Source organism: Lissotriton vulgaris, chromosome 3_1, assembly GCF_964263255.1.
Source record: "Lissotriton vulgaris chromosome 3_1, aLisVul1.2, whole genome shotgun sequence".
Lineage (NCBI taxonomy): Eukaryota > Metazoa > Chordata > Amphibia > Caudata > Salamandridae > Lissotriton > Lissotriton vulgaris.
In genome coordinates this window covers 1,909,646,613-1,909,790,791 of record NC_141689.1, presented here as the reverse complement: position 1 = coordinate 1,909,790,791, position 144,179 = coordinate 1,909,646,613, and positions in this window count along the sequence as shown.

Here is a 144,179-nt window from a genome sequence, read left to right as displayed (position 1 = left end):
TGAGAAGGGCCTGCCCGTGCGGGGACAGGGACCCGGACAGCAGTGGAGCCACTGGAACGGAGGCCCGTGACAGACCACTCGTGAGCCCGCCAACACTGGAGGAGTCCCGGGGCCCTTGCAGGGGACACAGGCGAGAGTCCACCGGAAGGTGACGAACAGGCACCAAGTCGTGGCCACTGGAAAATTCAGACTCCGGGAGGTTACTCGCGGAGGCTACTGCTGCGGCCGCACAGACGCAGGAACGACGGGATGTCATCTAACAGGCCCCCCAGGGGCAAAACGGTGAAGGATTTATTCGCGCAATCGCAGACTCCTCCACAGAAGGAAGCGGGGACCCCAGCACTGAAGAGAATGGACCAAGCCTCCGACAGCTGTTCGGAACCCATCACGAAGGCATTTCTGGAGTCCCTCTTTGTGTCCATGCGGGACGACATACAGACTTTCAAAACAGAATTCACCAACGAAATCAGAGAGGTGAGGCGTGAGATGGACGACATAGGGGAGCGGGTGGCGGACCTGGAAACCAAGAGCGACGACAGGGATACAGAACTGGCGGCCCAACAGCAGGAGATCATCCGGCTGCACGATCAGCAGGTGGACTTACAACTTCACCTGGAGGACTTGGAAAATCGCTCGAGGCGCCACAACATTCGCATTCGTAATGTAGCCACGTCCGACGCCACCCGAGATGTGTTCCGCTATGCGAGGGAATTGTTCAACCACGTGCTGGGGCGACCGCTGGACACCCCTTTACAGCTGGATCGAGCCCACAGGACCGGACCGCCACGTGCAGGGACCGCACCTCCTCTGGACATTCTGGTGTGCGTTCAGGACTACCGTACCAAGGAGGACATACTGCAGAAAGCACGCCAGAATCAGTCGATATCGTTCCAAGGCACGTCTCCGCAGTTGTTTCAGGACTTGGCTGCTCTCACGCTCCACAAGCGTCAACTTTTCAAGCCCGTCACGACCTATCTACAGCAGAACAGCATCCCGTACAGTTGGGGCCACCCCTTCCGACTAGTCTTCAAACTGGAGAACAAGCAATACCAGCTCCGTTTATTGTCGGAGGCTTGCACGCTGTTGGGAATTGAGAAGCCCGAGGACGGGGCCCAAGGATCAGCACCAAGCCCTGACTGGAGAAAGTCGCAGTGGAGTCACCAGAGGCGACGGAGGCGAGTCAAGAAACCCCCAGTGACGGAAATCGAAGCAGGTCAACGTGCTGCAGTGGAAGCAGTGGCCACAGACGGCGCGGCAGGGTCCCCGGGATGAGAGGCACACTGCCGCTTAGCTGTCCTGGAGATTCGTTCTGGCCGCATGGCCGTTGGCGGGAAGGCGTTCCCGACCGGACTAGTAAGACTACCTTACACTTATTCTTGTTTTTCCTTTTTTTTCATCCTAGGATGAGAGACAATGACATTCAGTATTTGTTGGGAGGGGGCAGTGGGAGGGGAGTTGGGGTTGGGGAGGGGAAATGGTCCATGGTTCGATCTCCTACAGGGGCAGTGACGGGACAAGATGTTGGAATCACGAGGCAGAGGCGTGCCCAGGTCGGCGGCCTTGGCCGCTTCAGGGCTCCACCAGAAGACAGGACTGGAAATACTCTTATAGATGAAGGGCGATGAGTTGATTGTTCGCACACTGAACGTACGCGGCCTTAATAACCCCGTTAAGCGTAAGGCGATCCTGCTTCATCTAGAACAGTCCAGGGCAGACATATGCCTATTGCAGGAAACACACCTTCTAGCCAGAGATTGTCATAGGTTGAGGTCCCGTAAGTTCCCTCACCAGTTCTTCTCTTCCTGTCCGGACAAGAAAGCGGGGGTTGCAATTTTAGTGGCACACAAGTTTAAGGGAAGGGTGCTGGGGCGGCTTGCGGAGATCAGAGGGCGCCTGCTAGTCTACAGGTTCACGTTAGGCGATAGGACACTCACGAAAGGTTCGATATACGGGCCCAATGACGGTCCGGAACACTTTCTGCATAGAGCACTCACAGAAGTCACAGACACCACTGATCACCACATAGTGTTAGGAGGGGATCTGAACTTAGTCTTTGACAACACATTAGATAAGTCCTGCCAACGCTCTACACAGGTGGGGGCACTCACAGCGGCTGGTAGGGATAGACTGAGGGACTTAGGACTAATAGACCTGTGGCGCGAGCTGCATCCCGGAGAATCGGACTACACTCATTTTTCGGCGGCGCATCAAACCTATGCACGCCTCGACTATCTGCTGGTCTCTACGGCTGTAAAGTCCCTAGCCATTGGTGCCTCACTCTCTGATCACTCTCCGGTCAGAGTCGTCCTCTCCATGCCTGACACACAACGCCCGCGCAGGGTTTGGCGCCTTCGAGACTCACTCCTGCAAAGGAAGGTCGTGGTCTCTAAAATCCACGGTGCAATCAAGGACTTCCTGGCACACAATAGCAACACTGACACCACGCTATCCACGCAATGGTCCGCGCTTAAGGCAGTTCTCAGGGGGGAATTAATTTCACTCTCAACGGCGGAGAACGCGGAACGTCAAGCTAAAAGAGAGGAACTCACGCAGAAAACCAGGGAATTAGAACAAATGCACCGTAGAACAGGGGACCCGAGAATTTGGAGACAATTAAAAGCGGTTAGGAAACAGCTCGCGGCGCTCAACCTCGATAGAGCAGAATACGCAGCGCTTCGACTGCGCCACGCATTCTATACAGTCGGGGACAGGTGTGGGCGTTTGCTAGCACACAAGCTTCGTGAGGTCACTCAACGCAGAGAGGTACGGGAAATACGGAAGGGGGACGGTACAGTCGTGGACGGAAATCAAGCCATAGCGGAGACATTTAGCGCATTCTACGCGGACTTGTACAAAGCCGATCCGGCTTGCCCAAAGGCGGAGGCAGAGTTCCTGGCGAGTGTTACCCTGCCCAGGTTGACACAGGACCACATTGATTGCCTGGAAAGAGACATCCGTCCGGAGGAGGTTATATTGGCTATCTCCCGGCTTAAATCAGGAAAGGCCCCGGGTCCGGACGGTTTCCCAGGAAGCTTTTACAAAACATTCTGCGGACAACTAGCCCCGATTCTCGCTCGGCTCTTCACGTCCTTCGCTGGGGAGGGGGTGATCCATCGGGATCTGTTAGAGACGTCGATTGCTGTGATACCTAAGCCGGAGAAGGATCCGGCTGAGTGTGGAGCCTATAGGCCCATCTCCCTCCTGAACGTGGACCTTAAGCTGTATACGGGGATCCTCGCCGCAAGGTTGGGACCGTATATGGGGGGGTTGATTGATCCGGACCAGTCTGGGTTTATCCCGGAGAGTCAGACTACGAACAACACCAAACGGGCCTTTCATCTCCTTGAAGAAGCAGCACGGACGGAGGGCGAGTACATGATGCTGACCATTGATGCTGAAAAGGCGTTCGACAGGGTACACTGGCCCTACTTAGAGAAGGTGCTACTCAAGGTGGGGATAGGGCCTAAATTCCGGAATAGAGTGTTCAACTGCTACAAATTCCCGACAGCGGTGGTTCGTGTCAATGGGTGCACATCTCTTCGATTCGACATCGAACGCGGTACTAGGCAGGGATGCCCATTATCCCCTCTGCTGTTTGCCCTATATATGGAGCCTCTTGCTCACCTCCTGCGCTCTGACTCGGAAGTGCAGGGTATCAAATTTGGCGGCAACATCCATACCGTCAGCCTATATGCCGACGATGTGCTGATCTCCCTCACTAAACCGAGGAGCTCCTTGCCGGCATGCATAACGGTCCTAGAGAGGTTTGGCAGCGTCTCTGGCTTTAAGGTCAATATGACCAAATCGGTGGCACTTGACCTGTCTCTTGACCCTGACACACGCTCCCATCTACAGACTCTGTTTCCCATACCGTGGACTTCTGACACGGTCCCTACCTAGGGATTCAGCTAGCGCCCTCTCCTCAGAAGTTGGTAGACGTCAATTACACCAACCTGCGGCAGAAGGTCAGAAAGGAGCTGAACCGCTGGAAATATTACCCGCTGTCTTGGCTGGGCAGAGTGGCTGCGGTGAAGATGACGGTCCTACCCCAAGTCCTGTACCTTTTCCGGACGATCCCTCTTGCACCACCTCGGGGTTGGATTAAACAGATGCAGTCCAAATTGTCGCAATTCATTTGGAACGGGAGGAAACCCCGCATGAAACGCCAGGTCGCCATGCTGGCACCGGATCAGGGCGGAATCGGGATCCCAGACCTAGCGACATATTTTCAGGCATCCCAGCTCCGTTATCTAGTTGAGTGGGTTAGGTGGGAATCAGGAAAACACTGGTTATTTCAGGATCAGGCGGTTGCGGGACGGACATTGCAGGAAGTTCTCTTCATGAAGCGGGAACATAGGCTGCCAAATCTCTATGCATCATTTATCACGCGGGTTCCCCTGGAGATCTGGGACCGAGTGGGGATTAGGCAGGAATTCACCACCCACCCTTCCCCCTTAACACCCATCATAGGAAACCTGGAATTCCACACAGGGCTGGATGAGAGGACGTTTGCACGCTGGAAACCAGCCGGCTGTAGGGCTCTTCATCATGTTTATGATGCGGAAGGGATGATCCCCTTTCAGTAATTCCGACTGGAGTTTGATCTGCCAGAGTCCGAAATACTCCGCTACCTACAGGTGAGGCATTGGGCGCTCGGCCCTACTGTTCGGCCGTCGGCGGATAGACTCCTGACTAAATTCGAACGCTGGCTAATTTCCCGCACCAACGACAAGCAACTAATCACGGACCTCTATAAGATGCTGATGCAGAAACACCAATACACGTACAATGCCGGCAGGGTGCGCTGGGAGAGGGAGTTGAGGAGAGCCTTGACACACAAAGAGTGGGAGGGAGTCTATTACAGGGCACGACACTCGGCCTACCACATGGGTCTCACAGGCACGCTTACGAAACTTGTGTTATACTGGTATTACACCCCCGAGTGCCTGTATGAAATGGACAGTAAGCAAGACCCACGGTGCTGGCGTGGTTGCGGACAGATTGGCACACTTGTACATATACTCTGGGACTGCCCACTACTACAGGAATACTGGCTCCAGGTGTTGAGGGAGGTGGACACACATTTTGAAACAGACATCCCACGCTTCCCCGCTTACGTGCTTTTGGGCTTACCCAACACGCTGACCTACCCACTGAAATCTAGGAGGGGGCGCTTGATAGCGATCGCACTTGGGTCAGCGGTTCAGAATATAGTGGCACATTGGCGAACCACACACATCCCCACACACCTGGGTTGGCTGCACTGCCTTTGGATGGTCCTGGGTATGGAGAAATTGTCCCTATCAGGAGCGGGGGAGGGAGCGACTTCTGCTGAGCTATGGAAACCCTTCTTGTCCCTTCTGGCGTCTGAGTTTACGGAAGTGACCTGTCCCAAGTACCTCCGGCTGCTGAGACTGACGGATGTCAGGACGGGGCCACACACTCGATGATTGCCTCCGATGACTTTGGTGGCCCGGTGTTGGGGTGCAAGGCGGTCCATGGACCATGGGGGGGGGTGCGTTCCAGGGGGGGGTGGGATGAGTTGAGGGGAGGGGGGTTCGAGGTTCAAGAGACATTGCAACGGACACAGTTAGGCCCTCCCTTCCCTTTCTTCCTTGCTTTGTTCTGAGTTGGGGTGGTTGGTTGAACCTTTTTCAGGCGAGGGGCACCGGGTGGCTGATATGCAATATCGACAATAGCCATCGACTGCAGACGGAGTGCCGTACCGTGGCAGCTGCACTACGGATCATCAAGTTCTCTGTCCCTTCAGCGGGAGGGGATGCAGTTATGCCTTAGGGTAGCGCACTCTCCACCCTTTGTTTATGCAGCGGCCGGCCCTGGTTGGGTTGTAGGCGGCTTGCTGTGTATAAATCTGTTTTCTCACAAAGGTGGTCAAGTCGTGGGTACTCCTCAGCACTGCATGGTGGGTTTGCACTTGGATGGTTGTTGTCATGCGGAAAATGCCAGTAATTGTCTCACCACCTGCTGTACTCTCAATAAACATATGTAATACTAAAAATGAATATAGAGTTTTTACACACTCATGCAAACATCTTGAAGCCCTTCTCTGAGATGCTAGATCTGCTTTAAAACAGAGTTTGCAAATTGTTGAACTATGCAAAACCTCAAATATAAACCTTTGTTTCCTTACTGTGACCTGGTTACAGGATGATGCTTGCCATTTTAGAGTTCCCACCTATTTATTTAGTTATTGAGAAAGAACCTCAACAAATGTAAGGTCATTAAAAAAAAACTCTCTTAATATCTGCCTGTCACACTTCAGGCTACTTTTTCTGGTGACATCTTAGGCTGTCAGGTGGAAACTGGTTCATTAACTCTTATTTACATTTTTGGGACTTGAAATACTCCCAAAGAAGACCTGGAAACATTTCTTAATTATATTTGTGGTTTTAATAATCACAATGTGGTTGGTTTTAAGAGTTAAAGATTTTGTTGAGCAACATCCTGGCCTTGGTGCATCCCTTTGTGTTGACTTATACATAGCATACCTACTTTTAATTTATTTTTACAAAATCAAGAACCCACTTGACACTTATTAGAGACCCTTTTACTTCTTCTAATTTTTCCTGTTTCATTTGGGAACAACTCCAGCTCCTATCACTGTTCTCTCATGATCATTCATGGTAAATCTTAATCTGTTATCAGAGTCTAAACAAAGAAAATCTGGAAAAACGTGGAGAAGGCTCTCTTAAGTAGTTTTATTCACTAAGTTTTATCTTTGAGCCAAACTCCAACACCTCCAAAGCTATCTCTGAGCCATACTTCGACACCTCTAGAGGCAGAAATCATCTCATTAGGTATGCTAGATAAAAAAAATTCACAGACTGGACAGATTCAGTTTTACTGTTGCAAAAATAAATACCATACCATCAACCTAAAATAGAAGGTTAATCCTTGGTTTACTACTGAATTAGCTTTCCTAAAGTTTGACACATGTATAGCAGAAAGGCACTGAAGATCCAAATACAACCCTACTGACAAGCCATTAAAGTTACATGGACTAGCCAATTACCAACAAAATATAGGTGTAGCCAAAAGTATTTACTACAATTGTTATATCTCTAGTCTACAACATTTAGTCTAGGAACTGTGTACAGTTATTGAACCCTTTCCACAGGTGTTATGTGACAAACTTGCCTCTCAGTTCAGAGCCAAAATTACCAACATTAGCTCTAACATTAAATCTGGGCTTGAAATACAGACATATCTTGGAATTATGAGTTATTACCCTCACAGAACAGTCACTCATTCTCTTTCAGTCCATTTCTGCTAAACAAGTTAGTTCATTCAGTCAAAATATCAGGCACTTCATCTGATACTTGTCCTATCTTGACATTTGAGCCCATTACCCTTCAAATATTACCTGATCTGGTCTTTTTAGTCAATTAATGTTTGGTTCCTTGATCAGTCCACTATACTTGGAAGTCCACCATGGTTAGACTTATTATGAAAAATACAGTTCTAGCGTTGGACGTCCCCAGAAAATATTGTCCTCTTTACTGCCATATCTGGCAAATTTTCTAATAAAATTGACTTAATATAACTTAAAATTTCCATAGAATCAAATATTTACCAAGTTTATTATTGGCTAGCTTCAGACCGGTGATAGTATGGAGTTAGTCCAAACTGCTGTGTTGGGCAGTCTCTGTTGTTCCATATTCAATACCATTGACCATGCCATTCTTCTTTCAAGAGATGGTTCCTTTTGTTTGATTGATAGCATTACCAAATGGAGTACATTGTTCTAGAAAAACTGTTACCAAATATTTGTATTTCTTCCCTGAGATGAAGAGTCCTTCAGAGCTCTTTTCCTTCTTTACTGTTTAACCTGTGTATGACTTGTTTGGGCCATACATTACAAAATATAGGCCCACACTTTTATACATATGCAGATGATTCTCAAATTCTTTTCAAATGTACTCATAAACACAATAATCCCGTCAATCCTGATAGCAATGTGCATAAGGTTTTGAGTTTAACTGTTCTTTAACGGCACACCCAATGATATGAAGGTAAATCCTTTCAAAACTGAAATTCTAGTAACAGAAATCATGCAATCATATTGACAAATGGGGCCCATATTTCTGCCCTTTCTTCTTCCTTCATCAGTAAATAAAGTGAATTAATATTCTGGATGCAAATGTGCCACTAGAATTTGATTCAAAAGGTGTCTAGCAACCTATTTCTGGCAGCTTAAGCTATTAAAGAAGATTCCCCCTGTATTCCGACAAGTTTTCATGAGCAAGCTCTAACCTCTCTCATCCAGTCCTTTCTGGGTTACATCAATTTTTGCTACTTGGCCCTACCTAAACAGACACTACTTCAACAGATTCAGAATGCCATAGCATACTAATCTTTAAATGTTCTCTCAAGGAACACATCACCGCTGTTCACTTTCAGCTTTGCTGACTGCCGGTTGAACGAAAAATCTGTTTCAGGCCCTTAGTCATTCTACACAAGACCATACATGGTCCGGCTTTTCATTTGCTTGCAGACAGATTCTGCATTTATTCTACCTCAAAAGCTTTATACTCTATGTGCTTGATATTCCCACATACTTAATCATTTAGATTGAATATACAATATTAAAAAAAAACAAAGATGAAAAAAAGCAAAAGAGTTCATAAAATGTTAAAAGTTCAAAAGAAAAGTATTGGCTATGAAGAAATAATCAGGTCCAAAACGTTGCTAAAATAACTACGCTCCTGATCATTTTGTGTAACGGTCATCTCTAAACCGCATATATTAAAATTTAGATCAGCATACACTCATAAGTGGATGGCTACTATACAGGCATACTCTAGTGGTAATAAGTCTCTCTTGAGCTTCTGCCACAAATATAATGCCCTCATATTTAGATGGAATATCTGAGGAAAAGACAACCAATATCAGATTGGCCAATGAGCAGCTAGGAAGACTGATTGTTAGGAAAGATCTTGGACGAAAACTCTGGCTCTAATACAGTAAACAGAAATATGAGCTCTGTCAGTAGTAGAGGTGGGGGATCTCAACCATTGAGAGTTTTGATGACAGCCTCAGACATATAACCTTTTAGGTAGATAACAAACATCTGGACTTAGTTTAAATTGATAAGCCTTGAGGCATGAGACATTAACAAGTTTATATACTGTTGGCAATTTCATCTGCTGTAATCGGTTCTGCGACTTTATCTGTCCTTCTATATGCCAGTTCATGCAAATAATCTTGTTGTCCTTAGGAAAAATATAAGGGTTTCTTTTTTTTTATTTTTATTTATTTTATTTCCACAATTGGAGAAGGTGACAATATCCGTCATATTCCTACAATTATTACAAATAATACTGTTTACAGATTTGTTAACATTTGTACAGCATGTAAAAATGCGCTATTCACATCTCTAAATGATCTTTAATTGCCCCCCCATATTAACATACCTAATCGTCGTTTCCTAACCCTCTTTAACGCATACAAACTCCATTCCATTTCATACAAATTGTATAACTTAGCTCTCCAAAATTCAAATGCCGGGGTTCTGATTGTAGCATTTCTGTCGCAATACATAAGCGCGCTGCAGTCATTGCAATGAACAAAAAATATTTATGCTTATATAAAGCAGTACCTTTTCCCTCTGTTTGTCCCCCCCCCTAATAACAAAAGTGCAGGGGAAATTTTTATCGGAATATGAATAACCATAGTGATAAAAGTTTCTATACTAGTCAAAAATACACTAGCTTAGAGCAACTTAAAAAGATATGAATGCTATCTGCATCCTCCCCACCGCAGCGAAAACATTTTCCGTCATATTGAGGACCCCAGGTAGCCATCCGTTTAGGAGTATAGTATAGCCTGAACACCGTCTTATAAACTTGCGCTTTTAAATTAGCTGAGAGGCATAAATCCTTCGCCATCAGTATGGTATCTTCAATTTCAAGTGTTGGTTCCCCTAGCTGATTCTGCCAGTACGCATTGTATTTCTGCATATCATCAGGTCTATACTCCATCATAATCTGATATATCGTACCAATTTTGTTCCCAATGCAAATTGCCTCCACCAATTTATTAGGGACAGGTCTAATTTGCTTTCTTAAACAGAAATCTCGATTTGAAGATATTTAAAAAAAGAAAATTGAGGTAACTTATATTTAGCAACTAAACTTTCATAAGTACAGAAAATCCCATTGGTTTCAAATAGATCCCTGATTCTAGATATCCCCTTATATGACCATTCCTTCGCCACTCTGTCGCAAAACACAGAAGGAAGCAATTAACCGCGCCAAAGGGTGTATAATATGTGATTCTCCCAAATTTAATAAGTCTAGATACCTTTCTCCATACCTTAAAGGCCGAATCCAGTACTTTAAAGCGAGTATGCTTAAAGTAATTTCCCTCTAATTCCTTCAGTAAACACCCCTTTGCATGCTCCCACAATAGCAAAAACAATATAGACGGAGCTTCCGCTGGTTCCTCAATTGGCTCCGCTGTCAAAAGAAGTCTCATTCTTTGCAAAAAACATACATAATAATAAAACACAAAATCAGGTATCCCACGCCCTACTCTTTCCACCGGCAGTGTCAGCCATTTCATTTCCCGTCTAGTTTTCCAAGGAGCCCACACAAATTTTGTGCATGAAGACTGAAGCTGTTGTTTGTAATTTATAGGGATCTCCAAGGGGATGCTTCGAAATAGATATAATACTTTAACAAGGATATTCATTTTGATAATGTTGCCAATAATGGACAACTGCAACCGTTCCCTACCTATCCAACGATTGTTTTATTTGCTGAATAATAGTGTCCCAATTGGTATCGATTATCTCTTTCATTTGAGTCTTAATTTTTATGCCTAAATATGTTACTTCGGACGTAACCCTGGGATCATTAAATTGAATATTGTCTGTACATAGGACCTGAGTTTTTACTGAGTTTAATTTATAGCCAGAAATTGCACCAATAGCTCAATCTCCACTATTGCCTCCGCAGGATCAACTGTAGTAATAGCAATGTCATCAGCGTATGCAAACACTATGTGTGGTATATTTTTAACTATAAATGGTTTTATGTGCGGTGTATTTAACAGATTAATTAAAAAAGGATTGATAAATAAAGCGAAAAGAAGTGGGGAGCAAGGGCATCCTTGCCGAGTCCCTCTAGTTAGTCTAATCTTTTCTGATCTAATGCCCATAGCAAGTATTCTTGCATTTGGAGCCGTATATAATACCTCAATCTTTACCAAATACCGCTCTCTTCATGACCTCCCATAAATATTGCCACTCCACGCGATCAAAAGCTTTCTCAGCGTCTAACAATATCGGTGCTAATTCCCGTTTTTCAGCTTGAGCTATATCAAATAGGGTAATAACCTTATTAATATGTGTAACTGTGCCTCTTTTTGGGAGGAACCCATGTTGATTTAACGAGACAAGCGGTATAATAATTTTAGAAATACGGTTCGCTATCAGTTTAGAATATATCTTGCTGTCGCAATTGAGTAAGGATATTGGGCGATATAAACCAGGTAATTCAGGAGGTTTACCCTTTTTAATAAATACCACGATAGAGGCATCGTTCCAGGATTGTGGAGCTTTTCCAGTTTGTGCTGTTCTAAAGGTCTCAAGCATAATATTTTTCAATGGTTCAAAAAAGCACAGCACTTATATACCTCTCCAGGAATAAGATCTGGGCCTGCCGCCTTCCCATTAGCTATAGTTTTAATTGCCACCCCCAGTTCCTCCATCGAAAATGGACTATTTAGGAATTCTGTCTGACTATCAGTTAATTTATTAGTACCCTCCTCCCATACAATATCTGTACCTAAAGTGGGCTGGTGAGTATATAATTCCGAATAGAATTGATTTAGGATTTCAAGTATTTTTTCTGGTTCCTCCTGAACAATACCATTCTGGTCTTGTAGCTTAGGGATTAAACAGGATGTCTCCTTCATTTTTAATTTTAATGCTAACGATCTACCAATTGCCTCACCATATTCATGAGCATGTCTTCTATTTACAAGATATTTCCGGGCTATCTCTTCGCTCCATACCCCCGTTATCTTTGCTCGACATCGTGCTACTGTATCCTCAAACGTAGAAATATTTAAAAAGTTATCTCTCTTCCCTATTTCCTTAATCAAGTTTTCTTCCGCAATCCTTAGACAATTATAAAGATCTCGAGTTTGAGCCCGTAATTTGTTTTGATTGTAAAGCCCATAGCTCACTGTCTACCCTCTAAAACAGGCTTTAAATGTATCCCATATCGTGTCAATACTCGTTGAATTCAGATTGTTGTTAATAAAATCAGGTATACATTGCAACATATGATTTCTAAACTGTTCATCGAGGCAAAGCTTTCTATCAAACGTAAAACTCCTAGCTTGATTTGACACTTTTAATTGTGGAAGTTCAATTAAGATTGGTGAGTGATCTGATGATACCCTGGGAAATAATTGTATCTTTGTTCCAGTAAATCAAGATATAGATACAAAAAAGTAGTCCAAACAAACGAATTTCTTATGTGGCGAGGAATAGAAGGTATACCCTGGAAGTGCTGGATGGCTTTTACTCCAGGTATCCACCATACCATGATCTTGAACCAAATTATATAAAGCTTTAAAGACTCGTGGTTTGCGGCCCTTATATTTCTCCAAGCCAGCACCTTATTCCACGGTATTTAAGTTGATATTCAAATCCCTGCACAATATTAAAGGAGAAGTCCAGTTTGCAAGATCAATATTTAACCATTCCAAAACTTCCGCCTCATCTAAGTTAGACCCATAAATTGGGCAGAGGGTAACTTGTGCCCCCCACTCTTTAACTCCGATATTGCACTTCTGCCCCACTTATCCGTTAAGCTTTGAATTATAATACAGAATCGTGGTTTAGAAAGAATCATGACCCCCCGGTCATATTTGTTTGCTGAGAAGCGGCAATGAGTGTATATCCTAAATCTGATATGAGCATCCTATTATTCCAGGGTAAATGTGTCTCTTGAAGACACAAAATATCCGGTTGTATAAAATGGATTTCTGATACTATCCTCTTCCTTTTAGTAGCGTTATTCAGACCTGATACATTAAAAGAGCAAATTTTAATATTTCGATTGTGACATCAAGTAGCTGTTTCCGAAGTACTCCAATCGGTCCTAATTCTATTTATAGAAATGTGTCCTGTCCTACTAACTTGCCTTAGCCCAGTAACTGTACAGCAGCAATATATTTTTTTTTCAGTATTGTCACTTGTTGCTAACCCCTGTTCCCTCCACAAACAAACGCCCCCACCCCGTCCAAAGCACCCTCGCTGCCCCCCAGATCCCTCCACCTTTAACGAGGCTTTTGGACTCGTGATCCTGTTGATGGTAGCGAGCTTCCCACCCCCCTCTGTCAATTCCCCACAGGACTGCACAAGAGTCATCTTACATTGCTTATTCTAGTTTTAAATCATTAATCTGTAATCCAACACAAAAAGTATCAAGGGTGTACACACATATCCATCCATCAATGATACGTTTAAACCCGGCTTTATACACCTATGAATCATTAATAGAATGCAAATATTCCTTTGCCGCTACATTAGTGAAATAGCGAGCACTCTCCTTATGTATCACCTTAAGTTTCGCCGGGTTCATAATATAAGCTTGTGCACCCTTACTTTGAAATTGATTTACCAACTGGCGCAACTGCCAGCGACTATCCATAGTGTATTTACTGTAATCTGGTGTAGCAAAAAATTTAAATCCTTCCCCCATGCTTTTACAGTTTGGTCGGGTGTGCAGATATATATCTTCTCTAGCTAAAAAGCTATTAAAAGCCACAAGAAAGGGTCTAGGTTTAGATACATTTTGTCCAGGTCGAAGACGAATATTGAAAGGGTGCTTATGGGCTCTCTCGATCTCTCTATCCCAGTCCCATTTAGTCAAATCCGGAAATGCCTTTTGAAACAATTCCACAATGAATTTACGTGGATCTTGTCCTTCTTTGCCTTCTGGAATTTGCATAATTCTTAAGCTGTTGCGCCGGCCCCGGTTTTCAAAATCGGCCAATTTTCCATAGCACATCCTCCTTATTAGTGCTTAAGGACTCTGTAACAGCCTTTTGTTTTACCAACTCGTCCTCAATGTTTGATACTCTGGTTTCCACCTCTGTAAACCTCTCCCCATAGTCAAACTGTGATTTTGCTAATCTCCGGATAGAGTTTTGAAGTTTTCGACATGAGTTCTGGATCTTATGACTTTCTTGCTCAGTTTTATCCATATGACTCAAGATTGTCTGGTATATAGTAGCTAAAGTAATGTTATCCGCTGAGGTGCCATGAGGCCTCCGGTGGCTCCCTCTATCATTGTGGATTCCTTTACCCCCGCACTGTAACAGGATTGTCTTCTATATAATCACCTGATTCATCATATTCACCGTCACTCTCTGCATCCTTCATATGCATTTGCTTGGAATAGTGCGCAGCAAGGTCCTCACATGACAAGGCTGAATTCTCTGACACAGAGAAAAAATCTCCTGACTCTGCCTCGTTAACTGCCACTTGTCCCGCCACTGAGGACCGTTCTAGTGTGAGTGCGTCTCCACCGGAGCTATCAGGGACATCTATTACATTACGTTAAGATTATATGGCATTATGTAATGTTAATGTTGTTTCTGACACAATTGTTCTCTCAGTCCCAGTAAACTCTTTAGTTCCTGTATCACATCCAGCCCCCTCACTCGCAGCTTTCATTAAGGGCATTAAAGGCTCTGTCTGATTACCTTCCGCTTGCATCGCTAGTTGTATGGTAGGATTCTTCCCTCTCCGTTTTTCTCTTCTGCAGCCGTAAAAAAAGCTGGGATTGTTTTAGCCTCATTCTGCTTTATTTTACCGGGATTATCAGGCCGCTTTTCGCTTGCTGTCACCACAGCGCTTTTTGACGCAGCACCCCTGCTCGGATCTGTCTCACCTCCGGTCGTCTCCTGACCTCGTTTCCCTCGCACACCTTTCGGGGCCATCGCTCCAACAATTCTTCATGCTCTTTCCTCCGTACTGCCGAGAATGTGACCGCGTTCACCACGGAGCCAAGCTGCAGCTGGTGCTATGATAAGGGTTTCTGATTAAACCTTTGCAGGACATTGTGAGAAGTACAGTTAGCTAGGTAAAAGATGAAAGATTTAACTTTGAATGTAGGATACTCATAAAAAAACTCACACATCCATATGTATATTATATATATATATATATATATATATATATATATATATATATATATAATGGCTTTGAGTAGAGGCATGTTTCAAAAAGATTGAAAGATTGAACCATCATAGTGTTGTACTATGTGCTAAAGAGCAGATAGACCACTGATATACAAAAGCATTGTGCAAGATATCAGGCAGAAATAGATTATACCAAAAAGAAGTTTATTTAGGAAATCTTGAGATTTTAAGTTTTTTTGTAAGTGAGGACCACATATGAGCATTAACGACAAGGGTATTGAAACCTGTACTTTTGAAATATGGAGGAGTATATAAACCAGACATGCTATACAGTGGTTATAAGGATCAGGATATATTAGTAAGACAAATAGTTGTGATGTCTAGAAAAAATGCAGCCCAGTAGAAAAACATAAGACAGGGCAGTTCCCATATGTAGACAGAGCTGTATAAAAGGCATTACTCTGTGTTTTTTTAATTGACATATAAAGCAAGACCAAACTAAGTAAATTTCATCTTCCAGTAATCACTAACCGCTTGCCTGCGGCAGGAATTCCCGTCAGGTGCTGGACATGGTGCAGTCACGACCACAGGTGCGGGCGTGGTCGTGACTGCACCATGCCATCATGAGCACAGCTCAACCGTGACTCATGACTGTTTGGACAAGGAACCATTTGACTTGCTGAGCGCATTAGATCATTTGTGCTCCTAGCTCTTACCATTCAGGAGACAATCTGTGATTTTAATACCATCTCCCTTTTTGTGTATTTGGTTTAAGATTTTATTTTATTGCCCCTGTTTTTATATTCTGCAACTCGCGCTTACCTGCACTGTAATTGTGTAGCTCACCGCTGCTTTAGCGGGTCCTTCCCTGGTGCACTAGATCTTTTGGACGTCATTTTGGGGGTAGAAAGGGACGTCTTCCGGGCGCCATTTTGGGGAGCGTTCTAGTGCTCCGGCGGCCACGCTTGCATCTTATTTAAACCTGCAATGCTAGCGCGCAGCCGGCGCGCCGTATTCGCGCCGGAGTCGTGCCAGAGTCCTGCCCGTCGGCGCTAAGGAAGCGCTATGTGCTATTGATGCTGTAACTCATAAGCCTGCAGGAGGTATGTATTCTAGGAGGGAGTTACTTGGGATTCGACAGTTGTCCTCACATTGTGGCCATGGTTCTCTTGATCCACTTTGTGGCCCTTTTCAGTGTGCAAGTGGCAAACTGACGCTTCCGTCTCCCACCCCTATTGCTGCCATAATAGAGTCTCCACCTGCTGTACCTCCATCTACAGAGTCGTTGGACTCTTATGATCTAAAAATCTGGTATCTTAATGTTAGGTCCCTGGTCAAACATTACTCGGTTGTTTACGATCTTTTATCTGAGGAGGCCCCGGATATTTTTTTCATGACTGAAACATGGCTACATGATGAAGCTGTGTCTGTATTAAACCTTGCTCTCCCTTCTGAATACTCCATCTATACTAATAATCGTAATTCGAGGGGAGGAGGTATTGCCTTGGTAGCTAAATCATGGTATCCTTGTGGCTGGAAGAACTTGGATATAGACGGATGTGAAAGTGCACATATTTGTATTTCGATCAGTCATCATTTTACTTTTTCTGGACTTTTGATCTACAGACCCCAGGCAGCGATACTAATTTTAGGAAAAATCTTCCAGATAATGTGAGCTCTCTTGCGATGGGCTCTGCAAATTTTAGCGTTGTTGGTGATCTTAACCTGCATTTTGACTTTGCTCATATTCCAGCTGTTAGCAGTACCCTGGCAGATTTGGAAGCGCTGCAGCTTATTCAGGTGGTCACCCACCCTACGCATGTGGGTGGACACATTTTGGATCCCATATTCACTCATTTGAATACGGCTAAAGTCTTGCCGCCGAGGCCGGTAGCTTGGTCTGATCACTTTCTGGTGGAATTCCATCTTACGATTAAAGATCTTCCTTTTAAACCCTTAGACAGAGTTGTTTTTAAACGCCCCTGGAAAAAATTGAAGCTCGATGATTTTCAACGATTCCTTAATGACTATCCCCTTGGCCCATTTAATGATGTTGAGTCAGGTTATGATCTTTTCTGCGATTGGATCTCCCGAGCATTGGATTCTTTGATTCCTGCAGCATGGAGTAAGTATCGCTCCTTAGAACCCAGCCCTTGGTATGACCGTTCTCTTTTGCTTTTAAAAAAAACTTGTAAACAAGCTGAAAGAGACTGGCGCAAGACCTATGAGGCTGGAAAAAAATATATTATTTGACTAAAGTCAAAAGCTACCATAGAGCCATATGTAGGGCCCGGGCAGCTTACTACTCTCTAGAGTTTAAAAGTAGTTCCAACCCTTCGAAGTTGACCTTCAAAGTTCTAAAAGACCTAACTGCCAAAAGAGCCCCAGCAGCTGAGATTTGCTCATTGTCCCACTGTGAAGACCTGGGTACCTTCTTCCTAGAAAAGATACATACTATCTATCGTTCTTTTCCTAACACCAGTTCTTTGATTGATGACCAGAGGCCTAATTCTTTTACTAACTTGGTCTTATCTATACTCCCTGGTATCTCGGAGGAAGAGTTTGATAAACTGTCGGCCAAAGTTAAATCTGGGTATCCGGCAGACCCACTTAGACCAGCACAGTTCAAAGAGTCGTCTACATCATGTTTGCTCCCTGTACGTCAACTCATCAATTTATCATTTTTCTCAGGTATAGTACCTCTTAAGTGGAAACAAGCTTATGTCACTCCTATCTTGAAGAAACCTGCATTAGATCCTCTCAAGTTAGAGAATTACCGACCCATCTCCCTTCTCCCATGGGCCGCGAAGGTGACCGAGGCCCATGTTAATGGCATTCTATCTAATTATCTGCAGACCGCCAAAATCCTGGACCCCTCCCAGAATGGTTTCCGTACGGGACACAACACTGAGACTGCCCTCCTCTCTATGATGGAATATCTGCATCTCGTGCTGGATTCTGGTCGAACGGCGGCACTGGTGTTACTTGACCTCAGTGCCGCGTTCGACACTGTCTCCCACGCGATACTATTACAGCGACTGGGAGAAGCGGGCGTTTCGAATGTGGCATTGGATTGGTTTCGGTCATTTCTAACAGATCGTACTTTTAGGGTTGCTATACCGCCCTTTGAGTCTAAACCCCATGCCATTGAACAAGGAGTACCTCAGGGTTCGGCACTTAGCCCCACGCTGTTCAATCTCTATGTGCAACCGCTAGCTGCGGTCGCCAAGCGCTGGGACTTAACCTTGGTCTCTTACGCAGACGACACGCTGCTGGCGGTTGCACTTAGTGGGGACTCTGTCCTTGAGGCCTCCAGGTTTCGAGACGGCTTGACAGCAGTAGCTGGTTGGATGAATGCTAATTGTTTACAACTTAATGCTAAAAAAACAGAGGTTTTAATTGTCGGTAAGCACAGCAACCTCTGGGGTGATAAATGGTGGCCCTCAGAACTAGGTCCAACTCCCGCTCCGGCATCTGAGGGTAAAAACTAGGGGGTTTGGTTAGACCCCGCCCTCAGCTTTTCCGGTCATACAAAAATAGTAGCTGCCACCTGTTTCGGGATCCTACGTGGACTTAGGCCAATTCTGAAATTTTTTGATGCCCCCACCAGACAGCCACGATCCTGTCACGGCTTGACTACGCCAGTTCGCTCCTGCTGGGGGCTAATCAGGCGGAAGTTATTCGGATGCAGCGCATTCAGAACGCTGCAGCCAGAGCCTTGGTAGGCTTACCCAGGTTCTGTCCAGCCAAGGAGACCATTCGGAAACTTCACTGGCTACCTATGATACAAAGGATTGAATTTAAGACATTATGTCTCTCCTTTAAAATCCTTAAACTCTCCTCTCCCCAGATTCTTGAACATCTTCTTATGCCTTATTTTCCTTCTCGGCACTTGAGGTCATTGGGACAAAATCTGGCCATAGTCCCACGTTTTAAATGTAGTAGGGCGGGTAGGCGTTCCTTCCGCGTTTTGGCGGCAAAGCTTTGGAACTCACTCCCTGCCCACATTCGTGTTCTGGATGAGTTGCTTGCATTTAGGAGGGCCATTAAAACTTTTCTCTTCCCTCCTGATTCCCAATGACTGTTCTTCTGATTAATTCATCTTCTCTGCTTGCCTTTCGGTTGTGTTCCTTCTTCCAAATAAAGCGCTGGGACACCCCTTTGCTGGGGAAGCTGAGCGCTCAAAAAGGTGAAATAACATAACATAAAATGAGCATGGAAGAGGCTAAAGGAAGTCAATTACATTTTTGCAAGAATGTAACAGTTTAGGTAAACAAAGCTTTGTAATTTAAGTAACAAAGTAATAATGTAACTCTATTTGTCATGATTCCCATTCCTCACTAGCCTTACATGCACATACATGCAGGCGTAGTTTTCCCACTCTAGAAACCCACCCCTGTCCCGTGCAACCAGCACGCCAGTGATATGTTAGTGTATGATTGTGTAATACTCTAAACGTGTATTGTTACAGTGATTTGTGCTCTTGATGATACATATGTATTTTTCATGGTTTCATTTGTTTTTACCAAGTGCTTGTTGGAATCGTTGCCGAGTTGCAGAGAAAGTCAGCAGACTTGTGGTCGAGGCGGGGGAAAGCTCAGAAAGAGAACGGAGATGCCGTTTCAGCGCGCACGCTGGAAAAAACAGCACGCATGTATTTGGCGCGCGATGCGTCAACCTTCCTTGGGTGTGGCTGGGTGTGGCTCCACTACAAAAGGCCACACCCAACGTAAACCGGCGCTTTGCCTTCTGCCTTCGCCGCCCTTCAGAGGTGTCCCCTGGAGGATCCTGGAATCCAAAGACGGCGGCCTTCACTTCGGAGTTCGAAGGTCTGCATCCTTCGCGCGCATCACCTGCAAAGGAGAAAAGAGACATTTAAAGCTAAGTTACAGTTTTCTTCTTGTTTGTATTATCTGGCGCCCAACGCAAGCAAGCTACCAGTGAATTATCGAACTAAAGACTTACCTGGAAAGAATTCAAGTTTTTGAACTCTGTAGAGATTTTAAAGGAAAAGAGCAAAGTTACAAGGACTTCTGAAAAAGGATTTAGAGACTTTGAGAATTATCAAAGAGAAAGAGTAAATGTTATTTTTTGTTTGCCAAATTGTCTTTTGTTTTAACATTGTACATACTAGGGAGTGAAGGCGAAGAACGGCATGGTGAAAAGTCAGAGTAAGTGAAAGATAGTTTAAGGGGAAGCATTGAGTAATGCAAACAATATAGCAAGACAGTAACTCATCATTCCTCATTAAACAATTGTTTTACAGAGAACAAACACTGATCAAGCAATCTTCTGCATCATCACTGACCTTGCCCAGCCTACCCCCTTCACGACGACAACACGGACGCGACGCCACATCTTAACCAGTCGCAGGTAGGACTCTTCTAAAGCACAGTTAACACTTTAGAAACCTGATAGGGGTAAATAGACAGTATTAGAAATCAGTTTTTACAAAAGTTCTCCTTATTGCTTCGCAGGTCGACAATCAAGGAAACAGGTAGCGTCCACGATCCGGCCTACCTCCCTGATTTCTATTTAATTACCTCAGTGTTATAAAACAGTCACTAGGTGTTGCCTAGAATTTGGGGAAGTTGGTCCATAACGTCTCTGCGAAACCATCTACAAGCAACCTACAGGTAAGGGTGCTTGTAACCTTGTCACTATTTCACTAGATATCTTTACACCTAGATATGTAGCTGAAGGTACATAACAAGAGTCAACACTAAGAGACCTGTAACGAAGTAAAATTGGCTTTTGTTTGTATTTACACTGACACCACACCAACATGACTGGCTCATGCTCAGTATCTGGCCCATTAGTAACAATTGTGATGTCATCTGCATAAACCGCTATCTTAACATCAACTTTAATCATCATCAATCGAGCAATATCTATTGACCGTTGTAAGTCTTTAAATATGGGTGAAGATACATAGAAAATCAATATGTCAATAAAGGGCATTACTGACAAGTTCACCTAATTTCAAAGACATCATGCCAATAAAGACGACATGGGCCATTAGTCTCACATAAAGAGATTTAATACTTTGAAGAAGGATAAAAACCAAAATAGGTTAGAACCTTCCAAAGGAAAAGTCAGACGACCATCAAACATCTTTTCATCATCCAATTTAGGCATCCCTATAAGATTGCCTGTAACAGCCATGATGTCAAAGATTGCTGGTCCCGATCTGTATAAACAGTGGTATCTCACAGAGAGAGAAAGCCATGGTGCATCTGGTCAATCCATTCTTATTTCCAGGGAGAAGTGCTAATGGTTAAAATGTTGGTTTAACCATAGTTGATAAAGGAAATTGGGTGATATAGCGTGGAGGACATGGATCTTTATCCCCTTTTTTAAAAAAAACTGTATATGTCTCTTTCCATTGAGAAAGGGGGTTGAGAGTATTTATCAAAAGAATTAGATAAAAATAATGAAAAATGGTCCTAAGACTGAAGAGAATGTTTTATAAAATTGTGAAGTGATGAAATCTGAACCAGTTGTTGTACCTCAAGAAATAGTCCTTTCAATTTATTTTCTTTTTTTGGGTATTTCAGTAATTTTTATTGAAAATTATATTTACATGGTGCAGAGGATATACATGGGAGATAACTGAATTATGTTTTCTATCTGTGCTTGTTGAACGTTAGTTATACGGAGATTATTGATATCCGATAGAGATTTGTGTAATTTTCTTGCCAGACCAAAATAACTGCTTCTGTATCACAAAAAACCTTTCTCTGGTTTAAAAGAGCAAAGGTAACGGCAACAGTTTCCGAGGCCAAAGGAGGCTATAATAAGGTAGAGAGCTGTATCATATACAAGAAGCCACACTCAGAATAGCTGAATCCTTGTCCGGTTGGATAGACATCACTAAGGATAATCAGGGGACCATCCCATGTAGCACGTTCCTGTGGTACATACTGAAATGATGATGTGTTATCAGTGATATATATATATATATATATATATATATATATATATATATATATATATATATATTGCAGATTGTTAAATAACCCGAATATTTGTAGAGTCGTTCAACAAGCCATCAACCATGGAGGATATGAGTTTTACTTCTATGGCATTGCCAGGTTTGACTCTTAACCAAAGAGCTTCCACTCTGATGCTCCTAAGATTGTGAATGCCAGTTGTAATTTACCCTAGTCATATTTTGTCAGATGTTTTATGGAGAAATAGAATCTGAGGAGAAATATATATCTAAGCTCTTTATGTCCATAGCAATTTCTGTACTTCCACCTGGAAGACCACTCTGGCCCCAACTCAAGAACACTCATTGAAGATTTTGGAAGCCTGGGCCTCACCTGAGTAAAGGACTTATCCACATTGCCGGACATCTCCTGGACCCTTTTTGCCAATTTCAGCAGCATCTGATTCAATGACCTCACACCTGTCACCTGGATAGACCACACCCTCTTCATGTTCAACTTCCCCATCCCAGTCCATGTGCTACCACCAGACCAGCCTACCAAAACTAGTGTATGGTATTACAAAAATGCACTATCCAAACAGTAAGGACTTGTAAGGAACACTATTCCTGTTTATTGTAATTAGGGCTCACGCTTTTATGGCATTAATTTTTTTGCCGTTTATGTCTGTATATATCCATATTTACTTTTTGCAAATTTTATCTATATTTATTTTGGGAGTTTATGGAAAAATTGAACTGAAATTAGTATAGTTCTGCATTTATTTAACAGAATAAATATGCACGCATGCTTGAATGTCTGTCAGGTTTCAGTGCAGAACATGAATCGGTGCACTTTGATACCGTGCACCATGATACATTGCTACAAAGTCTTGAACACATAGGGGTCAAGGATGTAAATGTAAATGTACAGGAATTTATATAGCGCAAATCACCAAGCGGTTTCTAAGCGCTTGCTTAGGGAACCCGTCCTGGTATTCCCCTGTGAGATAACCCCGGCAGGGTATCCGCAAGATGAAAGCCAGGCATCCCGCCGCGAGGGGCCGTTGTGGAGATTAAGCAAGCTATTGCCCAGAGTCGCAGAGTGTGAACCCGTGAATCGAGTAGGCACCGGAGCGAGAATTGTCGAGTCCATGGACATTTTAGGACTCAAGACCCCGCCGAGCCGGGAATTGAACCCTGGTCCCGGGCTGACCTCTGCTTACAGGTCTGCCTCCTCTAACCAGTGAGCCACACTTCATGAACTTTCCTTGATATCATCGTTCTTGAAGAATAGAAAACAGACAGTGTCCTTAGATCAGTTTCAGGCAACTCCATACGTACTACATTGCAGGGTCCCTCATGGCTCTTCGCTAAGCCCATCCTTTTTAATGTTTACATAGCAGAACTAGCCCCATTAATACAACAGTTTGATTTCAATTTAACATCATATGCTGACGACACTCAGATTGTCGTAGCGGCATACAAAAACATATTACCCCCTGCAATACAGTTTCAAAAATGCATGAGGGAAATCCGCTACTGCATGGAAAGACATTGTCTAAAGCTGAACTCGGATAAAACCGAAGTGGTGATCTTTGGTAACCTTCACCCTAAATGGTATGGATTATGGTGGCTGGCTGAAATTGGCCAGCACCCAAATCCATTAGAGAAGGCCAAAAATCTTGGGGTGCAGACAGGCAGCAAACTTACCTACTCCCAACAAACCAACGCCACAGTTTCAGCCTCATTCTATCTGATAAGGAAACTTAAGAAGGTAATGCCTTATATTCCCAAGGATTTCAGGAGAACGGTCTTAACAACGTTGGTGCTGTCAAAATTAGATTATTGTAATGGCTTATACCGCAGGCTGCAAAAACATCTGAAAAAACTTCATATGGTGCAGAAGGCTGCAGCCAGGCTTTTACTGAACATACTTAAGCACCAATCAATCAAAGAGGAGATCCAGAAGATCCACTGGTAGCCTTTGGCGCAACGTATTAAGTTTAAGGCATTCTACATTGCCTATAATGCATTGAGTAAAATAGGACCCACACCTTGGAAAAACCTCTTCTCATGGTACCACCCAGGCAGACAGTTAAGATCTACCAATGCCAGATTAATGTTGATACCAAGGATCCGAACTGCGAGTTGGGGAGGCCGTAGTATTAGCTATTGCACGGCCAAGCTATGGCATACATTCCGTGCTCACATGAGATTGGACAACTCTCTCCTCTCCTTCAGAAAATACTTGAAAACTTGGTTATTTTTAAATTACCTCCACCTCCTTCCTACCTTCTCAGGGTTTACATTCCAGTTCAGCGCCAAGACACCCCAGGGTATTTGCGCGCTTTAGAAATCATACTAACATAACATCACATAACATATGAAAATTTCAGTATCAACCTTGTGCATAACCACTGCTGTTAAAAACCTATTCACTAAAATACCTTTCTTTTTTAACCCTCTTATCTATAAATCCACACATCTATTGGCCTGGCAGTCATGTCAGACAATATTTAGAATTACTCAAAAAGCAACCTAAGTTCCGCTTTTACCCACATTTAAAAATGAATACAGGCAATAAAATAAATGTTTTCTGTCTGTATTTACCTGTGAAAATCAGTAAAAATGGAAAACAGGGAGTCTTAATTGTAAGGCATAAACAAACCGGTAGTTTTTCATACAGATGATCTACAACTTAATGTTGTTTGTGAATGAACAGCCAGCACGTGTTTCGTCACTGCATGACTTTTTCAAGGCTTTATAGAATGTATGAAGATATTCATTGCTTTGTCAACAACACAGTCCAGAGGTAAATCGTCAAATGGTCAAAGTCGGTAAATAGAAAGGGTTTTCCTTTGTTGGGGGGTAGTTGTAAAAGTAGACCTGATCACAATGAGTATAGGACAATGGCCATATGTTGGCAGTGATTAGACCAAAAAAGATAATAACCCACTGGCTCAAAAAAGTGCAGTTGGATGAGTACCAAACAAGAAATGAAGTTTCAAAAATGTGGTAGGTCACCAGCAGGGAATTGTTCAAATAACAAAGTGATAGTCATATAAGAAAAAGACAAGGAATAATTCGGGTAGCCCTCAAAATACAACTGTAAAAAGCGGGGACACTCTGTCCCTGTGCTTGTCAGCCCCTTCTCTCTGACTTACATTGAGGAGGAGCTGAGCAGCTCATGGGCTCAGCATCACAGCTTTCACAGGAGCTTACCATGGACTCCTTGGTCTAATACAACAGTTGTATTTTGAGTGCTACCTAACTTATGCCTCATCTCTTTCTTATAAACCATCCTGAACTCAGAGACCAGAATACTCTCAACCTCCCACACCACACTCACATCAAACTACACCTGAAGGAGCTCCACTGGCTCCCCATTCTCAAATAAGCACAATTCAAACGTATCACCCACACTTTCAAGGCACTACATAACACTGACCCAGCACACCCGAGCAATAACATCAGCTTTCACAAACTTTCCAGACACCTGATCATCTGGATTGCCTGCTTGCACTATTTCCACGCAAAAGGAATACCGGATTCAGAGATAGAGCCTTCTCCTACATTGCTTCTCCAGCATGGAGCAACCTGCTGCCCTACATAAGAACATCCTCCCCGCTTTTTGAATTCCAGGAGTTGAAGACTTGTGCCTAAACTCATCTCAGTGCATTTGACAATTCGGTACAACATAACACTGCATAACTTAGTCCTATAATGCACCTCGTTTACATTCTAGACAACAATCTTATGCCATGGGTTAGAATATTGTAGAATTCTGCTGCTTTCATAAAACTTTTTTTATGATACTAATCAATTCTTCCCCATGCTTGCCCACCCATTTGACTATTTCTAACTCAAGGGGAATTCCTCCCTATTCCCTTTGACCTGCCATTGAGGCAGACATTAGTTACCTTTTACAGAAAAGCAGCAATAGAGAGAGATCATTGTTGCCCCCCCCCCCACATCAAACGTAGCAAGCTAGATATCATCCTGTGTCTAAGAAGAGAAATTGATTTACTACAGGTTGCAATGGAAGGCCTGAGGCATGTTTTACAATGCTACTTCAGTGGATGGCACAATGAATGCTGCAGTGTACTTGTAGTTTTTAATTTACAGCCCAGGCTACATGTAGTATAATTTACTAGGGACGTATAAGTAAATTAAATGGGTCAATTAGGGATACCTTATTTTACCATGTTTGGGAAGGAAAGCCCTGCACATTATCGCTGGTTAGCAGGAGAACAGTGCACAGAGTTCGGCAAAAATTAGGTAGTGGAGGCACAAATATGGGGATATATCATGGTAAAGATGGTCATTTCCAAAATGTGTCCCCAACCCAACAGCAGAAAGAAAGGAGAACTACCCACCCTCATGGTAGTTCTTATCGCGTAGACGGGAAAACCTGGAAAGACCATTAGCATTGGTGTTCTCAGTCCCAGGGAGATGCTACACTGTAAAGCTCATTATCGGTATAAAGATGGACCACCTTGACAATTTTGGATTGTTTTGCCTCATCTAAATTAGCCATCTAAGAGGTTGGTAGTTTATCTGAACCCGGATGTGAGTCCTACACCAGTGTGGTCTCAACGTCTTCAGTGTATACTCCACTGTAAATGCTTTACTTTCTATTGCACCCCACATCTATTCTCTGTGAAGTTGCCTCCTGCTGATGGAGGCTACAGGTTTGCCTAAACCCTCATCACATAGCCATGATAGGACAGGCATGCTCTGAAGCTTTTGTCTGTTCTACAAATTCCTTGTAAAATTCGGGTGTCTTCAGTAATAGTACTGTGCATATGGCTTTCTATAGTATATCAAATGTTTTCCGGCACAATACATGTTGTATCTAAGTATTGTTTCCACCAACCCATACAGTCAGGGAGGCGCCGTTATTGCCTTCGTTGAATGTTTCCTTTGTACGGTTTGATACTCTGAGCCGAATAAAAGCCATGCTCTTACAGAAGGATGTGCCCTTAACCTCAGCCAGAGAGACTTTTGATCTCTAGTTTGCAAGGTCCTCTTCTGAGATGCAGGAACTGGTGCTAACAAATTGCCCTTTCCATTTCAGAGAAATGGTACAACGTATTTTTAACATGTCTGATACGAAGGGTATTGTATACTTATTTAAGACCATAGTTTCTGGACTATTAAGCACCTTTCAGACAGTCTTCGAAGTGATTCCAGCCTTTATACACTCTGTATTTGGAAGCATTTTTGGGGGGCTTCCACTTATCCTGCTACTGGTAGTGGGAATCTTGAACTTAATTTTTCTGCTACACAATGGACGTCCCTGTCACCAGGGAAATGGAAAAATGTTACCATGATCGCATGGTACTCCATCTTGGCACACCTCGACTTCAGGAGCTTAGCGAGTGTTGGTTCCTATAATTTTGACCAGTCTGGATTGACTGTGTGGATTGACTGTGTTTTGCCTGTTCTCATTGCTTGTTCTGTGGACAAGAATGCGTGTTGGACCTCTGTGTAACACTTCCAAATGTTACACCACCGGACGTGGATGCATTGCTGGACTCGTTAATGGCCCACGCATTGCAGTGTCCCCAGCGAATTCACTGTTTATGTCAGCATTCTTAGAGCCACCACTGGATGCTTCAGCTCCTGTTGAATTGGATACCGGCTCCACTTCAGGCACACAGGCTTTGGATGTTTAAAACGCTTCCTCAGCATCGACTGTGGGAACTGAAGAAGATCATATTTGCTCCATTGACCTTATCTGTGAGGTGTTACAGGCACCGTCGTCTCTGCAGGCAAACAGCAGGGATGTTGGGTCTCCCACACAGGACACACTAACATTTGGCTCTCCGTGTGCTGGGAAGAATTCAGCCTTTTTTCCAGAACAACTGTAATTGGAATTTTAAACAAAAACGTTTTCATTCTATGCTATTACTAAGCACCATGGCTTTCAAACGTACTCAGTTGCTCAGACTATATATATATATATGAACATATTTTAAGGGACTTTTAAAGTTTATTTTTTTAGCGATCTTATGAACTTAAAAAAAATTTACGTAGTTAAGCACTGCATAAATGTCATGTGGTTTTCCCCAAAACTCGCCTCACTAATTATGCATGAGCATTCCCAGAATCATGGTAGGATTACCATCTTCTGCATAATAAATATGTAGAAAGGTCATCCCTTCCTTCATCCTCAGCCGACATGACACAGCAAGGTAGAATCCCCTGGGGGTACCTTTTTGGTATATATACACCACATCTTTGCCAGGGTGGGCAGAGAAGAAAAACTTCTATGCTGACACACTGACGCAAAATGCTAAGGTTCCTGCAGGCAGACACTCCAACTCGCTTTGGTCAGAAAACCCTCAAGGGGTGTCCATCTCACGACCAAGACAAGGTCTCACAGTCTCTTACTTCGGGTAATGGGGTTGGCTTCAGCCTAGAGGGATTCTTGGCTCTACACCTGCATACATGCTAGACAGACTTAGGTACATCTAATTAGGGTTGCATCGTGGGAGTACGCATTACTATTTTCATGTATTGTTATAACTGCCTGTATTCATTGCTTTAGCACTATGGTAGGAATCTACCATCCATTTACTCTATTGGTGCTTATAATCATTGATATTTGTTTCTGTCTGATGGTTGTTTCAGCACACCTAATTTTCACTAGAATGACACTGGTTAAATAAATGCTTATTGAAAAATGTCCCCACCGTTTATTCTGTGTTTCTCTCGGAGGCAAAGTGAGCACATGTGACTGAGCGAAAAGTACTGTAATGTTTTCACGATCCCTGATTGGACAGAGTTGTCATGTTCAATAGTTGCGAAGAACTATTCTCTCCTTGGTAAGAGGAGTTTACAGTGGCACTGTGAGCTAGCTGGTATACAGGCGAACATTCTGTGTAAGGGTTTCTGGAATCAGTCTGGGCACCACTCCCACAGTCTATGTTGTGTAAACGTGCAGATCCTATGTAGGTTTATATGAACTACACAACAGAACTACAGTAGTGGAATATGTTGTGGAAAGTTAAAAATTCCCCAGGTACTTGAAGATTGTGTTCAAAAGTGTTAGGTTTGCCTTGACTGAAGTGCTGCCCTAAGGGAGCCATTTGAGGCTAAATATCTTGGAATACCAAGGTACAACAGAGGCTGATTGTGCCACCTGCTGTCATACAGGAGCTGTTGCAAGAATTTCCAGAACCAATTGTGTGCCTGGGGAGATTCACATTGTGTGCAATTAACTGTTGGATGGCATACCCAGCAGAAAGAGCATCACTGAAAGCAACCAACTTATTATTCAGGCATGAGTGTCATGCCTAATAATAAACCCGATATAAACTGAAAACTTTGCCCTTCGAAGAAAATATGGACAAGCACGAACTCTTCCTTGCCCAGACCCACTATACCCTTATTGCCATTGAATCCATATTGACATCCAAGTCCATCTGTTTGCAATTTAGTAAAATTGGGCCGATAGAATTACACAAAAACATAAAAAAAAGAGACACTTTCACTGATCTGTTTCTGGCCTCTCTCATCAAAGAAATCAATACTTCCGATGCCATTCCGGATCACCCTGATAAATAAACTTCTTTCCTAAAGATAATTTACAGATAGCCTAAAGGTTGTCCAAATAACTTCACTTCTGAAAACCCTGGAGCATATCCCAAAGACAGGAGCAACTACGACAGTCTGGTGTCAAGCCTACGCTTCCTGGCCAAGGTTTTAGAAAACTGTGTTGAGAACAATTCATTATTAAAACCAACTTTCTTGCTGACTTCCAAACAGGGTTATGGCTGGCCTCCAGCACAGAAACTGCCATGCTTCAAATTCTTGATAATGATCTCTTTCTTGATAAATGGGACCTCTTTCTTCTCCCACTTTGATCTCTTTGTGTCATACTTTTAGAGATACTTTATTAGCGAATGGGAATTTGAGGGATGATTCTAAGCTGGTTTACTTTATACTCTCATAATCTGTCTATAAAAAGCTGAAACTGCACTCCAACGAGGTATATCATGAGGCTTTTGTCTACCTTTTTCAACTTTTACATAGAACCCCTGGGTTTTCCTTTAAAAAAATGTCATTGTCTAATATTAATTCCATGCTGACAACACAAAGTTGTACTTGGAAATAAAATCCTCCATGACCCAGAATCACGTCACATTAAATCCTCCCCCAACCCTTCCACCCCTTCCCCCAGGATTTTCAGCCACAGTACATGTGTGCCTGAATGCTCGCAACATACTAGTTTGTTACCCTTCCAAAATCTGTTGCACCAACTAAATAGGATTTATGATGGACAAGAATCACAATCTCCAAATCTACATATATTTCCTAACTAAAAGAACACATTTCCAAATATGACGACCATGGAACCAAACCTTTGCTGCACCGCGAAGAATTTAAACAAGTGGTTCGTTCTTGATCCAAAACAGACGTTTCCTTCTCACCTGATTGTCTAAACAACTTTTTGTTATGCCATAAGATTGGTCCAAGGATCCAGGAAGTATAATAATATAATACCAATCCTGATGTTCAGGTAGGCAACAGAAACCACTCAACTGAAATACCCATTTTCACCTCCTGAGCTACAGAAAGATAAAGACTCTCAAACAGTGTAGTAAAGTAGGGGAATCCTGCTGGATCCCATTCCTGGCAGCTATTTCTAATCTGGATGTGGCCGACCCAATAAAATATGGTGAATTTGTTCTGGTGTCATTTTTTGAAACTGGCAATCAATTCATCAGCATCTGCACATTGTTGGCTTTCTGTTTGGAGCAGCAAGCTGCATGTCTCCAGGATTTTTTTTTATTTTCACTTTCAGCTAGCACCAAAACAAAGGCCTGATTAAAAAGGGCCATCAGCCCTTCTTTTTTTTCAAGTAGCATACTGTTTGGGAGCCATCTGGAGCCTTACACTTTGACGCCAATGTAATGTAAGGAAACAAAGGCACACACCTTATCACTTCACAAATTCATTAGAGAAACAATGATTTGGAGGCAAGTTTTTTACTTTGTTCAATGCCCTTTGTAAGAGATGTGCATGCATTGTAGGAATGAAAGATGTCTCTGTGTGAATGAGTAATTACACAAATAACAACTTAAAGTGCCTGCAATATTGTTCCCTTTATAGAACTACTCATCCCAATGTAGAGTGTCAGAGGGCTTTACATCACACATACAGAGGAGATTAGTAAAACGTTGGACAATTCTCATTATACAAACGCTGAATCGTGATAAGTCCAAAGTTGGATTAGACATACGCGTTTGGATTTCGAGACGCTACAAGGGGGATTACGAACTGACCCAACAGGCAACTACCATAATGTGATATCTTTCCGGGATTTGAAACGGAAACAGAGGAGGGACCATCCGAATGCGGTGAAAGAATTTTTTTTTCATACGTAGAGAGGTTAATACCTTGCTCTATATCGAACAAATAAGTTCTCTCCGACTTGAAAACTGTTGAAGAAACTTTAAAGGTATGGGTTCGTCGCAGTCAGATAACCCAACATAGAAAAAGTATATACCTCTGATGAGAAATTTGGATTGGAAACACTCTACCCCATGAAATTGATTGCGCCCTGAAGAAGTTCTGGTGACAGTACGAAATGCGTTGTCTGGTGTTTATAAATGGATTATTAAAAGCAGATTGAATTTCACTTATCACGATTCAGCGTTTGTATAATGAGAATTGTCCAACGTTTTACTAATCTCCTATGAACTGTGGAGACTCACTTTCGCAGCGGTGCTTTTTCATCTATAACAAAAATATAGACTTCCTTCTAAGTTCTTGGATATGCTTTAGGGACAGAGAGCATGTGAAAAGTGCACGCTAGTTTATTAAGAATCAAATATTTTTGGTGATATTTGGATTGGTGCTTGAGATTAAAGTGGTCCACTGTCCAAACTTTGTTGTATCACACATACAGAGACAATAAATCCTATTAGTGTGTAAATCAATGTACAAGAAATGTTACATATGAAAAAGAGGATTAGAGTGTGTAGGACTAACGTATTGTGTAGTCTAGTAGACATCATATGTTAAGAGAGAATGGTCGAGAATTAGAGCATAATGCAGTGATTGGGGTTGTCTATCCTAAGAAAAACTCAGTACTAACCGTAGGAACCCTACTTTGCAAACTGGGAATTACAACAGATTGGGAAAAAAACAATAAGGATTTAAACCCATTACTTTCAGTTTGCCTGCAGCTCATTGATGCCAGCTTATAGATCACTATGCTCCATTAGAAGGATTGCAACTCGTGAACTGGAAGTACCAAAAGTATGTTTGTATCAAAAGCAGTATCCGACTAACTACAAGAAATACAAATCTGTGATCTGCACTTTACATGATGTGCTTTACAGCAGACCCTCTATGCTAATTTAGAAGTCAAAAATTAAGACTGGACAAAACACACAACTCTCCCAGAACTGCAGCAAACACCAATGTTATCTTATCATTATGATAATCCCCTGAAAATTGCTAGTCACACAAAGATCTAAGCAGCAAGTACCATAACCCTGTAAGATATATAAAAATGCAGCCTTTTTCTGATTCATAGAGGATATCAGAACAGATTTACTGTCACATTTGTCCTTGATGCCAATTTCTTTGCAGCAGATTCAAATAAAATGTATAGGTTGGCTGTCAGAGGCTACTGTTCATGACTCCACCCCTTGTGACTACTCCATTTTCTCTGCCATACATTGAACCCCAGTTTATGGTTCAGTGAAGTAAATGTTAGCAATTCCAGCACTGCCCTCAAACAGTCATGCACTGCAGTTATAGCACTCCATCCTGCCTGATTTAAGGACTAACCCCTCTCATGACACGTTTAAAAGCAAAATTAAAGAACTAATATTCAATCAATGAATCTGCAAATCTGTTTCTTTTACACATTGACAATGCGACTTCTGTAATGCGCTCTGCCACCCTCTGTTTCTTATCTTCCCTACTCTAACCCACAAATAAATAAACTGGATTGCCAGAGTGAATATGGCTGTTTAAAGCAACTCTCTGCTGTACACTAGAGTACTCTAGGCTTCTCTTGTTGCCTTCCGTGCATTCACATGAATGAAGATAGAGAGAGTTAGTGGAAGAAGAAATAGGGTTGGGATATGCGTGCAGATGGATGATGAGAGGAGCAAGGTTAGGGGGAGAACAACATGCAATAAATATGCTGCACGAATGAAACTACGAATGTTTCATCATTTTAGTATTTAATGAAAAAATTGAACTAACTCAGTTGTAGAAGTAGCACCCTGGACTAGTTTTCACGCATTGCACCAGCGAGACAATTTTGTGCTGGTCAAAAAGCAATCTTTTGATGGTAATTAGTGAAGGGTGTTCTTTTCTACTGATCAGTCAGAGAAAATGTATTTTTGCAGTGTCAACCAGGGATGGCTAGATCACAGTCCAGTTCTGTACATTTACCAGCATATCCACCCAGGCCCAAGACCCCTACATCCCACTGGCCCTCCCTCCCAAAACTTGCTCCCTATTATTGTCATCTACAATTAAAGCAGGTCGCTTAAGGACAACACAATGCATGTGTTGGTGCTGTACATTAATAAATATAAAAGACTGATGCACAGTTACACTACTGTGTAAATCCCAAAGGACAAGATCCTAAATCAAATAAAGTAAACCTTCACAGCAAAATATTTAAGTCAGAACAATAAAGGTTTATTCAAATCAGCACCAAAATGCATAAAAATGGCAATTTTGAAATGTTATAACATAAGGGAATTAGCATAAATCTACTGAGTTCGTAAGTAAAGCTAGAGTCTAATATAAAGAAAGCTCTGTAAGAAAGGGAGGGAAAACATTTATAAAGTCAGATCACAGTCCGACATGGTGACTGCTCACTATGAATGCAAGGAAAGTTCTCTATTCATAAATTAAATAATAATGGACTGGCCTTTTACGAATGGGATCTTCGGTTTCATTTCCGACCGGATAATTACAATACAGTTGGTCCGAATTGAAACCGTCCGGTCATTCCCGCTGGTTTCCAACAGGCTCCAGGAACCCGCTGGCCAGTTGGAGACGGTCCGTAATCCCTTAGGAATGCCTTTTTGCCTTTGGGATTACTCGTTTCCCACAGGCTTTTCATGCTGGGCTTTCTGACATGGAAAGCCTGTCAGAATGCAAGTTTGTGGGCCGCTTTTTCCTTGCAGCCTCTGGTTGGGGTGCCTGCCACAGTGTACAGTGATTAACACTATCTCCCATTTCTCCATGGGAGCTTGTGTTATGGCTGGTTTAATGTTTAACACATGCTTCCATAGAGAAATGGGAGATAGCAACCGCCCAATGGGGCTCATTAGGATGGCGGACGGAAGTGCCTCCGCAGACCCTGAGTATGCGGAACATGCCTATTTTCCGTGCGCCCGTCGCGGACACTCCGTCCGCCAAATCAGGATACGAAATACGTGCCAAAATCCGTCCGCGGCGGTAGAACACGGTCCGCCGCACCACCACACCCAACCACGCGGCGGACGTAACCTATCCAGAGACTCCGCCGTACGGACTGACGTCTAGGACCGTCCTCCAAATCAAGATGGCGGAAAACACACATAAAAGCGCGGCGGAAAAACAACCTGCCTGAACACGGCGGATGCTCCACAGCGACCATACCCACCACGAGCCGCTCGCCGACATGGACCCTGCACTACAGGCTTACCCGATACTCTACGCGATCCACTACGTCCTCGTCCTGGCCCACCATCGACGACGACGCAGGTAGGCTACAAACCATTCGCTGACTGGAGAGGAGTACCTGCAAGGTCCGTGACGTAGGGAGGGGGGAGTGACATGTCCCGAAATGGACATATTCCTGTGTACGGCAACGCCTCCAAGAGTCGTGACCCAGGTAGGGGAGAGTGACATGTATCTGAACCCACCGCCCTCAAGAAAATACAAATCCACACCAGCAACACACACACAAGAATGACTCCGACAAACCACGACACATGAATCACAATTTTATTTACGCAGAATCGGAGTAACATCACAGTCTAGGATGGAGCATGGGCAGTGTGGACACCAGAGCAGGTACATCAGAGGCAGTACATGAGAGGGCACAATGCAGTATCAGAACAGCAACAGGGCAGTGTGGACACCAGAGCAGGTACATCAGAGGCAGTACATGAGAGGGCACAATGCAGTATCAGAACAGCAACAGGGCAGTGTGGACACCAGAGCAGGTACATCAGAGGCAGTACATCAGTTTGAGGATAGCAACAGGGCAGCAACAGAGCAGTGTGGACACCAGAGCAGGTACATCAGAGGCAGTACATCAGTTTGAGGATAGCAACAGTGCAGCAACAGGGCATTGTGGACACCAGAGCAGGTACATCAGATGCAGTACATCAGTATGAGGATAGCAACAGGGCATTGTGGACACCAGAGCAGGTACATCAGAGGCAGTACATCAGTTTGAGGATAGCAACAGGGCAGCAACAGGGCAGTGTGGACACCAGAGCAGGTACATCAGAGGCAGTACATCAGTATGAGGATAGCAACAGGGCATTGTGGACACCAGAGCAGGTACATCAGATGCAGTACATCAGTATGAGGATAGCAACAGGGCAGCAACAGGGCATTGTGGACACCAGAGCAGGTACATCAGATGCAGTACATCAGTATGAGGATAGCAACAGGGCATTGTGGACACCAGAGCAGGTACATCCGATGCAGTACATCAGTATGAGGATAGCAACAGGGCATTGTGGACACCAGAGCAGGTACATCAGAGGCAGCACATCAGTTTGAGGATAGCAACAGGGCAGCAACAGGGCAGTGTGGACACCAGAGCAGGTACATCGGAGGCAGTACATCAGTTTGAGGATAGCAACAGGGCAGCAACAGGGCATTGTGGACACCAGAGCAGGTACATCAGATGCAGTACATCAGTATGAGGATAGCAACAGGGCATTGTGGACACCAGAGCAGGTACATCAGAGGCAGTACATGAGAGGGCACAATGCAGTATCAGAACATCAACAGGGCAGTGTGGACACCAGAGCAGGTACATCAGAGGCAGTACATGAGAGGGCACAATGCAGTATCAGAACAGCAACAGGGCAGTGTGGACACCAGAGCAGGTACATCAGAGGCAGCACATGAGAGGGGCCAAGTGCACCAACAGTCCATGGCAAGGCACAGGTCCATCAGAGGCAGTACAGGAGAGGGGCTAAGTGCAGCAACAGTCCATGGCAAGGCACAGGTCCATCAGAGGCAGTACAGGAGAGGGGCTAAGTGCACCAACAGTCCATGGCAAAACACAGGTCCATCAGAGGCAGCACATGAGAGGGGCTAAGTGCACCAACAGTCCATGGCAAAAGACAGGTCCATCAGAGGCAGCACATGAGAGGGGCTAAGTGCACCAACAGTCCATGGCAAGGCACAGGTCCATAAGAGGCAGCACATGAGAGGGCACAATGCAGTATCAGAACAGCAACAGGGCAGTGTGGACACCAGAGCAGGTACATCAGATGCAGTACATCAGTATGAGGATAGCAACAGGGCATTGTGGACACCAGAGCAGGTACATCAGAGGCAGTACATCAGTTTGAGGATAGCAACAGGGCAGCAACAGGGCAGTGTGGACGCCAGAGCAGGTACATCAGAGGCAGTACATGAGAGGGCACAATGCAGTATCAGAACAGCAACAGGGCAGTGTGGACACCAGAGCAGGTACATCAGAGGCAGCACATGAGAGGGGCCAAGTGTACCAACAGTCCATGGCAAGGCACAGGTCCATCAGAGGCAGTACAGGAGAGGGGCTAAGTGCAGCAACAGTCCATGGCAAGGCACAGGTCCATCAGAGGCAGTACAGGAGAGGGGCTAAGTGCACCAACAGTCCATGGCAAAACACAGGTCCATCAGAGGCAGCACATGAGAGGGGCTAAGTGCACCAACAGTCCATGGCAAAAGACAGGTCCATCAGAGGCAGCACATGAGAGGGGCTAAGTGCACCAACAGTCCATGGCAAGGCACAGGTCCATAAGAGGCAGCACATGAGAGGACACAATGCAGTATCAGAACAGCAACAGGGCAGTGTGGACACCAGAGCAGGTACATCAGATGCAGTACATCAGTATGAGGATAGCAACAGGGCATTGTGGACACCAGAGCAGGTACATCAGAGGCAGTACATCAGTTTGAGGATAGCAACAGGGCAGCAACAGGGCAGTGTGCACACCAGAGCAGGTACATCAGAGGCAGTACATCAGTTTGAGGATAGCAACAGGGCAGCAACAGGGCAGTGTGGACACCACAGCAGGTACATCAGAAGCAGTACATCAGTATGAGGATAGCAACGGGGCATTGTGGACACCAGAGCAGGTACATCAGATGCAGTACATCAGTATGAGGATAGCAACTGGGCAGCAACAGGGCATTGTGGACACCAGAGCAGGTACATCAGATGCAGTACATCAGTATGAGGATAGCAACAGGGCATTGTGGACACCAGAGCAGGTACATCAGATGCAGTATACAGTATGAGGATAGCAACAGGGCATTGTGGACACCAGAGCAGGTACATCAGAGCCAGTACATCAGTATGAGGATAGCAACAGGGCATTGTGGACACCAGAGCAGGTACATCAGAGGCAGTACATCAGTTTGAGGATAGCAACAGGGCAGCAACAGGGCAGTGTGGACACCAGAGCAGGTACATCAGAGGCAGTACATCAGTTTGAGGATAGCAACAGGGCAGCAACAGGGCATTGTGGACACCAGAGCAGGTACATCAGATGCAGTACATCAGTATGAGGATAGCAACAGGGCATTGTGGACACCAGAGCAGGTACATCAGAGGCAGTACATGAGAGGGCACAATGCAGTATCAGAACAGCAACAGGGCAGTGTGGACACCAGAGCAGGTACGTCAGAGGCAGTACATGAGAGGGCACAATGCAGTATCAGAACAGCAACAGGGCAGTGTGGACACCAGAGCAGGTACATCAGAGGCAGCACGTGAGAGGGGCCAAGTGCACCAACAGTCCATGGCAAGGCACAGGTCCATCAGAGGCAGTACAGGAGAGGGGCTAAGTGCAGCAACAGTCCATGGCAAGGCACAGGTCCATCAGAGGCAGTACAGGAGAGGGGCTAAGTGCACCAACAGTCCATGGCAAAACACAGGTCCATCAGAGGCAGCACATGAGAGGGGCTAAGTGCACCAACAGTCCATGGCAAAAGACAGGTCCATCAGAGGCAGCACATGAGAGGGGCTAAGTGCACCAACAGTCCATGGCAAGGCACAGGTCCATAAGAGGCAGCACATGAGAGGGCACAATGCAGTATCAGAACAGCAACAGGGCAGTGTGGACACCAGAGCAGGTACATCAGATGCAGTACATCAGTATGAGGATAGCAACAGGGCATTATGGACACCAGAGCAGGTACATCAAAGGCAGTACATCAGTTTGAGGATAGCAACAGGGCAGCAACAGGGCAGTGTGGACACCAGAGCAGGTACATCAGAGGCAGTACATCAGTTTGAGGATAGCAACAGGGCATTGTGGACACCAGAGCAGGTACATCAGAGGCAGTACATCAGTTTGAGGATAGCAACAGGGCAGCAACAGGGCAGTGTGGACACCAGAGCAGGTACATCAGAGGCAGTACATCAGTTTGAGGATAGCAACAGGGCATTGTGGACACCAGAGCAGGTACATCAGAGGCAGTACATCAGTTTGAGGATAGCAACAGGGCAGCAACAGGGCAGTGTGGACACCAGAGCAGGTACATCAGATGCAGTACATCTGAGGGCACACCACAGCAACTTACAGCACACTATCAGGTGAATTGCGTGAAGTACCCGCATCGGACAGACTGCCAGCACCAGAAACCGGAGTGTGACTCACAGCCACAGATGTAGTGACTGACACGTGAGCCACAGACCCAGATACACTGCCAGCACCTGATACATGAGTGTGAGACACAGCCACAGCCCGAGTGACTGATACATGGCCCATAGACCCAGATACACTGCCAGCACCTGATACAGGAGTGTGAGACACAGCCACAGACCGAGTGACTGACACATGGCCCATAGACCCAGATACACTGCCAGCACCTGATACAGGAGTGTGAGACACAGCCACAGACCGAGTGACTGACACACGGCCCATAGACCCAGATACACTGCCAGCACCTGAGACAGGAGTGTGAGACACAGCCACAGACCGAGTGACTGACACATGGCCCATAGACCCAGATACACTGCCAGCACCTGATACAGGATATGTCTCAACTGATACCCTGCCACTAACAGACACATGCGAGTCAACTGCACCAGCGCCACTGGGACCACTGAAATGATGAGCCACAGGGCTGTATGGTCCAGGAGGCAGGGTGGCTCTGGGAGTGGGAGATAGTTGCAGTGTCAATGCTGTGTGTCTACGTTTCTTTTGGACATGTGCCTGCACCCTGGACAGGACAGGACTTACAACTGGACCGGACTGAGAAGAAATTTCACCCACCATGGGAGTGGCATCTGCTGGGGGGGAATGCTCTCTGGGGACGTGCTGGAGCCTGCTTGTCGTTTGCTGTGTGGCTGCCTTGTGGCCTCTGCAACATGTGTCATGGGGGATGCTACTACAGGGTCCACCTGCATCCGTCCCTGACGGGCCCTGATGGGAGTGGAGGTAAGGGGTGACTCCACTGCGGAGACATCTGTATTCCGTTTCCCAGAAAACAGCTGCCTCAGTGCAACAATGGGTGATGTATGCCTGTCCCTGACAGCGCCACTGTCCATGGCAGATGCCTTGGGCCTTGGGTGTTCAATTTCCGTAGGAGTACTGTTGTCTGCGGACTTTCCCTGTTCCCTGGATAGTGCCCTGTTCCAGGCAGCAGACTTGTCGTGTGTGGTGTACATGTCCCCAGGACACACCTTTTGACCGTGTGTGTCCCTGCCCCTGGGAGTGTCCGTGCTCCTCTTAGGTGCGTTCGTCTTGTGACTGTCCTTGTCCCTGCCCTTGGGAGTGGCTCCTTCCTTCCTAGGTTCCCTGCCCTTGGGAGTGCCTCCTTCCTTCCTAGGTTCCGTGCCCTTGGGAGTTACTCCTTCCTTCCTAGTGTCCCTGCCCTTGGGAGTTGCTCCTTCCTTCCTAGGTTCCCTGCCCTTGGGAGTGGCTCCTTCCTTCCTAGTGTCCCTGCCCTTGGGAGTGGCTCCTTCCTGCCTAGTGTCCCTGCCCTTGGGAGTGGCTCCTTCCTTCCTGGTATCCCTGCTTTTGGGAGTGGCTCCTTCCTGCCTAGTGTCCCTGCCCTTGGGAGTGGCTCCTTCCTGCCTATTGTCCCTGCCCTTGGGAGTGGCTCCTTCCTTCCTGGTATCCCTGCTTTTGGGAGTGGCTCCATCCTTCCTGGTATCCCTGCCCTTGGGAGTGGCTCCTTCCTTTCTGGTGTCCCTGGCACTGGGAGTATGCGATCCCTCAAGGGATTCATTCGTCTTCTCAATGTCCCCATACAAGGTAGTGTCACTGGAAGTGGGAGTGAGTCTTGGCATGGTAGTACCTTGTGTGTGGGATGGCTGTGCAGCATGTGTGGCCATTACACCCAACCCCTCTTTAGCTTCACGTGTGTGTACTCCACTATATCTGACGTTGTCCTTTTGCACAGATTTACCTGACCTAGGGGATGGGGTCTGAGGGGTCTGAGGCCTCCGTGCCTTGACGTGCTGGCTGACGCTGCTTCTAGTGCAATAACCTGTATTAGAGTCCTGGTCAGAAAATTCACTCCCACCTGACACATCCAGAGTTGTAGATGGTGGAACAGAAGTACCACCCAGTCCATGCGACTGTACAATGGCAGACGACACACTGTTAGACAATGACTGCAGTGTCCTGTGTACACCAGCCAGATCACCATGCATACCTTCCATGAATGCCACCGCCTGCCCCAACTTCCTATCGTGGTCTTGGAAAGCATTAATCATATTGGTCTGCCCCACACACAGCTGTCGCAGCACATCAACCGCCTCTGCACAAAGAGCATTTTGGCTCACCGAGGCTGGGGCAGCGGTGCCGACACCGAACGCCACTCTGCTCCCCCTACTCCTGCGTGCACGAACAGTACATGGTGCAGTTGGCGGCAGGGTGGGCCCTGTGTGCTGTGTCCCGACCGAAGGTGTTGGTTGCCCACTCCCAGTCTGTGAGAACAGTGCTGACTCACCAACACTGTCGGAAGATGATGACGATGTTGTCTCCACATGCGAGTCCTCCGGGACGGTCCTGTCCCCCTCTCCGGCGCTGGCCCCCTCGGTGTCAGTCTGCGTGTGCGCGACGTCTGATCCGGATGCATTGCCTTCTGTCATCTCCGCCGTCTGTGGCTGAGTGCCCTCTGCCAAAGCTGAAATGCACAGGAAATTGGTGTAAGTCATGGACACACTCACGTACAGTACTGCTACGGAATCCCTAAAGCCAATGATGACAATGTCCATCGATCCCCCAACCTGCACACGGCCCACCCCAACCAGTCATCCTCACAGGAATTTAGTGGCGTTGGCCGTAATACATGTACAGCATGCACACTGGGCATGAGGAATTACATCTGCACACAAGTGTTGCCAAGGGGAGACGGAGCACTACAGCATGTGCATGTAAAAAGTACCGCTTAGCGGGTGGCGTGTCAACATGCCGCATAGGACAGTGAAATGTAACTGCGGCAATGTCACCAACATGCCATTGGAACGAGCCCCACGATCGACGGAAGTCCATAATGTGTGTAGTCAACCATACATGCATGGCACTCACAAGCAACATACACTGACAGTATGCTTACCGCCACGTTGCTGTTGATCCACACGCAACCGCTCGGACAGGTCAGGATGCGTCACAGCTATGATACGGTGCATGAGAGGGGTCATTGAGCGTCGGGCCAGACGTGCCGTCCTTGGAATCATCCCTAGTGTCACTTCCGCTACATTCTTGCTCAGTCTGGAAATGTCGTCCCAGCGTTTGTGGCAGTGTGTATGTCGTCTATTGGACACCCCCGCTGCTCGTACTTCACGTGCAATGCTCCTCCACACGTCCTTGCGAAGGTGCAGCTTCACCTACCATGATGGGAGACAAAAGGGTGGAAGTCAGTGGACAGTTGGCCAGTCACACAGATAGGAGCAACACATTTCTCTCTGCAGCCATGCACATATCGATTCTTCAGTTGGTCACACATCACACCGCCAAGTTTCCAGAGCCCAGGTGTCATATGACACCTCATGCACAACAACTTATCCCCCACTGCACTTACCGCCTGTCCGGGTGCGCCGTACAGGCGTCCGTAGTTGCGGAGCACAGCGTCCACGAGGACATCCAGCTCCGCGGCGGTGAAGGGACAAGACCGGACCTCTTTGACTCTCGACATGGCTAGGTCACGGAGTATGGCACTAGAGCGGCAGTCGGTGGTCAGCTCCGCAGCAGCAGGTGGAGGTGATGGTCACAGGCAGCAGTCGGTGGTCAGCTCCGCAGCAGCAGGTGGAGGTGATGGTCACAGGCAGCAGTCGGTGGTCAGCTCCGCAGCAGCAGGTGGAGGTGATGGTCACAGGCAGCAGTCGGTGGTCAGCTCCGCAGCAGCAGGTGGAGGTTATGGTCACAGGCAGCAGTCGGTGGTCAGCTCCGCAGCAGCAGGTGGAGGTGATGGTCACAGGCAGCAGTCGGTGGTCATCGTAGAAGGTATGCTTTTGCACATCATACATATATAGGGCCCTGTGGCCATGTCAGTGGCATACGGCGCCAGCCATTGGTCCGCCGTGAGAGCGTGTTTGGAATTGGGCAAATGATTGGCCCTGGTGTTGCGGTGAACAGCATACGGTACTTGCTATTGGCCAACCGTGGCCCATGTCCACACCTCCCATTGGCTGCACGTGCACAGACCGTCACGCTCACACACCGGCAAGTGCATGTGCTAGACACCGGGACAGAAGCATCATTTGCAACAAAGTTGTAACAGTGGCGCCACCATGGCGGGACACGTATTCGGCGGGGGAGGTGGAGGCCAAAACATCCATAAGCTGATGTCCATGCACATGGCCGTTCATGACCCCCCTTACAGAGACATTGCATCAGCCAGCCTACACCGGCCGGCCGGCCCAGCCCAGCCCATGACCGCCGTTCCGGCCATGCCAACTACCGCCGCTTCAGGCCCCCTCCACTATCGCCATGCCAGGCCCAGCCCATGACCGCCGTTCTGGCCATGCCAACTACCGCCGCTTCAGGCCCCCTCCACTACCACCGTGCCAGGCCCAGCCCATGACCGCCGTTCCGACCATGCCAACTACCGCCGCTTCAGGCCCCCTCCACTACCGCCGTGCCCTGGCACGGCGGTCATGGGCTGGGCCTGGCACGGCGGTAGTGGAGGGGGCCTGAAGCGGCGGTAGTTGGCATGGCCGGAACGGCGGTCATGGGCTGGGCCTGGCACGGCGGTAGTGGAGGGGGCCTGAAGCGGCGGTAGTTGGCATGGCCGGAACGGCGGTTATGGGCTGGGCCTGGCACGGTGGTAGTGGAGGGGGCCTGAAGCGGCGGTAGTTGGCATGGCCGGAACGGCGGTCATGGGCTGGGCTGGGCCGGCCGGTGTAGGCTGGCTGATGCAATGTCACTGTAAGGGGGGTCATGAACGGCCATGTGCATGGACATCAGCTTATGGATGTTTTGGCCTCCACCTCCCCCGCCGAATACGTGTCCCGCCATGGTGGCGCCACTGTTACAACTTTGTTGCAAATGATGCTTCCGTCCCGGTGTCTAGCACATGCACTTGCCGGTGTGTGAGCGTGACGGTCTGTGCACGTGCAGACAATGGGAATGTTGAACGCGGGCCGCGTATGGCCAGACGTAAACAGCGGAAGCAGTGCACCGCCATGGCGGCGTCAATGATTGATTGCATGTCAGATGACGATGCACCTTGTTTAATTGTCTGCAGCTGCATGATGACGGTTGTGTGCGTGATTGCGTGACTCCACACTTCATGCTCTATCACATGTTTTTCCATACCATGACCATCGGTGTGCCACTAATGTCCGTCACTTTTGGGTCATGTCTCATGTCTTGTTGGCAGTGATGTAGAGGTGAGACAGAGTGCATTGCACATGTTGCAAACGATCATGTAGCTGGTGGGTGCACATTGCTACGTCAATCCATGTTGTTGTGACAATCGGAGATGTCACACATATGCCAATTGAACACTGCCTATTACATGTTGGATAGAGTGCGGTGACATGTGAGTGAGTTGCACAGACATGCGTTGTATGTGCATTGACTTCCATTCCATTTACTCCCACACAGGAGGGCTCAAAATGTCCATCGCCCATACACTGTGCTGGAGGATATGGTGGACGAGGAGGTGATCAAGAAATTCAGGCTTGATCGACGTCGATTGCTGGAGCTTGTGAACCAGTTGTCTCCTCACCTGCAGCCGCGGAGAACCTATCCAGGCTCAATTTCACCCACCCAAAAGGCTACATTCCAGTACACTATTGGACATGCCGGGGGAATGTCACAGGCCATGTTCAGCACGGTACTTAGGGATGTACTGACAGCCATGATGCTGTACAAGAATGACTACATACATTTTCCACAGGCGGCAGAGTTGGCAGCGGTCAAAGCAGACATTTATGCACTGGGTCGCATACCACACGTTGTGGGTTCAATTGATGGCTCGCATATTGCGATCATTCCACCACGGGCACGTGAGCAGGTGTTTCGGAATCGGAAGCACTTCCACTCCCTTAACGTGCAGGTGGTGTGCCAGGCCGACAACATTATCTCACATGTGTGTGCAAGATTTCCTGGCTCTGCACATGACGCCCACATCATGCGGAGCAGCATTGTCCCCCAGCTGATGGCAAATCTGCGTCCGGCACAAGCCTGGCTTGTTGGTGAGTATGCTGTGGTGACAGGAGTGATATCTGGGTGGCTTGGTGTGGCCACATGTTCAGGTAGTGATGTTTCTCTCTCTCTAATTTCCACATACACAGGCGACTCGGCTTACCCAAACAGGCCTTGGCTTCTAAGTCCAATTCGCAATCCCACCACAGCAGGAGAAATGCGATACAACGATGCCCATGGTAGGACACGTCGAGTGGTGGAACGAACATTTGGCCTGCTTAAGTCTAGGTTTCGGTGCCTGGATAAGACTGGAGGGGCCCTGCCTTACGCACCAGGCAAAGTATGCAAGATTGTGATTGCCTGCTGCATGCTCCACAACCTGGCTGTGCGAAATAACATTGAACTGATCTTAGACCCAGATGAACAGCAAGTTCCTCGCCCTCCAGACCCACCCATGTCGACTGATGAGGATAGTGGTGAGGAGGAAGGTGTGGACCAGAGGCGCCAGCTCATTGAACGCTACTTCCCTTGATTGTGAGTGTGCCCCTCTTGTGCTGCTTGTGTATGCCCTGTGTAGGTTTGCTGCTCTTGTGTCATTGTGTTGGGCATCATCTATGTGTTTAGTTATGTGATGTATGCATGTGTGTGTGTGTCTTCATTTATGAGTACATGCACTTCTCCATGATGTGTGTAGTGTCATCCATTCGTGTAGTAATGTGTGTGATTTGTTGTAAGTTGCACTGCATTGAGTTGGGATGAGTGTGATGGTGTTTCCTAACGTCTGTTTGCGATTACTATGTTTCCCTAGGTCACTCTCTTGCGGCATGATTCTGTACCAGTTGGATCCCTGAACCTGGTTACGTCTGTTTCTGATGCAATCATGTGAATAAACATGGAGGCAACACATCATTGAGTGAGTAAGTGTCATTTATTTACAGATTGTGCATAGGTGTAGGTGCATATTTACAAATGAGTGAAGGGGTGGGGGAGTGAGAGTCCAAGGTAATGGCAGATGAGATGTCTGTGCAGACACCACATAGGGTGTTGTCTGCCTAGTGCAGCAGGCCTGTGCCAGGTGGGACCGGATAGTTGGCAGGGTGGATGGCAGGCTCAGGTACTCAAAGGAGTCATTGTCGGCTCCTCTTGGAGCGTATGGCAGGAGCTCCGACACTGCTCTCGCCCACTTCCTGCCTCGGACGGCCCCTCCGTCTTTGTGTCTGGACGGAGTCAGCTGGGGGCACTGGCTGATCAGGTGGCACATCCGCCGCCAGGGGCGCGGGTGGCGGTGGCGGTGTTGTGGGCACTGCCGTTGTTTGAGGGGGGGTGTGGTGGGTGGTGTTGGCGGATGTCCTCGTGCTAAAAATGTCCACGAGTTGGCCAAGCCGCCTCTCGATGGCCCCCAACATCGCTGTGTTGTCCACAAAGTCCTGGTGGGCCCGGTCTGCATGTGCCTGGCTACGTGAATAGCCCGCCTCCACCCGGACTAGTGCTTCAAGACACTGTTGCACGGCATTGGGTGTAGTGTCATCAAGCCTTCTTTCCGCCGTGCTCCTGCCTGCAGGATCTGCCCTTGCATTGGTGGTTTGCCTCACTCTCTCCCTGCGTGGCTGGGATGGCGCTGCCCCAGCGTTGACCGGTGGGTTGGGCAGGGTGGCAGGGGCAGAAGTGGTGGTAGTAGTGGTGGTAGTAGTGGTGGTGGAGGTGGTGCTGGAGGTAGCTGTGCAGGTCACAGTAGCCGGTGTTGTGGTGATGCCAGAGCCTGTTGTTGTTGTTGGTGCAGGTGTGACCTGCGAGCCAGAGGTCCCTGGCTGGCTGCTTGATCCGGCACCATCCTCTGCCCCGGAGGTGGCTGGACAATCGTCCCCTGAAAGTTCCGAGTGTGGGGATGCTGGAGGCCTGGTGTTAATTGCAGCAGTCAGATTAGGATCCCCTGCAAAAAAAATGTGAGGATGAGTCATGTTGCCTAAACGTGTACATTTATTTATGTTTGACATTCAGTCGGCATTGGCACACACCCCACCCAACACCACCACCCTCTCTATTGACATGGGGGCCTGTTGGGAGTAGGACTAGTGACCTGTAGCACACCCCACCCACCACCACCACCCTCTCTATGGACATGGGGGCCTGTTGGGAGTAGGACTAGTGACCTGTAGCACACCCCACCCACCACCACCACCCTCTCTATGGACATGGGGGCCTGTTGGGAGTTGTAGTTCCGTCCCCTCACACACCCCACCCACCACCACCACCCTCTCTATGGACACGGGGGCCTGTTGGGAGTTGTAGTTCCGTCCCCTCACACACCCCACCCACCACCACCACCCTCTCTATGGACACGGGGGCCTGTTGGGAGTTGTAGTTCCGTCCCCTCACACACCCCACCCACCACCACCACCACCCTCTCTATGGACATGGGGGCCTGTTGGGAGTAGGACTAGTGACCCCTCACACACCCCACCCACCACCACCACCCTCTCTATGGACATGGTGGCCTGTTGGGAGTAGGACTAGTGACCCCTCACACACCCCACCCACCACCACCACCCTCTCTATGGACATGGGGGCCTGTTGGGAGTTGTAGTTCCGTCCCCTCACACACCCCACCCACCACCACCACCCTCTCTATGGACATGGGGGCCTGTTGGGAGTAGGACTAGTGACCCCTCACACACCCCACCCACCACCACCACCCTCTCTATGGACATGGGGGCCTGTTGGGAGTTGTAGTTCCGTCCCCTCACACACCCCACCCACCACCACCACCACCCTCTCTATGGACATGGGGGCCTGTTGGGAGTTGTAGTTCCGTCCCCTCACACACCCCACCCACCACCACCACCCTCTCTATGGACATGGGGGCCTGTTGGGAGTTGTAGTTCCGTCCCCTCACACACCCCACCCACCACCACCACCACCCTCTCTATGGACATGGGGGCCTGTTGGGAGTAGGACTAGTGACCCCTCACACACCCCACCCACCACCACCACCCTCTCTATGGACATGGGGGCCTGTTGGGAGTTGTAGTTCCGTCCCCTCACACACCCCACCCACCACCACCACCACCCTCTCTATGGACATGGGGGCCTGTTGGGAGTAGGACTAGTGACCCCTCACACACCCCACCCACCACCACCACCCTCTCTATGGACATGGGGGCCTGTTGGGAGTTGTAGTTCCGTCCCCTCACACACCCCACCCACCACCACCCCCACCCTCTCTATGTACATGGGGGCCTGTTGGGAGTAGGACTAGTGACCCCTCACACACCCCACCCACCACCACCACCCTCTCTATGGACACAGGGGCCTGTTGGGAGTTGTAGTTCCGTCCCCTCACACACCCCACCCACCACCACCACCCTCTCTATGGACATGGGGGCCTGTAGGAGTGGTTTAGAGGTTGGTGAGTATGTGGACTGCATGCAAGGCTGGGGTATGTGAGATGTGTCTTCAGAGTTGTGTGAGGCACACTGTGTTGTTGTGTTTGTGGTGCTTGGTTGGTACTTACCAGCCTCTTCTCCATCATCAAGTCCATCGAGGGTCTCAGGGTGCAGGATGGTCAGCACCTTCTCCTCCCACTCGGTGTACGGTAGGGGCTCCGGGGGGGTTCCACCGCCTGTGTAGTTGGCCCAGACGAAATTCCTGGCTCTGATGGACTTCACCCGGGTCTTGAGGTCGTGCCACCGCCTCTGGATTTCATGCTTGGTCCTCGGGACGGTCCCGGAGGCATTGACCCTGGTGACGATCCGGTCCCACAGGCTGTTCTTCCGAGCTATGCTCGTCTGCTGCACTAGGGATCCAAAGATGTGGGGTTCAACACGAATGATCTCATCGACCATTACCCTGAGCTCGGTGTCTGTGAATTTCGGATTCTTCTTGGGTGCCATGGTGCTCGGGGGGTGTGTTTGTATGGATTTCGGAGGTGCTGGTGTGTGGGGTTTGGGTATGGTGTGGTGGGTGTTTGTGTGCAGGGTGTGTTTGGGTGTGGGTTATGTGTATGAATTAAATTGTTTGCTGTTGGCCAAGTGTTTTCTCCTGCTAGCAGCTATGCTGTGATGCAGAGGATTTCTGGAGTGGGTGGGAGTTAATTTATAGTCTGTGTGCTGGCCCTGTGTGAATGTTGATTGGCAGTCAGGTGATAGGTGGGTGTGTTGTCCGGTGTGGTTTATGCAGTTCTTGGGGGTGGGTCATTGTGTCTTGTGTTTGGTTTAGATGTGTCAGGTGGGTGTTCGTCCATTTTCCAGTGTTTGGTGATGAATTATGTCGGTATGTATGCCATTGGTTTGACTGTAGGGATGTTGGACTTCCGCTGTGGTGCACCGTTTCTCCTAGCATTGCTACCGCCACGGACGTGGATCGCGGTGGCTACCGGGGTACTTGCGGAGTTATCCTAATTGCGGACACGGACAGTACGCAGGTATCGCGGGGGAGGTTGTTGTTCTCCTGGTCATGTGCGTACGCGGCGGTCGGTGTTTTGTAGGTTCCGTCCGCATGCCGCGGCCTCAGGTGTACTTCGACCGCCGCGGACGGAGATTGTTGTGCTCCGTCCGCCGCGGTCGGCGTTTCGGTCACAATTGATCCTAATCGCTATTGCGGTTTTTCCGCGGGCAGGTCCGGAGTATCTTGCCACCTTCCTCGGCGGACGGAACACGTTTCCGTCCGCGATCCTAATCGACCCCAATGTGCGGTTGCACAGTAATTAGGCAGTCAGGACAACCGACCAGAGGTCAGTCTGCCTCGTTTCCGCCACGGTGAGCCCCTCAGTCTGCATTCAGAGAAACAGGCTAAAGGTCTCGAGCAAGTCAAAGAAGAGTCTGAGAAAAGTCTGGCACATATCCCAGAAAGGGTACATTTTATAGTATCAGAGAGGTGAAAAAGAATGCACTCAACATGGTGTGAAGTGGTACCATAGAGCTGTAATAATAAAGATACATGACATAAAGCTATCAACATCATAGAAATTGGACTAACTAAAACAAGTTCTGTTAAGAGACTCCCAAATCCGAAATAATTATTAACCCCTTTACCCTACAAACAAGGAAAATTACATTGCACCACTTAAGCGAATTAAACAGTAAGCCATGTTAAAATTAATAAGATATACAGTTGTGGCTCAGGCAGCAACAGCCGTGATTATTGCAACATACCAAAACATCTTGACATAGCTTTCCCCTCAGGCACACAGTTAGATACAACACGAGAAAACAACATCATGAAATGAATCTCATTTGAACGATTTTACTAAAAGGAAAAACACGGAAGAGAAAAAAAAACATGCAAATATTAAACTTGTGTGTGGAACTTTACCAGACTCATTTTCTAAATTAAATTTGCGCCCTAGTTATGCAAACTTAAATACTTGTAAATCAATATTATTTTCTCATTATTAAAAATGCTTTCTCGCATGTGGATGTACTTTAATTTTTTAGTGAGAGCATCTGAAAGTAGTACCGACCTGCATCTTGTTTACTGTTAGGACCGAAAACTATTTTTTCGATAGTAAACCAGTGGAAGAAAACCACATTGATGTCAATATCTTTATCAACTTCAGTTTCCATGGCGCTGGGAAGTTAAGTTCCATACTAACAGAAGCGTACATTATTCACTCCAAACTACTGCAGAGACCCTACAGGCAGTGCACAACGTGCATTGGGATGATTTGTTTCAAAAAGCTGTTGTTTTTTAGTTCTTTTGTGAAGGCAAGTGAAAGAAAGACATGTTCATCATATGTGTCAGTGTCACGATGTTGCTTTCACGCTCAATGATGCAGCTAAGAAGAAGCAGCCCCTGCCAAGTGCTCTGCCGATGACCAACTTCTGACCTCACAGAGAGGAGACAATGCTAGTGCAGGCGCCGATAATATGCTAGTAGCGGCGGGGGGGAGGGGGGGGGCGGGGGGGGAGTCCTAGCAGTCGCTAAGGAGGCTCATTCTACGGTCTAAGAAATAGAATAGTGCAGGTCGATGGGATTAAATGTTTTTCGCTTACAATCACCGGGTTCGCTCTTTTATTGGTTTAGATCGCGTAGGAGACCAAGATATGACTTGTACATTTCTCAATCTCTATATGTACCATAATAGGAGCAAGAAGAGCATATGCTGGGCATTGTTAAAATTACAGAAGTCGCATTCTTTTTTGTCGCTGCGTAATGGGGATACCTATACTGTTCACAGCCAGTACAGGCTTTTGTATGCTTGCTATTTTCAGCACTAAGAAATAGAACGCGGAGGTAATATTACAAAGAAGCTACTAGGGTTCACGTTTGTATGGCGTGCTGGTGGGGTTGCCAGCGCCTTTATGTCTACTGGTGAGAGAGCACAGACAAAATCATATGAAAGTGGAGGTTACAGAAAAGAGTAACCCTCTGATTCTTGTAGCATCCACCCAGCATACATATAATCAGTGGATGAAGAGTAAGTACGTCAGCATGGGAGGGGGTCGGGGATGGAGAAGGGGCTGCGGCAAAAGCATGACAAAACACCTGCTACAATAAAGAAAACTCAAATTTTTCAGAAACATTTGACTTACCAACGATACATTAGTGCCTTTTAGATTCGGGTGGATGGGCAAGACCGCAGCCATACAGGCAGAAGAAAAAAGTGGCAATGAAATATAGTGGTGAGCTGACCCAAGATACGACTGAGAATGTCTTAAGTCAATGTCTGAAGGATGCATTGCAGGCCCATTTCCACATAAACTAAGTAAAGAATGCAATATGTTTGCCATTCCAAGCAGCATAGGCAGAAACACTGAAACATTATAAGTTATTTGTAGGCTATTGAGGGAGAAAACACAGATAACACAGTTTCTTGTGGATGCAGTGTTTCTGCAGGTCCCTAACAACCTCTGTTAGTGAGCACAAAAGAAAGCACGAACAAGAACAGCAAGCAGGGAGAACACGTTTTTAGATAAGCCTGGGCTGAGTACAAACTGGGTGACTGTAATTGCTGGTGTGCGATTAGGTGACAGCCTAGAGGGAGTGTCAGAGAATGCTACAACAATGCATGTTCTCAAAGCTTTCACTTAGTTTGTATCTAGAGTTGATAGCTTTAAAGCGAGCTACCAGAAGAACAACTATATGACACCACTGATCCACCCTAGATATGGGGCAGAAGAAAGGAGAGTGCTCTTATTTTCTGGAGGCACAGGTCCAAAAGCTGAATGGACTACCCAAGGCTATATGTGGCCAAAGCAGAGCCCACAGGCTACCTTGGACCCAAGTGGTAAAAATAAATCTCCTATGCAACAGAAATTGTGTGATGTTAAATGAGTCACTACTACTGGGGCTTCAAACCACAGTGTGTGATATAGGGTAAGGTATGGACCAACAGCCACACAGTGTAGCGTAGAATGCTAAGCATGCATGACACTTCTGCTTGACCATTACCCTTCGTGTTTACAGAGTGTCTAAGCCCAGAATGTGTCCTAATGATTCCCATGAATGTGTCTAAGGATGCATAAGACCTAATAACTGAGATTCACTCTTCCGGAGAAGTCATGATGCCTGTTTACCATATTCTAACATTTCCATGTAGCCAGCTGTGCACACTTTGTAAGTCCCCTCTGTATTTGTGGCATATAGCGGAGTATGCACCTGGTAGAGCGCAGTTCACCTGCCCGTTATTTACCATACTCACCTTGACCCATATATATATATATATATCCGGTACACCGCGTCTCCACCCAGTGGCAAAGTTCCACCACCGCTGCAAAAATTGAACGGACACGGGCCAAGTAAGTGCTGAATACCTTTTATTTGTGCAAATTCAGCCGCATGACGTTTCGGCTCCGAGGAGCCTTGCTCACATGACAACATTCAAATGTTGAGGACGCCCATTTAAAGTGCTAGCCATAGGTTTAACTTGCGTCACATGATCGGGCTGTTAATAAACATGGACAAAATAGTCAAGGCATATTAACAAGCAGAAAAGCAGTTTCACTCGTTTACATAGACAAATACATTGTAAACTATCAATAGATCGAATATTATAAGTATTCTATCCGCCTATTAAATAGTGATTATTATTATGGATAATAACAACACATTCGGGCTTATTTTTGAACTCCGAAAATGAATCACGGTAAAATACCTGTTTTTATCTAAAAGAATCACGGTTAAATATCTGTGCTCCAATTAATAAATTACTTTTCATGCATATACATATTTGTCTTCCTAATCCGATCGAGGCAACATCAGTGCAAAGTAGTTGCTACATATTCAAATACATGTGCAAATCTCGCAATAGGGCAAATCACGCAATAGTGCAGAATATCCCAACTACAGTTCATAATTGAGTCGGTTTTTAGTGCAAAATACGCAGTTGTGCAATATGGTCTACTATCCTGATTGATAGTTAATAAAGTGCATATAACAATAAATATGTACAAATAGTAGCAAACTCACTCGATCTGTAATTTCAACTATATGACAAAATTATAATACATAAAAGTACAATTACGGAGTCCTCAAAAATCCATTTAATATTAAAACTGTAGCATCATGTTTCAATAAAAATAGAAAAAAGGCCCGTGTTAAAATCCATAATTCTGTTGTATGATGTACCTCGTTATATGTCCAAAAAAGTGCTTGTACCTCACCCTGTGATTAAAATAATTTGGTGGACTCATCTAAAACAGACCATTCGGGTTTAAGGGCCCATCTGGTCTGTTAGATGACTATAGTCCTTCAATAAAAATAACCTAATTCTTATAGACAGCAGCAAATACCATAATCAATAGATCAAGTAAATATTTAATTATCTAACTTCAAGTGCTTGGATAATGAGTAGTTCATAAGTCATCCGACTCTGAACCAGCAACCCAGTGTCCCAGCCGGGACACCTTCCCATATTTTGTACTTGAATCATTCATGAGGTTTTCTGGGTTTTGTGTAACACCCGAGGTTATTGTAATTATGGGAGGCACGTGTACAGCTCTTTAGTCACGTTTAACCCTCCAGGGGCATGGTATCGAGCAGGAGAATATAGCGAGTCTCCAGTTTGCGCAATAGCGCTTCCCTGTCTCCACCCCTTCTAGTGGGTTTAACCGCATCAATGATATAATATTGTAAGGAAGTATTGACACTTTGATGATGTTCGCGGAAGTGCCACGCTACCGGATATGCATTGTCTCCATTTGTGATCGCCCTCAGAAGTTGGAGGATGCGCTTATGCACCGGTAGTTTGGTACTTCCTACGTACCTGAGTGAACAGGGACATTGCAATACATATATTGCAAATTCAGTTTTGCATGTTAAAACTTGTGATATGGCGTGTAGTGAGCCACTGAATCCATCGGCATAGGTCTCAACATTAGTGCCGTGGGTACACGCTTTGCAAGTCTTGCATCTATAAAATCCCTTATTGTTTTGCCACGAAGATGTTTTTTCAATGGGTTCAGGGTTGGTATCAACTAGTTGATCTTTAAGGGAGGGTGCCTTACTGAATGTTAATGACACTTTCTTTGGTAAACTAGCTCCAATAATTGGATCACTTTTTACAATAGACCAATTTTTGTTGACAATCCTATAAATATCTTTATGCTGCTTGTTATAGCATGTGATGATTCTGAAAGTTTTTTCTTTGTCAGTAGGCTCCTTCCCTCCAACATGCATAACCGTTGTTCTGGTCTCTTTAGTCTTTCTCTTTAAAAGCTCCTCTATAGTTTTAGTCATAGATTTAATTCTGGCTTTCTCAATACACTGTTCTGTATAGCCCCTGTCTAATATATTTATTTTGAACAGGTAAACCCTACACTCATATCAAACTTTGTTTTAACCATTCAGGACCTATACCATTGGACTTTCCAATCCTAGTCACCGGTACCTGCAAACCTAATGGATCAGGGTGTTAGCATAATTGGTATAAATAGAACATTTGCACTCATAAAATAACCACAACCGGGAAAGGTTTAAACTCTGTTTTTATAAGGCAGTCTTTACGCATTTGACAAGAGGGTAGGAAGAGAGAAGGAAACAGTACAATGACAATACCCATATTTGATATTTAACTAGAATGGTGTGAAGAACTAACCCTGGCCACGGGTCAGTTTTAAGGACAGAACCTCTGAAAGTGCAGGCACCATAAAGGCAGGCAGGTTCAGATAGAAATCAGGACAGGTAAAGTCAAATTGGATCAGGACAGGACCACCAAGGGCTAAGACCAACACCCGCAGTTAAAGTTGCAACACCTGCGTTACTCCCTTTCTGCAGCTAACAGCCAGAACCCGGTAAAAGTTATTGATTTCTCCGACAAAGTGCTTCGCCAGCACTTCAGCTCTCAAACCCCCATCTGGGTTTCGAACCTTCTGACAGAGGGCTCCACCAGCACCTGTGCTCCCGATCACCTATTGAGTGCGTTGGGTCAGTGACAGGTCAGCTCTTCGGACAAGTCGGACAAATTAACTGACTAAGCCTACCCTAGTTATACTATTCTCCAGGTCAGTGTACCACCCCCCAATGTTGCGAGTGTAAGGATCCCCAATTTTGATTGGACAAAAGAATGAGGAGAGGTCATCACATCATACCAAAATGAAACTTTTAGAATGAATATTAATGTTTGCGTTCCTGCCCATCAATTTATTTTCCCATGTACGTTTTATTCCACCCAGCAATGAATGCTCCAATATTGGTTACATTTTAGTTCATATTTTAGATCAGCTTCCTTCACAGGTGCATCTTGGTCAAGACTGACCCTGGCACTCATTCAATGCTATGACTCAATGGTTTTCAGACTTTGGTGCGCAGGCTCAAAGATTTCAATATGGAGTGCAGTGGGTTTCAAAATGGAGTATTGGGTACATTTCAGGCTCAGAAGCGTGATTACATGAAAGAATAGAAAAGAAACACTTTTAGAATAAGACTAAATGAATACATTGTATACCACTTATCTCTACTCTATTCCCATTACTTTATATTTAACTATTGTGTTAGTGTTAGGCAGAACAAACAGCTTAGCAAAAGCAGCAGTGCAAGCTTCAAGCATGCTGTAACACAGAGCAGCCATCTTAGTTTTAATGCGCAGAAGCAAAAGATTCCCTCCAAAGCAAAGAGTACATCATGTCACGTGAGTGTCACAATCACATGTGCAGTAAGGAATCCCGCGTAGCAGCGGCCATTTTATTGCAAGCGGATTAACATTAGTAAAAGCCCATATGCAAGCTTCTTCTAGATACCCAATGTGTTGTGAAATGCAATATTAATAAGACAAACATATTGGTTAGCGCATTAACGTTATGTCTAGAGGATTGAATTCAAGCAAGTCGCATTACGTGCGAATACTTGCTCCATCAATCCCCTCTCTGATGATATTTTATATCAACACCAATTAATGAAACAGATGCCAACTTTTCTCATTTCCCCAGCTCAATTTCTTCAAACTTTCTATTTTGTTTCTTTTCATTGTTTGTGTGAAAGTTCTTCATTTTCTTGTTTATATTTCCATTCAACTTTTCTAATTCAAGCTCATCAATATTTCTCTTTTTCCCTCTCTTATTTACTGCATATGTCTTTTTGTGCTTCCAACATTTGCAACAAATTATTATCCCTAAAATCAGTAGGCCTATTCCCACCATTGGCATCAGTATTCTACCTACAAAACTTTTCCCTACATTAGAAAGCCAACTGCCTATAGAGGAGAGACCATCAGTAAGTCTCTTCCATGCACTATCAACCTCCAGTGGTTTGAGCTCTTTTCCCAAATGTGTAATATTTCTTACATACCCCTTATTATCAACACTTTTGTCAGGTATGCAAGTGCAACAATGTTGCGCTTTCAACATTCTACAGACTCCGCCCTCTTTTGCTAATAATATATCAAGAGCAAGTCGATTTTGTAAAACCTTTGATCTGATCGCAACCAATTCGGTATTGACCATTAAGAACCCTCCAGCAGTATCGGTCGATAAATGATCCACTACTGTTGACAATTTGCAAATTCTTTGCATATTCAGAGCCACTCCCACTATAGGTATCAATGCACTAAATATATCACCTACTATTTCTCCAAAACTAGCTCTTTTGCTACGTATTAATCCATTAGTTTCTTCATTGTTTCCAGTGATTTTGTTTACATGATATATCTTTGGGAATACTATTCCAAAATAACAGCTCCCATACCAATGATCTGGCAATTTGTAATAAGCTTTGTTTCTGCATATAAAATAAAATCCAGGAAACACAGGTTTAGTTCCATCTTTGAAACCCCAAACCCCCAATTACTTTATAATTGTGTTCACATTCACTGGAACCAATGAATATATTATTATAATAACTAGTTCTTTGCCTGTGGAGACAGAGTTTCCCCCTCTTTTTGAAATCCAGCAACAAAGCAGCATGAGTCTTGCCATTTGGGGTGAATCCTATATTTTCGGGCCATTTAGGAATTTTTATGATTCTTATCATTTTCCTTTCTTTGGAAATTCTCTCTCCTTTTCTCAACCATATTCAAAAATATTTTCTCTTTCTCTCGTAGTAAACATGTTAAATTATTCTTGTGTGCTTCAGCTATATCTATTGTACCTATAGTTAGAAAGTATTCTCCCATATAACGTGTTACATCACTTTTAGTATGTACAGGATTCAGGTTACTACGTATAGGAAGTTCAGAAAATATCACATCTGAATTAGAATAATAATACTGCAAAGGTCCTTTCTTATAGAATAAACTAGCTAAAATACTGCATGAAATACCATATGTTAGTGGTAAATGATGGTAAGTCACACCGTCAACTACCGAAGTAGGTAACTTCATACAAACATAACAATGTTCTATTTCCATAGCTTCTACATAGTGTACTAATAGGTTTGCAAATACATTTAAGTGAGTTCTGTTTTTAATTCCAATATAATGTAGTCCTTCTTCATCTAATGCTTCTAAATCTACCTTCTGTTGTTTAAAGCTAAGTGCTTTCTCTTGTGTATCTATTCTTCTAGGTGTATCTATCGTTTGTAGCTCATTAGTATCATTCTTCATGTCTCTACTCATTATGTAAGGAATAGCCATCGTTAGTCCCAACCATACTATGAGTACTATCGCTATACTACATATGCATATTCTACAGCATGCTTTTAAACAGTTTCTTTTCGGTCTTCCATTAACAGTATGATCAGCCATTTCTGACCAAGGAGACTTAACCCCTCTTTGTAAGTTTACACAGTCTTTTACCCTGTAAAAATGTCAAGTGGGTCTCACTTCTCCGTCAGTCTGATCAGCAATCAATTCGTCAAGAACGATGTAAGTCCATTCAGGGCCTCTGAATACATTATTTAGTCTCTTTAAACGTGGACTTCTCCTTCTTGGTTGTACTGTAGATTGTTCAGTTTGACTTGTTATTTCATTTACTTGTTCTGGTTCTTCATTTATTGTCTTTAGACGAAATCTTAGTCTTTTGACAAACCTCGGTCACTTGTCTCCTTGTCTGAGTATTTTAGCTGGCACTGTGCTCTGGCCTTCTTCCAGTGCTCTTTTATTTTCATTCAGTTGTGGCACATCTATTTCAATGCTGTCATCTGTATCCCTCTCTATCTGACTAGGTCCAGGTCTAATTTCTGTTTCTTCTGCCTGGTTACTAATCTGGCCTTGTTCAGGTATCTGCTGAATTTGACTTTGATTTGGATTTGTTTCGCCTTCTTCTTCCTGAACACTTTTTTCTACTTCTTTCTGGTCCTGCTCAAGCTCTTCGAACCCTTGATTTTCTTCTGCCTGAGCTCTTGCCCTTTTACCTATCTGTCAGTCCTCAGACTCAAGAGTTCTTGATGTAGTGTCATTTGTCTGAGTATTTTGATCTTTCCTTATCTGTTCCTCCTCAGGATTACTTCTGGCTTGTATTTCTGTAATCTGAGTACGTTCTTCTAGACCTATCTCGTCCTCACTATCACTCTGACTGTCTAGATAAATCTGACTTCTGTTTCTCACGTATTCTGCAGGTATCTCAACTACTGGAATCCAGTCATCTTGACTGGTGCTTGGTTGTTCCTCTTCAGCTACTTCAGGATCGATATCTTGAGACCCCTCAGCTGCACTACCTTCAGCTTCAGTTTCATCAGGTTCAGTCACTCTTTTTGTGTGACTGGCATGGATCCAGTGTGGAACTCCTTCGCACTTTACAGCTGTGGTGGTAACCAGAATCGCTTGTCGTGCTTTTCCCTACCTCGGTGCAAGGCAAGATTTTCGAGTATGTTTCTTTAGCACTACCCAGTCACCTGGGTTTAGGTCATGTGCTGGAGTTGCTTGTCTGGGGACAGCGTCTTCCCCAATCTAGTGAGAGATAGAACGCACTTGGTCAGCCAGTTCTTTCCAGTACTCCAGTACTAAATCATCAGATATATTTTTCAGCTTGTGTCCTGGGACCCATGCTTGCCTCATTGCTCTTCCCATTAGTATTTCATGAGGACTCAAACCTGTGTTCCGGTCTGGAATACTTCTGAGTCCCATCAGAAAAAGAGGTAAAGCATCTGGCCACTCTAATCGGGAAGATTCATACATCTTTGCCAATCTTGAGTTGATTGTGCCATTCTGTTGTTCTACCACTCCAGAAGCCTCTGGGCGGTTGCACAGTGTAGCTTTTGTTTAGCATTCAATGCTTCACAGATTAGGCCAATTATTCAATTATTAAAATGGCAGCCTCAGTCTGATTCAATCGTTACTGGTAAACCGAAACGTGGTATGAGTTCTCTGAGTAGGAGTTTGGCTACGGTGATGCTATCATTCCTACGTGTGGGGTAAGCTTCCACCCAATTTGGAAATAGGCAGACAATGACAAGAATGTATTTTAGTCCTCGAGAAGGGGATAACTGAATGAAATCAATTTGAAATCGTATGAAGGGACCCTCTGCCTTCCCAATATTTCCTGGTAACACTACAGTTTTCTTTCCTGGATTCATTTGTTGACAAATTAAACATCTATGGCAAAGTGCTTCTGCTATGTTCCTGAATTTCCCATTGAACCACAACTGTCTGAACAGGCATATCATGGCATCTCTCTCCAGATGGGAATTAACGGCTCTTCTCTTATGTCAGGGCGTGATTTTGTACTACATTCAGTCAAGTCGATACAATCATGTTCGACTTCTCCCTTCACTTCGGCAAAGTGTGAATCAGGTAGCAGTGTTGCTGGGTTCAGAATATTACACCTAGCAATGGTTACATTTCCTGCACCTACACGGATTCGCTCATACTTAGTCAGCCGACTTGGAGTGAGATACTGAGTCTTGGTCCTTGTAAACAAAATCCTAACTGCATGTGGAACATACACTGTCACTGGATGTCCCATAATAATGGACTCACATTGCTCAAGGCTCATGCAGGTTACAACTACTGATTTTAGGCAACCGGGCAATGCAGATGCCAGTGGGTCTAGTGTGGAAGAAAAATATGCTACAGGACGTCTCATCAGACCGTGAGTTTGGGTCAAGACTGAAAGTGCACAATTATCTCGTGTGTCACAGAATAGTGCTAAATCTTTTGAATAGTCAGGCATCCCTAATGCTGGAGCTGTACACTGACATTCTCGCAATTTCAAAAAAGCAGTAATGCTTTCATCATCCCATTCCACCGTGCCTTTTGCTCTTTTCTTTGTCATTTGTATCAACGTTTTGCTAGGACTGCAAATCCCACAACCGATTGCCTGCAGTATTCTACAACTCCGAGAAACATTCTGATCTCCTTTTGAGTTTGATTCATGTTTTTGATTATTCTGATCCTTTCTGAGGTAACCCTTCTGACACCTCTTTCTATCTGGTGCCCCAGATATTTCACTGATGTGGTACAATACTGTAATTTCTCGGGTGACACTTTATGCCCTCCTTCACCCAAATGATTCAGCAAGGCAATGGTATCTACAACACAGTCATTTCGAGTTTTAGACGCCACCAATAGGTCGTCTATATAGTGGACTAGTACTGACTGTCCGGGCAGCACCAAAGACTCAAGGCACTTTTTCAAAATCGGATTAAAAATCGATGGACTCTCTGTATCCCCTGAGGAACGCGGTTCCAGACGTACACATGACTGTCAAATTCAAAAGAGAAAATAAATTTGCTATCTGGATGCAATGGAATCGAGAAAAATGCGTAACACAGATCGATTACGGTGAAACATCCAGCTTCCCATGGTATCTGATACAGAATCACTGCAGGATTTGGCACAACTGGACAGCACGGGACAACAGTTTTATTGATTTTTCGAAGGACTCGTACAACCCTATACTTGCCACTTGGCTTCTTTATGCCAATTATGGGCGAATTACATGGACTGCTCATTAATTCTTGTAAATGCCTGCTTCAACCACGCTTTATTTCTGCTGCAACACCTGCTTTTATTTCTGGGCTAATTTTGTACTGTCGAGTATTTGGGTAACCTGCACCTTCTTTTACTGTCACTTTTATTGGATCGACATTTCCCATTAATCCTACATCTTTTCCGGTAGAATCCCATACATTAGGATTTACAGTCTGTTGTAATTCTTCTGGTAAGTCTTTTATAGTTAACATTTTATTCTCTGTTTCTTGCTTTGCTAACATTAGTTTATAAACTCCGTCTTCATCTGGGGTTTGAATTTCAACACCACTTGGGGTGCAACAAATGGTGCAATTCATTTTGCACAACAAGTCTCTACCTAACAGGTTTACTGGACTTGAATCACACACAACAAATCTATGCATTTCTTTAAAATTGCCTATTCTAACTTCCATTGGTTCTGTGACTGGATACTAATTTGTTAATTTGAAACGCCCACTACTTGGATCTCTTCTTCTGAGAGGGGTAGGTTTGGAACATCTGCTGTTCTTACAGTAGAGCGGGTAGCACCAGTGTCCAATAGAAAGATGACATCATTTCCTTCAACCTTTCCTTCAATGTATGGACCTGACTGATCTACCCGCAAGGAGGCACCAAGTACACACTCTTCATCCTCCCCTCTCAGGCACCGTCAGTATGTGTCCTCACTGACAAACGTATCACTCAAAAGGAATTGTGATGTCGCTGTGTCTCTCCTCTCACTTTCCTCCCAATTTGTGGTATCCACACTCTGATGTGCTTTGCTCCTAAAATTTGGCATAGGTGCAAGGAGTAACTGGTTTTGTATTACCTGCTGCTGTTGTTTCCGTGGCACCTCATTCTGTGTCTGTGGATTTAAATCATTATTTTGCATGTTATCATTTTGCACAACCTTACACTCGTTCTTCCACTGCCCCAACTTGCCACAGCAGTGACAGGGAAACTTCTTTTTGGCTTCTTCTCCATTAAATTTACCCATTGGCTTACCCCCATTTCCATCACCCTGAGTCTGGTTATTTTTCATTTGGCTTAACTGGAGTTCCTGTTGCTCTGCTAATTTCACTTGTGCCCACATCACTTTTTCTTTTCATTCTTTTCGTTTATTGTCGAGTTCATCTTCACAATATTTTGCATATTTAAGGATTTCATTAATCGGCTTGGCCTGCCTGCAAATTTTATGGTCCCTAATCCATTGTTAAATTTCTGGCCTTAATCCTGACACAAACCATTAGATGAAATGCGTCATGCCTTTCATATCAATATTATCGAAACCACTATACTGTTTGAATACTTGTAACAGACGTTCATATTATGCACATAGCATGCACAGATTCATCTTTATTCTGAGTGGTTCTATCTATCCTAGTCCAATCTGTCTCTTTTGCAGGCACCTTCACTTTGAGGTAGAGTCTTACCTGGTTGTACTTTTTTATAACCTCATCAGATGGTACCCCTGTCTTCGGATCTCTAGGATACTCATCACTAGGCCAATCAATTGCAATTTTACTTTCTGTCCACAAATCTACAGAAACAATAATGTCAAATAGTCCATCTAAATCTTTCAAAAGACATTTCGAAACCTTCACAAATCTCTCAACTTGTGTGTACCACTCTACAGGTTTCTGGCGAAGTTTGGGAAAATCATTTGTAAATGACAAAATATCCTGTCGGGACCATGGGACATGTTCATAACCTCCACCTGATACTTCTCTCATGGGACATAACCTTTCCACCTTGTCTGCTTCTTTTAACACATATTCGGATGCAGTTTGTTTGGATCAGGCCTCTTCTTTTTTCTTTGCCCACCTAGTTTTCCATTTTTCTATGTCACTTCATTTTTGCAATAATGTCATAAGCTCCCTGATCTGTACCTTTCTACCTGATACATTCATATTTTCCAAATCTTTGTCAGAAAATTCCGCTCAATATGGTTTCTGTAACACTTTAGATTTGCCAATGTCAATTCCCATTTTAGCTGCCATATCCATTCATTTTTCATGAAACACTCTTGTATTTCTAGTAATACTTTTGCATATGAACAACAATTCATCTTCACTGAATGTATTTAATCTGTCCATTACCACATTTCCAGCCATCATTTCTTCTAATTCCACTCTTAATTTAAATATATCCAATACCTTTGGCTGTGGCTTCTCTATTACTCGTGTCCATCTCTCTATTTCTTCTGGGGCATTTCTTGTACCTGAGGATGTCTCCATTTGTACTTCTCTCGAATTTATAGGAGTGGCTTTTCTGACCGAGTCACCCACTGGTTCTCTTATGGGCAAATCCATCAGGGAAATCACTGACTCACATTCACTCGCTTGATCATCAATTATTAAGGGTTCTTTTCTTGGCTGAACTACAGGTGTAGTCAGAAAAGGAGTTTTATCTCCGTACAAAGGAACAACTGGGCCAATAGTTACCCGAATAGTTAGGGCTTCAGGACTTGTATTTAATTGGGAAATCTTCTGAATCAACTCAATTCTCTGTTTATTTAATGCTTCTCTTCCCCTGTCTTGCAGTACTTTTTCTAACGAAGTCTCATGTGCCACTTGCGAAATTAAAGGTGGTTTCAGAAACGGAGCATTTGGATTAACTTTGCTTGGTTCCTCATTATAAGGTGGTGGATTTTTCAATAACAAATCCTCCAAATAATCATCATCCGATTCACCACTAGTCATTAAAAGTTCTGTTTTCTCAGTCCTTTTACTTCCAGTGGGTTCTTCTAAAGTTAATACAGGATATAACCCTTCCACTAACATTGACTGTCTCCATTGTTTCATTAATTTATCTCTCTTTGGAAATCGGGGATAAAACTTACTCCAATTATCATTACTTCTGGGTCTATCTCGCTCAAAAGCCTCAGTTTCCCATTCCTCCAATGCCTCATACTGCGTTAATCTAGGTCTGGGATCTAATTCATTCATGCGAGTACTCAAATTGTACTAAATTCTGCCATTAAATGTACAATTTTCTGGAAAAGCTAACACACCATCATCTTTTGTGTACTCCATCCAATTTTCTAACCACACACAAATGTGATAGCCCCTTTCTACCATCATATATGATGTGGGCGTATTTGGTGGTGGAATAATAATCCCTTCTCTTGTTTTAATTGTTTTATCTTTCTTGAAATAATATTTAATTCTTTTAATGAATGACATTTTCCTCTTTCCTCCGTACATGATAAAAGGTCTTCCTCTTATATGCTGTTCTTGTGCAAACCATAAATATCTCCTATCGGGTCTATTTCCTACAAGCGGACCTATTTGCCACATATATTTTGAACGCAAATCTTCTGGATATTCTCAATTTGTTTACAAATTACTTCCAATACCAGCACCTCTTTTATTTTTCAGTGACCAATCAAAATTTTGAATTCAAATAAATCCGACCAATAGTTGTGCGGCTTTTCTCATGAGACTAGTTCTCACACTCCTGTACTCGCACCTCCTTTACAATTATTACCTCACGTACACACCCACTGTCTCAACCAATACCAGCGCAGCACTGAGTGACGTCCGCGCAACTCCGCAACTGACTCCCTTCTTCTTTGCACGGTAATTTCTTTCACTTTTAATGCAAATTTGTTTATTCAACAGCGTAAAAACATTCGCCACTGTACCTGAGTGACTAATTCACAGGAAAGATAAATTTCACTTACTTCGAGTAAATCCCTTCCGTTTACTCTTCATATACTACGAGTAGAGCCCTTCCGTCTACCCTTCACACAAGCATTAGAGAACCTGCTACTCTATTAGACTTATCCTTTCTGGGATATACTAAGGCCAAAGTTTCATCAGCGAACCCCTTTGCTATCCATCAAGCTCAGACGAACCTGCTACTCCTTTCGTGTGATCCTTTCTAGGTGATAACACACAAAAGGTTTTGCTAGCGAACTCTTTGCTATCATTTATTCACATATTCATACAGAAAATCCCTAAATAATGCTTCTGGTTTTACCTAACCATGCACTTATTTCCTACAGGTAAGTGACCTCACTGCAGTGTGGCTTCCATTTACCACCCGCTATTCTGCCCCCGGTGATTCCAGACAAAACATATAACAGGTACGAACAATTTTGGTTAATACATAAATCAATACAATCAATAATACGATTTCAAATATGCAAAAATATTTTTCATTAACCAGCTAACTATAACTACCTACCTATCTTAACTAAATCCTAACCTTACCTCTGCTACCAAAATAAACTGATAGAGTGTAGGTTCACCTGCCCGTTATTTACCATACTCACCTGGACTCATATATATATATATATATATATATATATATATATATTTTCAATTTGAATAGGTAAAACCTACACTCATATCAAACTTTGTTTTATCTATTCAGGACCTATACCATTGGACTTACCAATCCTAGTTACCGGTACCTGAAAACCTAATGAATCAGGGCATTAGCATAATTGGTATAAATAGAACATTTGCACTCATAAAATAACCACAACTCCGGAAAGGTTTAAACTCTTTATCTAAAACCTTTAAAATTTCATAATCCAAGCATTGAATATTAGAAAATTCTCAATTAGGAAAAATATTGATTACAATGTAAATATGCAGAGTTTTTATAAAGCAGTCTTTACGCACTTGACAAGAGGGTGGGAAGAGAGACGGAAACAGTACAATGACAATACCCACATTTAATATTTACCTAGAATGGTGTGAAGAACTAACTCTGGCCACGGGTCAGTTTAAAAGACAGAACCCCGAAAGTGCAGGCACCATAAAGCAGGCAGGTGCAGATCGGAATCAGGACAGGTAAAGCCAAATTGGTTCAGGACAGGACCACCGAGGGCTAAGACCAACACCCACAGTTAAAGTTGCAACGCCTGGGTTACTCCCTTTCTGCAGCTAACAGCCAGAACCCGGTAAAAGTTATCGATTTCTCTGACAAAGTGCTTTGCCTGCACTACAGCTTTCAAACCCCGATCTGGGTTTCGAACCTTTTGACAGAGGGCTCCACCAGCACCTCTGCTCCCGATCACCTATTGAGTGCGTTCGGTCAGTGACAGGTCAGCTAGTCGGACAAGTCGGACAAATTAACTAGCTAAGCCTACCCTAGTTAACTATTTACCAGGTCAGTGTACCACCCCCCAATGTTGCAAGTGTAAGGATCTCCAATTTTGATTGGACAAAAGAATGAGGAGAGGTCATCACACCACACCAAAATGAACTTTTAAGAATTAATATTAATGTTTGCGTTTCCGCCCATCAATTTATTTTCGCTTGTATGTTTTATTCCACCCAGCAATGAATGTTCCAATATTGGTTACATTTTAGTTCATATTTTAGATACGCTTCCTTCACAGGGGTCAGGAGTTGAAGTTCCCAGGCGCATCTTGGTCAAGACTGTCCCTGGCACTCATTCAATGCCATGACTCGATGGTTTTCAGACTCTGGTGTGCAGGCTCAAATGTTTCAATATGGAGTGCAGTGGGTTTCAAAATGGAGTATCGGGTGCATTTCAGGCTCCGAAGCATGATTACATGAAAGAATAGAAAAGAAACAATTTTAGAACAAGACTAAATGAATGCACTGTATACCACTTATAGCTACTCTATTCCCATTACTTTGAATTCAACTATTGCGTTAGTGTTAGGCAGAACACACAGCTTAGCAAAAGCAGCAGTGCAAGCTTCATGCATGCTGTAACACAGAGCAGCCATCTTAGCTTTAATGTGCAAAAGCAAAAGATTCCCTCCAAAGCAAAGAGTACGTCATGTCACGTGAGTGTGACAGACACTTGCGCAGTAAGGAATCCCGCGCAGTAGCAGCCATTTTATTGCAAGCGGATTAACATAAGTAAAATCACATATGCAAGTTTCTTCTAGATACCCAATGTGGTGTGAAATGCAATATTAATAAGAGAAACATATTGGTTAGCGCATGATCGTTATGTCGAGAGGACTGAATTCAAGCAAGTGCAAATCCTTGCTCCATCACACCCAGCTAGCACAGAGTAAATATTTGCTTCCATTGTGAATGGAGGTACATACGTTAGGTTCTTGGACCCCAAAACCAGGTAGAAGTGTAAAATACTTTGTTAATCATGGTTATGATTATATATGCTGATACCTTAACAGCACAATAAACACACACACCTTACCCCTCCCTCATTGCCTCCAACCAAATTCCTCCTCCAAATCGTGATGAAAACCCACAATTACACAGGTTAATGTGAATTCCTGAATACCTTGATACTGGCCAGGGTGGTGGGTGTCTCCCAGAGTGGAAACCAGGGATGCATCACCTAATTATTATTGTGAATATAGCCTCAGTTAGTGCAAACTCATGCCCGGGCCAACATTCCTTACCCGGATTCCACCCTTACCTAGTGATGAGAACGAGTTCTACATTATCTCCATTTGAATCCTGCTGTCCCGAGGCAATAGCGGAAGATAAAGTCTATTCTGAATCCTGGGCAGTGGAGTGGCTCTCCTCAGCAGACTGACCTAAGGAAACTAACCACCAGAATGGCCTAGTTGTCTAGCTGCTAAGTGCTGCCCCCTACCCCTTTCCAACAGACAGATTCTCAAGGGGTGAGGGGTTGCTTTTCTTTCTTTTTTTGCTGCAGGAATGTAGTTACAGACTATTCAATCATCCATAGTTGTTCAGAAGGAATGTAACGGCAATGACGAAATAACTCTTGGAAAATGAATATTTTTTTACAATACCAGTCTTTACCAACCAGATCTAAACAAATGTTGTTTAAAGACAAAAGCAATAAATATTACTCTAAAGGCAATAGTCTCTCAATGATGGCAAGAACGAGTTTACAGAATCAATGGTATACCTTTCACAGAAGCTCCCAGCTTCTAGATGTCATAACAATACTTTCGGAAGTTGGAAAGTTTATCTGGAAGATACAAAACCACCATCTTGGGCCAACGAAAGGTGTTGTATTGTATATAGTCAAATATATAAATATATAAATTAGCATCAGGCAATATTGATTGTGTTTGTTCAGAAATGGGTTTCTGGTTGCCAAAGGTATGCTCCCTGTCCACCCTGTCCAAGCAGGAATCACAGTCCTAGTCAGTGTAAATTAGATACACACCAATAATTTACCTGTGCTCATTCTCTGGTAGCTTGGCACAGAGTGTTCAGGCTTAACTTAATAGGCACTGTGCAAAGTATTTGTGCAACACTTCAAACTGTAGCACCGTGAAAACACCACCAAAAGACGATACACCAGTTTATACAAATAGATTATGATTTTATAAATAAAACAAGATGAAAACAGCAAAAATCAAATAGGTAGAAGTTGATATATTCATTCCTAAAGAATAAAAGTGTCAATAGCGCTTATAAGCAATAAGCGCCTATGGGAGTTACCTGGTCATACTGGACAGGGGCAAAGTCAAGGGCTCAGGCTGACCATGATGGAGTGTGGATCAGGTACAGAAGCCACTCAAGGCCCGCTCCGCAAAATACCTTGATCTTGGTTGCCATAGGGAGATGCGGTGTGCAGTTGTGCCATGTGATGACGTCGAATCCTGCAGTCGAGGTGATGTGTCTATTTTCTCCACGCAATGATCTTGATGCGCCAGTTCTGAGGACGAAGCTCCCAAGCCGAGATACGTTGGTTGCAAAGTCAATGCACTGGTGTGCTCCACCCAGTCAAGGGGATGCATCGATCTTCCCACCCTGCAGCTGCAGCGGGTCCAATGTGTCAGTTCTGTAGGCGATGAGCTGGTTCCATGTGCCATCTCTCAGTTCTGTTCCAGCAACACTGGCAATGTGTTGATTCTACTTGAAGCAGGCAGAGGCTAGGTCGGTTCCATTGGAGCAAGCACCTATGTTCACTTCCAGTGTACCAGGGACAGTATCAGGAGGTGAGACTTTGATATCTTATCCTTGAGTTTCAAAACAGGAGGCACGCCAGCATGCCCTTGGAGAAAACTATCAAATCAATCAAATAGGATAAGCAAGAGTCCAGTTCTTCTTCCGCAGGGGCAGTGTTGCAAGTAGCAGCACAGCACAGCAGTAAAGCAGCTCTAGCAGAGTGACAGTCCTTGTAGCAGCACAGCAGTCCTTCCTGGCAGAGTTTCTTTACAGTTTGAGAAGATTCTGATTTTGTGAGGTCCGAGATAAAGTATGTATACCCAGTTGTGCCTTTGAAGAGGAGGTGATTTCAAAGAGGGACTTTCGAGTGCTCAGAGGGCCTCCCTCCCAGCTCCGGCTCCAGAATCACTACAGGGGGGTATGCAGTCTTTTGTGTAGGGGCAGGTGACTGCCCATTCAGATGTAAGTGAGGCAGCACTTAGCTCTGCACCCCCATCAAGCTAATTAATGACCTATTAAGGACCATCAAATCACACCTAAGCTCCCATTGCATGTGTCTGTCTAAAGAGAATGCACAAAGTCAAGATGTCATCCAACCCAGGTGTGTATTCAGATACAGGCAGAAGGCATCAAGGGCCTGAAGTATGTAGCTTTTTTGAGGTTGCAAATTGACTAATTCACAGAATCTGTTTTGCAACCACAAAAAAACATTTGTTTTAAGTACAAAACCCTCTTCTGCCATACGGTAACCTACTACTGAATCACAGAAAGGGTTTTCTATTTAGTATTAGGAAGGGGCATGATAAGGGCATCCCTTCCTAATAGCTACTTGCAGTGACATATGTAAATGCTTTGCGACCGAAATTTGGTTGCAAAACATTCGTTTTTGCCCCCTACTTCAAGCAGGTGGGAACCCATTCCACATCGTGAATGTTTGTAAAAATGTTTTTGAAGAGCAGGCACCCCAGGGAGCCCAAACTACTCTTAAAAAATTAAAAGAACACCTTCTCCTTTTGAAACACATCCCATTTTCATTTAAGGAAAACGGGCTGCATTTAAAAAAACAAAATCACTTTATTTAAATCAGTCACAGACATGCTGGTCTGCTGACCCCAGCAGGCCACCATCCCTTTGATTTTAGTGATTCACAATGGGTTGCAAAACAGAGACCTACCTCATGAATCTTAATGAGATAGGTCAATTTGAGACCCAATGGAAATTGCTAAATTTGTGAAATATACATTTGTACATAGCTGTTTGAGATCACCAAATCACAAAAATTAGCTATTAGGTTATTGCAAACCCAAACCTATGTATATCTGGGAAGAAATGGCTTAAGTAAGACAATGTCAACTTTCTAAAAGTGGCAATTTCAGAATTACAATTTAAAATCTGGCTCCATCATAATTTCTGATTTTAAATTGTGATTCCGGAGACATCAAACTGGGGAGTATGGTCTCTTCTCAATTGGAAATGTGAGATTATAAATTATAAAATGGTGAGGCAAGCTCACCTGCGCCTGTCCGCATACAGATTGCAGCTATCCCCAGTCCTCTTGCCTGTTTTGGCCCAGATGTATGCTCCAGACTCCGTTGCACACAGGATATATCTCTAGCGCTGAATCCCTCTGGTGAGTGTTCAAGTTGTCTTCGGTTTGATCCTATTTCATTTAGATCTAAAGGCAACTTTATGTGCAAGTCCTGTGAACCTCTAATAGATGTACCTAACCCCAAATACAATTCACACTCAAAATATGACATTAGCCATCAGTCTAAGCCTCTTGTTCTGCTGGTCACACCAGTCACACACCTCTCTTGTGCACTTATTAATGCCAGGTCTTTGTTAAAGTATAGTATTGAGTTTAATCTCTACTTAGATTGCTATAACCCCTTTTGGTAAAATATTATTAAACTTCCTTACTAGTTACTTGGTCGATCCTGAATTTGTGGCTCAGCAGTATACACTTTGGCTGAATGCTGCTGCTCCTACACCTGCAAAAGAAACAATTGATAGATGGAATGATGAACAATGCAAACATTCATCCCCAGTCACAAAGATATGGGTTTAATCCATCGTTCTTTTGCACACTACGCCACCCCAGTTTGGACCCAGCCATATGCAAATCAGTTCTGACCCTGTTCCTCATGGTAACAGTTCAGCCTGAACTGCTAATGCAGGTCCTCCCTGGACTGGAAACAAGTACACTGAGACCAGTTTTGGGGCATCACCCCTCATCAGCCAGGCTAGCTTGAATCCGGTGATGCAGTGAGCACGGACCCACGTCCGGGCATACCCTTCTCACTTAGGGCAACAAATGCAAAAGAAACAATTGATGGGTGAAATGCTGAACAATGCAAACATTGTCCCCCAGTCACAAATACCTGGGTTTAATCCCTTCTTCTTTTCCTCACCACAACACCCCAGTTTGGACCCAGCCACAGGAAATCAGTCTTGACCCTGTTCCTCATGGGAACATTCCAGCTCGAACCACCAAGCCAGGTCCTCCCTGGATCAGAAACAAGCATTCCTGAGGCAGGTTTCGGGGCATCAGCCCATATCAGCCAGGCTAGCTGGAATTCAGTAGCACAGTGAGCACAGGACCCACGTCTGGGCATACGCTTCCCACTTAGGACAACAAATGCAAAAGAAACAATTGATGGACGGAATGCTGAACAATACAAACATTCGCCCTCAGTCACAAAGATCTGGGTTTAATCCATTGTTCTGTGGCACACCATGCCAACCCAGTTTGGACCCAGCCATATGCAACTCAGTCTTGACCCTGTTCATCATGGGAACTGTCCAGCCCAACCTACCAAGCCAGGTCCTCCCTGGATGGGAATCAAGCACCCTGAGACCTGTTTAACAAGTATCCTGAGACCGGTATTGGGGTATCACCCCTCACCAGCCACACTTGCTTGAATCCAGTGGTGCAGAGAGCATGGGACCCACGTCTGGGCATACCCTTCCCACTTAGGGTAGGAAATGCAAAAGAAGCAGTTGATGGAAGGAATGCTGAATAAGGCAAACATTCACCCCCTGTTACAAAGATCTGGGTTTAATCCATTGTTGTTTTGCTCATCACGTCACCCCAGTTTGGACCCAGTCATATGTAAATCAGTCTTGACCCTGTTCCTCATGGGAACAGTCCAACCTGAACAGCCAAGCCCGGGTTCTCCCTAGACTGGGAACAAGCATCCTGAGACCGGTTTTGGGGCATCACTACTCACCAGCCAGGCTAACTTGAATCCAGTGACACAGTGATCACTGGACCCATGTCTGGGCATATCTTTCTCACTCAGGGCAAGGAATGCAAAAGAAACAATTGATGGACGGAATGCTTACCAATGCAAACATTCACCCCCTGTTACAAAGATCTGGGTTTAATCCATCGTTCTTTGGCTCACCACTCCAACCAAGGTTGGACCCAGCCATATGCAAATCAGTCTTGACCCTGTTTCATCATGGGAACATTCCAGCCTATAATGTCACACCAGGCCCTCCCTGGTCCGGAAAAAAGCATCCTGAGACTGGTTTCAGGGCATCACCCACCATCAGCCAGGCTAGCTTGAACCCAGTGGCGCAGTGAGCATGGGACCCACATCTGGCATACCCTTCCCACTTAGGGTGACAAATGTAAAAAAACACAGTTGATAAACAGAATGCTGAACCATGCAAACATTCACCCAGTCACAAAGATCTGGGTTTAATCCATCATTCATCTGTTTACCACACCACCTCAGTTAGGACCCAGCCATTTGCAAATCAGTCTTGACCCTGTTCCTTAGGGAAACAGTCCAGCCTGAACTGCCAAGCCAGGTTCTTCCTGGACCGGAAACAAGCAACCTCAGACTGGTTTCAGGGCATCACCCCTCATTAGCAATGGGGAACATCATCAAGACTGATTTGCATATGGCTGGGTTTAAACTGGAATGGCGTGGGGAGCAAAAAAACAATGGATTTTGGCCCAGATGTCTGTAATGGGTTGAATGTTTGACATTGATCAGCATTCTGTCCATCAATTGTTCTTTTTGCTCTTACACTGGCACCTGCTAGAAGGACCAGGATAAAATACATAATATATCAGCACCATGCTTCTCTGATGAGCTTGGAGCTTAAAACAAGGCTGCCAAAGACAGGAGAAAAAATGTAGAGTTTACTACTTGGAAGCTGAGAAAGTCAAAAATAAAAAGTGTTTCGCTGACTAAATGTCCTTGATCCTTAAGGAAATGATAGCTTATTTTACAAACAAAATTGAATCTACTGCTAATTCCTCCAAAGAATGTTTTACAGGCGAAATAAAATGACAACTGATACAACTAAAGCTTCTGATAATTCCAGTCAATCTTTTTGTAACTCAGTGGCAGATGCTTTTCGTAGTAGAGTCAAAGATGTGTACAATAACTTTTCTACATTGCCGTCCTCCTCCTATCTGAACTCGCAATCTTTCTCCAGCGCGGTTATGGATAGTATTCTAAGTCAATTCTCTCCACCTGCAAGAGCCAAGGACATCAATCTGATTAAGACATCTGAATCAGGCTCTCTGTGTGATCCCTGTCCACCAAGGATTGGTATGATGGCAACTGAGACTATAGCTTCTAGTCTTACTGATATCTTTCAGCTCATGTTTAGTACTGGCTCTTTTCCTTCTGTAAGGGAAAAGCCTCAGTTCTGCCTATCATTTAAAATCCCTTCTTTGATCCATTAGCTCCTAATAGTTATTGTCCTATCTCATGCTTACCCCTGCTGGCTAAATCAATCGATAAAGTCATAATTAAACAACTTGTGTCTCATGTTCATGCTAATTATCTCTTGGATGATACCCAAAATCTTTACCCGCGATTATGGTGACATGTCTCACTGACCGCTATTAAAGGCATTCAGTGCAATGATGCCCCCACAGGTACTCCATGGTACAGAAGTCCTTTATTTGAGCGGTAAAGGTGTCTGGGACCTGGAGGAAGGAAAGTCTCTGAAAACCTTGCTGTCACTGCCACGATCATCAATGATCCAAGCAATAAGATCTGAGCTAGGAACAACAGCCTGGAGGGTTCAATCCCAAATAGCTTTGCTTAGATTTTGGAAACGGCTGGATAAAGAGAAAGGCCAGAAAGTATCTCAATGGTGCAGAAGTGAGATCCAATTCAGTAATCTAAGGTGGGCAAAAGCAAATAGGAAGAAAATTGAGCAGGTATGTGAGTGTATAAAGGTTGAAATTGCCCAAGAATCCCTGCGAGTACAATGCACTAAAAGTGACTTGAAGTACCAAGGGCAAGAAGTATCAAGAAGATCAGATATGGCATACTTGGCCAAGAAAAAATCTGTACAGTTCATGATGGAATCCTGGTCTAATGAAAATTGGTTCCCCTACATGGATGTTCTACCGAACCATTGTTATAGGCAGGAGATTCTAAGATTGTGAATTGGTATAAACCCCTGGCTGGTAAACGTAGAATCAAAAACAAACATTTTGGACCACAAAGGGTGCTGTAAGTGCTGGCTAGGCACAAAAGGTGATATTTTGCACATCCTATTAGACTGCACATTAATTTTAGAGCAGCCCAAACTATATCTTCGCCCAACATTTTTAAAATATGATACAAGAACGTGAACACAGGCGATCAACTTACTAACAGACATGCCCACAATTGAAATTACAAAACTATATAAAGGTACTGCAAACATTCATAAAAACATTTGAGCAATACATTTTAGAAATTTTTGATAAATAGATGAAATTTAGAGCTTTTATGAGTGACAATGTTTGTTTTAAGTGTATATAATCTTTTAAAGGACAGGCCCGCCCAAAGAAACTCTGCTGCTACTGTTACCCATTCGAAGCAATGTTTTTAACTTGTGAATTTTATATAAATGGTTTTGTAGAATGTTTTAACCGCAAATATTTTTTATTACTGTTTAAAGACTATGGTCTAAATAAACATAATCTTGACTGACTGATAACCATTTGGGCTTCCGTGCTGGTCACAACACTGAGACTGCACTCATTAAAGCCACTGGGGAGATTAGGTTGTCGATCAGGGCGGTAGGGCTGAACTTAACCATGCTCGACCTATCAGCAGCCTTTGATACCATTGATGGAGCAAGGTTTCATACGTAAAGAAATGTACTTGTACTCAATCTTCTCAAAATAACATATAACAAATTACCCAACATGTTTTGTGGGTACTAATAATTGCACCACATGACATATCTGTATCTAGGGAAGCTTGTAAATGTGTGTAGTGTAGTTCCTATTTTCCCAATAGGCTCTGCGCATTGGAATAACATAAACAGCAGTGTAGACGTAGGACTGAGGTCTTCTAGGTCTCTACTGACTATGTTAGACTTAATTTAGGTTTGCGCAAGCTAGCTCAGAGGTCACTGGACACTTTCTTGAATGAATAGGAAGGGATCAGCTTCCCTGGCTCAGACATGAAGGGATTCAGCTTCCGACAACCGCATAAACATGACAACTTTGCTCCCTCAGAGTAAGAGAAAATCTCTAGAGTCGTGTGAAAACAATAGACAGCTATTTCACTCAGTCAGATATGCGTACTTAGTTTCACCAGAGTGCAGAGAACAGAGAGACGGGAATTTTCGATAAAAGGTATTATTTATTGAGCAGTCTTCCTTCTCATGCAAAAGCAATGAATTGCCACAATTGCAATACTTAATATAAAGTAAAGTACGTACAGTAAAAGGAGTATTATGAAATAATACTGTAAAAGCATTGATATGGTTTTTTAGCCATAAGACACTTTAAAATGGATAAAATATATACATACATATAAACATTGGCTAACGTGCTCAACTGGTGCTTCTAAAATACGCCTACCCCGGTGTGCCTGACCTAAGCCTAAGGAGTAAGTAAGTAGCAGTTTAAGTTAAGTTGGTTTTGCCAAGAATCTGGTTCAAGAATTCTCTCTAAGGGTTTAGTCAGCACTGTACCTTGGGAATAGAATGTAGGAGGTCTGGTATCTCTCTCTCAGGACTCGATATCCCAGTCACCCGCAAGGGTAGGCTGGAAACGCCAGAGCTGGATTTTCTCGGCAGGAGAAAAGACAGCGTCTTTCTCAGCGCGTCAAAGAGGAGGGGCAGCGTCTGTGGGCTTTTTGCGTCTGCTGGGCTCTCGGCAAGTAGATGAGCTGCTCTGCTCCAAAACCACCACCGTGTGTTTGCTTAAGGCAACGTTGATATATTTATACCTGAAAGGTGCCGAGTTTGACGTAAGGTTTGGACATAAGACGTCAATAAAGATGTCACTAAGAACTGGCAGTTCTTACAGTGCTCGTAGGAGTTCTATTACAAATCAAAACAAAGCAAGCGGGGATTTCCCAGGTTGCTGGAGGTTTGGTGTGTTGAAAGAACTTGTTGTGCTTTCTAGGAATCTAAGGAAGTAGCTTTTGCCGTGCCTTGGACTGCAAGGGTGATTTACTGAAATATGGATCTGATTCTTATGACATTATAGGGATATTATTGATTATAGCCGTACAAGGGCATAAAATAGTAATATTGATTCAGGTTCCTAGATAAAAACACAATACCCACTCCACGATCTAATGCCCATCATTTACTAAAAACTAAGCAAAGGTAAACATGTAAAGGTGCATGTGTATTCCAACCCACCCCAAAATACATTTTTGCATTTGAAATGGTGTATGCGAAATACACGAAAGATTATTGTTACTGTACGTTTTTAAGCAGTGTAATCATTCAGAAAAAAACATGCATATATATTTAGCTGAACGATTTGCGAAAATTACACATGAAGTGTCTCTTAATACAGAAAAGAAGGTCGAGACTATTTCATCACATATAAATGCAATTGCTTGCGCTTGTGCTAGAGGCTGAGGTAATATTTTGTCTCTAGATCTACTAAAAATAGAAGCTCTGTTCTTTAAGAATAGTTCTACTTTAAGCAGAGTACATGTGCCAGAAAAAAAGGTAAATATTTTGGAATTTGGAAAAAAAGAATTTCGTTTTCAGGGGAAAAAATAGTTCCAAATGTTTTCAGTAGCTTTTGTTTATCAAAGCTGAAGGCTGAATTCAGAGTTCAGGGAACGCTGTGTGCCGGTTTGCTTAAAAAGTTATTCTTTCTGTTCAGGGGAGAACATTACTTCAGACAGATCTGCAAAAAAACAGTCTGCGGCTTCAGGTGAAAGTTCGACCATGGTTGAAAATGCTGTAACCGGGCAGTCGTGAGAATGATTGCTATCATCGATGTCAGGATCAGCAATGCTCACAGAAGGCCGTACCTGGGTGATGTTGCTCTCATCTTGTACTTCACTGCCACCAAGTCTCAACTAATTCCCTCATCAGGATTGGTAACCGCTGGGGACAACACGATGCATGAGCCGTTACTGGACTTAGCAAAGTATCGATATCCATTGGTACTGCTGATTGTAGTGTAAGACAGGTGTCTAACACGCATTCTTCTCCGCATAGCATACATCGAAGCACAGGTAAGATGCAGTTCTGCCATATAGGTCTGAATGAAAGAAACCAGGTCATATTCAGATCTCTTAGCCGGGCTAATCCAAGGACTTTAGTTATGCGGTCCCAATAGCGTATAGCTAGGATCGTTTCTTCCATTGTTGCTGGAGTCTTGTCTGCAGTTTGGCTTGCCATATCGGAGCAGAAGAGTCAAAAATAAAATTCCTGCTACGAGTACCAAAAGTAGTGGTAGGCCACCAAAGACCGAATAGACAAAATTGGGAAAGATGCCCAGGACTGCTTCGAAGGGTGTTAACAGTCCCGAAAAAATTGTCTTAAATACATGTGCGATACCACTGGCATCAGACATATTTAGGATTTGGCTTAGCATTACTACGAAATACACAAGGCAATTAGTTGATGAAAGTGTATGTATCTCTGCTGTTGTCCTTGCAACTTGAAGATCATACGTTTCTTTTGATGACGTTATAGGCACTGTTGTCTGTAAAAGCACAGACTTCATTCTGCTCAAAGTATCAATTCGTATAGAAGAGATATTCAAGGACGGCCAAATCGTCGCCTCTGTATCAAGAGGGCCGTTTGGATACAATACTTGCATACAGCAAGTGACCATGGAACTAACGCTTATGAGATATGCTTTCCCTGGCACCATGCCACAACAGCTGTGATCCGTTATTAGAACGTAACTCCCGTTAGAAAGTTGTCTAAAGAATGGCTCTATTTGTGTTGCAGGTGTGCCGTGCTGGTGGCATGAAAGGTTATTTGAAGTCCCCTCACAGGCCCCATGTAAATTAATACCTTGGCACAGAAGTATACCGCTTAGTGATCGTTTACAATTATTACCACTAAGAAATACATTCTGGTTTTTGTCAATATAATATGTGTGTGTATAAGGTAATTTCAATGATGACTTAATGTACCCTTTACCCAACCTTTCATACTGGCCTGCTGGTATATATTCTTGGCATTTTTTAAATTGGAAAGTTGTTATAGGAATTGTGATTATTCCGTGTATTATCCATTCAATGACAGGTCTTTCTGACATTGTCAATGGTAATCTCTCAAGTTTTTCAATGCTCAGAATCTTATAGTCTGCTCTTCTTTTTTGTGCCAAACTGATTTGTTTATCAGTAAGGTTAAAGATAGAGAACAATGACGTTGTGTTGATTAAACGCCATGGCACATAGCCCGAATGCAGGTTTTGCAACGTCCAGCCTAGCTGTACAATAGAACGTAATTGGCACTGACCATGTTGTAACATTAGCAAGTCCTGATCTATTATATCGATAGCAGATGATACAATACTGTCCAGTGAATATATTCTGGAGGACAGAGTCATTAACCCATTGTCCACAACAGAAAGGGATTTTTTCCAAATGAATACGATCAATTTCTCGTATTTTCTCTGCTGTCTCAATTTGAGTCACTTTCCAAGCTTCGTTGTACGCAGGGTATATACTGGCTGCTATGAAACGTTTTTGACGCTGTTTGCGTGGTCCCATTATGAAATCGCGCAAGTCAGCACCGTCTTTAAGTAAAGTCAAGTGTTGCTTAATTTCTGCCAGTGTGGATGTCTGTAGCCATTCAAGGCATAATTTCCCTACACTGTATGTTGTTACTATCCCTGGATGTTGTCTCTGGGAGTATGTAGGGTCTGGTCTGGTCATTTTTAACCCCTGTATTTTGTTCAGGAATCTATCTTGACAGTTATTTGTGTCTGTTGGTCAGATTAACCACTTTTTCCAATCAGGATGTGTTCTGTTTTGATGCAAATTTTGGGATACGTCTAACTCAATATCTGTGGTTGTATTATCAGGTATTGGCTTTGGAATAGACAGTTTGGTTATGTCTTTAATCTTGGCTAGACCAAGACAAGTAGTTGGTTGAATGGTGTCATTTAAGAACATTATTTGTTCTGGGATCATGCAGGCTCGAAATAATGCTTCTGATCCTTGGACCTGCCATTCTTTTGTACCCCAGATGGTTTTTGTTTCAATGTTGTTCTTCCAGAAATCAAAACCAAATCTAATCATTTTTTCATAAAATGTTTCCGAATAAATCAATTTAGTATTTGTCAGCATAGTTTTTGTCCCTGTTTTATCTAACAGTTTGTAATAAAATGTTTCTGCATCACTTGTGTTAAACCCTGAGAAGTATGGAAATTTCTCATAAAATGTTTTCGAACTGCTTTTAGGTGGAGTTGCACAATGTTCCCATTGATTATATTTAAAAACATTTCTAGGTTGAGCAGAGTTATGCAAATAGTGATGTGCATAGTGGTTATAGCAATACATCTGTTCATAGTTCGATGAACCCTGTAAATAATCATGTTCTGTAAATTTTGTTGATATTACTAAATCTGAAATCATATTATTTATGCTTTCAAAGTCCCAATGATTCGGAAAAGGGGGTGGTGATGAACAGAGTGTCTGAATTAAGCAGACCACTCTTACCCAGTCCAAAGATCAGGGCTTGATCCATCACCGTTATTTATCTCACTGCACCATCCCAGCTCAGAACCTGGTTATATGCAAATCAGTCTGTCCCTGGCCCAGTGCATCATGGGAACAGGGCAGACTAAACTACCAAGCCAATTCTTCACCAGAAAGGAGACAAGCTACCGGGGACCGGTTTCTGGCATTTCAGCCGTTTTCGGCCCGGCTTGCTTGAATCCTGATGGTGCAGTGAGAAAGGGACTCATGTCTGAGTATACCCTGCCACACCTATAGTGGCCAAAAACGATTCAGAAAAGGGGGTGGTGATGAACAGAGTGTCTGAATTAGGCAGACCACTCTTACCCAGTCCAAATATCAGGGCTTGATCCATCACCGTTATTTATCTCACTGCACCATCCCAGCTCAGAACCTGGCTATATGCAAATCAGTCTGTCCCTGGCCCAGTGCATCATGGGAACAGGGCAGACTAAACTACCAAGCCAATTCTTCACCAGAAAGGAGACAAGCTACCGGGGACCGGTTTCTGGCATTTCAGCCGTATTCGGCCCGGCTTGCTTGAATCCTGATGGTGCAGTGAGAAAGGGACTCATGTCTGAGTATACCCTGCCACACCTATAGTGGCCAAAAACGATTCAGAAAAGGGGGTGGTGATGAACAGAGTGTCTGAATTAAGCAGACCACTCTTACCCAGTCCAAAGATCAGGGCTTGATCCATCACCGTTATTTATCTCACTGCACCATCCCAGCTCAGAACCTGGCTATATGCAATTCAGTCTGTCCCTTGCCCAGTGCATCATGGGAACAGGGCAGACTAAACTACCAAGCCAATTCTTCACCAGAAAGGAGACAAGCTACCGGGGACCGGTTTCTGGCATTTCAGCCGTATTCGGCCCGGCTTGCTTGAATCCTGATGGTGCAGTGAGAAAGGGACTCATGTCTGAGTATACCCTGCCACACCTATAGTGGCCAAAAACGATTCAGAAAAGGGGGTGGTGATGAACAGAGTGTCTGAATTAAGCAGACCACTCTTACCCAGTCCAAAGATCAGGGCTTGATCCATCACCGTTATTTATCTCACTGCACCATCCCAGCTCAGAACCTGGCTATATGCAAATCAGTCTGTCCCTGGCCCAGTGCATCATGGGAACAGGGCAGACTAAACTACCAAGCCAATTCTTCACCAGAAAGGAGACGAGCTACCGGGGACCGGTTTCTGGCATTTCAGCCGTCTTCGGCCCGGCTTGCTTGAATCCTGATGGTGCAGTGAGAAAGGGACTCATGTCTGAGTATACCCTGCCACACCTATAGTGGCCAAAAACGATTCAGAAAAGGGGGTGGTGATCATCAGAGAATGTACTTGGTTTTACAAAGTCACTTAATGAAACCTTAAACTGATGAGGATATTTCAAGAGTTCGACCGGGCCATAGATTTCGTAATATGTTTTGTCCCAAACTACCCCGCCGGGTATTGGAATGGCTGTGACATTCACTGATGATAGATCTCTTTTCTCGATGTGAGATGACTTGTGTGGCTTTAGAACCAATTTGATGTTCTGACTTGCTGTGTCCATTGTACTGTATTTTCCCTCAATGAATTTTCCCAAACAAAGTACCATGATGAGCCAAAGCAGGATTAAAAGTACACCTAACACAATCCAAAATTCAATCCATGGAGAAATCAGATAGGTTTCTTTGAGTTGATGACAGAGTTCTGTTGCTTTGTCCTTAAACGTTTTTGTGGCTGGGGTTTCTGCAGGTTCGCTTGGATCTTCAGAAAAGTTATCGAAATTGATGAAGTAGTCAGATGCAGTTCTGTCAATTGAAGGAATTGCTTTTTCAAGTTTTCTTTCATTAGCATAGTCTGAGGCTACATCGTTGTAGACTGGTGTTTCTTGTCGAACTGTTTCAATTTGGGTTTCAAGAGGCACAAGTTCCATTGCATTGCTGCATAGTCCTTTTTTATTCACTTCAGGTTTATCAAATGTGATTAGTCTCTCAGTTTGAACCTCTTGGATTGTAGCAAATTTTGGTATTCTGCTATTTCTTGGGAGTCCACTGGGCCTACTACTTATTATTGGCCACATGATTGTGGTTTTACCAGGTCGATGGATACAACTCGGTTCTCATTTTTACCAGCAAGGGGCGGTAGTACAACTGATCTTGTTCCGCTGACAGCTAAGAGAGGTACTGCTTTTCTTTAAGAAGACCCAAATTCCTTCTTCACTGCGATCTTCTCTCTGACCAGATCCCCAATCTTTGGAATCCAGACAGGTCTTTCTGGGATAGGTGGTGTATCTTCAGTGGTTGTTGGCTGCTGTTTTAATTTTATGTTGCTCAGGGCTTTTTTTGTTTCATTTAAGTCCTGTAAAACAGCCAAACGATCTTTGATGTCAAAGCATTTTTTCTTATCTTTTACCACTGAAGTTTGACTATCTAAATCCTGAATATACATTCTAGTTCCGAACAATAGTTCGTACAGGCTGAAACCTTTTAGAGAATTTCTTGGCAGATTGTGAAGACTACGTTGGACACTTGTTAAATGTTGGACCCACCCGTCACCCGAACCTAGTACCTTTGCCATTATAGATTGCTTTATGTCTCGGTTTTTTCTTTCCACAATCCCGTTTCCCTCAGGATGGAAGGGACAAGAGTACCGCAACGCAATTCCCATGCTGGTCATGGCCTCCTTATAAGCTCGAGAGCTAAAAGCAGGACCCTGATCAGAATGTAGCATGCCAATTACGTATGTGCCGATAAAGACTCACAAATCTTTTATAACAGTTCTGGCGTCAGCCGAGCGCTGGGGCCACATTTTTAAGTGAATCTAGTCTTAAAAGAAATTAATGGGATGCTAGATTTTACGTATAGATAGCCTTATGCTAACTTACAGAAATGGCCATGGCAATACTCCGGGTGGCTCGTTACTGCGATCTCTGTTGCAGTTTGGACACCTCTTTGCAAATTTATAATGTTGCAGGCTCATCCCCGGCCACCAGTATTCTGATTGTAATTCTTTCAGAGATTCCTTGATTTGTTTGTGCCTAGGACCTTCACCCATGTGTGCGTCTGCTATTAATAAGACTCTCCTGTTCATGTTTGGAATTACTCTATCCCCCACTCCAGGAATTCGAGCAAAAGGAACGGAGTTTGTGTCAATTACGTATGTATAATTGAGTGGATAGTTCACGGGTAGTGCTGCACAGTCGCCTTTTGAAGACGTTTTTACCGCCGGCATGGTTTCCCCTTCTATGTATTTTTCTGAACGCTTTTTTGTGGCTACGGAAGCTGGTTTAGTTGCTTCCGCTGTGGCTGTATTAGCCAATGAATTCCCTGCAACGTGAAAGCTATCACGTTGATGACTCAGAGTGTGTATCACGTGAGTCTTCTGTAGTTCCTTCTGTAAAAGAACTACTTGTTCCCAAAGCATTTTATGCTTGATTGTGGCACCTGTGTCATCTTTGTAATTGCTTTGAACCCAGTTCTGCAAGTCATTATTGTAAGATTTTACGCAGAAATGAGAATCGCACACTATTAGTGTCGGGAATTCACGATCGGCATTTTCATGCGCCATCTTTAAAGATCTGATTTCAGCTCGCTGAGCCGAACAGTTTCTCAGTGATTCCGTTTTTGTTATTTTTGGTCTGAATTTACCACAGAGCCAGCGACCTTTAACAATCGCGCATGCTGCATTGTAGGATTTATTATCCACATCATAATGTTGTACAAATCTGTCTGTATAGATTATACAAGAGCACTGTTGGAGAGGCAGAATTTCGATTGGCAGAGCATATTCTTCTTCATATTTCAAATCATTCAGTTTTCTCATGTTCGGGACAAAATAGTATGCCACGTCTTCTGCAGCAAGAGAACTTTCCCACTGTATCCATTTTGGATGTAGTGCCACCGTTTTTAGATTTACTGGGGTGAATAACGCCTCAAAGGCTGATTCTGCTCTAAAAACAGTTATTCTTTTGCCTTGGGCTTGAGCTCTTTCTTTTGCTACAGCCGTCTGAACCGCCTTTACAGTATTTTCTGTAAGACTGAATGTTTTTTTCTGCTTGTGTGTACAAATGTGATTTGTAAGCTATTGGTACCGTTTTTCCCTCATTAGAGGTCAGGTACGTGAATCCGCATCTTCCTGGGATGACTCGGATTACAAGGTTGCGTGTATTGTCACAAGTTTCTAATTTAGTTTTTGCTAACATGTCTGTTTGCAATGATCTCAAAATTTCTGTGTGTTTTTGAGTCCAATTTATTGGTTTAAAATCAGGTTTTATTAATACGTAGAGAGGTTTAACCCTCTCTGCATAATTTAGAATGTAAGTTCTTCCTAAATTCAGGAAGCCTAGTATCGATTGTAAGTTCTTCAGCGTTTTTGGTGCTTGGAGTACAGCGCACTTCTCTAAGAAGTTGTCTGCTAGGCTTTTGCCTTCACTTGATAATTCATATCCTAAAAATAGGACAGTTAGATGGGCAATTCGGGACTTCTTAAAGTTGAATTTGTAACCCTCTGCTGCGAACCCAAGTATTATGGCGTTCACTCTTTTCAAGTGAGTATCCAGGTCGTCATCTGTGAGATAGATGTCATCGACATAAGATAATGCCTCATCATCATACATTTGTAGTAACTCTGTTACTCTGGCTGAGAATAATCCTGGGCTATTCTTGAATCCCTGTGGGAGTCGACAGAAATTTTTTCTGTGACCCCATTATTGAGAAAGCGGTTAAATACCTGCTTTCTGGTGCAATATTTTGACAAAAGAATCCGTTAGAGATGTCTAATGATGTTTTGTCGTTTTTTGCGAACTATGTTATTCATTAGTGCCGCACTGCGCAAATTTTGTACTGCAAATGTCTTGCAACATGAGTTAAGGTGTCTGTAGTCCAAGACTAGACGATATGAATCATCTGGTTTGGAGATAGGAAACAAAGGATTGTTCATTTGAGAGGTGCATGTTTCAATGACCCCTTGGTATTCAAGTTGATCTAAGATCTACCTGACCTGTTTTTTAGCTTCTTGCTTAATTGGGTACTGTCTTTGTGCAGTTGGTTGATTTTTTAACTGGATTTTGTGAGGAGGAGAGTCATCATCCCATCCTACATGATTCTTATATAATGCAGGTGCTTGAGCTACTGCCCATTTTCTCGCATATATGTATTTTCTATGCATTGGAATATGATTTGAGAAGGCAGGCATAATCATTTCTGCGCCGTGAGGGCACTCCCTGACAAACTCTGGTGGCCAGTCTTTCTCAGCTAATAGGATGTCAAAGCCCTTTGAGAGGTTATCCCAAAACAGACCCCTTACCTTCCTAGTCTTATCTCCCTCTATACGCAATGTTATTTCGTATATTTTATGAGGTTCGCTAACTCTGGTATCTGCAGTTTCCATCTGAATGTATTAATTCGTGTCCACTGTCTCCAGATGATTCATCAGGATCTTGCGAGCTATTGTCACTTCTGCTGCGCTGTCTAGCATTGTCTGTGCCCACTATCCGTTTTTCAGCTGTGTCATCAGTATCCTCGGCATGTTTGATTATTTTAATACTTGCTACCTTCTTTCTTGGAAATTGTAATTTTTTACTTTGAGCAGGTTCCTTGTCTTTGGACTTGACGTGCTCTTCCCTGTGTTCTGACCGTCCTCTTCTTTCCGATTTCTGCGAGGAAGTCTGAAAAGATCGAGAGGGACGTGTATCAATATCTTGATATCTATCAGGCTTTTTCAAATTATCCCTATTTCTAAGGTTGTATCTTTTTTCAGAGGGCTCCCTTTGGGGAGACTGCTGTTCTCGGTTCGGAGTTCTTTCCCTCGGCCGAGGAGACCTTCCTATGGACTGGAATCTTTTTTCTTTGAGAGTGGATTGTTTATTTCCATCCCAGCTCTTTTTTGGAATGTTTAGATTATTTTTAATAAATATCTTTTCAGGATTTTCAAGTAGTTGGGGTTTTACAGGTTTTCCACCCAAACTATATCTACCTAGTTCTTCATAGGATTTTTCTATGATTCTGGCAAGTTCAATTGGTTGGTCTGTTATATCTGTTTCTTTCAATTTTTGGAGGTAAGTTATATCCTCCATTGCCAATTGAACTAAATCTCCATATGCCTTTGTTAATTCTTTTATTTTAACTAAGAGTTCTTCACTTGACATTTTATCAATGTCTGGATGTGGTGTGTAGCTGGCTAGAACCGGCCACGTTGCTCCTGGTCTACCTAGTGGACTGAGCCTGGTGATGTGATCATTATGTTTTAAGGCGCCTTTAAACCAGAGCAGGTGCTCTTGGTAATTTAGTGGAATTTTCACATCCCCGAAAGGAGTGTATTCTTCCGGAGGTTCCTCTATTTTGTAATAGTGAACTTGTGTGTTGTAGCGTTTGCCGCTGGAAAGTTTATCCATGAATAGAATACCTCTGTCTGCCAAATTTCGTGTGCCTCTATCACGAAAATGACTGTACCACCTCGTGATGTCTGTCCGTTTTCTATAAGTTTTAGAGTTATAGTTTTTCTTATGTTGACCGGAATGAGGATAGCATTCCGGTCATTCTGTAGGAGACTCGTGTCTTCCTCTATTATTTGAGCTGCCCTTCTAGCTGCCCCCCTTTCATCTTCACTATCTGTCATTTTTACCGGCAGAAAGGTTTTTCTGTTGCAGATCAAGTTTCAAGGAAACAAAAGATTAGGTGCACAATATTTTGGAACACTGTATCCTTCAACGTTGACTAAACCAAAAACTCTACATAGGAATCTCCTCCTACTAAGTTCCAGCGGATTTTAACCTTTTACCCACTCCAGACGTCTATTGGAGTATTTACGGGAAAAAGGGTCTGTGTGAAAAAGCACAACTGAGTTACTCTAACGTCTTGCGTTAGTTTTATCGCCTTACCAAACGTTGGCCGCCATGTAGTGTAGTTCCTATTTTCCCAATAGGCTCTGCGCATTGGAATAACATAAACAGCAGTGAGGTCTTCTAGGTCTCTACTGACTATGTTAGACTTAATTTAGGTTTACGCCAGTTAGCTCAGAGGTCACTGGAAACTTTCTTGAATGAATAGGAAGGGATCAGCTTCCCTGGCCCAGACAAGAAGGGATTCAGCTTCCGACAACCGCATAAACATGACAACTTTGCTCCCTCAGAATAAGAGTAAATCTCTAGAGTCGTGTGAAAACAATAGACAGCTATTTCACTCAGTCAGATGTGCGTACTTAGTTTCAACAGAGTGCAGAGAATAGAGAGACGGGCGTTTTCAATAATAGGTATTATTTATTGAGCAGTCTTCCTTCTCATGCAAGAGAAATGAATTGCCACAATTGCAATACTTAATATAAAGTAAAGTACGTACAGTAAAAGGAGTATTATGAAATAATACTGTAAAAGCATTGATATGGTTTTTTAGCCATAAGACACTTTAAAATGGATAAAATATATACATACATATATACATTGGCTAACGTTCTCAACTGGTGCTTCTACAATACGCCTACCCCGGTGTACCTGACCTAAGCCTAATACTTGGGAAGGAGTAAGTAAGTAGCAGTTTAAGTTAAGTTGGTTTTGCCAAGAATCTGGTTCAAGAATTCTCTCTGTATTGTATTGTATTGTATATTGGATTTATATAGCGCTTATCACCCAGGGGTCTCTAAGCGCTTGCCTTGGGAACCCATCCTGGCTTTTCCCTGTGAGATAGCCCCTACAGGGCATCCCCAAGGTGAAAGCCAGGCATCCCGCCGCGGGGGGCCGTTGTGGAGATTAAGCAAGCCTAATGCCCAGAGTTGCAGAGTGTGAACCCATGATTAGGTCAGGCACGAAAGCGAGAATTATCGAGTCCGTGGACATTTGAGCTCAAGACCTTGCCGCGTCGGAAATTGAACCCTGGTCCCGGGTCTGACCTCTGCTTCAGGGTCTGCCTGCTCTAACCAGGGAGCCACACTTCTCCACTAAGGGTTTAGTCTGCACAGTACCTTGGGAATAGAATGTAGGAGGTCTGGTATCTCTCTCTCAGGACTCGATATCCCAGTCACCTGCAAGGGTAGGCTGGAAATGCCGGAGCTGGATTTTCTCGGCTGGAGAAAAGACAGCGTCTTACTCAGCGCGTCAAAGAGGAGGGGCAGCGTCCGTGGGCTTTTCGCGTCTGCTGGGCTCTCGGCAAGTAGATTAGCTGCTCTGCTCCAAAACCACCACTGTGTGTTTGCTTAAGGCAACGTTGGTATATTTATACCTGAAAGGTGCCGAGTTTGACGTAAGGTTTGGACATAAGACGTCAATAAAGATGTCACTAAGAACTGGCAGTTCTTACAGTGCTCGCAGGAGTTCTATTACAAATCAAAAAAAGCAAGCGGGGATTTCCCAGGTTGCTGGAGGTTTGGTGTGTTGAAAGAACTCGTTGTGCTTTCTAGGAATCTAAGGAAGTAGCTTTTGCCGTGCCTTGGACTGCAAGGGTGATTTACTGAAATATGGATCTGATTCTTATGCCATTATAGGGATATTATTGATTATAGCCGTACAAGGGCATAAAAATGGTAATATTGATTCAGGTTCCTAGATAAAAACACAATATGTGCTTTACTAACAAGTAATAGGAGTGTCTAAAAATGGCTGCTGAAAACTCTGGAACTCTTCTGCGCATGCGTCAACTGCATCTACGTAGTATGACGTCCTTTGCTTTTGGTGGGAATTCTTTGCAGCTGCGCAGTTGTGCCTAAAATGGCCGCTTTGAACCTCACATGCTAATGCATATGCTTTGGCTTAAACGAAACCTCACATGTTTTGCTAATCTGCTAATGCAATAGTTAAATTAAAATAATGGGATTAGAGTAGAAATAAGTGGTATACAGTTAATTTATTTATTTGCGTATTCTAATGTGTCCTTCTATTACTTTACTATTAGGTCATATTTGGGCCTGAAGGGAGACTGGAATCGCCATTTTGAAAACCTTCTGCACATGTGCTGGGAACACTGCAAGACCTCGAGCAGTGACATTGAAGGGATGCCAATTCTCATCTTACAAGTGATGTGCCTGAGAACTTTACCTCTTGACCCGTAGAAAGGAAGAACATGTCTACAAACAAAAAATAAGTTGTTTTAAAAGTAATATGAATGTTGCTGGGTGGATTAAACGCTTGGGTAAGTGAATTCTTTTTTCTTTTTTTTTTTTATTATCAAATCCATATAATACAGAAATCATTCAAAATAGAACAAAAAAAAGAAACAAAAAAGAAATAAAATACATACTTGTGCAATATCAAATAAGGTAGATATTTATATGATACAATAACGGATAGGGGTAAGTAAATTTAAGGGCGGGAACATAGAACAAATTAAACTAAAAGTGACTTCATAATAGTATGGTGCGATGACCTCTCTCCGTCCCACTGACCAATCAAATGAAGGGAATACACGAATATTGAAAAATTTTGGGGGTGGTAAATACTCTGGAAAATGGCATAACTAAGGTAGGCTTAGTCAGTTAGAGTGTCCGATTTGTCACAGACCTGTCACTGACCCAACGTATGCTGAAGAAGATCGTGGATGTCGTGGAACTCAGAGGGCTGGTCGAGCACTCTGAAGGAACATTCGGGAGATTGCTGAGGGAGAAGACTTGTCCATCTAGAAGGGGAATGAGAGTAGCTGCAGAGAGGGGTGTAATGCTAGCGTTTCACTTAGAGGAGGTTACCTGTCCTGTCCTGCACCTGTCCTGACCTGATGGCTCCTGATTAGTTGGGAGCCCTTTCTTTCCAGCCCTTGGCCAGGGGTTGGTCCTCGCACCATTCTAGGTAAATATAAATCTGTGTGGTATGTCCTTGTACTGTTTTCCCTTTCTCATCCTCCCCAGGTACCAATGTCTAGAACATTTTCTAAGTCTCTAAAGATTTTAGCTTTGAACACTATTTTTATTCTTGAGAAGTCAATAACTGTTTTCAAACTCTCCCGAGTCTGTGGTCGTATATAAATATGAGTAAATGTTACTTTTATGCCTATTATTCTAACAACCTGATTCATCAACCAGAGGAAATTAAGGTATCATAATTTGGTAAGAAAAAAGGTGTACAGGTAAATTCATAATTCAAGTCTGATAAAGTCCTGAACCTCAGCACAGGATTAACCGCTTATTATGTGAATGTTTATGGGCCCAGGAGAGTGTGGTGTTTTAGAAATAACCCAAGCTGGCAAACCTCGCGCCATCACCATGAATCATGGGCTGCTGATGGAATGGCTTGATAGTATTGGAGTAACAGGGAATGCATGGAAGCTGCTGAACTCTGTCAGAGTGGGCGAGTTTGTCTCCGACACTTACACCCTGTATTGCGGGGTCCTCCAAGGACCCTTGCTTAGCCCAAAATTGTTCAACATCTATGTTGTCACTTTGGCAGAACTGATAAAAATCATTTCGCTTCTCACTAACGTCTTATGCAGATACTCAGATTGTAGTTGGTGTTGGAGGAGATTGGATTGGGGCAAATTCCTGTAAATGCATGCAGGCAGTCAGTTCCTGGATGTTCAGGAACTGCCTGAAACTGAATTCTGGAAAGATGAAAGTCTTAATTTTTGGTCCTCAGCAATCCTTCTTGTCTACTGGTTGGTGGCTATCTGAGTTGGATGTACTCCACACACTGGTGAGACCTTTCAAGAATCTTGGAATTAAAATTAATGATAAACTCTCATATCATAACCTGGTGAATGTAGTTACCTCCGCTGCCTACCATACACTGAGATTGATCAAGAAGACCCTACCATTCATTCCGTTCTACTTACAGAAAACAGTAGTATCCTCTCTGCTGTTAGCTAGGATTGACTGCAGCAGTGTTTTTTTTTTTAGATGCCCATCAACATGTGCTGAACAAACTCCAGATTGTACAAATTGCAGCCGCCAGGCTGCCCCTGAAAATTCTGAAGTATCATTCTGTTACTAAAGCTATCAGGAAGCTTCACTGGTTGCCTGTAAGGCAGAGGATACTAGCATTGCATTGTTTTTTTTTTGGGTCCTCATTTCACCGTTGGCAAACACAAATAAACGCTGACAGCCCTAATTCTGTCCTGGGCGCCTCGGGCTGAAGTTGTTGCTTATGCCTTAGGCCGGCCCGGCCTGCCCATTTGTTCAGGGCGTGGTGTAATCATAGGACCCTAGGGCTTTAGACCAGCCTCATTTCTTTTCCCCACTCTATCAGGGATTCCCACACCGTACTATTTCCATTTTGTGTCATACCAACTTCCAAACGTGCAATTCTCAATACAGCTCTAAGCCAATTCTCGTACAGGGGGGGGGCTCGGGTCTTTCCAGATCTTGAAAATCTTTCTACGAGCAACGAGGACAAGGTTAAAAAAAAAGCCACCTGTGTCTCCCTAAACCTACAAACAAGATCCGTGTTCAAATTAATTTTAACCTTATAGATGCCCTCCAAAGCTCTCTCTACAATGGCCCAGCAAAGGTCTAGGCTGGGACAATTATAGAATATATGGATAACGTCGGCCTCTAGAGAGCCACATCTAGGGCAACAGCATGGCGGTGAGGCAAACTTGGCTATCTTTTTGGGGGTGTAATACAGCCTTTTCAAGGCAAAGAAATGTTTTTTCTTGAGAGAGGCAGATCTAACAAATCTGTAGAGATATTGGAGAGATGTTTCGTAATACTGTAAAACGGGCGTCCGCTCCTTGGTTTACCGAAGCACTGGCGGCTTCACGACGGCAGTGCAAGGTGGCAGAAAGAGCGTGGTGGGCGAAATACGATCCGGTGGCAAAACTTGCCTACAGAGCCTCCGTTAAAGAATACCATCGCAACATTCTCTCTGAGAAGAGAGGTTACTTTGCAAGAAAAATTGAGACGGCCTCCAATTCATGCAAGGAGGTATTTGCCATTGTAAGGGAATTTATGGCCCCTCGTGTTTCTTCGACTCAGGCACCCCCTACGGAGGCATGGGTGAGTGCTCTTGCCAACTTTTTCACCTCCAAGATTAAGTTGATTCAGGATTCTTTTCCTTTGAAGGGGCCTGAAGTCTCCTACTGTTCAGAGGCTGCCCCTGTTTCTACAGCTTGTGTAGTCCTGATTTTGACAGACTTTCCACCACTTTCAGCTTCCTCATCTTTGGACCTGATGGCCTGTCTCAAATCGGGATCCCCTTCGCAACGCATGCCCTGCCAATTTTTTGGCTAAAATGGCGGATGTCGTCAATCCTATTGTGAACCCCCTTTTGAACCGCTCTCTTAGTGAGGGTGTAGTCCCCCAGATCTGGAAGCAGGCGATGATTATCCCTCTGCTTAAAAAGCCCGGTCTGGACTCGGAGGTATTGGCTAATTATAGGCCTATCTCGCTCCAGCCCGCTTTTGCCAAGATCCTTGAGAAGCATGCGCATAGAGTGCTCTCCAATTATCTGGAATCGCATGATCTATTGCACTCCACTCAATCCGGCTTCCGCACCAACTTAAGCACCGAAACAGCGCTTTTGGAAGTGTCAGAGGCTATTAAGGAGGTGCTGGACTCGGGTGGCAAAGCGATGCTTGTGATGCTCGATCTTTCGGCGGCCTTTTACACCGTCCCCCACGAGGGTCTCCTCGCCAGACTTCATGAGATCGGTCTGAGGGGGACGGTGCTCAGCTGGTTTCGATCTTTCTTGGCTGGCCGTCGACAAACGGTCTCGAGCTCCTCCGAGATGCCATCATTGGGTGTCGGAGTCCCTCAGGGCTCTTTTTAACATCTTTATGACCCCTCTGGCGGCACTGGCGGAGTCTTTCGGGGCCCAGATCGTTTCCTATGCCGATGACACCCAGCTCCTTTTCACGTGCGGGAAAGGTGTGGATTTTGATGGAGAGAGTATCCGGGGTTTCCTTGGGGCTGTTTTTAATTGGTTCCAACTCAACAGCCTGAAGTGCAACTTGGATAAATCCGAGGTACTCTTTTTCGGTTGCAGATCGGATCCAGATTGGCAGGAATGGTGGCCGGCGAATATGTTTCCTCCTGCAGGCTCCTCCCAGTTGGCCAAGAACCTGGGGATTAAGATCGATAATGGCTTGACATTGCGAACCCAGATTATTGGTCTTACTGGCACCTGTTTCGGTCTGCTCCGGATGCTTCGCAAGTTTCTTCCCATACTTTCGGAGGAGCATAGGAAGATAACGGTGCAGGCCATAATCGGGTCGAGAATGGATTATTCTAATATTCTCTATCTCGGCCTGCCGGAGTATCTGCTGCAACGACTGCAGGTGGTCCAGAACTCGGCAGCACATGCCATTTTTGGTTTACCTGGCCGAGCTAGAACCTCGGGCCTCCTGCAGTCACTTCATTGGCTCCCCATCCGGAAGCGGATAATTTTCAAGGCCTTGACCCTAGCTCATAAAGCTCTTTATGCCTCAGGAGCAAAATACTTACAAAAAAGACTAACTTTCTACCATCCTGCAAGGTCCCTGAGGTCCGGGTCCTTGTTTCTTGCCGTGGTCCCTCGAATAAAAAGGGCACGCATAGGAGGCCGATCTTTCAAACTGCTGGCTCGGCAGCTCTGGAACACTTTGCCAGTGACACTGCGCAGTACTTCAAATTTACTGGCATTCAGGAAGGGCCTCAAAACCTGGCTTTTTACTTCTTAGATATTCATTTTCGCTGGTTAGTCAGGTTTTTCCCCCCTCTTTTCTGCTTTTTTTTCTGTTATGTTGTGATACAGGTTTGCATCAAAGCGCCAGGACACTCTTTGAGTAGCCGTGCGCTATACAAGACAAATTTAACATAACATAACATAACATAACATAACATAACATAACATAATGTGCTTGAAGCAACCTCTAAGGGAGATGAATTCCAAACAGTATGCAACAATGGTGTATGCCCTTCCTCAACCTCGAGCATATGTCTGTACCAATAACCCACTTCTTTTTTCCTATACCCCGGTGTTAAAAGGGCAGATTCAATGTCCCAATTACAGCAAATATTGACCTTCTCTACAGAGAACCAGGAGCAAAGTTGTATGTATTTGAATCTGGAGAAGGAATCTCCAATCCTCAACCTCAGCACCTCCCATGGAAGAACCCCTCCCGCCTCTACCAAGTCAGACCACACTGTTATTCCTGCCCTCCTGATAGGAGTAGAAAGACTATCTTTAAGGCACATTGGTAAACCAGGAGATTCCCAAATTGGGGCTAAGTCAGAATAATATTTTATGCCCCATCTTGCCTTTACTCTAGTCCAAACTAAAAGTGCCAGTTTCAGAACCTTAAGGTGTACCTTTTTAAGAACTTTGGAGCCCCAAACTTATAAAAAAAAGGGCCCTCCCCCTTCCTGATGAGCCATGATCCCTAAGATCTTTCCCCAGTTGGAGTCATCTGGGTTAGAGAGGAGACTGTGGATGTTTTTTAGCTGGAAAGCAAGAGCATACCCCAGGACATCTGGAAGAGCAAGACCCCCCTTTAACAGTCTTCTTTTCAGTTTCTTCCATGATAGCCTGGAGTTCTTATTGGCCCAGATGAAACTTCCAATTTTTCCCTGAATTCTACCAAGCATTTTATCTGGAAAAGCCAAGGGTAGCGTATTAAAAAGGTATGTTACCTTGGGCAAAATCACCATTTTAACCAGATTGACCCGGCCATATATGGTCAGAGGAAGGTTCTGCCATCTCAGAAACAGCTGATCTATATCCTTGACCACCCTCTTTATATTAATCTTGGGTATATTGAATAGGTCAGGAGTTATTAATATGCCCAGATATCTAAACTGACCACTTTGAACTCCTTGCCAGTTGTTAATCCCCCAACACATTGTTTCAGTTTTTAAAGTGTTGATAAGGTAGCCTGAGTGTTGACCAAAATCCGACATTATCTCCTCTACTCTGGGGAATACCTCAGCCGGATTGCTTGTGTAGACCATCAGATCGTCCGCATATAACGCGAGTTTACAGCTGTAATCATCCACTTTGAACGGTGTTATCCGATCGTCAAACCTCAACGCTTGTGCCAGGGGCTCAATATAGAGATTGAACAGGAGGGGCGAAATAGGACACCCCTGCCTTGTCCCCCTACTGATGTTGAAGCGAGATGTCAATAGACCGTTCAACAAAATGGTAGCCGAAGCACCTTCATAGCAGCCTCTCAGTACATGGGGGAAGATTGTCCCAAACCCCATAACATTCAGAACATCCCATAGATAACCCCAGTTGACACGGTCGAAGGCCTTCGCGGCATCGTATGCAGCCACTGCCAGGGGCTCCGACCATGCCACTGCCAAATCAATGCTGCCAATCAGCTGCAAAGTCAACTCATGGATGTGCCTACCAGGCATAAAGCCCTTTTGGTCGGAATTAATTAGTAGGAGAACCAATTTGGCCAATCTCCCCGCCAAAATACTGGGAAAGATCTTATAGTCCGCATTTAAGAGGGAGATTGGCTGAAAAGAGTCTGCTTTAAGAGGGTTCTTACCTGGTTTTAATATAAGGACAATTGTAGACTCCTTCCAAGATGATGGTACCCTACCCTCCAGGCTATATACGTAGTTAAAAAGTTCACAGAGTCTTGGAGGTAAAGCATGCTGAAGTACTTTATATAACTCGCCAGGGAGGGTGTCAGGGCCGGCTGTTTTGTTATTTTTGATCTTTTTATGTGAAGACTAACTTCTTCATTCGTAAATGGCCCATTCAAGATCTCGCGCCCTTCATCAGTAAATTTAGGTAGGGCCTTGCTCTCCAGCCACCGAAAGGCATTTGTAGCACTAGGAGACTGTTCTTACTTGTATAATTCAGAGAACATGGTAAGGAGGCATTCTTCCATGTCCTCTAGTTTGCAGGACACAGTGCCTTGATCATTGATAATTAATTTGTTGATATTATTTCTCACCCAGTCTGCCCTGATCTTACTGGCCAGGATTGCCCCTGCTTTTTCTCCGTACTCATAGTTTTCCATAGAGTACGAGGCCCACTGTGCTTTGACCTTCTGGTCCAGCAACCCTCGATATTCAGTTCGGAGGCATTCTAAGTCTACCAGGATCTGTGGTAAGTTATCCACATATGATTTTTGCCTTAAACTCTCCAGACTACAGATTTTGACTTCTAAAATTTTAAACTTCAGTTTCTGTTCCCTGTTATTAGAACAGATCAGGCTGTAGAACTGGCCTCGAATATAGGCCTTATACGTGTCCCATACTATTTCAGTTGGCGCTGCCCCCCAATTATCAGAGAAATAATTGATAGTAGATGTAGAAACCATGGTGACCATATCTGGGTCCTTTAGGGCTGCGCGATTTAAAGTCCACCTGGGAACGGTCGCTCTAGTAGCCACCCCTTTTGAAAGAATAAACATCACAGGGGCATGGTCAGATAATATACTTGGCAATATTTCTATCTCTACTAATCTGTCTAGACATAATCTATCTACTAAAACATAGTCTAGTCTAGAGGCATGACCATGTTTTTTGCTAAAATATGTAAAGCCCGGCCCATTCCCCTTCTTGACCCTCCAGGCATCAATTAGGCCAAGCTCGTGCATCATGTTTTTCATGGCTCGTCGGGATCTCTGGGCTTCAATATGGCGGCTATAGTTGGAACGGTCCTGTTGGGGGTCGAGAAGGACATTAAAGTCCCCTCCTATAACTAAAGGAGTATTAACCTCAACCAAATTAGACTGTATTTTTAATAGACTAGAAGGATTGTCTATGTTCGGTCCATAGTATGATACAATGATTAATTCCCTTCCACAAAACTCGGATCCTGCCAGGACCCATCGTCCTGACTGATCCGTTGAACTGAACTTTAGGGTGCCACCACTACCCACTTTAATCAAAATGGCGACTGCTTTGTTTAACACTGAGGTTCCGTGAATTCTGAACCTGTTTCATAAAGGTCATGGTTTCGTTCCGAATTTAATAGTAGCAAACTGTAACTAGTGAGTGCAGCAAGTACGAGTGTTTTCGTCTTGTTAAACTGATGGATTTACTATGTATTTAGGGATTTCGTTCTTAACCCATGGGTTCCATTTTGTGTATGGCAGCCATTTTGTGGTTGCCCTCACATAGGCCGATGATTACGGCCCAACGAGTCTTTAGGACACGTACACGTTAGCTCCAGTTTGTGCTGACTCCTAGATGACCCGAGTGAACCGACCTCGTTGCCTGAAGCTGACATTGCTAAGCCAGTTCCTTGTCCGGTAGCTGATCAAGATTAAGGATCAGAGCACAGGAGATTGTAAAGTTTGGTATGCACGCACACACCCCTTATCCTACTTCTCATCTGTTTCTGTTCCTTCTTTTATGGCTTCTTTTTGATATGGGTTGTGGTCTTTTATTATGGGTTTGTCCGGCCTGTTCGAGAAAGAATGTTGGACTTTCCCGTGTAATTGATGGTGGGCTGGACAACTGAAAAGTGGGTTTGTCGTCATGTGATACCTCTTGTAATGATGCTTATGATTGGACAAATTGTAACTAGTGGGAGTTTGTCCGGAATGTGATTTTTGGCATAAAAGACGATGTCTCGCTCTACAAAAATTGAGCAGTCTCTGACGAACATACTCGTGTCGTACTTCGTAGACTTCTGTTCCTGGTTGCAGCCAACAAATTTGATCTTTGACGTCACCGAGAAGTATCCTGTGTGTCTGTATTCTAAGACAGGTGAACCCGAAAACTTTGGGCGTGCCCCTGGCGCCGCTGGGTTCTAAAACCTGGTTCTTCAGTTGGCGCCCAACTTAGGGCAACTTCAGCGGTACCGGTCCAAGCATGAAGATCGTGAGGAGCTTCGTGAGGAAATTCTGGAAGAGGGCCCCCACTCCATCGACCCCGGCATGTCGAATGTTGACTGAAGGTTTTTGCTGCGAGGCTTCCCTCTTTCCGACGGCTACGAAGGACTGCTGCCCTGACTGTCGCCCTGTCTTGGACCCCCCTTGTGACGATTTGTAGAGCGAGACGATAGACGGGTCTTCTGTTGACGTGATTGATACCTCAGTTAAGTATAAGTGGGTCGCTCCCAGTCCTTAGTTTTTGGTTTTCCTTAGTTTTGATTTGGGACTTGCAAGCGCCAAAGCCGAGGGACTCGTATATTTGCGAGACTATCGTTTTTGGTAATCCCTTTAAGTTTGAAGCTAGATTAGTGAGTGAAGATGCCTGGTTTTAGCAAAATTAGAAAGATATTTTGTTGTGGTTGTATTAGGGATTCCCGATTGGGGGACTCGTGTCCGATACCTCCGGTTGGAACTCCGACTTATGAGCTCTATTCTAAACATGGCCTGGGCCCCATTACGTATAATGAACTATGGGTTTGTTAAACTAGGAAAGATGGTGGCTTACGATGGCCTCAACATGGTAGCTATGACCCTGACATTTTAGATAATTTGGAAATTGTACTGTTTAGGAAGAAAGCCCGGCCGGCTATGTTTGACTCTTTCCGCCTCTGGCGTAAGGAAGCCAAACAGCGAGAAATTAAACAAGCGAAAAGAGATAAGAAAGAAAAGGGTATATCAATAATGCAAGCTGCTAGACAGTTTAAAGATAATAAAGAAGATCAAGCGATTGAGAAGATGCATAGGCAACATAATATGGCCGTCGATAAGTGTTATCTGGCTTTGTCACCTCTTCTACAAGGTGCAATGAAGGACCCTGAAAAGGATCCTTTGATGTCACATATGTTGAGATTGCCACCTCCTTATGTGCAGAGTGCTACGGCACCTCCTCAACCTCCAGCTGTTCAGCCTCTAGTTGCTGGTCAGCCGCCAGCTCCTCTTCAGCGGGTTTCTTCTCCTACGGCGCAGCCTCCTCAGGGGCCGCAGACTTTGCTATCAGCTCCGCCTCAAACTCCTCTGTCATTTCCTCCTGTACGTGCAACTCCTTCTGCTACTGCTTCTCCGTTTGTTTCATCTCATAATGCTTTATCTCCTGTCCTTATGACAGCTTCTCCTTCTGTTCGACAGAGAATGACTGATACTGTTACTGGTCTTTTGTCTCCTTTCTTTGAGTCATTGAGTGTGACCCCTGTTTTTACGCGTAAACAGTTATGTAGCCAGCTTCCTAGTTCTGTAGAACGGACGGTGTTAGATCTTTTGGCTCGTAGATGGGTTTTGAATGTTTCGAGATATGATTGAGAGACAGTTAGGGATGTTTTCCTACAGTGGGAACCACCGAAGCAAAGGTATTTTTTTGACGCCATGTGTACTTTCCTCCGTGAGGAATTGGAAGATAGTGAGTTGGGTCAGATCCCACCGGAATTACTTAATGTACAGTCCGAGTTCGCGAAAGGGATGATTGTGGGTCCCGGTGTTGATAAGGCAGTTGCGACAATACTTGCGTTAGAAGCGAGTTTCCTTCCCAGCCACTGTTTGAGCCTGATCCTTCTGTTAGGAGGAAAGTGAGACAGTATCCAATGAGAGAAGTTCCTCCGGTATGGAAAGAGGCAGTCGTGGCTAATGTTAATCAGGGTATTCAAGCTGCACCGGCTCATTTTCAGCGTGTTTGGGTACATGTTCCGTGGAAGAGAGCTAAAGTTCTGGCTCTTAAGCAGACTCTACCTGATCCTCGTAAAAATCCTGCAGGGTACTACAAAGAGTTGTGTCAGACAGCTGACGCGTGCATCATGAATTTAGCCGATATAGACATGTTGTTTGGTAATGTGGTTCCTCAGCCTTTGTGGGCGAAGATTCGCCATGAGAATCATGCGCAAGAGTTAGGTGATACATGGGCGAATATTGTTGCCGCGGGTGGACGACAGGGTGGTGGAGCTAAACCTGAGGCTTTAGTTGCGGAACTCCCTGGTAGGATTATTAATTTCATGAACACTTTGATGCCTGCTATGTGAGTGAATTGGGATAAGTTAGCAGCGTGTAAGCAGAAGAAAGATGAAAGCGTGTCTGATTTCTTCACTAGGTTCAAAGAGACTTTCATCGATCATAGTGGTCAGGATATGAGTGCAGAAGGTGGCCAAAGGTTGTTCGTAGATAAGTTTGTTCATAATTTGCTTCCCGAGTTGTGTAATAAGTTGAAGGATTCTGAGAGCTCATGGGCTGTTTCTTCGTCGGCCCAGATACTGGCTACTGCACAGTACTACGAGAATAGGGATAAAGATGAGAAAGACAAAGCAGAGAGAAAGACTAAAAATTTAAGGACGAAAGTTCTTTTGCAACAGGCGTATCCACCTCGTTATAATTAGCGTGAGTCTCAGCAGCCTCAGCAGTTTCAGCGAGTAGCGCAGAAGTCCGAGTCTTTTCAGCAACTAATTCCCGTTGGCCCTAATCAATGTGCGTACTGTAAAGAAGAAGGGCATTTCAAGTACAGTTGTCCGGTTCTGTTGCAACGTACGTATGGTGCTTTTGGTGTGAGAGGTCGAGGTGTTCAGCAAACTTCTAGAGGTAGGGGACGTGGTGTGTTCCCCCAGAATGCACGTTCTTTTCCCCCGCAGAATACTTTGAATTGCTTTGATCAGCAGAATGTTGCGTCTAGTAGGTCGACTCAGTATTATGCTGACGACTACTATGTTAAGAGTGAGAATGTTGATGGTAATGACTGTTAGGACAGCCATGGACAAAGAGAGGGAGTAGTGTCAGTTCCAGTAGACCAGAGTGGACCTTATGTTGCAGTAGTTACATCGGGTGTGATAGAGCCTTTTCTTTTGGATACTGGTGCAGCGAAGAGTTCTATCATGAACTCTAAACTCCCTGGCGCACCTTTGTCTGGCTTAACGAATATTTCAATATGATTCTCTGGCACCCCAGTTCATAATCCGGTTTCTAGTCCTTTGTCTCTTTCTATAGGGCCTTGTGAATTGGAAGCACCCCTCATTCTAACGACAGGTTGTGGTGAGAATTTGTTGGGTTTGGATTTGTTGAAAAGATTGTATGCGACATTGCATTGTTCTCCTTCGGGAGTACAACTCACATTAGGTAAGAAAGTGATCTCTTCGATGTATCTGTCTAAAGATCGGCTTCCACTGGAATTGCATTCTCTCCCTGATACTCTTTGGGCTACTGGTCCTAATGATGTGGGTCTTTTGGAGATGCCACCTTATGTTGTGATGCTTAAAGCACATGCTAGATTGCCACGTATTCCCCAATATAGGATTTCTAGCGATGGTGAAAGAGCGCTTTTAGCGATCATTTATGATCTGATTGAGAAAGGTGAGATTGAAGAAATGCGAGGCAATGTGTGTAATAGTCCTGTTTTGCCTGTTCTGAAGCATACAGACTCTTCTCAGCCGCCTGTGTATAGGTTTGTGATCGATCTTCGAGAAGTGAACAAGATTGTTGTGCCACAGTTTCCTGTTGTTCCGGATTTTACTGCTTTATTGACTATGATTCCTGCTTCAGCTACTTGGTTTTCGGTGATAGATCTGAAGAATGCTTTCTTCAGTATCCTGATTGCCGAGGAGAGTAGACATATTTTTGGCTTCTCTTTAGGAGGCCGAAGTTTCCAGTTTAAGCGCGCTCCTCAAGGGTATTGTGAAAGTTTCTCCATCTATAGTCAAGCTTTGAAAACACAGCTTGATGCAATTGTTTTGCCTGATGGTGCCGCTCTTATTCAGTATGTGGACGATTTGGTATTTGCTGCTAACGATGAGGAGATTTGTAAAGAAGCTACTCTTTCTTTGTTGCGACATTTGTCTGACCTTCATCATAAAGTGTCACTTTCAAAGTTGCAGTATTGTCGCCAAGAAGTGACCTACTTAGGTCATCTCTTGTCGAAGGAGGGAAGAAGGTTGACCCCAGAGCGAATTCAAGCGAGTGCGCAAATGAGTGTGCCAACCACTCAGAGGGCAGTGCGAGCTTTCTTGGGGATTACATCATACTGTAGACAATGGATTCCGAACTTTTCATTACTTGTGAAGCCATTGTTAGCACTTACTCTTAAGGATACTCCAAATCCTCTTCCTTGGTCTGCCGAATGCCAGAAAAGTTTTTCTGAATAGCGTAATACATTGTGTTCGGCTTCTGTGTTGGGTATCCCTGACTACAGTAAGCCTTTTACACTCTATGTTCACGAGAGAGAGGGTTGTGCATTGTCAGTTTTGATTCAGCAATTTGGTGACAAACAGCGTCCGTGTGCGTATTTCTCGTCGACTTTAGATCCGGTAGCTAGAGCATTGCAGAGTTGTTTGAGAGCTACAGCGGCAGCGGCGGTTTCTATCCGACAGTCTGCTGGTTTGGTGATGGATAATACGTTGATTGTGATGATTCCACATGCAGTGTATACTTTATTAAACAGAACGAAAACCCAGCACTTGACTAGTGCTCGATTGTCAGGTTACGAGTTGACGCTTTTGGAGAGTCATGTGCATATAAAGCGATGCAAAACGTTGAATCCAGCTACGTTGTTGACGATTTCTGTAGAGACAGATGTTCAAGAAAAGCATGATTGCTATCTCAGGACAGAGGAAGAAACGAAGGGTAGAATTGATCTGAAAGATACTCCTCTTGCAAAGTCTGATGGTACCTTATGGGTGGATGGTTCACGTTTTAAGCTTCCGAATGGCGATACGACTGCAGCATATGCGGTTACGACTTTGCATATGATTGTTGAAACTGCGCGTGTACCACAGAATTCAGCTCAAGCAGCAGAGTTGATTGCACTGACGAGGGCGTGTGTGTTGTCAAAGGGAAAAAGAGTGACTGTGTATACCGATAGTCAGTATGCGTTTGGTGTGGCCCATAGTTTTGGGCGTTTGTGGAAGGAACGTGGGTTCCTTACGTCTCATGGTACGAAGATTCAGCATGGACAGTTGGTGAATGAACTTCTTGAGTCACTTACGTTGCCGACGCAAGTTGCGATCGTGAAATGTAGAGCACATAAGAAGGTTACCGGTGATGTTGGTCGTGGTAATGCGTTTGCGGATGTAGTTGCAAAAGAGACGGCGAAAGATGTGATGAGTCGAATGTATGTTGCGGGTCCGGCAAGATGGGTTCCGGATAGAGGAATGTGTGAGGATACGATAGAAAGTGTGAAGTCAATTCAGGCGGAAGCTACTGAGAAAGAATTGAGTATATGGAGAGAGAGTATGGGAAAATTGGATGCGACTGGTTGTTGGGTTGAGTTGTCAGAACATCGCCGATGGTTGTTGCCTGATGCGTACGTGCTTGCCATGGTTACGATGGCACATGGAATGGCTCACATTAGTGTGAAAGGAAATTGTAAGTTATTGGCTCAAGTATGGCCGAATGCTGGAATTCCTAAGTGTGCAGAGAATTTGGTTAAGAATTGCATGGTTTGTCTGATGTATAATCCTGGCAAGGGACACCCAAATCCAGCTGGTCATTTTGCACCTCCAACGTATCCCTTCGAGGTGTTGCAATTGGATTTTATCCATATGGAAAGATGCAACAACTTAAAGTACGTCCTTGTGGTTGTTTGTGCCTTTTCGAGATGGGTAGAGCTTACCCCCTGAAAGATAATACTGCCTTGTCCACAGCCAAAGCCCTACTCAAGGAATTTTTCCATAGATTCGGATTGCCAAGAATGGTGTGGAGTGATAACGGGAGTGAATTTGTGGGTCAAGTCATGCAGAGAGTGTGTGAAGGTTTGGGCATTAGGCAGAAATTTCATGCTGCAAATCACCCCCAATCAACTGGTCTAGTCAAATGCTATAATGGCACTCTGAAGCTGAAGTTAGCCAAGATTCAGGCGAGTTCTGGTCTTCAATGGCCCGAGGCTTTGCCGTTAGCACTTTTGTCAACTAGAACTACAGTACATTCTCGTGTTGGCCTTAGCCCCTATAAGATTGTGTTTGGTCGCCCGGCGAATGTGTCGGGAGTGCAGAGGCCGACAAAATTTAGCGAGATTGAATATCCTGTGCTGATTGACTATTTGTATGACCTGACGGCTAAATTGCCTGTCTTACACCAACAGGTTTACGATACACTTCCACAAGCATCCGAAGATCCAGGACAAGCCATTGACCCTGGTTCGTGGGTGCTTGTACGCAACTTCCAGCGGACAAAGAATAATCAGCCCCGCTGGACTGGACCTTTCCAGGTTCTTCTGTCGACGTCTACTTCAGTGAGAGTACACGGCAAGAAGAACTGGATCCACGGCGTACAGTGTAAGAGGGTTTCTTTACCTCTGCCGTATGACCAGTTGGTCCAGGAAGGTGTTGGTGACTCCAAAACAGAGACTGTGCCAAGATTCGTCCCATTCAGTGACGCACGTTTGGTCGGGACAAGCTCTGAGCGGGAGGACGACGATATTTTGCAAGCAGCTGTTCCTCCTCCTTTGAGACTAGACACTTTCGAGCCTGAGTTGTTGTTTTGTGATCAGACATTGCCTGGTAAAGGCCGTCATAATCTACGTTCGAGAAGCAATGGACTAATAAAAAATTAATTCCTTTTTTTTCTTTTAGAAAGCTACGCTCTCTCATCCAAAAAGCTGTTATGACCTATTTTTCTTTTTCGAACCGCCATCCGGGTTCAGCTGTAGGGTCGCGGTATCAAGACTTGGAGTGTCAGGCCATGTAGACACAAGGTCGACGGTTCTGGTTTGTTCTAGGGCGTTTCCTTGGAAATACAGACGTACACCCGAGCAAAGACATCCAACTGCCGCGAACAGCATGGTTAGAGGATGGAGTTTTTTGAGATCGACGGAGCTGTTGTAGAAATGAACTTTAAGACGAGACTGTGTAAACTAATAAGTAGAAAATGTTTTTTGATAATGTGTCTTTTAATGAAACTTAGCATGATGATGTTTTTGGTGGGGTATGTTGTCTTTTCTTTCCAAGTGACGTTTACACCCACCACACAACCTATGTCTTTTCCTACTACTACTTCTTTGCATTCTTTTCATCCTTTGCCTGAACATGAATCTATTAGAAGATCAGAATTTGTTAATAATTCCTTTGCGCAACTCCTGCATCAGCATCAGTTGGTAGTGAACACCACTAATTGTTGGGTGTGTGGGCTTATGCCTCATACTACGGATAAAGGTATTCCTTATTTGGTTCTGCCATTCAGCTATAATGGGTCTGTATGGGCATATAGGATGATGTTTATTTATGCCCATGAAGTCTATCCCCTGCGTTCTATGAAAGATAATCCGAGTAATAGTGCTCTAGTGAAGGGAATAGTGGATTTGATTAGAGGTATCGATTCCTATGAGACTATTCCCGAAGATGAGACACTAGCTTACATTGGATGGAACGTGACTGGATATGGTGTTAGTCTGAGTGAAAAGCAGCGAAGGAAAAGCTCATCTCCGATTTGGATCGTACCCCATTGTGGTAATTTTTGTCTGCAAGGTAATGGCAAGAATCCCAGAGCTCAGTTAGGGAAGAGTGTTTGTACTGAGACGTACGTTTTTGCGTCCCAGACTTCCCCACCGTTTTTAGCAGCTAAGGGTACATATTTTGTTTGCTATGATAGAGCATATACATGGTTGCCCCCTGATTTTTCGGGAAACATGTTATGTTTCGTATCTGTTGGCCCCTACGTATACTGCAGCAGCAGACTACCACAGAACGAGAGTAGTTAGAGGTGTTTTCAGTAAGGAAGATACTGCAGGGCAAGAAGTGGGAGACTTTCTCGAGGATTTCCTACCGTTTTGGGGACCTATGGTTAACAGTAGAAACATACGGCAATTGACGAGGGTGGTTGCGCCCACCGTAGTTGAGACTGCTGGTGCCCTTAGTAATTTGACTGCTGAGCTCCAATTGGATCGTCTTATGACGTTGCAGAATCGCGTTGCATTAGTTTTCATACTTGCAGATAGAGGAGGGGTATGCAAATTGATCCAATCGAGTTGCTGCATTTTCATTCAGAACAACGCTCCTACAGTGTACCAGGCCATTTCTAAGCTACATAAGATCTCCGAGTCTGTACATGTGGACGAAGGAGATTGGTCATTGATGGAATGGTTTTGGAGATTGTTGGCCACTTGGGGATGGAAGATTCTGATGATCATTGGGATGGCTTTAGCGATCCTTTTCCTGTTCTGTCTTTGTGTACAGTGTGCTCCTGCTACATGTGGCCTTTGTGCTTCTACATGTGCAAGGAGACCTGTCTCGAGAGAGATACTGAGTAATAGGATGATGCTCCAGAAGCATCTTGATGATCTGATGAATATAGACCTGGATTCAGATTGACGTGAGTTTAGGTTATTGCCTATGTAAGGGCAAAAGGAGGGACCGAGGTTCAGTGAATTCTGAACCCGTTTCATAAAGGTCATGGTTTCATTACGAATTTAATAGTAGCGAACCGTAACTAGTGAGTGCGGCAAGTACGAGTGTTTTCGTCACATTAAACTGATGGATTCATTCGTTCTGAACCCTGCGGTTCCATTTTGTGTATGGCAGCCAATTTGTGGTTGCCCTCACATAGGCCGATGATTAAGGCCGAACGAGTCTTTAGGACACGTACACATTAGCTCCAGTTTGTGCTGACTCCTAGATGACCCGAGTGAACCGACCTCGTTGCCTGAAGCTGAACTTGCTAAGCCAGTTCCTTGTCCAGTAGCTGATCAAGATAAAGGATCAGAACACAGGAGATTGTAAAGTTTGGTATGCACGCACACACCCCTTATCCTACTTCTCATCTGTTTCTGTTCCTTCTTTTATGGCTTCTTTATGATATGGGTTGTGGTCTTTTATTATGGATTTGTCCGGCCTGTTCGAGAAAGAATGTTGGGCTTTCCCATGTAATTGATGGTGGGCTGGACAACTGAAAAGAGGGTTTGTCATCATGTGATACCTCTTGTAATGATGCTTATGATTGGACAAATTGTAACTAGTGGGAGTTTGTCCGGAATGTGATTTTTGGCATAAAAGACGATGTCTCGCTCTACAAAAATTGAGCAGTCTCTGACGAACCTACTCGTGTCGTACTTCGTAGACTTCTGTTCCTGGTTGCAGCCAATAAATTTGATCTTTGACGTCACCGAGAAGTATCCCGTGTCTCTGTATTCTAAGACAGGTGAATCCGAAGACTTTGGGCGTGCCCCTGGCGCCGCTGGGTTCTAAAACTCGGTTCTTCACCACGGACGGCTCCGGATCAACAAAATGTATCTATCCATCTGATCTTTCCAAAGAGTTCCCTTGCCTCAGTGACACTCAAGTGAGTCTCCTGGAGAATAATTATTTTAACCGGAGACTGCTCTAAATATTTCAAAATTAACCTACGCCTCCGTGGACATCGTAGCCCATTAACATTCCAGGAGATGCAGGATATGTTATTATCAGCCATCATCTAGTCTCTCTCCCTCGGAGCCCTGGTAGGCCCACTTATCTGAATGGAGATTCCCATAAACTATTGTGAAATAAGGACATTTTTTCTCTATAAGGACATTTTTTCCCTACTAGCTTTGCATTGGTTACAAAGCGTTGCATGATCAAGTTCCCAATTTCTTCAAGAATAATTTTATCTGTTATGTTCCAATCAGATCTTTATGATCAGCATCTGTCAAAAAGGTCCTAGTGCCCAGCATCAAGCACATTACCTGGGGTTGAAGAGGTTTTGTACTTAATGCAACTAAATCCTGGAATGATATTCCACTTTTAAAAAAAACAACAATGCCCTGTCTCCTGCTCTCCAGGAAATCTCCGAAAACATGGTTGTTTTCCACTTCTTAGCGGATCTTTGAGGGTATTTTTTGGTTTTCATCTTGCGCCAGGACGCCTTTGGGCATTCAAGCACTCCATAAGAATAAATAATTAACATAATGTAATAAGGTAATCCCAATGATAACGTATAGGAGAGATAGGGTTTGAAGTAGTACAAAAACAATGTAATAGTTTTTTACTACTAAGACATGTAAAACTTAAAAGTACATGTCCCAATTTTTAAATACACTGGGCTATCCAGGGTTTACCTTAGGGGTGAATTATATGTAATAGAAACAAAGGTTTCGGCCTTGCAAGAGGATTAATTTGCCAGGTCTAATTGGCAGTTTAAATCTGCACCCACAGGCTCTGCAGTGGCAGGCCTGAGTCATCTTTAAAGGGTTACTGAAAACGGGTGGCAAAATCGGTGCTGCAGGCTACTATTAGCATTTAATTTACAGACGCTGGGCACCTATAGTGCACCTTACAAGGGACTGATAAGTAAACTAAAAATGCCAATTGTGGATAAGCCAATTACCATGTGCTAGGGGAAGAGAACATGCACTTTAGCACTGAGTAGAAGAGGTAAAGTGGACAGAGTCCTAAAGCTAGCATAAATAAATTCTGCAAAAAAGGGAGGAGGAAGGCAATACCTTTGGGGGTGACCCTGCAGAAAGGGCCTTTTCCGGCAAGGTTGTATTCCAGATTTAATTTTGTAGTATCATTTACAGAAGATAGACATGGAAAAGTAGACGATGCATTGTCAAGGCCAAGGTATAGGAATATCCCTACAGAAAAATCAATACCTACTCAATTCATAGATTGGTGTCAGCTGGAAAGGATAAGTAAAAAAAAAATCACTATCAAGATCACTTCTGTGAGAAAGATAAATAATAAACAAGAACAATATAGGGATGAAGGTTACTCTGTATTGACAAAGTGGCTACCACTGCCAATAATGGTGATTTTGCCCTCTGTCTCCTCCGTATTTGTATTGTCTTATCCGTCTCCTCCATAATTGTATTGCTGTTTTGTTTTCTGTAACTGTACTGCCCATTGGTTACTGTGCCTCCTTGTTCCCCATTTTTATTCTGTGCCCCGTGCCCTTTTGCCCTCTATTCCTTCGTATTTGTATTGCCTTATTGTATAGTGTTTCCTCCTTCTTGTCCCCCCTGTTTTATTCTGTGCCCTGTGCCCCTTTTTCTCTGCTTCCCTCAAGGCTCCTGCCCCAATTTTCCCACCGCTGCATCCCCTGCGGGCTGCCCCCCACTCGCCCATTCATCTGCTCCCTCCTCCCAGATGCCTCCTCCCTCCCACCTCCCCTTCTTATGGCGGCTGCGCGCAGCGGTTGCGTTGCTGGCGTGCCTAAGGCAAGCCCGTCTGTGCCCTTCCACGCCAGGACCGCGCCCAGCACCAGAACCCCTGGCCCCCACGAATGCCACGACGCCCGTCTCTGCTACGAGGCCAGCACCCTCCACGCACTCAACACAGGACGCCCACACACCTGCTTCCTGGCCGCCAAGAAGCGCACCCAAGGACCCTTCTCCTGCCGGAACTGAGCTTCACCAGCACCCGATTCGCCAATCCACCCACCAGGAATGGACACAACTCCCTCAGATGCATTCTTATCAACACCCGCTCCGCCCGCAAACAAGCCGTTGAACTCTGGGATCTACTGTACTCCACCTCCCCAGACGTTGCCTTGCTGATGGAGACCTGGCTGAACCCCTCCTCAGCAACCTTCATCACCACAGCCATCCTGGTCGGCTACAAGATCTCCCACAGGGACCGCACCAACTGAGTAGGAGGAGGAATCGCCATCGTCGACAGGAACACTCTCAGAGTCTCGACCTAGACCGACGACAACCTCTGCACCGCCGAACACCAGCACTTCCAGATCCACACTGATTCCAACACCACCCTCAGAGGAACCCTCATCTATATACCCCCTGAACCCTGACCACAGTTCAGCGATGCCATAGCCGACTTCATCAGTACACACACACTCACTTCCACAGACTACATCCCCCTCGGGGAGCTGAACTTCCACCTCTAGAACAACAACAACACCAACTCCACCACCCTGATCGACAACCTCGGACTCAGACAATTCGTTACAACACCCACCCACTCTGCCGGCCACACGCTTGACCCCATCTTCTCCGCAAGATCCCACATCTCCTTCAACCACACAACCGAACTGGAGCGACCATCGCTGCATCCACTTCACCTTCCGGAAACCCACCATGCACCACTGCACACAACAGATCCCCTGCTACTGCTGGAGCAAAGTCACTGAAGACCAGCTAACCACCTCCCTCGCCCGGAGCCCACCCGCCGACCCCACTGACCCCGACACCACCACTGCCGCCCGCTACCTCAGACAGTGGATCAACGACTGGGCCAACACCCTCGCCCTGTTCAAGAAACCATCCAACAGTCACACCGTCAAGAAAGCCACCTGGTTCACGGAAGACCTCCAGGCCTCCAAGCAAACCTGCCAAAAGCTAGAAAAGAAATGGCACTGTGAACGGACACCGGACAGCTTCGCAGTCCACAAGAATGCCACCCGCAGACACCACCACCTCATCAGATCCGCCAAAAGGGCCTCCTTCAAAGATTGCCTAGACAACAATGCACACAACAGCAAAGAGCTCTTCAACATCGTGAAGGAACTCTCCAACCCCAGCTTCAACACCAAAGACATCCCACCCTCGCAATACCTGTGCGACTCCCTTGCCTCCTTCTTCCATCGCATGATAGCAGACATCCTTGACAGCTTCAACACCACAACCGCCCGACAACCACTGAGACCTTCGCCCCCACGGCCACCATCTGCACCAACCGCCTGCTCTCCTGGACCAACATAGATGACAATGACACCATCAAAATCATGAACGCCATCCACTCCTGATCTCCGACGGAACCCATGCCCACACCACATCTTCAAAAAAGCCAGCAGCACCATTGCCCTCCATTTCCGGAAAGCCATCAACATCTACTTCAAGACAGCAACCTTCCCAGAGAGCAGGAATCATGCCGAGATCAACTCCTTACTCAAAAAACCCAAGGACCTCTAGAATTTCCGGCCCATCTCCCTGCTCCCATTCCCAGTGAAGGTCATCGAGAAGACCGTCAACAGACAACTGACCCACTACCTCTTGGAGAACAGCATCCTGGATCCGCCCCAGTCTGGGTTTCGCAGAAACCACAGCACCAAAACTGCTCTCATCGCTGCCAACGATGACATCAGTGCCCTGCTAGACAACCGAGAAACCGCAGCCCTTATCCTCCTGGACCTGTCAGATGCCTTTGTCACAGTCTGCCACTGCACCCTATGCACACGCCTCCACGGCGCTGGGATCCAAGAGAAGGCCCTGGACTGGACCACCTCCTTCCTCTCTGGCAGAACCCAGAGCGTCTGCCTCACCCCCTTCCTCTTCGAAGCCACCGAGATCTTCTGCGGCATACCCCACCCTCGCAATACCTGTGCGACTCCCTTGCCACCTTTTTCCATCGCAAGATTGCAGACATCCATGACAGCTTCAACACCATACCCGCCGGACAACCTCTGAGACCTCCGCCACCACGGCCACCATCCGCACCAACCGCCTGCTCTCCTGGACCAACATAGACGCCAACGACACCATCAAAATCATGAACACCATCCACTCCGAATCTCCATCGGACCCATGCCGACACAACATCTTCAACAAAGCCAGCACCACCATCGCACCCCATCCCTTGAAAGCCCTCAACATCTCCTTCGAGACAGCAACCTTCACGGAGAGCAGTAATCACACCAAGATCAACTCCTTACTCAAGAAACCCAAGGTTGACCCCAAGGACCTCAAGAATTTCCGGCCCATATCACTGCCCCTGTTCCTCGTGAAGGTCATCGAGAATACCGTCAACAGACCTGCTACCTCGAGGAGAACAGCATCCTGCACCCGTCCCAGTCCGGGTTCCGCAGCAATCACAGCACCAAAACTGCCCTCATCGCTGCCACCGATGACATCAGGGCCCTGCTAGACAACGGAGAAACCGCAGCCCTCATCCTCCTGGACCTGTCAGCCGCCTTCGACACAGTCTGCCACCGCACCCTACGCACAAGCCTCCACGACGCTGGAATCCAAGAGAAGGCCCTGGACTGGACCACCTCCTTCCTCTCCGGCAGAACCCAGAGCATCCACCTCCCCCCTTCCACTTCGAAGCTACCAAGATCATCTGCGGCGTACCCCAGGACTCATCCCTCAGCCCAACACTGTTCAACATCAACATGGCACCACTCGCCGACGTCACCAGACTGCATTACCTCAACATCATCTCCTATCCCGACGACACCCAGCTGATCCTCTCCCTCACCAAGGACTCCCACACTGCCAAAACCAACCTCCATGAAGGAATGAAAGCCATCGCTGAGTGGATGAGGAACAGCTAACTGAAGCTAAACTCTGACAAGACGGAAGTCCTCTCTTGTAATGTGAGTGGGCATCTTTTATAGTGTATATTTATATTTTCTTAGGTGGTTATTTTCCCCGGGTTGAGTAGACACTCTTCTTTGTTTTCTGGCTGGTCCTGAAGAAGGTGGCATGTCATCCTTGTTGAGCCACCGAAACGCGACGACTAGAGCCTAATCAAGATCCTGCCTTGTGCAGTTGTTGGATATAGTCTATGGAAACTACTATGTCACTCTGTAGCAGATCCTCCCACATTGATTGAATGTGTGTTTGGGGAAAGTGGTTCCATGGTATGAAAGTGTGTGTGTGAGTTTGATGAGTGTCTAGCGGGATTAAAACGGGTTGTGTATTTTATGCCTTTTGATTGTTTGCTTATATATATTTTGATTTTGGATAATCTATGTATTGCTTTTCTGTAAAAAAAAGAGAAAAAGAATGTCTATATGCTTATAAAAAAAGAGAATAAAAAATATATTTTTGTGAATTGGTTTGTGTTTTGAATAGTTTTTGTATGGCTCACATATGAAAATGGATATAATACCAATGTAAAATACCTGTAGGTCGGAGGGAGACTTTTTTTGCTTTGATGGTTTTGCATTTCCCCTCTTCTCCCTGACCTTATATTACTCTTCTAGAGGGGGTCCCCCCTTTTTCTGCGCAGCATCTCACTTTGATGATGCCATAGGATTAAAGAGCTTCACTACTTTTACCTCCTCCCCTGAGAGTCTGAGAGTTGTACCAATCATTTATATTCCTTACTGTGATTTGCCACTGCCTCGACTTAGCATGAAGGTCTTGATTCACAAAGGTAACTTACACTTTTGAGTATGTTTACACTTTTAAGTAAGTGTACTTATATTCAGTATTTCAAAAATCCTATTGCAATCCACTACTAATGCAAAAAAACAGGAGCATGTCTAGCACAACACATGGCCAAGCACTGGTATGGTACTGTGACACCCTCCCATGGAATTTAATGGCAGTAGCAAATTAAAATAAAGACCCATAGGAAATAATGATAAATTGAAATTAATTATTTAAAAGAATTAAACATATAAATAATATGTAAAGTAATGTATCATATAGAATATTACAAATAAATTATGTAATACTAAAATATATTAACAAACTGTTTTGAATGTAAACAATAATGTATCAATATATTTTATTTAAAATAATTAAATCAATGTTTAGTAACTCTATGCATCACATTCAGTAATTATTAATGCACATTTTGTCTGTAGATGGGAATTCATTTGTTTAAATTGAAACTACAGAAAAATAATTGTGGTTTAATTTAATGTATTTCAATTAATTAATGTTTTAATTCAAATGAATTTATTAGTATTATAGCATTGTTTTATTTTGTTCTACGTTTAAAGTAAATATCAAAAATGAATTTACATTACATTAAAAGAATTTTTAACATTTAAGTTTAAGTTAAATACATTTTAGTGTTTTTCTGTACGTTACCATGCAGGGATCTCCACCCTGACTGCGCAGTCTCCCCATGAAAATGTATACAGGAAATTTTTAAAAAATGATTTTGACTGCTACTAGGATTGCCTGTGATGATGCCCTTTTAGGCCTATGATAAAATGTTGGCGTTTATCTATTTCCACTCCTCCTCTGCTTCAAGCTACCTGAGATTAACTAATCACATTAATGATTTGGGTAGCAGCACTTTCCCAAACTGTAAACTGATGTGAGGATTTGGGTGTAATATACGGTAGAGCTGTGCAGCCTTACCATGGAATACACTGGCAAAACTGTCTTAGGTCCAGTTATGCTCATTTATACTACCTGAAGCTCAACACTGGGTAGCTATGGCTTCGAGCGGCAAGACTTGAACAATGGAACTAGTGTAAAGCATTTAACAGTACCAAACAACAAAACAAAAAGCCAGGCAACAAGAGAGAAACACAACACATAAGAATCAATTGTATTTTTTAACACTTTTAGAGTCCTCAATGTGAAACATTCACCAAAGGGTTCCTGAGATGCAGATATCTAATGGTTTTATCACTTTTTAATTCAATCGCAATCAAGCAATGGTCAATCAAAAGTTTTAAATTTTCGAAAAGTTTGTAAAAAGTAGTTTGGCCATCTGGCCTGGCTTGGGTGACCAAATCCAACAGGGGGAAAGTCTGGAGGGCTAATAGGGCAGGTTTGAACAGTTACCTGGCCACCACAGCATTTTCCAGTCCAGTTCCAAACTGTACTGCACGACCGCCATATACTTTATTGAAGTGGTCCTGATGCTGAGGATACAGGATGAAAAGATATTCAAAGATGCTCTGGTTGCTGTGAGGTTGACAGGAGTGCCTTTGTGGAAATTCCTTGATTGACTTTGTCCACAGAGATCGGGGTTACTCTAAGTCCTTTTTGAGACCTTAGAAGGCCAGCTGCAGCTTGGCAACAGGAATCTGTGCACAGCGGTCCTTCAAAAATCTTTTAGTGGAGGCTGATGTCCCTCTTTGGTGACTAATCTGAATTCTGATGACACTCCAGGTCAGGGGACTCGGGTGCACCTTTTGGCAGTTGAGGATTGGTCTCTTGGGATGCCCAGCAGCAGTTAGCGGCAATTACTCTGAAGTGGCTACCAGCTCACCATTTTGGGCTTCTTCAGCTTTTAGTGTCCCTTATGCTGTTCCAGGGGGCCAGCCATCTGACTCCTACAGACACTGCTTTGGTCTGTTACAGTGGAAGGACTTTTCCTTGAACCAAGAGCCACAGGCACAGTCCTGACTTTGCTGGCCCAAGGTACAGCAGGTGCAGTCCAGCGGACTGTGCAATCTCTCTTTGTGTGTCAGCAGGGCAGTCCTTGTTCGGTTCTTGTTTCAGTTCCAGTGTGATTAGAGATTCAGGATGCTAGGGGTGCCATATTTATCCCAAGAAACATCCCTGAGGCGACAGCAAGGTCACTAGCCAATGGGTTACCAGGTCCCCTCCCACATGGTTATAACTTTCAGCAATGTGTGGCACCTAGGAATGCCAGAGTGCACCATTTTGCCCACCCCAAAGATTTATGCACCCCTCCTTGACTGTTAGGAGCTTGGTAGCCCACCCTAGAGATGTGGCTACATGAGGGCTACAGGCCCGGGAAACCAGTTTAAGCACTTGCCTTCCCTCTATGTCCCTGTCTCCAGCCTATCTACCTGAACAAAGAGCAGCCCCTTGAGAGTGTTACCACCATTTGCCTATCGAATGAGGCTTTGTCTTTGATGTTCACCTTTAGGGCTAACACCATGAGCGTCATACTGCAAGGTGGAGTTGACACCTCTCCTTGCAGTGGGCTGCTATTTTTTCCAAGCCTGAGAGTCATTCACACATCTCCTTAGGTGGGCAGAATGCTGTCTTTTGGCCAGTGCCATCTGAGGATGCTGTACCAGCTGGGCCACAGAGTGGCAACCTTCTAAAGGTTGTATTTCTTCAATAGTGATATTAAATTTGACCTGGGCATCAGGCAGGGTTTAATGCCATGTTTGATTTGATAACTTAAAGTACCCAGTTAGGTAGTTCCATTCAGAAGCTAGCCATGCTGAGGTGCCAGCTGGTAACCCTGTATTCACCCATGGGGCTACTAACTTTTCCGCAGCAAAACAACAACTTGGGTAGTTTTGCTGCTAAGACATATATAAACCTACATGTCCTACCTAATAATGTACAACTCCCTCCCTGCCTTAGGGCTCTATAGGTCTTCCTTAGGGGAGACTGTTAGATTTGGGGGTCTCTGGTTGGCACAGGTAGGTAATTGTGACAAATAGGGACCCTCTCCTCTAGTGAGGGAAAGGTGATTACACACCTAAAATAACCCCTGCTCGCCCTCTAGGTTGTGTGGCGCGAGCAGTCAAGGCTTCTTTCAGAGGTGTTGTAGTTAAGCAGTTGTGACCACATACAGTAACCCAGTGACAACACTACAAATTGACACCACACAGGTTTTATATAAAAATAAGTAGACTTTATATAGAGTTACCACAAGACCATAAATGACAAAAATACACACTATGATTACTTTAAGATGGTAGATAAGCTTAGTTCAGTTCAGTTCTTAGATGTAACACTCTGCGTCAATGTACCTTAAGTTGCGTTGCGCTTCCACAACAAGCAATGTCACAGCGATGGAAAATGCGGCAAAGTTCAGATACAAAGAAATAAAGACATGAAGATCTTCCAGATGCGGCACGCTTCTCGGGGATGCGAGAAGCTCTCAGTTCGATGCGTGGACTGCAGCGGCGACACCCTTACGATGCGACGGCAACAGCTCCAGAGGCGACGCTTTTCTCCTACGATGCATGAAGCTTCCGCTCGATGCGACAACTACAGCGGCGACATTCAAGATGTGACGGCAGCAGCTCCGATCACAGCGCTTTTAGGGGATGCGAGGTGCTCTTGATCGATGCAATGCAGTGCGACAGTTCTTGCGGCGACACCCTCCTTCTCCGAAGTTGCGACGGCAGGCACAGAGACGGTGACATGCTCCGACCTCGTTGCGAGATTCTTCTCCTGATGCGGTCCAGTGCGACAACCACAGCGGCAACACCCTCCTTCGGAGTTGCGACGGCAGCAGCAGCGACGGCGACATGCTTCCTCTTCGTTGCAGCGCGCTTCTCTCCGATGCGGTGCAGTGAGACAGTTCCACGGGCGACACCCTCCTTTCTCCGGAGTTGCGACAGCAGGCACAGCGAAGGCGACACGCTTCTTCTTGTTGAGTCACGCTTCCTGCTCCTTGCGACACGCAGTTCCTCAGAAGGCCCAAAACAGCAGCAGGCCCTTTTCCAAGAACTCTGAGGAGCTGGGGTTGAAGTCTGTTGTCCCTGAGACTTCAGCATGAGGCAAGCTCTTTTCCAAGCCCTTGGAGATCCTTCACAAGTTGAAAGCAAAGTACACAAAGTTCCTTTCTCCTTCTTTTGGCAGTAAGGCAACCACTGCAGGCCAATCCCACAAGCAGCACTTCAGCTTGGGAATAGTCTCTCCTCAATTTCCTCAGGTCCTCTCCTCAGTGAAGGTTTCTTCTTGTAGTCCGAAGTGATCTAATTTCATGGGATCAGGGTCCCAATATTTATACCCAGAAATCCTTTGTTCTCTGAGGGGAGAGGGGCCTTTTCCCAGTCAAAACCAGTTCTGAAGCACCCTGTTTACCAGACTTCTCCTTTCCTTTCACAGTGCGGGGCATGCACATCAGACGCCCCACAGTAGGTGGAGCCAGCATTGTGGAAGGCAAATACAGTCCTGGAGCACTCTGTTTACAGGACTCCTTCTCTTTTTTCAGTGTGCAGGGCAGAGTCATCAGCCGCTCCCCAGGGGGTGGAGCCAGCATTGTGGAAGGCAGGCACAGCCCTATTCAGAGTTCAGGGGCACTCCTCACTCCCTTCAAGATGCAGATCTCTCTATTCACCACTGGGTGACTCGGCGTGTCTCCTGGAATTGCCCAGCCCTGTCACTCACAGAAACCAGACATAGGAATACACAAAATAGCAGAGGCAGGTTTGAATGGTTAGACAAGCAGATACCTACTTTCTAAAAGTGTTTTTGCAAACACAGAATATAAAATTTAATAAAAGATGTATTTTATTATTCTGAGTTCAGGCATACTAAACTCGAATTTCTACCATGTTCCCTGAGCCTGTTGGGATTATAAAATGTAACAATTCTAACAGCCCATTCTGGCCTATGGAGAACAGGCAGCCTTGCAATAGTGAAAAACGAAATTTGGCTTTAATTCACTATTAGGACAAGCCACACACACCATGGCTTGTCCTACCTTATACTTACAATGCACCCGGCCCTAGCGCCTACTATAGGGGTGACTGATGTGAAGAAAAGGGAAGGTTTAGGGAGTGGAAAGTGGGTGCACTTGCCCAGTCATCATGACAGTACCAGACTGCACGCAGGCTCTGCAATGGCAGACCTTAGACGCATTTTCCAAGGCTGCTTCTGTGGGTGGCACAACCAGTGCTGCAGGCCCACCAGCAGCATTTGGATTACACTCCCTAGCCCACTCAGTGCACTAGACTAGGATCTGACAAGTAAACCAAAATAGCCAAACATGGAATCACTAATCCATACATCAATTTACAATAGGGAGTATTTGCACTGTGGCACTGAATAGCAGTGGCATAGTGCTCAAAGCGTCTAACACCAGCAAAACACATGAGGCCACAGCAAAAAAATGGAAGGGAGACCCACGCCAATGGTGCCAGGTCTAGCAGAGACGTACACATATTGTTAAGGGAAATGGTGGCTTTGCCATTAGTGGTAATGGCAAATTCGAATTGGCATATGACAACTGCCCTCCAGTCTGCACTGGCAAGCTGGGAGTCATTTTGTGCTTTGTCACACACAGGTTGGCAAAAACAGTGCTGTAGCCCTGGGTGGACACTCTGTCGTACCCTGGTACCACACACTATGGACTTAAAATTAAGTCAGTGTTTATCAATTTGGCAAAAAAGCCAATTCGGCATATACTTTATAATGAGTTAGAACACTGGCACTGAGGTCTGATTAGTAGGCATCAGTGCACTTTCAGAGTCGAAACCCAGCAGCTGGTAGTCCAAACAGGGCAAAAAGTGGGGGAAACATGCAAAAAAACAATACCAGCATCTGAGTTGCATATCTTTTGTTCCTCAAGGCATGGTAAAATCTGCTGTGAAGGTCTCTACATCATGCGGGCTCCCGAAGCCCGAAAATCTGAACTGATTTTTTATTGTATAGAAGTGTCGAAACTCCTTGTCACAGTACACACCCTTATTTTGAAGAAAAGTTATGTTTCATGGGACACCATTTAAGAAGTTTTGGGAGGGAAATAGCACATTTAAATTAAAAGGTTTTATTTTACAATATGACCAGACAAAACAAATAGTTATATTGTAAACTTATCAGGCAGTATGGGATGAAAGTACTGAATTTCAATGGGAGTCTTTTCTCTGAACCTATTCCAGCACGTTTATGCCTTCCTTATTGTGAAATGACAGCCTTTTATTCCACTGCTTACCCGGCTGAAACAAAGCAATACGAGCTACAGCAAGAGAAACAGCAATAGCCAGTGGCTCGAAACCAAGCTGTCATTGTGGAACACATACAAAACTATTTTTGCGTTCTAAAATTGCCTAAACAAGGCAAGAAACAAATCGTTCTGAAATGTAGAACTTCTGACGTGCAACCGTTATCTGCCTTAAACTAGCATTGATAAAATAGTTTCCTTGGCAGCGACGTGAGATTTTTTTTTAGCTTTTGTAAAGAACCGAAAAATAGACTTATCCAAGGACCCGCCTAGAGAGATGTTGGTTTTAATGTATCTTTTCATTCTGCTGAGACTATGACGCACCCTTTGTCAGGCAATAAAAGGCCAGACACCTGTCTGGAACTGTGTGATGGCCTTTCAAAGGCTGGACAAGGGCGGGGCCCGAAAACTTTTTTCTCGCGCTTCCAGCAAAATGGCGCTTATCCTGCCAGATGAGTGTTGGCCTTTAGGGAATCGCGTTCTCAGTCAGCTGTGTGAATGAGGGACCTCACTGTTTTTCACATACTCTGTTTCAGCTCTGGGAGTATTCCTCAATGTGTGGGAATTTATTAAAACGCCGTTTAGAATGAGCTCTTGTTTCTCACAGAAATTGCTATCCAGTTCAACAAGAATTCAAGTGAATAAACTGTGTGTTAAGTGATGATTTGCATTGGATTATTGCAGGGATACTCTCTCCACAGGGAACTCCTACTGGTTGGGCCTGTGGTATATCATATATCCTCATACTCTCTTGTATAATATCGGCAATAACTTGATACTGACACAGAAAGGAACACAGACATGTCATGTTCAGCTAAAATCGGATTTATATTTCCTAGACAATGAAAGGTAGTATGCTTCCTTGGTAAAAGGGTAGCATTTAAACTGTGAAACCTGCAGAACTATGTTAAAGTAATTGGATTGAACTAATGGCAATCACTCATGATCATGTGTATGGGACGCATATGACTCTAATGATCTCACTCAATCTCAAAACAACATATAATAACTAGGCCTTGTTTTAAAGTAATTTCTCTCCATTTTCTTATGTGTTGTTTGTGAATTTTGCACTAGTATTTTGCTCATTTTGCTGTCTGGGGCTTAGTTTGCCCATGGGCATGAACATCCAGCACTAGGCAGTGGGTGTATATTAAAAAACTATTTCTGTGCTATATGTTTTAAAAACATTTATTGATTTATGGGTGGCCTTGGAATAAATGCAAAATGTGTTTTATTTGAATTTTTAAGCTTTTTTACAAAGTGTTAAAGTGTATTTTGGTGGGGTAATTTTCGTGCTTTGGTTTGTATGTGGTTGGGGAATTTTGAAAGTTGACTTAATTTTAGTTTTTGGCATTGCTGAATTGATGGTACTGTTTTTCACTTTGTTTACTATGCCTCCTTTCTTTGCCTGTCAAATGGCCATTTTTGTGTGGCCAGTGTGTGTGAGTGTTTTTGTCATAGACCACCATGCTGTCTTTGTTCTAGCCTGCTTGTGTCTACATGCCATATGACAGGGCAGCCATTTAGTGTAGCCAGTGGGCTTTTGCCACCAGCCTCAATGTGTTCCTTGTCGTCCATTCCTTCTACCTTGTTGTTGTGAACATATGGCTAGCAGACATTTTGTGTAGTCGTGTTTTTGCCATAGGCCTGCATGTATTCTTTGTTGTTCATGCCTTCACGCCTGGTGGTCATGTGGCAGGGCGGCTATTTTGTATAGCCAATGTCCTTTGTTTTTGCCATTGGCCAGCTGGTTTCTTTGTTTTCTATGTCTTCGCTCTTGGTGGCCATGTGGCTAGTGGACATTTTGTGCTGTGTGTGTGCTTTTACCATATGCCTGCATGTGTTCTTTTTGTCCATGCCTTCACCCTTGGTGGCTATGTGAATGAATGAATGAATACACATTTCTATAGTGCATGGCTACCCTAGGGCATCCCAGTGCATTTAGGACAAGACAACGTTTCCACTACTCAAGGAAAGAGAAAGGTCTTCAGCAGTTTCCTGAAAAGGAGATGGTTAGGTTCCAGGCGGATGGGATTGGGGAGCCGATTCCAAATGTTTGCAGCATGAAGGGCGAAACGTCGGCCACCCGTACGTGCCTGATGAATCCTGGGAACCGTCAAAAGTTTTTTGTTATTAGATCTAAGTGTCCTAGGAGCCTGATAGGGTTGCAGCATAGGCACGATCACCGGGGGGCCATTACCGGTGATCGACTTATGCACAGTGCACATGGCCTTAAACCAAATTCTTTGTTGCACTGGAAGCCAGTGCAACTGACAAAGGGCAGACCTAGCTGGCAGGACAACGACTTTTTATAGCCAGTGTGCTTAGGTTTTGCAATTGGCCTGCCTGTTTTCTTTGCTATCCATGCCTTCACCCTTGGTAGCCATGTGGCAGGGCGGTCATTTTGTGTAGCCAGTTTGCTTTGCTTTTGCCATAGGCCTGCAAGTGTTTTTTTGGCCAACCCTATGCCCTTGAAGGCCATGTGGCAGGGCACACATTTTGTGTAGCCATTGCGCTTTGCTTTTGCCATCAGTCTGCCTTTGGTCTTTGTTGTCCATGCCTTCTTGCTTGTTCTTCTGATCAGAGAATGTGGCCAGGCCATTTTGTGTACAAAGTGTGTACATGCTTTTCTTCTATTTTTCAAAGACATTTACTTGGGACCGTAATCGAAGAGGTCTATGCCTTTCTGTTTTTTGTTATTTTTTTATTTTTCCCTGGATATAAGTTTATTGTGCTTGATGATGATTGTAGCAGTGTTTTTTATGCATCTTTTTCCATTTCCCCATGTGCTTCCTGCCTCCCAATGAATTTCTATAGTCCCAATTTGTTTTGATTATTTGATTTTTTCCTACACTCCCTGTTTTTTGTAGGTGTCTCAGAAGGAATAAGTGCATACCGGTAATAATTGTGTATTAATTATTCCATTTTCCCCTGCACTCCCTGCGTGAGATAGGGGTCTCACAGGCCATAGGGCACACCAGCAATAATAGTTTTAAGGATTATTCAATTTTCCCCTGCACCCAAACCCTGCCAAAGCATAGTTCACAGTGATGGTGGAAGAAGGTGTTCAAGAGTATCACGGCATTACACAAAGCAGACCCTGATCCTGTACTATGCTAGCATCACCCACATCAGCAGCCTCCAAATGACACAGGACTCACAGGCAGACGCCACTGCATACAGTGATTCCCTAAAGATGCACATTCAGTCTATCATTGCCTCGTTCTCTTTGGAAGTCACCCGTGTCAGTGGCACCACAAAAGAAAAAAATCCAAGCTACTACTATGGGCATGATTAGGCAGAAGGAATCATATGAAAGCTACCACCCAATGGCATGATTGTACAATAAGAGGCTGTCTAAAATATTAGCGCTGGACCTCCACCTTTTACTTTTGTGGAAGAAGTGGGAGATGGTGTTCCAGTGCTCCATAATGATGTGCTACATGTGTTCAGTGCAGCTGGCACACTTGTCACAGGCAGAAGGATCAGTCTCTTGCCTCAAAATGTGGAGAGATTGACCTTGACTAAAATGAACAAACATAAATGGATCACTCACTTGGCATGGCAGATGTGGTTAAAGCGACACCAACTGATTCAAAACAATAGCCCACATCAACCCTACTACCCACCCACGAATGAAAGGGACACCATCATAGCTATGAGTCTTAGAACAATGTTTGTCCAAGATTAGGTAGCACTAGTGTGCAATGTGGACTGATTCTCAAAAATAAATTGACAATTTTGTTGTAAGCGTACTCGTGTAGTGTAATTGTACTTCCAGCAACTTTACAAGTAGTAACTAACTTTATAAGTAGTAACTAACTAGTAGTAACAACTTTTAAAATGATAGGAGTTACTACGCACACATTTACTATTCATTAAGTTACTGATGCAAAAAGTTACTAGTCATAAACTTACACTGCAAGAGTAAAGTAACACCAAAAGTGTAACTTTACCACTTTGAATCTTGCGTTGTGTTGCGGACAAAAAATATAGTTTTGGAAATTATACGATGCACAGGAACATGAGTAGGTGGCACCCAATAATTATAGTGCTGCCCAGCTTCGTGATGAGCAGCAAAATCCCCCGGCAATGGCGAGAAGATCTGTCGTCCCAGAAGTATCGGGACCAGAGCCGAGGGAGGTGATCCCGAACATTCAAATGGACATGGGGGAAGTAAAATAAGTGTGCGTGTGGTGCAACCAATTAATATGCTACCGAGAAAGTAGCATTACTCTTATAATAAAAGCTATCAAAAATCATGTTTGCCCGAAACGCCCCAAAAAATAAATTCTTCTTTTTTTCGTTGCTCCTGTTGAGCCCTCTTCAATGAATCATTTTTGTTTCCCCCCCCCCCCCCCAAAAAACAAAAAAATTACAAAATGTTCAGAAAAAACAAAAAAATATAAAAAAATTTTCAGAACTACCTCCCCATTATAAAAAAAATTGGTAGAATTTTTGAAACTCTGCCAACCTCTATTTCTTTTAGTTCGCTCCCAGTTCGCACTCCGGTACGCGAACCAGGAGCGAACCAAAAAAAATGTTTTTAAAAAAAGAACAGTAAGTATAAGGAAAGGAAACAGACAGTTATGTTACAAGAAAGACAGCTATAGGGAGTAAAGAAAAGATACTGTTACCCGCAATTCACTTCTGATCATGTCACATATTACATCATTCTTGACATGGTCAGTGACATCATCAGCAGTGGATTGCGAGTAACAGTATCTTTTGTTTACTTCCTATAGCTGTCTTTCTTGTAACATAAATGTCTGTTTCCTATCCTTATACTTACTGTTCTTGTTTTAAAAAACTTTTGAGATCTTTCAGAAACAGTAACATTAATAGAGACAGAATGAGTGAATAATAATGAAGAAGTATGAGAAGAGAGGGACTGAGAAAAATACTGGAAGGAGTAGAATAATTAAGTAATAGAGAAAGGAATGAGAGAAGTAGCAAACGCAGGAAAGTAAGGATTAAAGAATTGAAGCAGTAGAACTAATAGATGTTAAATGTGATAGATTAAATGATTGATTCAGGATGACGATAAGGTGTGTCCTCTCCAAAAGTTTGTTTACGGTGAGGCCTACTCAGGGTTGCATATCAAATTTATGCTTGTTGAAGAATACAGAGGAGATAATACATGTGAAGGCCTACCATTGAAGTAAAACATGTCCACTTCACTCTTGAACAACGGCCAGACCTCTTCTGTGTCCATAGACAGACCTAAAGTTCATCTGCACAATGTCATTCGTAAACTTAGAAAACACAAGTAATGTAATTTGAAAAACGTGGAGTTTCTTTTGCTCATTTCACAATCACATCACCTGTGTTGCCTTTGCTTAGGTATCTCATAGTGCAGATGTAGTTCAGCATATGAAACAGTACGCAGAAGTGCAGCAGTGTATGCATTAATACATGTGAAGGCCTACCAATGAAGTAAGTCATGTCCACTTATTACATCATTCATGACATAGTCAGTGACATCATCAGCAGTGGATTGCGGGTAGAAAGAGTAGAAAACATTTACCTTATAATTCTTGTTAACTTTTTCCTTTCTTTTTTCATACTTTCAATCTGTAAAAGAGAGATGAAACATTTCAAAAATATTAAAACATGTATTTAAAAATGTGAAAAGACAAGGGAAAAGGTTCAAGAAGAAACAGTTTTTCAATAACTTTGACATTTACAGAAGCCTCTGCTGCTATACGTCCCCTACACAATCTTAAAGAAATTTCACATATCTCTCATATTAGCCAATCATAACTCTTCCCTCACTTTTTTCAAATCAAAACCCTTCCCCCCTCTGCCCTCTCTGCCTTTGTTCCATAGCAACCACCTCCTGGAAGACCTCTCATGTTTGCAAATTCACACAACAAAGTTTCAATTGAACTCTGAACTCTCAGTGCACCTGCGTATCCAGTGCAATCTTTCATTAAATGTTTCTTCCTTGACCATTCAAATTACATCTTTCAAAGAACACATCCATGCACCCTAACTTTCTGTTTTCAGAAATGGAAATGCACCAATCACTGCTAATGAATCATTAGCATTGGAAATCCACAGTTTTTTTTTCTTTACAAACTCCTACAGTTTCAACTGCCCTTTCATTACCACACTTCATCTGACTGCAGCCCAACCTTCTCCCACCATGTTTAAGGTCTGGATTGTTGGACATAGTTACATCCACTGGGCTCAAAGGTATGCTGAGAACAGAAATTTACACAACCTCAATTTACAAGATGTGGAAATTAAGTGGTTGGGCCAAAGTGGATTAAAATGTCACCAATTGATACCATTGGTGAAAACTTTTATGCATTTGCCAAAACCTGACCTGTTAATAGTGCACTGTGGAGGTAATGATTTGGGCACTTTGACTGGGGTAGGTCTGGAAATGCTTTTAAAGGACACCTTTGAGCAATTAATGGCACTTTTTCCTCAAACTGCCTTGGTATATTCCAATATATGCCAAAGACAGAAATGGAGGTGGTCCAACCAATTTTGTCCACAAATTGAGAAAGCGAGGAAGCATGTAAACAAATCTGTTTCAGCTTACATGAGAGACCATGGAATGGGCTCCTTGTACAACAATAACTTGCGTTACTACATGCAAGATATCTACAGAGGAGATGGAGTTCACTTCTCAGATGAGGGCAACAGAATTTTCATTCTGAATTTAAGACTGTGCATTGGTACCTACTTATAAGTACCTAAATGTACAATAAACCCAAAAGCTCTTCTCAGAGCTACCCTTCATCTGATCACTCACAATTATTATTTTTCTCTAACTTTTTTCTGTAATTTTCAACAAACTACGCTCAAAGAGCGCTACCCGGTACGCGAACCGTGCAAAATTTCAAAAATAATGTTTTTTCTCCGCACATATGGTCCTCCTCAGCCACCCTCAGAAAACCTAGGGGATCAAAATACTTGTACCATGCCCCCTTCTACCCATTCTGAACATTATTTACCCTCCATTTTATATCTTAATTCGACCGAAACACAAAATGGTGGACTCCCGTTACGCTCCTAGTTCGCGGACCGGACCGCTTCCCAGGAAGCGGTCCAAAAAAAAAGGTGGGAAAGTAATTCACAGAAAAACGACTGGAGACACTCTCACCAAATATAGATTAGCTTATACTACATAACAATCCCTTTCATTTTCACAAATTTGATTGAAATTCTATTTAGCCATTAAGCCTGTAGACCTCTCTAAATACCGTGAGGTAAATTACTTCACAAAACACATCTGAAGTGTTGGAATTGACAACCAATGAAAATATTACTTTCATTTTCTACTTATATTACCTGACATTTGATTGGTTATATACCTGAATATATATAAAGGAAGAGAAGAAAACACAGCCATTTTGACTACTACTTCTTATTGTACATCACATTTGAATAGCTACCAAACACTTCAACTTGTTTGTGAAGGTAAGTTGTTATTTTTAAAACTGAAGTATATTGTGCACTATAACTTAATATGGTAGACTTTTTCTGATAGATATACACTATCCCTCTGTAGTAGTTATGGATTTATATAGACTTCTCTGTTATAGTTATGAATGGAGTTAGGCTTCTCTTGGTTAAATTACATACACTTTTTTATAGTCCTATTTCCACTCTGATACTATACACTGCCAAAAGAAAAATTCACTGATAAAAACTGCCTATCTAAAATTAATCCCAACAGTGCCCTATCTCTACTAATATATATTTTTTTAATCAAAATTTCAGGCAAAATGGAAGGCGAGCAACAAGTTAAATTTACAATTGTACTAGAGGAGAGCAGCCAAGAAAAAATTGATGATTTTATGGATCAAAGTAGAGACCAGGAACTACTACAATGTGTTGAAGCAGTGGATAACCTGCTTCAAAATGAGAACATGTTACACCCTATATTCAATTTTGAAATTTCTGACACTGAAATGTTAGAAAGTTTAATGAATTATGAAACACAATCAAAATAAAAAAAAATACTTTAAAAATAAAAAAAACAAAAAAAAACAACAAAAACAACAAACAATTAACATACAGTATTAGAAAAGTCTATCATTCTATTATCCTTATAGTACGCTGCCCAGAACGCTTTCCGGTTCGCGTACTAGGCGCTCACCACGCAAAAAAAAAAAATTTTTTTTTTTTGCCCTGCTGGGACCTTTTACAACCTCCACATAAAACCTAGGGGGTCAACGAGGATCTACTATGCCCCCTTATGGTAATTTCCCCCTTTGTTTTGGCCTCCTCTTGTCTCTCGATCCTACCGAGAGACAAGATGGCGGCCGCACCGGACTGTTTAGAATGTTGACAGACACCGAAGAGCCAATCAGCTTCGCATCGCAAAGTTCCGTTACGCGAAAAGTACGCGAACCGGAACGCTACCCGGAGCGCTGTTACAGATATATATCTTATTTTAAACGTTAATTTCTCAAAATCCACTGGAGCACATATATTGAGACCTAGCAAAGGCACATCGGGCTACCAGTCCCTACAATTTTGCCAAGTTTCGTGCAAATCCATTCAGCAGTTCGGGCTAAAAGTGAGGCCAACCGCCCTATGGAAATTAACATGGGAAAAACGCGTTTTGGGACCCCCCTTTTTTCTCGGCCCCCCCTTGCCAAACCCCCCCCAAATTTTCAGGGGCTGCTCAGAAACAAAATGTGCCATTTTCCTGAAAATTTCAGCCGATTCCGTCCACAAACGCCAAAGTTATTAGACATAGAATTTTCAAAAATCCCATAGGGAAAAAATCCTAACTATATATACCTACTGGCGACCGCCAGTAGGTAATATATATATCTATCTATCTATCTATCTATATATATATATATATATATATATATATATATATATATATATATATATATATATATATATATATATATATATTTATATATATTCTTCCCAAATGTTCCTGTAGCAGAGGGAACTGCTTGCGTTGGTGCCCGTGTATGGAGACCGGGAGCGTGTCTCCTAGTAATCCGAAAACAAAGGCAAGGACGCGGCACTCTTCTTTTCACGGTAGATTTATTTTTAGGTCTCAAGCAAAACTCCTACGCGTTTCGAACAAACGTTCTTGGTCACGGCAGTGTTCTACAAAAGTCCCTTTTCTCTTTCCACATTTTATACTCTCTCACTCGTTTTTGCAAAGTGAGGAATTATGGGCCTTGTAGTTTTCAAATTAAATGTATGTTTTTTAACATTTTACATTTAAGAAGGGTATGCGTGTGGGTAAAATTTCACAAAGAAACTTATCATAACATGTATTTCCTGAATGAAACATGCATTCAAATACACAAATGAATATTAATGTCCTATTGGTGCTTATGGTTAGGCACAATATCATGGACTATTCAACATGTATGGTATTCTGTTGTTTGTTTAACGGGCTGAGTGCCGTATGTCCCACACTTTAACCCAATACTTTATCACATAGGCCATATTTACATTGTTCTTTCACACAGAATTCATATCAAAGTCAATAATTAGCATTTTGAGTCATTATAAGTGTACATGCATTTCCTCGTCTGCGTTCAGCCCCCTCGGCTGTTTTGTTTTAAACTTGATTATAAGTTTTGACTCCAATCGTCTCAATTTTAACAGTCTATCACCCCCCCTCTCTTGTGTGGGGATGGATGCTAGTCCCAAATACTTGATGTCTTGCCATGTTTTGCCAATGTGTGTTTTCAAATGTTTCGCCATGGCATATGTGTTGTCGTTGTTTTGTATTGCCCGAATATGTTCTAAAATTCCTTTCTTTAGAGGGCACTTGGTACTTCCTATGTACTCTTTTCCACAATGACATCTTAGCATGTATACCACAAACGAGGATTCACAAGTTATTTTTGTTTTGATCATGAAGTCTTTTCCAGATGGGTCTGATAGGACCGTTGTATTTTGTCCTATTTTGCATGCTTTGCACGTCATGCATTTTGTGAAACCATTGCTCCTTTTTTGGAGCCAGTCTGTTTGTTTTTTCTGCGAAAAGTGACTTTGTACCAAATGGTCCGAGAGATTTGGCGCTCTCCGATATGAAATTAAAGGGCCAGTTCCAATGTCAGTGCCTATATCTGGATTCTTCATTAAAACATGCCAGTATTTTGCGAGAATTTTTTGAATTTTATAACTCTCTTTGTTGTACGTTGCAATCATTCTTGGTCGTTCTTCCTTGTCTTTTGTTCGATTGCTTGTAGTTGGCTATTCAATGTTTTCTGATTCAGTAGATATTTTATCCTGGTTCAGAGTTTCCAATCTTGTTTTTGATTTTGCCTTGTCTTCCCCTTTGGTTATATCCATATGTTTGTAACCTCTTTCAAGGAAACGATTTCTTGTGTCTTTGAATTTCTTCTCCATTTCTTTTTCCGTTGAGCAATTTCTCCTCATACGGAGAAATTCACCGTATGGTATACTTTTCACCAATTTCTGGGGGTGAAAGCTCAGTCCGTGAAGGATACTGTTTGTTGCAGTCTTTTTTCTGTGGGTGGTTGTTTCAATTTTGTCATTATGTACAAACACTTTGATATCCAAAAATTCTATTTCTTTTGGACTGATGTTATATGTAAACTTCAATCCTACATCATTTGTGTTGAGGATATCAAAGAAGGCTTCAAATTCCGTTATACTGCCTTTCCACAAGAGAAACAGGTCATCTATGAACCGCACCCAAAGTGCTACTTTGGCCATATATTGGTCGTTTTCTCCTCTCCCACCACCCCATCATGAGGTTCGCATAGCTTGGAGAGAAGGAAACTCCCATGGCCGTTCCACACTTTTGTTGGTACATCTTTTGGTTGAATAGAAACACGTTGTTATGCAAACATATCCTGATCATGTCTATTAGCATTTTTGAATGCTCACGTTCTGTTATTGACCTCTGTCTCAGGAAACATTCTATGGCTCTGATTCCAATATCATGGCTGATGGAGGTGTAAAGCGACACCACATCTATAGTTACTAGAGAGTAAGATGGATGCCAGTCTGTGTTCAGATGTGAAGTATACATACCCATAGGTCTCCCCAGGGGTCGTACCTTGCTGTATTACTGTGTCGGCCTAAGGATGACGTCGGGCATGAACTTTGTACATAGATTTTATACAGGCGATGACACTCCTTCTGTACTTCCAAGAACCCTCACTCATTCTGAATGCAGTGTAATATCTAGGTAAAAAGTCAGTCCCTGTAAACCATGACAAGTGTAAAGTTGGGAGAGAATATAGGTGAAGGGTAACGGGTATACTAAGGCCTATATTATAGTACCTATATGGAATATAACACTCATTCCTCCTCCGAATGGACAACAGTTTTACATTCTACATGTATTACTAGGTGTTCTAGATATGTGTTCGCAAATATACAAAACATTTGTTTGTTATTGTTTTAAAAACATTTGTTTAAAAACTTTTTCCTAAAAAGTTTAAAAAAAAGTTGGGTTAAAAAAGGGAAAGTATTAGAAATGGACAATTAGGCTACTGCTCTAACATGTCTGTAGGTATAGTCGGAACTACTACAAGCATTTTGAAAGACATACATTTGTGAAATGGAATGCCAATTTTGATATAGAGTTTTAATTTTCTGGTTTGTTTTTCAAAAAGCCAAATTTTTTCCCAGCACACAACAAGCCAAATTAGTCAAATATCTATGTGCCCTGGATGGTAGTCGCAACATTCTGGCTGCTTGCTTCCGCAGTTGGCGGTCCCTGTAACACCTCACAGTTTATGTCTATTGAGCACAGATGATTTTCCGTACTGTCAACTGCCAGTTCTGGGGCAGCCTCTGCAGCCTGTGCGGCATCGAAGGCCTGGGTGTCAGAGGAGGAGCCAGTGTCTTTACCAACAGGTGCTGATGTTACCTGCTGTGGCTCTAACAATGCCGACATCAACATGGGAATACGCTGGGGACACTGCAAAACATGGGCCGTTATCGGGTCCAGCACAGTGTCAACATCCGGTCGCGCACATGATGGGAGTGTAAGACAGAGATCCAAGACGCAGTCTTCTCCGCAAAACAGGCATCAGAGGACAACTAAGATGCAGTCCATCCAGACTGATCTAAACGACAGTAATCAAGATGCACTTAGTTCCCTTAGTCGAGGTGTGCCTAGAAGTTGTACCATGCGATCACGGTATTTTCTCTCCAGGCATACTGTTTCCATCTCCTTGGTGATTGGAACGTCCATTGCATAGCAGAAACACGACAATCAGGATACCTGCTATTAGAAACAGGATCAGTGGCAGCCCTTTAAAAATGCTTCCCAGTGTGGAGTGTATAAAGTTTGGAATAACTCCGTGGACCATCTGGAAGTTGCTTAACAGTCCAGAACCTATGTTCTTAAATAGGTGGACAATGCCTGTCGTATCAGACATATTAAAGATATGATTTACCATTTCTGCAAAATGGAAACGGCAGTTTGTACTTATAAGTGCCTGTATCTCTGTTGAAGACCTTGTTACTTGGAGATCAAAAGTCTCTCGAGCCGAGGATAAGGGCACGGATTTCTGATTAAGCATGGGTTTCATTCTGCTCAAAGTATCAAACCGTATTAATGAAATATTTAATGAAGGCCATAACGGCGCCTCCCTGACTGTATGTGTTGGGGGAATAAATACTTGCATACAACAAGTAACCCTGGAACTTACAGTTGTCAGATATGTGATGCCCGGAAGCATCCCACAGCAACCTTGATCGTTCAGCATCAAGTAACTCCCATTCAAAACTAGTTTGAATACTGGAGTGATCACGGTAGCTGGGGCACCCTCTAAGTGACAGAACAAGTTTGCTACTGAACCATTACAGGCCCCATGAAGCATTATATCCTGCCATATAAGTGATCCACTTAAGATATTCTCGCAGATAGTGCAGCTAAGAAACACTTCTTTTTCCCCACTCCAGCATCGAAATCTGTATGGCAGTTTACAAGATTCCTTGATGAATTCCTTACCCATTTCTTCATATCTGCTTTCCTGTATTTGGTCTAGGAAATAATGGAATTGAAAAGTTGTGACCTGGAGAGTTATGTGGCCATGGATTAACAATTCATTAACCTGTCCAGTTTTTAAACACGCAGCATTGTATACTTTGCGCCCCGCTACGCCATTTATATCTGTTTTTCTGTTAGATGGTATGAGAAAAACAGAGACGTGCTGTTTATAAAACGCCATGGCACATAGCCTGCGTGCAAAGATTTCAGCGTCCAGCTTAACAACATAATAGAACGTAATTGTGATTGCCCATGTTGTAGTATGGACAAATCTTGTTCTAGTACATCGATAGCAGAAGATACAATGTTGCCCAGTGGATATATCCTGTATCTTACATTTGCTAACCCATTATCGACCACTAATAGAGCTTTCTCTAGATTTAGACAATCGATTTCTCGTAATCCTTCTGCGGCCTATTGTTGAGAGATTTTCCATATTTTATTAAAGACACCATATGAGAAACGGTATTGACGTGGTTTCTGAGGAAGTAATGAAAAATCCCACATGTCCACATCCCCTGTAAGTAAGGATACATGTTGTTTCACCTGTGTGAGCATTGAGGTTTGTAGCCAATCGAGGCATAACTTCCCAACACTGTACAATGTCACTACCCCTGGGTGTTGTCTTTGCACATAACGTGGATCTGGCATATTAGAACTAAATCCTTTTGTTTTACCCAAGAATCTTTCTTGACAGTTATTGGTGTCTATGGGCCAAACCAACCATTTCTTCCAATCGGGGTCTGATGTATTGCTTTGCAAGATGTCATCTACTGTAACCACTTTTTGTGATGTTACATTATCCTTAGTGTGTGATGGTGCTGGAACCTGAGGTGTATTCAGATCTTTATTGCTGGCTAACCCAAGACAAGTTGTTTATTGCACTGTTTCATTCAAGAACATTATTTGTTGAGAAATAAGACATGCTCTAAATAGTGCCTCTGTTCCCTGGACCTGCCAGTCTCTAGTCCCAAACAGATTTTAAGTCTATAGTGTCTTTCCATAGGTTGAACCCTAATTCAGACAACTGGCAAAAAAAGAAACAGAATAGATCTGTTTGGTGTTTGTCAACATATTTTTCTGTGCTGGTGTATATGCAACATTATAGTAATATGAGGCTGGGTCTGATGTATTAAAATCTGAGCTCTTAGTAGTTCATTTTTCAACTCCACCACCTGCTCCCAGAGCATTTTAGGCTTAATTGTGTCACCTTTTGCATCTTTAAACCCATTTCATCCCCAGTGATGTAAATATTCATTGAATGACTACACAGTAAAAAGAATCGCACACGATTAGTGTGGGGAATTCTCGATCTGTATTTACCAGTGCTAGTATTAGTGCTTTTAGTTCTGCCGGCTGCGCCATGCAGTCTCCAAGAGACTGTGTTTTTGTGCAATTCGGATGAAACTTTCCATCCTGCATCTGTCCTTTAACGATAGCACATGTGGCGCTGTGTTGACGTTTACTTCCTATGGCCGCTTGCGCAGAACCATCAGTGTAAATAATTTATTCATACTAATCTAGATGCATTATTTCATTTGGTAGAGGATATTCTTGTTTGTATTGCAGAAATGCTTGTGTTTTTAAATTTGGGTCGTACCTGAATTCTACATATGGTGCAGTGAGAGAATTAGCCCATTGTATCCATCTTGGTTGTTAGGCTCTAGTGTTGGGAACATTTGCCTTTGTTGCAGCCTCTAAAGCTGGAACTGGGGTCACAACTATTAAACGTTTCCCTTGAGCCAGGCCTCTTTCTCTCTCTACAGGAGTCTGTACTGCTGATAGAATTTTTTCTGTAGATGCGAAACGCATCTCAGCATTTGTGTAGAAATGAGATTTATATGGTATTGGTACTGTTTCACCTTCATTATATGTTAGATAGATGTACCCTGATTGACCCGCAACTATCGGATAACCAGGTTACTTACATTTATGCGTGTCTGTTAGTGTTTTGAAGCTATCATGTCAGATTGTAAGGAACAAAGCGTATCTGTGAGTTATCTAACTGAAAAGTCAAGTTTAATTAAATCATAGAAATATTTTACTCTTTCTGCATAATCCAAAATTATGTTCTGCCAAAATTCAAGAATCCTAGTACTGATTGTAATTTTTATAATGATTTAGTTAGCTGCCAGGCTTTTTTCTTCACTTGAAAGCTCATATTCTACAAAAAGGACATTAAGGTGGGCTTTATTAAATTTTTTAAAGTGGAATTTGTAACCCTCAGAGGCGAATCCCAAAATAAGGGTATTCACTCTATTCGAGTGTTCCTCCAGGTCATCGTCCATTAGAAAAATATCATCCACTTAGGACAATGCCTCTTCATCCAGATTTTGAAGTAGTTCAGTTTCTCTGGCTGAAATATACCCCTCTGGGAGTTGAAAAAATTGCCGCTGGGACCTAGCGCTGAGAATGCTGTCAAATATCTGCTCTCAGGTGCTATAATTTGGCAAAAGAATCCATTTGAAATATCTATTGTTGTTTTGTATTTTTCCTCACAATGTTATTCTTGAATGTGTTACTGTGTGCATTTTGTAGGGCAAACATCTTAATGCAAGTGTTTAAATATCTGTAATTTAAAACTAAACATTTGAATTGTCTGGTTTTAGTACTGGAAAGAAAGAGTTATTCATTTCAGAGGTGCTAGTTTCAATCACCCCTTGATATTCAAGTTGATCTAAGATCTCCCTGACCTGTTTTTTAGCTTCTAGATTTATAGGATACTGCCTTTGTGCAGTTGGAGTGTTTTTAGTGGATAATGTGGTGGGTTGAATCTTCATCCCATCCAACATGGTTTTTGTAAAATGCTGGTGCTTGGGCTACAGCCCACTCCCGCGCAAATGTATATTTGAAATGTTTGGGAACGTGGTCATAAAATGCTGGTAAAATGACAGTTTCTCCCCTAGGGCAATCTATGATGAATGCTGATGGCCAATCTTGTTCAGATAACAAAATGTCATAGCCAAACGTCAGGTTCTCCCAAAAGAGACCTCTAACTGTCCTACATTTGTCCCCCTCAATTTAGAGCATTATTTCATACAATTTATGTGGGACACTTACCCTAGTATCAGGTTTTTCCACCGTGATACAATCATTCAAGTCCGCTGTCACCAGAAATTCCATCAGGTTCTGGCGATCTATTGTTACTTCTGCCGCAACGTCTAGCATAGTCAGAGCCCATTCCCTGTTCATTAGTTGAGTCCTCAGAATTCTCGGCATGGCTGATCATTAGACCTGCAACCTTCTTCTTTTTGAACTATGGTTTTGGTTTGACGTTATCTTATTTTTTGGAAGTATAGTCTTGAGCGTTCTGGCTGTCTCGGGACTTTTGTACGTTCTTCTAGACTGTCTGACCGTCTTTCCCTTTCTGAGTTTTTCGATGAACCCTGAAAGGAACGAGAGGAACATTTGTCAGTATCCTTATACCTGTCAGGTTTCCTAATGTTATCCCTATTCCTAAGGTTATGCCTCCTTTCGGAGGCTACTGTGGAGGAGATCTACCTCTGGACTGAGATCTGTTTTCTTTAATATTTTGTTTTTTGTTATTGTCCCACTTCTATTTACTATTTAGAAGAAGTAGAAGTTGAAAGTCTCCTTCTTGGGACTACCCATGAGTTGTGGTTTTAATGCTTTTCCACCCAAACTGTCCCTGCCTGATTCTGCATACGCAGTTTCAATTATTTTGGGTAGTTTGTGTGCCTGTTGTCAAGGACTGAACTCCCTTAGGCATTGGTGGATGGCCACTGATGCTGCTTTCCCTTTAATATTTGTCAGTATTATAGCTGATACCTGGCATAGTTAGCTAGTAACTTCATCACTATGTTCAGAGCAGGCTCTGCACCGTACTCATTTTGTATTTGTCTTAATACATCTGGTACTACTGCTAATGACAGGATACCATGTGTTCTGGTATATATGGCAACTGTACCCCACGAGGTACAATCCTCTAGTTGTGGTGTGATCCCCATGGGCAGGCAAATTGTTAGCATTCTGTGTTTTTCATAAGGGCTAGTATTTGGGAATACTGCTTCTAGCTGTGTTATTTTCTGAGCTATCCAGAATGGCATTTATTCATGTTTTGCAGGCATCTTACCCATTACTGTGTGTAATTTTAGTCTCTGTATTCTGAACTTGAACTGTATTTGTTGTTGCCAATGCTGGCTGGACTGTAAATGTTGGCATGACGTATTGCATTATGTTTCTGTACAGTTTTATGAATTCTTTGTAAAATATGAGTAAGTCTGTTTCTGGCACAGGGCCCGATTCACAGAACTAACTTAATACAAAATACTAAACTTAGTTACATTTTGGTATTCACAGAAGGCACTTACTCATTTTGGTATTCAAAGATGGCACTTACTCATTTTGGTATTCAAAGAAGGCACTTACTCATTTTGGTATTCAAAGAAGGCACTTATGAGTAAGCGCCTCCTGTGAATGCCAAAATGAATAAGTTACTCAAAATGAGCAAGTTACTCAAAATGAGTAAGTTACTCATTTTCGTATTCACAGAAGGCACTTACTCATCAATGAGTAAGTGCCTCCTGTGAATGCCAAAATTAGTAAGTTACTCAAAATGAGCAAGTTACTCAAAATGAGTAAGTTACTCATTTTGGTATTCACAGAAGGCACTTACTCATCAATGAGTAAGTGCCTTCTGTGAATAGCAAAATGAGTAAGTGCCTTCTGTGAATACCAAAATGAGTAAGTGCCTTCTTTGAATACCACAATGGTAGTTGGTTAAGGATTTTGTCTTAAGTTAGTTCTGTGAATCGCGCCCATAGTTTCAATGTCAGGTTGTGGTGTATAGGTTGCTAATATTGTCCATGTCGCTCCTTCTCTTCCCAGCAGACCGAGTCTTACTCTTCTTCTTATATGGGTTAGGGCGCCTTTAAACCAGCATAAGTGTTCCTGGTATGGAAGCAGAAGGTCAATATCCTCAAATGGACAATATTCCACTTTTGTGTAGGTGTGAAATGTTTTTGTTCTTGTATTCGCTGCTGGGAATGTAACCCACAAATTAAATACCTCTGTTCGGTGTGATTCGTGTGCCTCAATCACGAAAGCTACTTTGCCACACCTAGACGTTAGGCCAAGCTCAAGCAGTTTCAGGGTGACTGTATTTCCAAAATTTGCCGCAATCTGTATTGCTTTTGCATCTTCCTCATCTTTTGAGAGGGGAAATGCTTGCTTTAGTAGATCAATTTCCTCGTTTGTCATTGTGTATAGAACACAAAATAATTTCTCAAGGAAACTAAGATAAGGTGTTTTGCACAATTTTAGGAATTTTTGTCCTTCAAGCTTTATTAACCAACAGCCAATAAATAGGATGTTTGCCTACTCAGCTGTGGCAGAGTTTAACCTACCCACTCCAGACATCTCTGGTGTTTTTTTAATAGAGATTTCCGAAAATAGCACGACTGAACTACTCAGATTCTAAATAAGTACCCAACCAACATTGGTGGTGCCATGTCGTTTAGTTCCTATATAAAATATACAGGATCTGTGCATTTAGACAAGATACACTGTAGGATTGGTGTCAGACGAACTCTGATCACCCGTACCGGGTATGCTGGCCTTCTTGTACCAGCTTTCTCACAGTGCCACTAGAATCTCCTCTTACCAGGTAGAGAATAGTTCATGGAAACCATCGAACATTACAACTCTGATCCCTCTGGCCCGTGGAAACAATATACTACCTTTCACTCAGTCACTCGTGCTTATTTAGTCTGTCTCAGAGAGATACACCGAATAAAACAAGCTGGGCGTTTTCAATAATCATTCATTGAACAGTTGTTATTGTATTGGAAAATAGATGTGCTGCAACAACCGTTAGACAATATAAGCTATAAATGATTCTACCATCTTACTAAAATCATGAATACATTCGAGTATATAAAACACATGATAAAAGGTGCGTACTCCTACGATGTCTCCCTAACTAGATGTACCTAAATGCACCTAGCATGGATGTAGTTGTAAAGCTGTTAGAAATAGGGTAACCAATTCTACGGGGGTAGCATGGTGCAGAGCGGGCAGACCAAACTCCTGAGGACATGTGTGAAGCATCCACACAGTACACACAGACAACACACCAGGAACACCACAAAAAGAGACACAACACCAGTTTTGGTGATAAAGAATAACATTTGTATTGTCTCAGAACTGCAACAGAAATTGCAGTAATACCAATGCTACGCCAACTGGCGCCAGGGCAATATATACAAGGGGGATTATGTACAGGGCAAAGGAAAAAGAAGAAAAAGGTAAGTCCATTAGGGTCAATGTTGTAATTGAAAAACAAAGCATTCTCAGTTGGCATGAAAACTCATTAGGCATCAGAACCCACCTAGCCTGTAACATTAGGGGAAAACCCATGAGTAGGGGCCACATCCTCATTAGCACAAAAGCATGGGCAAACACCATAGTACCAAAAACATTGTGCCTTAACATTAGGCCCAATCTGGGGCATAAGTCACCTCCTGCATTTGCATATACAAAAAAATCACAACAGCCTAAACATGGGAGCATAGCATCAGGTCACTGCAGGCAACCCTACTTAGACCCAGGCTCTCTGAAGGTGACAGCGCTTATATCCCCGGACAATATCAGCAACATTTTGTAGCACCTAGACATCCAAAGGGGCTTGACCAGGTAAGTACAACCCGGCTTCCATTCAGGGGGAGGTGGCAAAACACATTAACCTTCCCCAGGGCAGGGACTTGGCATTCCCAACCTCAACAGGGCCTAAAACATCCCAAGTCCACGTTCTGTGTGCCCCAAATCGTTGCCACTGCCCACTGTCCAGCGGGGCAGTGGTGACAAGTACTACTCAGTCTGGGTCAAGGTGGAGCCCCTCTTCCGGGACTCGGGTGCTAGGAATGCGATCAAGGAGTCTAGCCCGTCAGGGTCCCCCTCGGAAACCCGGAAGTTTTAGGAATGGCCAGTCGTTGCAGCTGCCCGCCGCTGCGGTGCAGCTGGAATACCAGAGCCCAGTTGGCGAGTGGGAAGCCCTGCACTGGGACTCCAAAATGACAGATGCCCCAACACGTGTCAGCAACTAGCAACAGCGGCGCCACTGTGGAAGGGGACCCAGAACTGGCACTGCTGGCTTTCCCCGGGGCCCTAGGCACCGCCAATGTGCCTCGGCCGGCCCCCAACACCCTCTTACGCAGCCCCACTCACCAGGAACTTTGGGGGCTGATTCAGACTCCGGACGATGGCTTCCTCTCCGGGCTGCAGGTCGCGTGGCTCTCCGAAGCACAGGAAGGCCCTGCCCATAGCAGCGCTCACCAGACTTCACCCGGGTCCCCTCCTGGGACCCGGGCCAGCAACGACGATCCCACTTTCTTCCAGGGGAAGCTCCTGCGACACGGCAACCAATCCGGTCGTGGCTTCCTCCGGCTTCCACCCCTGCGGGGCGGGACTTCCTTTGGGCGCTCTCTCCAGCGCCAATCCCAGCACGGCTCCCTGGCCCTGCCGGACTGCCTGACTTCTGCGTCACATCTGCAACGCAGACTCCTCCCGGGCCGCGGCAATGATTCCCAGGGATATGTGGGGTGGGCACCCGCTCAGGTTCAAACGCCGCCGACTCTCTCCCGGGCAGCGGCGGTGACTCCAGGCGGCGATGAGGGGTAGGCTCTTTCTTACTTCAATCAGCATGCAGGCGCAACCATTACACGGGGTAGGCACCCTTTTAACTTTTAGGGCAGTAGTTCTCCTCGTGGTGGCCCGGCGGCAGCAGTGTTTCAACTGCGCATTCAGGCCAGCACTTCCAAGGGCACAGTTCTCGCGGCACTGTTCGAGGCTGGATAGTGCCTAGAGATCACGACGCTTTGCAGGTAGGTTCCAGCATGGCCTTGGAACATCCAGCAGCAGCAGCCTTCAGCAGTTCAGCGCTTGGGAATTATAGCGCTCAGCAGGCCCAGCCCTGGGAAATGTTAGCGCTTAGGATACAACAGTCCTTCCCTTTTACACACAGCGCTTTGGAGTTACGCACTTGGGGGGCTAACAGTCCAAACAACAAGCCTCAGGGGCCCCAGGGTAACACTCCTCACCTCCTGGGGGGTCCAGTCCAGCCCCAATATAGCGCTTTTAGGCACAGCGCTCGCGGGTCGCAAGGTCCCAGCCACCTCAAGGACCTAGGATGTCTCTCCTTCTTCAGGGGCCAAGCATAGCAGCAGGCATTACTGGGCCAGGTCAGCAGTCAGTGGGTACTCATCAAGACAGGGCGGTAGGCTTTTACCATCCTCCACTGTAGCGTGGCACTCCTCCTGTACAGCAGCCTGTACTCATGCAGTCGGGCTTCCACTAGCCCTTCAGGACAGCAGAGGGGTTTTGGTTGGGTGCAGGGTCCAGCACACAGGCCCAAGTGGCGGTATCCCCTGGCAGCAGGTCCCCTCATGTTCCTGTCCCTGCTCTGACTGAGCACATGGTGGCACAGCCCCCTTACTTATACGCCCCTCACCCCACCCTCCAGGCAGTGCCAGAAGCTTCTAGAAGCCTCTGGAGACTGGCTCTAACTGGCTCAGGTGAAGGAGTAGAGCACCCTGGGTGCCAGGCTTTCCCTCCAAAAGCTGCGATGACTGGGTACCAAACATCTAGACTGCTAACCTACTGTAGTCAGGTGGCACCACACACAACCATGGCATCCATTTTAAATGCAGCATGTTACCAGGGGACATTTTTACAATGGGGGGTTAACAAGTGCACACACTATTGCGTCACATTAAACATGGCGCCTCACACCCCACATGGCCTATACAGTCCTTTCCCATGGGGGAGACATCCTAAAATAGGGGGGTGAAAAGCGAAAGATTTCGAGAACATGGACCAAGTCCAACAAAAGCCAAGAATTCCTCTAGGATCTAGTCAACCCCATTACCTTAAGTGAGACTGCGGGACCCCGTCCTGGTCTTGAGCTGGACACCCCGCGAGGGATGTTACACCACTGTGATATAGAGTGTCTGTATGTAGGAACCTTAGCATCTCTGGTCAGTGTGTCGGCCGGGAAGTCTCGATCTCCTTCAACTATCTTAGCAAGATGTTATATATATATACCCACAGGTCTCCCCAGGGGTCCTACCTTGCTGTATGACTGTGTCGGCCTAAGGATGACGTTGGGCATGAACTTTGTACATAGATGTTATACAGGTGATGGCAGTCCTTCTGTGCTTCCAAGAATCCTCATTCATAATGTATGAGATTTCGAACTAGGGAAAACCCGCGTTCTGAATGCAGTGTAATATCTAGGTAAAAGGTCAGTCCCTGTAAACTGTGACAAGTGTAATGTAGGAAGAGAATATAGGTGAAGGGTAACAAATTTACAGAGGCCTATATTATAGTACCTATATGGAATATAACAGGATACATTAATGAACAGTTTCGTTCCAACTGACCTCCCATTTACCTTCTTCACTAATCTCATTTGTATCATTCATAATAATATGCTCTGTGGGCTAGCTCACTTCCAAGTTCCACGAATACAGAAAGCACTATTTTGGAGAAAGTAATCTGATAGCAATTCCTATACACAAAGTAAATTTTCTGTACTTGTTATATTGCGTTGGGTCCTACATATTGTACATTGTTACATAGGCAGCACTCTACTGTTTCTTTGTGACCAGTTAAGGCCATTAAGATCAATGTAAAATCAATGCTAAGTGAATGTCCCTTGTGAATGAGTAACTAATTATATGAATTGAAATTATATTCCGGAATGCCATTATTGCTCAGTTAATTGTCAACTTCCTTTTATGACCGATATGTTGTGTTTATGCCAGACTATTGGGGACAAATATATATCGGCCTGACAAAATATTGCCAACAAGAATATAGTGAAGGTGAGTTTATATGGTTAAATAGACTTTCACTGTTATTAACTCCTAAAACATATCTAAAAGATGTATATATTAACAAGGTGCATATTTGTCGAGTAATATATTAAATCCATATTTACCTGTAATGGCATCTCTGTTGGGGCCTGTTATTTTTTCAGATTCAAGTATTGTGGTACTGCTGTAGCTTCTCCACTTGAGTTAACCCCTTACATTACCAAACAATATTCTGACCTTGCTGTGTCCACTGTCCCCAGTCAAGGCCTGGTCTCATTATAACCACTGTCCTCATAGCTCCTCCAAACCAATCACCTCATGGCAGAGCTCACCTGAATGTACACACACTAGTGTTGGTCTTGCAGGTCTCAGTCTGACATCTTGCAATCATTTAACAGAATTACAGAATTTCACAAAACCAGGTAGCCATCTTGGGTGCTGTCTATATTTGAACCACCCAGATGGTGTGATCTGGTTCTAGTCTTCCTTCTAGTGAGGTGAGTGAAAGTCTCAGTGGTTGTTTCTGGAACCACTTATTTGGACTCTTGTAAATCGTGGATGCCTAAAATCATGGCACTCATGCTATATGGTGATTTTCTATAAACCCAGTATTCTGATTTGAACTTCCTGCCAAAGAAAGCTAAAGTTAGTACACAACCTACTTGACTTCAATCTGTGTGACCTTGATGCAAGAGTGCAATTTCTAAATAAACAAAGTTGATTATATACATTGCAAGGTACATTGTGCTCATACTCGTACATAGTGACTAACTATTTGACACTCAAAGAATAAGAAACAATATTACAAAGTGCAAGGATTGTTTAAAGGATTTTGGAAAAGCTGTGAAGGATACAACAGTTACTACCAAAGGAAACCACAGAAAAAAACAAAGCATTGCATTTTTTTCAAATTTCATCAAATATTTTTGATTGTAAGAGAAGTTTAAACTTTGATGTTTGATGTACTATTTCTTTTTATTGTTCCGTGGTGAGCAGAATGATATTACTCAAGATATGTTATTGTTTTTAGGAGGTAGTACGACACATTGAAGATAGCATCCATCTAATGGTGATGTCAATTCCATGATAAAAGGTGATCCAAGCAACACTAACATACTAGTACCTCAAAAGAGTATCTAATTGGCATCTATCCTCTCATCCAAATCCCCCTTTCCCTCATCTTATTACCTGTATAAGTCTGATTGGCTTTGCTGCTCAGGCTCAGCTGAGGAGTGGTGGGTTTCACAGCATCTTAGTTCATTTGATAGAGGTTAGTGGGATTGACATTACTTATATTTTTCCAATCTTTGTTTATTCGGCAAATGCTGCCATAAAAGTTCACATAAATAGAATTGACGTTAAAAGAACTGTAAAAACGGTAAAACCAATACAATAAAAAGGTAAAAGCTATTGTAAGGCCTTTCTGAAAAGTGCTTTGTCAGGAGACATTGGTTGTTTTAGGATTACATAAAACATGCCATTTGCCTTACACTTCTGAATTCAAGTAAAAATTAGCACCCCGTTAGGGAAGGCCATTATGTTTTAAGGTATAACATGGAGCATTTGTCTAGGTTACATTACTAGCAGCAGCAGTGGGCAGTGCAATACAGTATTCAGGACCCTACACTGCCCAGACTGATTCTCCATACTCCCATTAGGAAGCGAGACAGAGCAAACATAATCAGGGGTGATGTATTTGATCTGAGGATTCTTGAGACAACCGTAAAATCCCGAATCCCCATGCTTCAACAGAGCAGTTGTATCCACTTCTTCCTGTGATTGAAATGATAACGCTTGTAAAAGAACAATATTTAGTTAATACATTCCTTAGTCTGAGGGCAAAAGGGGCAGGACAGGTCAGGGTTAGTATCATGCTGCCACCAATTAGCAGTAAAGGGGAGCAATGGTCGGATTCCAAATCGAAATTTAATGTACAAAGTTTTTGCCAAAGGGGATTTTATGGAATCCAAATATTACCTATAAATACTTACCTTCATGATATTCTGGTAGTTGATGTTACGGACACACTATGTTGGTAGGGTGATATTTAAATACTGATAGTGTAGCCTGAGTCGTGCCAGAGTCCTGCCCGTCTGCGCCCGTCAGCGACGAGGAAGCGCGAGTCGCAGCAGGGCTCTGGTCACAAGCTTTGATACCATCATGCATGCCCTATCAACATTCAGCTATACTCGGGCTGAACTGCTGTCCATTGGTAATAGGGTCGATGTTTGTCCATGTGTTCCTGTGGACCCCTTATCCGGCCCATTTGTTTGTGCCTGCAAGGGTTGGTACCTAGATAAACCGGTTAGGATTCGATCTTTGGAAGGGAGTGCTCCGACCACGCGCAATAACATCGCGGGCCGTGTGCTTCGGATCTGGAACCTGAACGTGAGGTCATTGGTCAAACATCATCAGTTTATATATGACCTCATTGAAAAGGACTCCCCCGATCTACTTTTCCTCACCGAAACCTGGCTTCAGGACTCGGATGCTGCTATTCTTAATCTTGCCTTTCCATCGGAATATA